This window comes from Rutilus rutilus, assembly GCF_951802725.1.
Source record: "Rutilus rutilus genome assembly, chromosome: 1".
Taxonomy (NCBI): domain Eukaryota; kingdom Metazoa; phylum Chordata; class Actinopteri; order Cypriniformes; family Leuciscidae; genus Rutilus; species Rutilus rutilus.
In genome coordinates this window covers 32,853,638-32,975,533 of record NC_140209.1, presented here as the reverse complement: position 1 = coordinate 32,975,533, position 121,896 = coordinate 32,853,638, and the positions used below count along the sequence as shown (strand labels likewise).

The following is a 121,896-nucleotide window of genomic DNA, read 5'->3' as shown; positions in this document are numbered from 1 at the left end:
GCTGTCAGGCAACGGATTAGTATTATCATTCATACTTTAGAATAACTGTACACTATGTAAAATTAGTAGCACAGACACTGTGCACAGGAGGGTTCAGAGGTCAGGATGGGGAGGACTTAAGTTAGTATAACAATGATACTAGTGGATAGCAACAAGGACAATTCATCCCTCAATATTTAGCCATTTTGGGATTGTCCCATTAACAAACCCACTTGTTCCACTTCCAAATCTAACAACCTTGTCAATAGTTTATAAACTTTATTTATTTTTGCAAACAAAATATATGGTGTCAAATGTGCCTATTTTTTGGGGGCATTGGCAGATTTGGTAGTTTGCTCAGTCAGTTCTTTTGTCTTGTTTTCCCATGTACAAATATCGAAACAATCTTACATCGAAACACTTGAGAAAGCAAAATGACATAAGAAGTCTTGTTTTCTGAAAACTGTTTATCAAAATTATGCCAGTTTATACTTTAAACAAGAACAAATATCTGCCAATCGGGTCAGAAAAATAATCTTAATTCAAACACTGCAGAAATCTTACTCAATGTTTTTGTTTTGGTTTCCAGTAAAAAGAGCTAAAAATATCGAAACATTCTTAAATCGAGATATATTTACTTGAGAAGCAAAATGATTTAAGATATTAAGTTGTTTTCTAAAAAAATGATCAAAATTAAGTGAGTTTTTGCTTAAAAGAAGAGCAAATATCTGCCAATCGGGTCAGAAAAAGAAACTTAATTCAAACACTGCAAAATTTATTTTGTCTTGTTTTCCACTACAAATAGCTAAAAATATTGAGATACATTTACTTAAGAAGCAAAATGATTTAGAAGAGAAGAACAAATATCTGCCTATGGGGTCAGAAAAATACATTTTAATCTAATTTTAAAAAAGCTTAATTGGCAGGTTTTTTTTTTTATATATACATTTTTCAGAAAACAACTTGATATCTTAAATAATTTTTCTTCTCAAGTAAAGGTACCTTGATTTAAGAATGTTTAAATATTTGTACTGGAAAACCTCATTGGCCTCCCAACAGACAGAAAACTTTGTCTCTTTTTTTCCCCCCAATTTGATGTGAACTTTAAGTAAACATTGTGTAAAATGCATTTAATATCGGTAATTTTGATCTACATCTTTATCATTTGCCAGTATATTGCATGCACATTGACCACCCAGCTCTTTACACATCAGTAAAAACACTCAAAGACAGTAAAGAAGCAATTGACGTTCAACTACTAGATGATCATGTATTTTGCACCATACTAGCTGTATATTACAGTCTTGCTCTTTTTTAGTTCTGAAAGTGTTTATCTCACACCATTAGTATTAAGCACCACAGACGTCTTCCCTTTTCCTACCTCTGCCCCTGAGACAACAAATTATCATTACACAAAGCAAAAAAAAACAAATCTCTTTAGCACCACAGTGGGAAAACACAACAAACAAGACATATCAACACATTCACACAGCACACCATACTCTTGAGGTTGACCATCATAAATCCAGATATGAATGAGTTTACATAAAAAAAGAAGCATAATTTAGCCAGTCTTCAGTGTAATGCTCATATGACGCCTCTCTCTCAACCCAACACAGTAATTCTCATTCATTACCACACACATATATAAAGCAATTGAGCGGTGTGGAGCAAAGGTTGATACGCTAGCACCATGGAAACATGGATCACTGACAGGGAAACATACAAGGCTGCCTGCTAACAAGACAAGCAGCTTAAGTGAGCGGACTACTTTACATATTAATAAGCAGCTGGGCTCCATTTGAGTCATGCACATAAACTGCTTTGCGTTTTGAAAAGCTCGGGCCTTATTTAACATTGTTTATGTATGAGTGTACACTGATTAAAGATGAGTAACACTGCAAGTTTGATGTGACAGGGAATATTCGAGCGAGGAATTACAAACAGATCGGGGTGGTATTTTCTTGTCAAAACTAGTAAAGAGGTATAACTTCGCCTCAGTTGGCATCACATTGCAGTCAAGGCAGGGAAATGGGTCTCAGAAATATTTACTCTTCAATGTCGAGGCAGATCCCTCAAGTGGCAAATTAATTTCAAATCATCGCTATCAAATGAGACAAACAAAAATGAGATCTGTGTCACAGGCTGTAAATTCAACATATATGCTTTGGGCTAAAACGCTCTGTGGCGCAGATGACAGACAAATGATGTATTGGTTTTTTCAGCCGGAGCAGTTCTCGGAACTCTAGTGGGTCACGCCTCATAATTTAATCCACAGGTGAGTAGAGTATAAAGATAGGCAGGAAACGAGATAAAAAAAGACTTCCCTTTGATAAATGTGCTTAGTTCATCCTGGTTGGCGTCCGTGCGTTGCAACCATGGAACTGAGGGCTTCTGAAACCCATCGGATGTTCAAAAGTCATTTGAAAAACATGCCACAAACCCACCGCAATAAATATCACTCCATTCTTTAGCTGGCAAGTCCTCTGCGTTAGCTGTTAAAACACACTGGTCCGACATGGAATCCGAACTTCTGGTTGTTATTCCCAAAGTCTGATACTGCTACATCTATGAGCGGAAGAAGCTCTGATCGTGGAGAGTCAATCTGCAGCACGGTCCTCTCTTGACCTTTACGTGTCTGTGGGAAGAAAAGGCAACGTTAGCTGAAAGAAGGCTCCTGGTTTTTAAGCACATCCTCAAGTGTAGTTTTGCTCTGCAATGATTTTCTGAGTGTATCCCTGTTAGGTTCTGGAGAATGCATTGAACTCCTGCTGAAAAGGCTTATTTGGGTGCTATTTTAGAATTAGCGTGTTCTGATTGTTTACAGCTCCTCATTTTCTGCAGACGGAAGGGTAATTTGGTGATTCATTAAAACTCCAAGAAACTAAGCGTAGGTGTTTTTTCCTAAGGAGATGTTAACCTAATACCTCCCATACAGGCAAAATTACGGTTTACAAAACAAACACATTGTGATGGCATAACCAGGTTCATCAGAAAAGAGCTGTTTTAGATCAGTGCTTCATTTACAGTAGCTGAAAATAACCACGAACACGGGTGTTTTGGCCTTTTTTCGATTTTTATCTTGATCAGTCGATTAGGACTGTGAATTTGAGCACAGATGCTTTTCATAAACTGTAGCTCATCAGCTGGGAAATATTTTAGTGTTTACTTTCACATGCCTCATTTCACTTTAGAAATCGCACTATACTATACGTTCGAGGGGGTTTATTCACCCACCTGTGGACAAACTGGTTGTCTGATAAACTAAAATACAGTTATATCTGGTTTTGTTGATAGTTTATAAAGAGCCTACATATATTTCTACACTACAAACCACAAAATTAACAAATATTATTATAATTGCATTAATACACTAATATTCAACAGTTTGGGCTTGTGATAAATATAGTGCCTGCAATCATTTAAAAAAAGAACAAATTAATCACATTAATTATGCCTAACATTACCATTTTTAATATATATTTATATTGTAATAATTTTAAAGCCTATATTTTAAATATTTTTTTTTAATGGCATCTTTTTTATAAAAGAAGGCTATATCATAGATACTGCAATAAATGTCTGTATGAAATAAAGTGTCATGTGACAGGCACATGATGCGGAACTCTTTACGTTCATTTAAGACTTAATTTAACTCATTAACTCAAGACTGTGCTTGCGACATATGTTAACGCTTTAATTTTAAGAAACATATGAATATATATATTTTTTTCCGTATTCTTTAACGAATAGAAAGTCCAAAAGAACAGCATTTACTTGGAATAAAAATATTGTATAAAAGCAAGGATGCATTCATTTTATTTTTCTTTATAAAAATTAAGACAAAACCTTACTGACCCCAAATTTTTGAATGGTATTGTCAACGCATTCTCATCCTAGGGTGTCATATACTGACACTTTTGACATTTCGTCTACATCCAACGCACATGGCACCCTTTAGCGTCAATATGACACGCACAGAGCTTTGTTCGGTTATGGGTAGGTTTAGGTCTGGGGTAGGGTTAGGGTTAGACCGCTAGGAGGCGCCTTCTGGCCCATATCTATCTGCGTCTCATATTGACGCTAAAGGGTGCAATGTGCGTTGGATGTAGACGAAATGTCAAAAGCGTCAGTATATGGCGCCTTGGGATGAGATCGGGCTGGTATTGTATATGTCCACATCATCAGAACTGCAGTGCTGCTCAATGTCATAAGTAAAAGCTTCTTGTGTGGGATAATTTCATCTACACAAATCACCTCACCTGACAACCATCATACAGTGACGTGATAAAGGGCGATTTGGCTTGCGTCATCTCCTCGTCGTTGCTGCCGCGGAACCGCACGGCATGTTGATGGCTGTGGCTCGTCACGTCGTACCAGCCGATGGAGTTCTGGCAGCTGTAGGTGAAGGTCTGCGTAGCTGTGGCACTGAGGAGCTTCAGGAAGGTCAGTTGGACCACTGCCACTGGGTTTCCATCAGTGTCAATGTAAGAGAACTACAGAAGTGGGGAATCATGGGTAAGCAGCACTCAGCTTAATCAAAGACAATTCTGTAGACACACTTGTTGTGTGACATCCATACAAACTTGCACATCCATGATAGATGTTATTTCTAATGAAGGCAAGAGAGACTGACATCTGTCTGCCTAAATCTCTATAACAGGGTCAGATGTCACACCTTATGAATGAGCTGCAAGTGAAACAGGCCTGTTAGCTGTTAGTCTCAAGCATCATTTAATGAGTCGAGACGGATGGAGGTCGCAAGCGTGCACTCAAGAGAGTTTGGCCCAAGGCGTTTCAGATAGAGACGCGTATAAATTCCGCTATACCCTTTTTCTAAATCAGACATAACATTTATTTTTTTATTTTCATCAAAGACACACATCCATTGAGTGATGTATCTCAGTTGATTGTTTGGCAGTTTCACCATTGTTTGCCTTTAATTTGAGAGTAAAAACCTCCATAACAACTTGTCTGTTGATTGCATTAGATTAGACAATACGATTCTAACAAACTGTGCAGTTTTTGTTTATCGACAATAAAGAATTTGGAGGCAACATGCTATATAATAAGGTGTGTAGATCTAAACTTGGTGCTGCATACATGTTGACAGTCAGACAGTTGAAAGATGAGAGGAAAATATTTGATGAGAAAAGCACCTGTTTGCCCTTTCTGTACTGACTGTACCAACTGCCCGCTTTTTCTTTGTTCCAGGCGGCCAGCTTCACCTGTATTGAGAGATGAAGAGACAGATCAGACGTGTTTTTCTTCAGACTCCAGAAGGCCTATTGAACTGAGACTGCAGGAAGACGTGTGTAGTGTACGTGAGCATGGTTTGAGAGTCACCGTTTCAAATCGTTTATCAGGGTGCAGACAGGTCTCCCCATCCGCAGTGAAGTTGCAGAAAACCTTGATGGAGTCTCGATGACAGCCTTGGTTTGGGTCAATCCAGTATTCACCTAAGAGGGGGTGGATTGCAAGATCTCTTTAAATAGTTTTAAATTCTCATTTAGCTGGGAAGACTAATAAGAGGGGCCAATTCAGTAAACTGTCATGTTCACTGAGTATTTACAGTATTTATATTTTTCCAATTAAATGAACACAAGCACAACATTTTTATATGCTATGTAGAATCATTATAGATTTCACAATAATCAGTGCTATTTGCCAAGGTCATGTGGTAAATAACAATTCCATTCCTGAAGTCGAATCAAAATGAAAATAAAGACATTCCTGTAGCTCGAACAGTAGAGCATGGTGCTAGCAACACCAAGGTCATTGGTTCGATTTCTGGAAAATGCATGAACTGATAAACCAGTCACTTTGGATAAAAGCATCTGCCAAATGCAAATTCATAAAACTAATTTTAACAAGAGTAAGGAAAGTTTGTCAAGTTTGATATATCCATATGTCTGGTGTAGCATTTTAAAAAGCTGATTCAAGGACATCAGTGGAGTAGAGTGATACTATACAGTCCCAGTGAAGTATGTCAGACGGTGGTAGTCTCCTAATCTTCCACAACTAAGCACTCAAAACTGGCCTGCAAGATGGTGAATTGCACTGTGAAAATTCTATTCAGCTCAGGTTTTGAAATGTTACCTTATTTGCATAATTCCTTTAGTGAACAGACAGCATGTGCAAATAAACCCAGATCAGCAGGCATTCTTAGTGAATTCCTCCCTATGGATGTAATTAATTAACTATGGGGAAATGTGTAAAGACTTCCTCACCATCTTTGTATTCTGGGTGACACAACATCAGCTCCTTGCATGTGCGGGCAGGACTCTCGAAGCTCCCGAGTGGTTTTCTCATGAGCTCCACCTCTGTTTTCATTGAGTTGAGTGAAGCGAACACCTCCTCCATGCCTTCTGGTTCATCCAGAGACTCGTCTGCCTGTAGGAAATCCTCCATGTTAAGCTGGACTACTTCCTCCTCCTCCTCAGTCTCTGCCCTAGCTCCGACTCCTTGTCGGTTTGAGTGTCTCCTTCGCTTTTTACGTCCCTCTCTGATTGGCAGTGGCTCGATCATGGTGGCTGGTGGGCCCTAGGGAAATAGAGTGATGGGAGACATGAGGAGACAGGATAAAAGACACAGACAGAAAAGTAAGGAGAAATCATGGTGGCTCACAGGTGGTCCAGGTGGGCCAGCATGTCCTGGATCTCCTCTTGCACCGATGGCTCCCTTTGAGGGGGAGAAAAACAGAAACAGTTTAGTCAGGCATCCCTAAATTTGGCACCTTCCTCAAAGGCCACTGCCAACTCAGAGCTTCATATGGCGATCCGTTCAGAGGGATTATCCAAGTTGGAGCAGCAGGATACATCTCTAGCACTGCCAATGTCTTTCACTCAGGTTTCATAACAGAAGCAAGAGCTCAGATCAGAACAAACAAATACCATATGAACAGAGAGAGGCTAAAGAAACTAGACTGCAGTGAGAAAAATATAAACTAACCTGGTCTCCTTTAGATCCTTTCTCACCTATTGAACCCTACCAGTGGGGTAGGAAAGTGACAGTAATGAAAAAAGCAATATGATTTCACAAATTAATTTAAAATCACAGGTATCTTCAAAAGCAGTTCCACACACAAATAAATAAATAATAAAGGATAATGAATAAATATAGTGAGAAAAGGAATGCATCTGAAAAAGGCAACTTACAGACAACCCAGGGGGTCCAGGTGGGCCAGTAGGGCCAGTAGGGCCACCAACGCCCTATTTTCAAGAGATCAAAATAATGTTTCCACTTAGACCACCATTAATTAATGCCATTCATGCTAACACTTGACAAACAATCTGAAGACCAAATAAATATCAGTTTAAAATCCAATGCATCTTAACTTATAAGATACCGGCCATTCAAGTTAAAATTCAAAATCAGTTTTTATCGAACATTTCTCATGAAATGTTGAAATTCTACTTTCTCAAGTTTCTTAGCAACCGCAGTTTCTGATTGGCTTGTTTGTGATGGAGAATTTTCATGCATTACAATTGCCTACTCCACTTTATTTATACATAGACAACTAAGAAAACTGTATATACATACACCGTATAATAAATACAGTTTATATATACATACACCGTCTCCTTTGGGGCCTTGTACTCCCTGATTTCCCGGCAGGCCTCGATCTCCTTTCTCTCCCATCTCTCCTGGAGGTCCAATCAGGCCAATCAGCCCACCATGACCCTAGACAGCACAAAGGACAGCAGAGCTATAATATACAACTTGTGCACTGAGCCATTACGATTTCCACATGCCATAATTTTGCAAACACAAAGAATATTTCAGCATGACCACATTGCCTGGAAGTTATGCTTTGAGAGTTTTATGCTTGTCTTTAGTGAGAGATGTAATTGCTGTTCAGTTGCATTCACAGCTCTCTCAGGCTATATAGTTTACATCTTGCGTAAAAAAGTGCACATCTAAGATGCAGTCAGGTATCACACCTTTATGATGCTCTCATACCTTATCTCCTTTAATGCCAGGATCTCCTTTCAGTCCTGGTAATCCGGCTGGCCCCTATATAAAGTAAAGCCAGTCACAGAGTGCAATTTCATTGCGAGGCAGAGTTTACTGCAAGCCCAAAATCATTTGTCTTCTTTTCTTAGACCAGTATTTGATACAGTTGTAAATCGATATGGGAGAGAAAGCAGTGGTGGAAACCCTACCATAGGTCCTGGGGGTCCCGTTTGCCCTGGGGGCCCGTTTAACCCTTGCTCCCCCTGGAGAAGAACCAGGCAGAGCGATACGTTCAAGATAGATTAAGCGATCAGAGAGGTCAGTAATAAGCATGGGTGAGTCACATGGTTAGATATATGCTATCTACAGAAGATTGATGTACTGTAAAAGAAAAAAGAAAAAAGATGTGCTTAGACTCACAGCAGAGCCTGGAATCCCAGGAAAACCCTCTGGACCAGCGTTTCCAGGGTGTCCCTGTGGTCCGACAGGCCCTGTCTTCCCTATTGGACCCTCTGCCCCAGCAGAACCCTGACAAAGATAGCAATGTCCTAGTGTAAAACATGTATATGCTACATATGGGATTTTAAATGAAGGTTTATTATTAGGACTTACCTTTGCCCCCTTTTTTCCCTGTTTCCCTTCATTTCCCTCAGGACCTACATGTCCCTGTGTAAAAGGAGACTAGTGATTAGATAACACAGTATGGAAATCATTCTGTACACAATTCACAGTGGCCAAACCCACCCTCCGTCCTGGTGGCCCTGGAGGGCCAGGCTCCCCTGAGGCTCCTGGGGGTCCCTGTTAAAAACAGAATATTTATTTGAATTAGTTTCTCAAATGTATAATTTCATCGACATCACAAACTGCTCGAATACTCAACTTACAGCTTTACCAGGATCGCCATTATCCCCTTTAGCTCCTGGTCCACCATCAATACCCTATAACCAACAATTATTCAAATCACCATGTGTATTCACCATCAAAATGTGTCAGTCTTGAAGCTTGAATGGATCCAGGTGTGTGCTGGCGCACTTACATTAGGACCTGGCTCTCCAGAGGGTCCTGAGTCTCCAGGAAATCCAAGGGGACCCTATTGAGGGAAATGGATGATGTCAGAGTAAAATCTTCCTGACAGTTTTAACTATGGGAGTAGTTACTCACTGGGTTTCCTTTGGGTCCATCTGATCCAGGTGTGCCTCTAAATCCTGGGGGCCCTGCAGCCCCAGAGAGGCCGGTATCACCCTTCTCACCCAAGTCACCTTTTTCTCCCTTGACATAGAAGCAACAGGAAAGTTAGTGATACATTGGCGATGAAAGACTAATGAGAAAAAGAGGTAACAGGAGGAAATTACTTACAGAGGGGCCAGTTTCACCCACATTTCCTGGATTCCCTGCTTCTCCGTCCTCACCCTAGACAGAGCACAAAAAGAGACAAACAAAGAGAAGAAAGCAAAAAGAAAGCGATCATCCATCATACTTAGGCTTACATGTTTACGTAGTTCCAGAGGCAGCACCCTCCAACAAATAAATACAACCTCCCCCATAAATCAGAAAAACACTTGTACATAAACACTGTAAGAGAGGTCTACCTTTTCTCCCACCACTCCTGGCTGGCCCACTCCGCCCGGCATGCCCTGAGGACCCTTGCCACACAGAACAAAACTTAGTCAGTTTCATACATAATGCATGCAATGCTGTCTCCTCTACTTGCAGACTTTTGACATTACAGTGATGAGATTACAGACTACCGAACACAGTCTCTGTGTATATGTAATCACATTTTATTATGCTAAAACGCCATGTTGTTCAGCTTCCTCCTGGCTGAGGCGTTTATGGCTGCAGTGGCTGAGTATGAATGTCTCAGATGAGTCGAAACTAAAGTGGCTGCCCTGGTCTTTGGAGTCTCTCTGCAGAGTGCCTTTAAGTGAGGTGAACACACGAAGCCAAATGGATGACCAGCACATGTATAGTGACCGCTTTCTTCATCTCTTATCCTGACTACCTGTGCCGTGTTCATATGATGGGCACAATCCTCTCCAGCTCAGGGAGAGTGCTGGCGTATGGGTCACTGCCGCGTCTCTCACTTTTCAATTATTAACACATGGGAGATGTTCAAAGGCGGCCATTAATAGAGGTAAATATAACCCTCTCTCAGGGATGATAGTCTAATATTCCTTAATCATTCATAGAGAAGTAAATATAACTCTTGCAGAAGGATCATATCCCACTTCTTGTTAATAATTTAACACTCAAAATCAGCAGAGGGTGGGCAGAAAGAGATATGGGGAGGATGAAAGACTGAGGCGAGAGAAATGAGGTGTCGTATGTGACCTCATAACAGCCAAGGGGGTTTCATCTACGGCACGGCAGAGTGTTGATACACAGGACGGATTCTTTGGAGTCGTGAAGCAAAGACTCCTCATTATGTCTCAGCAGTACTGAGGTGTTTAACTACAAAACAACCCCTAATCAGTGTTGATATACTGCCCTGCACTTGAACCCTACAGAACATCAGGCTGATAGGCAGGAAGGAAAACACAAAGACACTTACCTCTCCCCCAATGGCTCCCTGGGGGCCACGTGGACCATGTTGTCCTGGAGGACCCTGATGAGAAGCAGAATGATTTAGCATTTCCTACACATCATTAGACATGTACTCTCTCTCCTTCTCTTTTTCTACAATCAGCACCTTTCTCGTGTCAGATGTTTTTTTTTTTTTTTGTACATCTATGACATGGTGGTGACAGGCTATTACGGGCGGGCTGATTTCCTCTCTGTGTGATGTGTCTGGATTTTAATAAGGACCATCTTACTTCTCCATTCTCTGGTTATACATTGCATGAATTTTCAACTCCTGAAGCACACCTCTTAGTGCTGCAAAGGGCGGAACACGAGCCATTAATCAAACTGGCCAAAACCTATTGCTAGTGCGCTGCATGCAGTCTCCACCGAGAGATATTATTGCTTCGCGAGGCATCCAGCTGGATAGGCTGCAGCGAGCATCAACACCAAGGCTGAGTGTGTAGTCTCAGAAATATACAACACCCCACACCCGAGAATCCATCACAGAGGCTTAACACAAACTGGTACAGAGAAAACGGGAAATTCGGTGGCTATGCTTTAGGGCCTGGAAGTCCCATGATCCACGGCATTCGCTCATGGATGAGACGGTTCCAGTGAGGTCTTGTGGCTTTGTTTTTGCTTAGTTTTGATGCACTTCATCTAATCGTGCAAGTGTGTGAAACCGTTGAGAATCTTGTTTTGCATTCCTTCATGGTTGACGGAGCCGCGAGAAGACTGTCACAAAGGAGCGCGCTCATTAGACAGCCCAGGCTCACGGTAATCTGATTAGCAGCTGTCATGCTGCCTTCCACTTCAGAACCAGCATCACTCTCTCTCTCTCCTCTGTCACTCTCGGCTCATACGGGCCTGACACTTATACACTCACACACATGAATGATGCCCCAGTCTCACATGGTTTCTTTAACAGTTTCCTCATCTCTCAGTGTTATAGATCTCTACAGACTCCCATCCTACACACACACACAAGAAATGCTGTACAGGTTTGAAACGATGGACTGACTAGAGTGAATGATTATTTTTTCATGAATAAGTTTGTACCAAAAATTATGTTTTTACATTTCATGTTTATGTAAGTAAATGTGTAAATGTGAGTTGTACTTGCCTGCCATGTTAGTGTGTTATGTGTGGTTACCAAGCCATTTCCAATTGGTATACCTTTATGAAATATTGCTTCCTAGATTTAAGGGATTTATTAGGTATCATCCATTTTCTCATATGCCAGGTGAAAATGTGATTGCTTAGAACAGTGGTTTCCAAGCCTGATCCTGGAGCCTCCCCAACAGTGCACATTTTGTCCCCTATTCAAACACCTGATTCAGATCAGACAAAGCAGATATTAAAATAGTGCATTGTTGGGGGACCCCTGGAACAGGTTTGGAAACCACTGGCTAAAAGTAGTAATAGCACAGTGTCTTTGACAAGCGTTCTTTTTTGAGGTATCATTCAGGTTTGGGACAACTTGCGTGCAGAAAATTTAGTACTTCGAGTGAAGGGACTTGTTTTCTTTAGAACACTCTTTTCAGTTGGAGAATGTTTTTGAAATTACATTTATACATTTCGGTTTCTGAATTTGAACTGAGGTAGCACACAGGACGCAGAACTGCAATTTGAGCAAGAAGTAGAATTAAAATTAATTGCAAAAATATATCAAATTAACTGCAGAAGCGTCTTTACAAAAAGGCTTACAGTTTGGTTTTAATAGACCTTACACAAAGACAGACAAACAAATGTTTGAATATATAGAAATGTGTACTTAACTTATATATATATACTTCTTTATATTTAACCATTTTATGGACTAGATTGGAAGAACACTTCAACACAGACTACAATCAGTTCAAATTCCAATTCAACTTCCTGTGGAGTATGGCAAATTATATTCAAATCCCAACTCATTAACAGATAGGTAAGCAATTCTTCAATTTTGCCCAAACCTCCTGCTTGCATTGTGTGGCATTTATTGGTATAAAGAAAAGAAAAAAAGATATTCTAGTGACAAAGTATCCATATAAGGGTTAATGATATGCAAATCTTACCATAGATCCAACATGGCCACTTTCTCCCTTGTCTCCAGGAGGTCCTGGCATTCCCTAAATGAACAGATTCAAATTTAGAGCTGTACCGTTTCAGAATTAAGGTGGATTAACCCCCTCAATGAACTGTGAAAACTATGTCCCATCTGGAAGAAGATGAACTAAGATTTTGCAAACACAGTGCATTCTTGCATGCAGTCAATAGATAAGGACATCTGGAACTGACAGAATGCTCAATATGACATGCAACAACTCAGGGATGCAGGTTTAAAATGGCAGTCTAGTTACAAAAATGTATGTGGCATATCCTGTACCTGCAACCCTGTTGGTCCAGTCGCCCCTTTAAAACCACGTGGACCTTCATCTCCTTTTGGGCCGTACATTCCTTGCTGTCCCCGGGGCCCTGGCTCTCCATCCAGACCCTTAAAGAGACATCAGTGCTGGACTGTAAACACACACAGAATTCCAAACAATCTTTCACACATTGGGTCACACACACCACATTTATTACATACTGGTGAACCTGGCTGTCCAGCAGGTCCTTGGCTCCCGGGAGGCCCTGGGGGACCCTGTGAGATAAGATACAGAGATACAGTGTTACGTACCTCTGATGAAAGTTCATGTAATATTCATTGCTTATGACAAAATAAGGATAGATACTCACCCCTTCTCCTTTGTCTCCTTTGCTGCCTTTCTGCCCTGGTCCTCCTGTCTCCCCCTGAAAAACATACTCATGCACATTAACAACCAGCATGACATGCACAACTGCTGAAAAGGTATCCAAAGCTGTACCTTATCTCCGTCTTCTCCTGGTGGACCAGGTGGCCCTGCAGGACCAGGTAATCCCACAGGCCCTTGTTCTCCATCTCGCCCAGCAGGGCCAATTGGACCTTTCTCGCCCTGAAGAGGAACAGAGGTAAATTACTCTTGAAGTTGGCATTAAATCTTCTCATTTCACAGAATACAACATCCTGCTGACTCTCACCGGCTCGCCCTTCTCTCCCATTGGCCCAGCGAGGCCGACACCTCCTGTACGACCAGGTTGACCAATGGCACCTGCAGCTCCAGAAGGTCCTCTCTCTCCTGTGGCACCCTGTGCAGACAGAGAAATGCAACATTTTAGTTAGGTGAACTATAATAAGGAAAATCAAGAGGAGGAGAACGGTGTATGACAATTGGAAATCACTTACAATTGATCCTGCAACACCAGGGGGGCCTTCTCCACCCTTCAGACCAGCAGTACCCTAATAAACCACGAATGTAAGAAAGGGAAGCTGAGAATCCACATGTCAAAAAATCCTACAGCAACTGCTATCTGCGTATTTGTTCAAAGTCTGCTTTCATACTGAAAGTTATGTAAAGGCAGCAGCCATCACAGTGGGGATTCTGAGAAGATATTCGCTCAGATTCGCTGAGGTACGTTACCGGAGTGCCAGGTAAGCCTCTTTCTCCTCTGAATCCACGACGACCAGCAGGACCACTCTTCCCGGGCAGCCCTGCGGGGCCTGGATCTCCCTGGAGAACAGAGAACACAGAAAGATGGATTTCTGTTTCCACAACTCTCTCACTCATTAGGAGTCATCCATCATTCTTTATAGGCACCGAGTCGTGCTGGGAGCTCTATTCATATTGAATGAGCAGAAACATATGGAGTGTAATGAGCGATGTAACTTATAACTAGATGAATGTGTTTGGTGTGTTTCATGATGATGATGTTGATTTTAATGCTGATCTCTAACCTTGGTTCCCTCTTTGCCTGCAGCTCCTGGCAGACCTTGCTCTCCAGGGGGTCCTGGGGCACCTGGGTGTCCCCTGTCACCAGTGGGTCCAGTCTCCCCAGTTTTTCCCTGGAATAGGAGATAAGTGAGACAGCTTTATTGGATCAGGTCAAACATTCATAAATGTTGAATAGTTTCAAGGAACTGAAAAAAGGACCTTGTCACACACCCGGTCCAATGCAGTGTCAGGCGTGACGCAAGTGTTTTTTTGCTAGTTTCAGCCCGACGCAGTTATCATTTTCACGTCCTGCGCCATGTTGTTTAAATAGCAAATTCATTTGCACCCATTTGTGCGCCCATGGGTGTGCTTGTCTGAAAACGAGGTGTTTTGGCGCATTGTTGGCGCGTTGCTACAGTATTTTGAGGCTACTGAAATAGACTGCATACATTTTTTATTTTTTTTATTTAAAGAGCATGTTAGTAATGTGCGCCTATAGGCGGGTCCACAACGTGTGCACACTTTGTCCCATAGATGGTCAAGCAGATCCGTTTCCTTGCTAGAGAAGCGTTCAGTTTTTTCGCTTGCAAATTTCGCCACGTAAATAGCGAATCCGCCATGGCGCGAGCGCAGCTGGCTTTTAAAGGGAGTGGGAGATGACTCTGATTAGTTCATTGCACATTATGCCCAAAACACACCCATTACTTATTAAGAGAATAGGGACAACCCTTTTAGATCATGCGCCTGGGACTCTGACCATTTTTCCCGTCGTTAAACTAGCAAAAGTGGATTCGGACACGCCCACCATGCACTTAGATCGTTAAAATAGGGCTCCAAGCCAGTATGATCAACTCACCTGTGGTCCAACCACTCCAGCAGGCCCGGGGGGACCCGTCTTTCCTTGAAATCCCTGTATGAAAAAAATTGTATGTAATCATTCAAAAAAAAGCATTTCAGAAGCAAAACCGGCTGATCTTAGCTTGCAAAATTGCTTTTCCTATTGTTTAAAAAAAAAAACGAATTACTAATCAGTGTATCTGGTTATGGGAATTCATTTAGAAATGTAAGGTTAAACAGGCCTTACACTTGCACTGTGATGCTGCATAGACTGTAGTAATTTGCAGTAGAGTCTGCACAAGCTCTGCATTAAGGGCACATAGTGGCTCTTATGAGCACTTGAGTCATTAAATAACAAAGGGGACACACTGTGGTCTCATGGTCTTGGCTAAAGTCCACAAGCCTTATTTTGTCATTTAGGGATTCAGAGGGGTTCTCAAGTCACATCAAATGCGCCATTTGGGACATGACCATGGTTATCTTTCTTTGAAATGATTCTTTTTAAAATAGACTCACTGGCTCTCCTCGTTGGCCTGGGTGACCTGGCAACCCATCTTTTCCTGCAGGGCCCTGAAAAGAAAGAACAAAAATTGTAAGAGATATTCTTTCATTCTCTCAAAGAGTTTTCTTTCTTCACTGGTCACTTACATTTGGTCCCTTTGGCCCGGCCTCTCCATTGCGTCCTTGTGGTCCTTGAGGGCCCTAAAGCAGAGCGGAAGAAGCACTAGTATTCATTTATCTCCGGCAATGAAAAGAAATGTGAAATCTCACATTAGTCTGGTAGATTGACCGTGTAATATGAGGAGAATTGTAATAGATAACATACTCTCTCTCCTGTGGCACCTTGTGAGCCGTCATGACCAGCGGAGCCCTGAGCATAAGACAAAGAAAGGAATCTTTTTTAAAAGTGTTTCTATAGGATTATTATCTGTATGAGGATGGATTTCTTACCTTGGCTCCTGGCTTCCCTGTCGGTCCTCGTGCTCCTCTTCCCCCACGTGCACCCTGCAAACAATAGGAACCAAACATGCAAATATGCTTATAAAGAATGCATGATTAAAATGATTATTCTATCAACTATCATTGGCTGTTTCCTCATTAATCCCTGCATGTGCTGAGATGTCACATTTCATTGCTAAAGACTTACATTTGGACCTCGTTCACCATCGTCACCGGCCTGTCCAGCAGGTCCCTGTAAAAAAGGTTTATAAAAAGAAAATGAGCGCACACACATTAATGCAGCAGGGTGTGTGTAATCCCTCGGACACTGTACAGTGGCACTGGCCTCTCACCCTCTTTCCTTTCTCTCCTTCCATCCCAGCTGTTCCAGGAAAGCCCACTGATCCCTGTGGACCAACGCAAAGGTTAATCAATTACCACATTCCATTCATTAATCAATCTCTACATTTAATTAACCACAAATTAACCTCTGAAGTCCAATTACCATAAATAAGCCAAATAATAATTGTAGCTTCAGATAAGCTATTAATAAAACACCCTCTAAATGGCCATTAATCATCCTCAGTAAAAAGGTAATATGGAAATATTAATATACCACAACTGAGACCTACGGCTTTCAGAATTCAGTGTAAAAATCAGGTTATTGTAATTTCAATGATGATGGTTTACCTTGGACCCCTGCCTGCCGGGATATCCAGGCAATCCCGGAACTCCAAGCTTGCCCTGCACATGGAACGAGGAGTCAGAAAAGTAAAGAAAATTATTGGAATATGAACAATGCCCAATAGACTGTTGGTATAGAAGCAGTAATGACCTTTTCTCCAGCAATGCCCGCAGGTCCAGACTCTCCCAGGGGTCCTGACTGACCCTTCGGCCCCTCTGGTCCGTCTTCGCCACGACTTCCAGAAGCCCCATCTCCACCCTAAGCATGCACACAGACAAAGTTACTATTAAATCTACAAATAAAATCTATATCATGCCATCTATAAAAGTACATTGATTATATTTTCTAAACAAGCTGTGAGTGGTCAAAAGAGCCCCCCAAAAAAAGTTAAAAAGATTGAGATCCACTGTTCTAGATGGTTTCTATGCATTTGCTAAGGTGTGCTGGGTGTTGATAAGGTTGCAGTGTGGTTATTATGGTGTTTTGAGTGGTTAAAAGGTGTTTGCTTTTTAGCCCAAGTTAATACAGTCCAATTGTTTCTATGATATTCTATCACTGGATATGGCTTGGGACACTACCTCAATTGGTTTTGTCTGTTTTTGGAATAAATTGTACGTTTGATGGCTTTAAAAATGAACAAAATCCCTTTACTCAAGCTGCATGGTATTAAGTGTAATTTGTGCCCTTAGCAGAAATGTGTCGGACAACTTACACATTGTAGTCTAATACTAGGAGGTGGGTGGTTGGTTAAAAAATTATGAGCAATAATAATAAGTATGTTTGTCTTGGCAAGCATCACTAATTATGGCCTATTCAGACTGAATGGAAAGACTCACTCTGTCTCCTTTAATGCCCATTTCACCCTTGGCCCCTGGGAAACCATCTTCACCCTGTAGCAGACAAAAGGAATTCAATTAGACCGAAACACCTTCAAATTGCTCCACACACATGAAAACATAGACACACTCAAGAAGCGGCAGAGAAAATCATGCATCAAGTGAAGCCACTATCAGTAAACACTGTGCCTTATCTCCACACTGATAACTGAACTTGTTGTCTTCTTTTCCCTTGGCTTTGTTCTGAGAAAACAAGCAGATTTTTTTCTCTCTCTCACCTTCTCCCCCTTGCTACCCTTCAGTCCCCTCACCCCATCTGCGCCCTGTTAAAAAAAAGGACAAAATGTATCAGTGTGTGCCGCAGGGATCTCTGCACAATCTCCAAACCTCAGATAGGAAACGTTCACCTGAAAGACAGAATCTCAGAAATTATGTCTTGACATCAGTGTATCAGCACTGACTGTTTAAAGTAATAAAATTCACAGCTTGCAAAATGCTTGAGGTAAGACATACCGCTACAAATATAAACTCCATTGTGACAGAACATAGATGCAGACGATAATAATCTGGATGACACCATCAAAGTAGATGTATGCGCTAGCAGGATAAACCCGTTATTTATTCTTTGACCACATGCTGAGGGCATCACACACTTCCACACAAACAAGCCCAGACAGGTTTCGTTTTCCTCCTTGTTGCGTTTTCGACTGTCCATCACTAGTGCTTTGCACTGTCAAGGGTTTTCCGGAGAGAATTAAACTGATCTACCTGAGCCAGTTGTCTGCCATTCACCCAAAGTCGGACTGTCAATCAAAAGTCAGCCATCCTAGACCAATGTCTTTGAGTGTCTTTGCACCTAACCGAACAAGCTGCAATCTCAAAACTGCTCACCTTCACTCCACGGGGCCCAGGATATCCGATCGGCCCTTGTGCTCCTGATAAACCCTGAATAGAAGAAGAGACAATATGTCAGTATAGTGTTCAGGCACTAACAATACCCTGTCATTAATCTACGATTGAACTATTGTACCGATTATGTGCTGACGACAAACTCCAGAATGAATCCTCAGTGCTGAAGATAGCGAGAGGGTTCGTGGTGATAATGAAACAATGAGCGCACAATGAGGATGGCTTGACTCTTTTTACTGCAATAGCGCACGCATAAAAGAACGCTGTGATGTGACCGGTGATAATTTAGCTACTGCAGCTGGAGCCCCTGTAACAAAAGGCTTCAGACAGAGGGGACAGAGAACCGGGCAACGCTTTTTGTGTGGTGCCGCATTTAGACTCTTGGCTCTCTCTGTTTCCTCTTCAAATTGTCACCGCTTATTCAGGTCAGTGGAGCAGCAGTGTGTGTGTGTGTGATTGTAACCCACCTGGTGTCCCTTCTCCCCAGGGGGACCCTCTCTTCCAGGATGACCCTGCGATTTGAACAAGATAACCAGGTGTTAGCATGACAGAAGGCTGATTAGGGGACATCCTGTTTCTGTGAGAGAGCTAATGAGCCAACACAAAAGGCCAGGCCTGGACTAAGGACTCTGCATCATCGCTTTTTCAGCATGAAAATTATGCTGTGAAGATTTATTGGGAATGTTTGTGGTAGAGGGTGAAATTTGCCAATATGTACATGTCCGTATGCACCATAGCGCCCCCTGCTGTCTGGTAGAAATATATATATATTATATATATATATAAATAATAGTTAATAATCAAATGATTCAGTCCTATGATGGTTTTGGAGAACAGTACTTACTGGGGGACCATCAATCCCAGGAAGGCCCTGCATTCCCGGTTTGCCCTCGGGGCCCTGTTTAAAACAGACACACACACACACACACACACACAATCAATATAGAATCCTCTGATCCAAACCACAAACCAAATCCTCTTTTATACCCAGCATGCTCAGCTTGTTAACTGCAATCAATATCTATAATGTGCTTAGGCACACTTGAGAGAAGATGTTCTGTATGTGTGCATGATGATGTGTATGCAAAGTTTTGCTATTGATTATCTGTCTAGCTTCATATGGAAATCTGAATAAAAGCGCAAACACACACACAAAGATGCTCACTCATCCACACGCAGGGTCAAAGGTCAGTGCTTTAAAACTGAAATAAAGCAAGACTTGTGGAGTTTACCTTCTCTCCTGGCAGACCTATAGGCCCCTGCGAACCAGGGAAGCCCTGAAAAAGAAGATAAAAAAAAAAAAATCATTTTATTCATAAGCAAAAGTGTGGGTTTTGTTCAAACCATATTTGGCTTCATTAGGCAGCACTGGAGTGAAGATGGATGAGTACCTGTATGCCTGGGTTTCCCTGTTGACCTGAAGGTCCAGGTTCGCCAGAGGGTCCCTGCAAAATGGGGGTGGGGGAGATGATAAGATGATTTTGGAAGATGATAATCATTATTTTATAAAGTTAGGACTTTACAATGATGCATTTAAGTCCTCCAGGGAAGTTCCTACTAAGTTTGCAAAACTATGACTATTATTGTTAATATTGTCACGATCGGTTATTTCATGTAGGCCTAACTTTTCTCTTTTTCACTTAAATTATCTCTTTTTCACTTTCTGAAAAAGATTTGTAGCGCTAGTACCACAAAATAAAGGGCAAAGTATGTGCATATTACACTTTAACGATGTGTTTTATCCCTATCTGGCTGCCACAGAGAACGATGGGAAATATAGTTTTGTTGTGCAAAGCTGTCGCCTCATAAACTGGCTAAATGAGTCGTATTTTCTGCCAAGCTTTATAGCTGATTTTAATCAACAGTACACAAAGTGCATACAAACTAAAACAACCACAATGAAAATGTAAAGGAATAACTTGACCTCTATGAACGGTATCTGTGGCATGCTGTTGAATACCCCAGTTTGTAACCAATATCAATTATCTTCTCTTATAATTTTTTAATCGACACGCCCCCAACTCTGAAAAAATCAGGGCTTTAAAGAAAATCCCATCTTCCCACTGGTAATTAAACCATTGTGGTCCAATTCATGTGCAATCATCTAGTAAATTATATCATTCCAACATGACTTGAAGGCAGTATATGTCAGATGAATAGATGAAGGCTTGAGGTAACCTTGCTCTACAGTTCTCAAGGGCTCTGTTACCATGTCTGCCAGTGCAACAGACTCTCCTCGGGTTATTTCTCAATGGGTTTTATCTGACAACATCTGACATGTTGTTTCAGAGAACTACACTAAACCTCCTGCTGCTCTTTTCTGGAATTTATTCATCTGCAGACATTGTGTAATACATGCATGGAAATTTTCATAGCAGACCTACCAAGTTGCCCTTTGCCCCTTGAACACCATCGACGCCTTGAATTCCCTAAAAGTACAACACAAGGTTATGCTTCACAATCTTAAAAATACCACAGCACCTCTATCCATGTTGTGCATGCAAACTAGCTATTATGTAACTCTGATGGATGGTGATTGTCATACCTGCTGCCCAGTTGGACCAGGTGGCCCTCTTGGCCCCACAATTCCTCTTAGCCCCTGTAAAGTAAAACAATCAGAAACTCATCAGAAACTCCCATTAGCATCACCAAGGTTAAGTGCGGTAATGATCGAACAGTATTTCACTACAGATTAGTGTTGGTATATCCACAAGGCTGCTTCTGTACATCTGTTTAAGTTTGATGTGTATATATGCGTGTATGGATCCTCTTGCCTCTAGTATGTGTGTGTCTGTGTGTGTATGCATGGCTGGCATGTGTGTTTTGTTTTTGTCAGTCTTGGTCTTTGTACAACGGCCAAGCCACCTGTTCCAGAGCCACATCTGTGATCTCCAGGGAGGTGATTGATATGGAAATAGAATCATGCAGGCCAGGATTTCATCTCTTCCCTTCACCAATCTCCCAGCTCATCTATCTCCATCCCCGCATTTATCTCCACAGCATCTCTCTCTGTACCGAGCTGTAATACTACTCAAGTCCCTTACTGCTCTGGGTGATCCATTTATCTCTGGGTGGCCCCAGTGGATCACAGCTCACCTGCCTAGACTTAAATGGTGCTTGAGCCACTGTTAATCAGACTGTGCCAAGCAGGGACACGGAGCTGCCCACTGGATGTCAGAGACCTATGTGTGTTTATGTGCCTGTGTGCATGTGTGTCTGTCCATGGGTTGGGTTGTGTCACTCACAGGTTCTCCCGGTTGCCCTCTTGGTCCAACAGGCCCATCCGAACCCTGTAATAGGAAGTTTGGCAATATAATCATTTTCATTGTGGTGGAAAAAAAACCTAAGATTCAGCCTTAAGTCTTTAAGGTAGGATGTCAGAAGGGTTATGTATGCAAAAATATTCCCATTCTTGAAAGCTGTGATCAATGTGAATTGCTGCTGCATACATTTTTTAACTTTGCATAATGAGAACATCCCACACAGTGCACAGCTTGTCTCTTTCATGCGATTTGCGAGTACACACCTGGGGCAGTGCAGGCGATCTTTAAACGGATTATTAGCAATCTGATAAAAGACTAATTTAGGGGGTTGCACAAAGCTCTGAAAAACCGGATGGAAGAAAAGGCGAATCTGTATTACCTTGTGACCGGGCTCTCCAGGTGGACCTTGGGGTCCAGGTTTCCCCATGTCTCCCTGAGGAATGTTCACATGAGAGTCACATTTGTGATATTGCACACAATATGAAGTCTAAAATAGATCTGAGGATCTATTAAAAGTGAAGCAGAGTGTTTAGATACATCTAAGAGCCACTCTTGACTGAGCAGTAAACAGACTGTGTGATTTGATTAAGCAATTTGGTGTTCTCTACGCACTCTATGTCCTTTGTTCCCTGGAAGACCAGGCAGTCCATCAAAGCCCCTGTCACCCTGCAAAAAAGACAAAGATCCATAAGAAAGATCGACAAAACAGTTGGCGTTTCAAACACAAACGTCCACCAGCACACTTCATTAACTAAACAGAACTCATGTCCTTTCACAATGTCATGTGCTTTGCTTCGAACGCACAAACGCACAGATGCAAGCAGTGACTATGGGCCAGAGGTGTGTGTGGCATGTGGCAGGGTTTGACAGGCTGCCTCAGAGGAACCTTCCCATCTGCCGTGATTCTCAGCCCGCATCCGGTGCTGGGACTCGTAGAGCTGCGGGAGTACCTCACACTTCCTCATCAAACAAACTGCTGTTGTGCTAAATAGCTCTGCGTGATTTATTTACTGACGGGTCTTGCAGCTGGACAGTGCTGAATGCTTGCTATTGTCAGCACACACAATAAAACACAGCTCTCAATAGCAAACAGTTCCTTCAGTGGCCGAAACTATTAGGGTCAAATTAAAGTTTCCGGTGTTCCCATTTAGCTCTGGCAGCTGAATCTACAACTTGAGCAAATCCATACACACATTAACTAAACAAACACAAAAACTGGATATTTGTAGAGGTTGCCCATGCAAACTCACCAACATATAGAGTGCTGGGGGAATGAGTCCTAAAACCCGTAAATTAGCATGTTTGCACTCCTGGTTCCATTGTCCAAAAATCAATGGCTTTTTTGAATGGGTTTCTGGTTAAATTCCTGAAATAAGGTTTGCAGCTAACACAAGCTCATTTTCATTTTATTACTACAACATAAAAACCAGTGGTAGATGAAGAACAGAACTTTTAGCTTGAGTAAAAGTACAGATAACCTATTAAAATATTACTCCAGTAAAAGTATTAAGGGTTCCTTTTTACTTGAGTAAAGTGCTTGATTTGAACTCTTTCCCCACCATCGGAATTTTCCAGCTTTCCATGTTTTCACTGTTATACGTTAGGGGGCGCTATTGCACATCTTCTGAAAGAGTACTGAATATCCTGATCAAAAATAATGTATCAGGTCCAGACAGAATTCGCATTAGTAACGTACTTTTTGTACCATCAGTCACGCGCATGCTCAAGCTCAGAGGATCTACTGTTCTTGGTTCATTTTAAGTCAGACTTGTGGATTCAGTGAATTATTAACTGGAAATGTGCTCTAACCAAATCAATGAATCAGTAAGTAGTTGACTCGAGAACAGATGCAATCAGATTGGTCCAATTCACAAATTAATCGTTGAGTGCGATTTGCAATCCGATTTAGCGGGTTCATTGAAAAGAATCAGCTCGTTCACAAATCTAATACTGATATAATGTCTCGGAGCGGGTGCCAATTTCTTCATTTAAAAAAAAAAACAAGGAGCAACATCTTTTTATGAAATGTAGTTCTGTCATGACAAGTCTTGGAGTGCTTGGCATGGTAATGGATATGACAATGTTGATATATTTGGTCTTGACAGAATAGATCTGCTATACTGCTGCTACTGAAGAGCAATTACAGGACTTGCTACTGCCAATACATAAAAGACTCGGTGCTGCAGAGCAAGTAAGACATTCTGCTACTGTACAATATAGCGTTCATGAATTAGCCGTAGCTGATCTATACAGGTGGAGCTGGGGAAGGTGGAGGGTTTCTGAAAGCACGCTGTACTGCTAAGGCAAGTGCTAACCAAATATTTGAAGGTTGAGCAGCGAGCTCATTGGCTATTGATACAGCAGGAACCAATCAGCTGTTCCCTATAGAAAAGGATGTGATTGCAAGAAGGTTGACTTTAGGACCTATCAGCCTGCGCCATATAGAGTTTCATGACAGAACTATGTATTGGAGTAAAAACTACAATGTTATGATTTGGTATATACAGTGCTATGCATAAGTTTAGACACCCATGCTAAAGTTGACTAAAAAGAGGAATAAAAAATCATCTTTTGGAAATTGAACTTAATGCCTTAATTTAAAAAATTGGGAAAAATCCAACCTTTAAGGACACCAATTTTCTTTGTGAATGAATAATGTATCGTAAATAAATAAATGTTCTTCCTTAAAATACAGGGTGCATAAGTTTGGACACCCCTATGTTAAATTCCCATAGAGGCAGGCAGATTTTTATTTTTAAAGGCCAGTTACTTCATGGATCCAGGATACTATGCATCCTGATAAAGTTCCCTTGGCCTTTGGAATTAAAATAGCCCCACATCATCACATAGCCTTCACCATACCTAGAGATTGGCATGGAGTACTTTCCATAAGATCATCTCTCAATGCAAATCAAACTAGCTATTAGGCTAACTGAAATAAAACCATGCCAATCTCTAGGTATGGTGAAGGCTATGTGATGATGTGGGGCTATTTTAATTCCAAAGGCCAAGGGAACTTTATCAGGATGCATAGTATCCTAAAAAATAAAAAATAAAAAAAATACTTAAAAATAAAAATCTGCCTGGCTCTATGGGAATTTAACATAGTGGTGTCCAAACTTATGCACCCTGTATTTTAAGGAAGAACATTTATTTATTTACGATACATTATTCATTCACAAAGAAAATTGGTGTCCTTAAAGGTTGGATTTTTCCTAATTTTTTAAAGTTCAGTTTCCAAAAGATGATTTTTTATTCCTCTTTTTAGTCAACTTTAGTATGGGTGTCTAAACTTATGCATAGCACTGTAGTTAAGTAAAAGTTTCCCAAAAATAAAAATACATGTTACTGTCCACCACTGTAATATACATCAGTAATCCCTCACTCATAATTTTTTTAGCTTCTATGTGTCTTGAAAAAGGTGATTGCTAATAAGTGGCTAAACGGGGTTGGGGATAAAGGTAAACTCATCAACTCACTAATCCACTTTTACAGCCTAATTGTGTTTATACTCACGCTCTTGCAAACTATCCTAACCCAAAACCTGTGGATTTTAAATAAAGATTTAAAGGGTTGGTGTAGTTTGTTTATAGCCTAACATTCCTTCTGGCTATTGTACAGTATACTGGGCTTCAAAATTCATAAAAGTTGTGTTCATTTGTGAAGATTGTCATGATGAACAAAACGTGTAAGAGTCATTAACTTTGGTTGGTCCAGAGCTTATTTTCTGCAGAAATCCAAAAGCCAATGGAAAATGGTTTTGTCAAGGGAACCAGGGTGAGGCTAACTTCCAGATTAGCCTACAAATATACGTCCTAATTACCATAGGTTAAAGTCAAAAGTTAGTATTATTGTGCATGGCCTGTCCTAATGGAACTATATGGTGAATAACCTTTGCTCCTGTCTCTCCAGGAGCCCCTCGACCTCCATCCGCTCCTGACCGGCCCTGCAAGGTAAAACACAGAATACCACTTCGTCATCATATTCTATCCACCACTTTGCACTGCTTATGCAATATTCATGAACCAAAAAACACAGCACATCAATATAGAAACTGTTATCGCCCAATTCATATTCATGATGAGTTTAATTAAATGGATCACACTTGAACTCTGATCACTCTTCCATTGATTTTTTTTACACAGTGTGTGAGATGTTCAGTCTTACCCTCTTCCCAGGGTTTCCATTAAGACCAGCAGGACCTGGCAACCCACGTGGCCCCTTAAACAAAAGAAATAATAAACAGACAGAGAGATGGAGATGGTGAGTCCACGGATTTTAAAGGCTACTGAATGTAAAAAGGAAATATAAAAGGAAATGTCCTCACCGCAGGCCCATACTCTCCACTGTCCCCTTTTAGTCCACTGGGACCTGGAAGACCCTGGAACAAACATACATTTTCAAAGACAGAAAGTATCCACTGAACCCCAAACAATAAAAAATGTAAGCAGATCGCATAGGCTATGCTAAAAAAAAAAAAAAAAAGTTTAAAAGAAATGAGAAAGATTTTTTACCACTGGACCTGGTCTCCCTGTGAGACCTAGTGGACCAGGAGGACCCTTCAGTGACAGCTAGAAGCAAATAACAAATACAAACAGACAGGAAAAAGTTTAAAATTGCTCAGACATTTCAGACAGACCATGGTATAAAACATTATATGAAGCACATTTTTAAGGTAACCAAACTGGTCTCAAGATATGGCTTTTATCCTTCAGTGCAAATTTACAGGATTCTTCTACCCATTTTTTCTTCTGCATGGGCAAACTAAGTCTGATTGTTAAGAAAATAATTCATCTGTATCACAAGTGGTGACAATATGCTACAAAGTTCAATATTTTTGGGGTTAGTGGTTTGTTCAAATCCCTAAACCTAAAAATGAACATCAGCAAAAGCAAACATCATTGACTATATAGTACTGATAAATGAGTACCAGGGCACATATGTAAGTGCCAAAGACAGTTTGGATTTGGGTGTCTTACTTTGGTCTGTTGTAAGATGGCTTGAGCCTGCGCCTCTTGAGCAGATATGACAGGTCCCTTCTGAGAGTCTCCTCCATACTGGAACTGAGGGGAAGAGATTACTGACTAAAGATTTCATACACATTAAGCAAGTTACTATTAAAGATATATTTTAACATGTTTAGAACACAAAATTGGAAATGACCTGAATGTTAATGGCACTGATTATATCACAGCTCCACCATGTGGCCAAAATATGCTATTGAGGCTCAGGCCTCATGGTTTGTGATGAAAAATTGTAATTATATTCCTCTAGCAAACAACTCTTACTAATGTGATGCAAGTGGTTTAAATGCATTACTGAAGGAATGATCTCATCTTACGGGTAACATGAGCAAAGTGCCTGAAGGACCCGGTATCCCATCAGCACCAGGCAGCCCTGGACGTCCCTCCGGACCCTTGTGTGAGCAGAGACAATTAGCTCAGTTCATTGATGAAGCATTTCTGTACAAAACAATTGCATTACAGAATTCTTCAGTTATTCCCTATCCATTGGCTTGTTTCCTGAATGCAATAAAACACCTATTGATTTTCTTTTCTGATTTTACGTGATTCCTGTATCAAAGCGTACAGTGCACATTTGCCTGGTGTAAAACACATTTAAGAGCTCAGCTAGTCACCAGTCCTCTCCTAACAACACAACTCTTCAGCCTTCAAAAGAAAAGATAATACCTCCAGCTGGAATATTTTCTTTTGTCTTGTAGCTTCGGAAATGTTATAAGACCTCTATAAAAGTGCAAGGCCAAAAAGAGCTTACATCTGCAGTGAACGGGCTTTCTCAGCCTAGTCTGATGTTTTTACTAAAACTCAATTCTTGTGAAGCTGACACCCAAGAGAAGTTGATTCACAACCGACCAGAGGCGCTAAACTGAGCGGAGACAAAAGAATAATCTATCTTCATCCCCACTGCCAGAAGAAAATGATGAATTTAGGCTCTTTACTGCAGTTGGAAGTCTGCTGTCTCTCTCACCCTGGTAAGGGATCGTGTGTAAAGTGTGAGTCACGCTACAAGAACAGACACACTGTCCAGAGCAAATTAGGTCAAACTATCAGATGAGTCATGGGTTCGTGATGCCTAAGGTCTCCGTAGAGGTTGGTGGTCCCTTCGAGCGGCTCTGAGTCATCTGTGAGGTTTGTTCCATCAACACACGAGTCCAGTTATCTCCCCCCCCCGTCCCCCTGGATGTGTTCTGCTTGTCCTCAGCTCGAGGTTCATGCCAGGTCTTGTGGGTCAGGTGATTATGAGGACACTCACCATATCACCTGGGTCTCCGCTGGGTCCTGGGGGGCCTGTGATGCCAGCAATTCCTGGAAGACCCTGGGGAATGAACAGAATAAACAAATATTTGTTAATGAAAAATTCCCAGACCACCACAAGACCACATGAAATCACTTGAAGACTGTAAAGTTGTTTTATAATAATTTTGCTAATTATTTAAATAGTATTTTGACGTACTGGTAGTCCTGGTGGGCCAGGGGGACCTTCAAAAAATTTGCCCTAGTTAGTATAAAACACAAGGAGATTAGAATTAGATGGCCTGTGTATGTTTGTAAGTTAGTATGCTTAACTTCACACTCCAGCACTCACTGGTTCAACGACACCTTGCTCTCCCTTCTGTCCTTTCTCAAATCGCCCGCCCTGAGAGAGGAGGAACAGGTGAAGAATGAGATCTTGCTTACAAGTGGTAATGAGATTAGAGTTATTACAGTACATTTCAGTAGTCAAAACCAAAGTCTGTGTCATTTCATGATTCTTGATACCAATTTTCATACCAAACCAAAAACGAACTAATGGAACATGGACATTTATTTAAAAAGTTAAATATTAATATAATGGAATTAAAATAATGACATTTAGCTTTGGGTATTTCTCAGTAAAGTAAAGAGTGTTTTTTGCATGTTTTTTCAAGTAAATATTAAAGAGCAAACAAACACACAAACAAAATATATAAAAGCTAATGTAAAGTATTTAAAAGAATAATTCACCCAAAAATAGTTCAACGTTCACCCCCAAGCCATCCTAGGTGTATATGACTTTCTTCTTTCAGCCGAACACAATCGGAGTTATATTAAAAAATATCCTGGCTCTTCCCAGATTTGAAATGGCATTGAATAGATCCTGAGATTTTGAAGCTCAAAAAAGCACATCCATCCATCATAAAAGTAATCTATATGATTCCATAGGGTTAATAAATGCCTTCTAAAGTGAAGCAATGCATTTTTGTAAGACAAATATCTATTTAAAACTATAAACACTAGCTTCCGACAACAGCCGTACGCGCGATTGTGTTTGGCTGACAGGAGAAAGTCATATACACCTACGATGGCTTGAGAGTGAGTAAATTATAGGATATTTTTTATTTTGGGGTGAACTATTCCTTTAAGAACATGCATTTCAGTATTTCTCAATTAGCTAATCATTGTTTTTGCAGACTGCATTATTTTGAAATAAATCTGATACTGTATAAAGACTAATATTACTGCATTTTTGTTCCAAAATACAAAAACTTTGCATCCCTAGTTGGGATAAAGAGTAAATCCATATTTGCCTGTGTGTTGACAGTTAATTTATTACAGAGGAACAAAACTGTACCTCTCCATCCCATGTGCCTGGCTTCTCCCTCACCGCGGGGTCAAATCGGTCCTCATAAATCTCATATTCCTCATATTCCTGCTCAAAACTGTCCGAGCCGTTTTTAAACTCATCAAATTCCATGATCTATGAAAGAACAAAACATGTCCACAGCATACAGTCAAGGTTATCACCTCAAACATGCTTGCAAAGCCCAGAAACAGAAACCAGAGCACATACCTCATAGTCCGTGATATTAGGGCCAACTGTCACTGTGGAAGCCAAGAGCTCGTTGTACTCATCGCCGTAAAGGTCATCACTAAACTCCTCAACCTCTGGTGTTTTAATCGGCCTCTCCTCCTGCACACCGACACAGCAGAATCAGAAGTGGCACAGCCATGGCAACTGCAACCATGGAGATACCGAGCAAAGTCAGTCATTTCCACTCTACACTAGTTTGGCTCCACTGGGCATCTGAGCTTTAGAGACACTAAGGCCCGAAATATAGTCTACACAAGTACATAAATGCAAATGCGAAATGAGTTGCATTTTCAGCATTACCACAAGGGGGCGCTATATTGGGAACGTTAAAATAAATTTGAGGTCAAGCCGCCCTTCAAGTAAGCTAGTGTAACGGCTGAGCAACATTATAATGAAAATCTTGCTTGAAGTTACAGCATTAAAGAGTAACAGATGTTTGAATGTAACTCTATCGCCCCCTTGAGTACTGAGATTTGTTTGTAATGAAAGAATGCATACGCAGCATGTGCATGTGAACTTGCGTTGCGTTTGCATACTTGTATATGTTTCTGGCCTAACTGTGCTCCACATCTCCACTGTTGACTAATTAAAATGTTAGCGCAATTCACAGGTGCAGGTTATAGAAACGTTCTGGTTTCAAAGCATAAACACTGCTGAGCTGGTGAGTGTGGGGTAGGAGGTTTTAATAACAACAAAGGATGTCAGCATGAAAGCCGAATGTTCTGGTGGCAGCCATAACAGCATGAAAAGGAGGGTGAGCAAACCTGGCACACTGATACTGGCATCTGAGTTTTACCTCAGCAGAAGCTTGATTCATTCAGTAAAAACTACATCTATCAAAGCTGTCAAAGGGAAATGTTTGAAAAAGACGCATGAAAATGGATTTCTGTCAGACGCAGTCCTATTTTTCATTCTGTCTTGGAGCACATCTTTCAGTTTCAATCTGTATAAAGCGTGCCAAGTCAAGACATAAAAGTACACTCTAAGTGTAACTCTACGCCAAAACCCGAGTAATATGCATCATGTCTCGCATTCAACTAGTGACGCGCATCAAAGTGTCACAGATGAAATGAGCCGTAATTCATATGCGTTTTGAGTCGACACATCTCACTAAAGCTGCCAACTATGACTACAATGTAGTTATTTTATGAGCACAACATCTGGGAAGAAGAGTATCGGTGCAGTTATTGGGGAGGTTAGGATGACGGAGGCTGGTTAGTACAATGGATGACTAGTGGTTAAAATGTGCGAGGGAGAGTCAGTGATTGGTCAGGAGAACGATAGGGAGGGAGGAGGAGGAAGTATGGGCAACTACACTGGCACTTAATGTTCTACCTCCACCTCCATCTTTGGGGATTCAGAAAATGCAGGTGCCAGCACAGACTGGTCCTCAAGATCTGTCACAGTAATGGGTCTGGTGTGTTCGTCCTGATAGGTGTCGGGTTCATGAGTGGGCATGTCGGGTATGGAGTCCATCAGATCGACCGTTATTGTTGGAGATTGTACTGGTGTCTTGGGATGCTCCGTCGCAGGTGGATCCGGCTGCTCTGTTGCAGCTGGTAAAGCTCCTCGATGAGCCAAATACTCCGGCAGCTTAGAAGAAACCTCAAGGAAACCTTCTTCAAGAGCTTCGGCCTCCTTTCTCTTCTTACGAGATTCTTTTTTGCCTTTCTTATCTTTCTTTTTTTTGTTCTTTTTGCCTTTGCGGCCCTTTTTGGGGCGTTTCGTTGGTTCCGCAGGCTCGTCTCCCTGCATGATGTCATCGAGGTTATAGATGGGATTGACCTTTTATAGATGGGGCAAGAGGTCAGAGGTTGGGGATACATGAGCAGAATTAAAATTGTTCAAGGACAACACAACATACAGACACGTATATATCACTGGCAATCTCTATAATTTAATCTAAAATGAAGGTGTCTGACTGATTCCACTAGACAATGTATATTATTCTCTTTGCAAATTAGGTCAAAGTTCAACTTGTTCTCAATTCAGACAGGCACTACATTATCAGTCCACAATTCAAGGGGTCAGAGCTGAGCTGCTTACAGGCTATTATGAGAGGCTCTGACTGAATGGGCTTGATGAGGCCTGTCAGGGGGAGATTATATGAATAATGTGAGAACCAAAGCGAGGTGTTGAGATGCCAAGTCGGGCAGGATAGAATCGGATCAGTGTGAGCTCTGGTAATAGGTCAGTAATGTGAGCAATGCTGATGAATCCCGTCATTAGTCCCTGGTCTCTCAGCTGTTGTGGGAACTGAAAGCCAACTGGCTCTGCCTTTGAACGGCTGACGATAGACACACATACGCAGACATTTACATTCAGCACACTCGCACAAATCTGGACGTGGGAGTTGTGAGGAGAAATGAATGTACGGTGACCTTAAGCGTTCCTCCCAGAAGGCCGCAGAGAAATGCTAACCCACTGACATGATTACTCACTGGGCTGACTCACCCGCACGTGCACGTTCACAACAAACACAAATCATCGAAATCGAAAAAACATGTTCAAAATGTCCACAAAAAATATCACATTATGAAAACAAGTATGGGGGAGTCTAAGAAGTCACGGTTGATTTAAAAGATAAACTGTTTGTGCTGTTCACATAGGACGTGTTCTTGCATCTTATAGATAGATATCTGTTAGCACTCTTATTCATCTCAATAATAATTGCTAGGCGGGCGCAGAACTCCAATAATTATGCGATCTGAAATCTGCCATCTTTAATCAAGAGAATGCAGAACTTTTTGAGGCAATCACCTAAACCTTCATTTTCATGTCACTGGGGCCATAGGAAAATGTCATGACAACACTCATGTTTACACTTGGTATTAAGATGTGTTTTGGTCGATTGGATCACAAGTGGACGATGCTAAATACAGGTAAAAACTGCGTCTAAACCGCTTTGAGCTTGTCCACTTTTGACCACTTTCAGAGGTAGTCAAAAACGCATTCGACCGGATTGCTTTCGTAGTGTAAACGCTGATCTGGTTGAATGTGTTTGAACAGACATAAAAGACTGTCTACTCTCTTCCTTTTGACCTATTGACCTAAAATGCGTATGGGAAGCGCGGTAGCCAGACAGGATTTACACTCATGAAACGTTTCTGATTATGTTCAATGCTGAAAAAAAATTTTTGTTAAATATTTTTGTGGAAACCACAATTTTTTCCAATATTTTTTAATTAATAGAAAATTCAAAAGCATTTATTTGAAATATAAATCTTTTGTAACATTATAAATGTCTGTAATGTTACTTTTGCATACTTGCTGAAAGTGTTTATAGTGTGTTAAAGTGTTAAATATGTTAAAGTCTTAAATATGTTTTATTTTATTTATAAGTCTTTTTGGCCCCAAACTTTAGAATAGGAGTGTGTATATTAGTGTATATATACAATATTGTATTATTTAAGTCCGTCAATTGAGAATGAGTTTTTAAAATGTTAGCACTGAGCTAAAGGCCCCCATTATTATCATTATTATTATCTAGTCATTGTTTTGTTATTAATGTGCCAAAAAAAAAAAGAAGAAAAACAGAAATAAAAGTCAAAAGAATCCGTTCCGCAGTTATACATTACAACATAAAAATATCTCTATTATATTGGTTGTACAAAAAAACTAAAAAAATAAAAATAATAACAAAGTTCCTAGAGCTAACAGTGCACTAGTGCATAGGCGACAAGCATTTTAATTCATATGCATGCCTGTGCTGTTTATTGGCTGGCTTAGATGAGTGCGCTGGGAGCCGAGCCCAGAAGCCAGAACAGTAAAAAGTGCAAACAGATAAATGTAAATGTGGAATTGAGAAGCCAAGGCAGCTCAACCACTCAAAGGAAGTTTTGACAGGGCTCTTCCAAAGAGAGGAAGACATTTTTGGCCAAGCTGGAACAAATTATGTCTTCATAAAATGCAGCAATTCTGTGGAAAACTGTGAGGCTGGTTGCTCAAGGTTCATTGGAAAAACAAGTGTCTCTTCCTCTGTTTGCATATGATACTTAAATGCTAAAATATGAGGAGTCTGTAGGATAGTAAAGGGGAAAAAGTTATGTCATATAGATGTAAAATAAATCAGTTGGAAATAACAAGAAAAGAAGGCTTTTTTGACCACACTCACAGAGGAATCACTAACCTCATCAGGGTCCAGGTTCTGGGTACTGTAGGGCAAAGGGCTGTCGCAATCGGGAATGTAATCTTGGCAGTAGTCAGCCGCAACCTGAGGATCATCCACGAGCAGGAGCTGTTGGATCTTGCCCTGTACACACACATATACCACTCTCATTGATGGGGTAATATTCACATGTACTGCATTACGTTTTGGAAGTGCACTGCAAACACAGGAAGAACAATCTTTCTTCATTTAAAAACAAATATCTTCTCACACTTTTTCAATTTCCTTGGACTCCTTTTAGTGAAAAAGATGAAAAATGAAGCCCGGCACATTTCGTTTTAGAAAATAATGACCACGAAGTAAGAATTTGATCCCACGCACGATTTATTCATTCATTTCCTCATTTTAGTACATTGTGTCCACATTGAACTAATTTGTTCCCTCATTTTGATTGAACTAAAACAAGGGAATTCATTTTTACAACTTGGCCACAATTTAGTAAATCAAGGGAACAAATTATTATATAGAGCACACGATAAAACGAGGATAGGAATGTGTTGACGTATTAGTAAATCGTTGGAAAATGTGGGAACTGCTGCACTCAATTTCGCACAACTCGATTTGTTGTTAGAATGACAAGAAGTTAAAATTTTAGGATGGTTTGCCTCAGCAGTCTAACAATGCTCATCAGTAGCTATGTTTCCATCCACCTTTCTTTGGGATATCGTATAAAAAAAACACTGAATGGAAACGACAAGATGCACATAAATTCAAAAAATGCGCATTAAAAAAAAGTATGCGCTCAATTGAGGCTGATTTCTTATCCAATAAGAAGACTTGCGCATGAACTATGATGGAAACACATTTACCGAATAAATCCCTCAATGCATAACCAAAAATCTCACGTGACTTTGCCTCAACAGATGATGTGATTGGATAACTGGACTAACGAGGACCAATTTCACTGCACAACATCTCAAATGTTGGTCTGACCATTCTGAAATGCCTGATCAGAATGATTTGGTTTCATTTCCTAACAGAAGTATCTCACATGATAGCGTTCCCAAACACCAGCATCCGAATGCAAGATAACATGACAAGAGTTTATTGCATTCGTCTGTGCGCTCTGAGACGCAAGTCATTTATGATGGGGGGAAAAAGAGCCAAACTTCCATTTTTATTACAGATATTTTACACCAATTTCCCAAGAAGTGACGATTTTATTCTCTCGAAACGCTTCTTTATTCATGATTGGTTTGTTCAAATACATTAAATTCGCAACTTTAGATGGAAACTGTCAAAATCCAAATTCGCAACATTGGATGGATACTGTCAAAATGTTTGAGATGGCTAATCAAATCAAAGACGGCTCCAGTTTTAATGGTGAAAAGGTGCAAGGTAAGATGTGAGTAGCTAAATATTTAATATCTGTTTTAAAATAAAAATGACCAACAGTAATGCCCAGTGCTGCAAAATATTTTTTTTGTCAAAATGTTCAATTATAAATTGAACAACCATGGCGGATTCGCTACTTACATGACGAAATTTATAAGCGGAAAAACTGAACGCGTCTCCAGAGGTTAAAGCGCGCAAGAAGACCATCTACGGGACAAGCCGGATTACACCATATCTTTATGTACACAATATTAATCTTTTACATTGTAATCCTTTCATTTTTACTATTTGGTATGTTTTTGTGCTGCTGTTTTTGCTTTTGCTGAAACTAGCAAAAAACACTTGCATCGTGCTTGGCGATCTTGGAGATATAAAATAAAAACTACAGAATTGACCCTTTGACCCTTATACTGTATATATACAATTTGCAAATAGTTCAAATACATTATTTTACAATGAATTCTAATTCTAAATCTCCTAAACCATCTTAAATCCTTGAATTCCTTAAAATAAAAATGACCACCTGGCTTCAAAATGCATCTTTCTCCAATGACAGCCATTCAAAAGTAGCCGCGTTTTCTGACAGAATAAAATATTTTGCAAGTTTGTGTATCGTATGTTGTTTTGTATTTAATGAAACTCTGAAATCTGATTGGATGAACAGTTACAGTATATGTAAGTAACAAAATATATGTTAAATTTACTACACACACCTTCGCACAGACACCAGTGAGTGATAAACACATTTTAAATGTTTGGAAAAAATTCAATTCCATACTGAAAATATCTTTAAGACCTATTTCTTTTTTTAAATCAAAATGCAATACCATAGGAGAGAACGCCCCCTACTGAAAGGCACCCATAATACAACTAAATTGTTTAGACTTTCTGAATAGCTGAACAGCACTTCTATACAGTATGATATCCACAATAAAGAGATCTTTCTTTATAAGGCCAATGGAGAATCTGTGACTCATCGCTGGGGTCCTGCCAGAACATCAGTGGGTGGAAAAACAAGAAGTCAAAAACTGGCAATACCCAAGATACCACACAAACTCACTCGGCAGTAGAGTACAGCCTGACCACAGCATTTCTCACATTAATCTGACATTTGCTGGATCTTAAAAGAAAAATAAATCAGTATACCTAGCCAACTAATTAAACGCCACTGATCCCACCAGTTTATATGTCGGCTGAAATTAAGGTCATAAGACATGCTTCACAACTCAAGGACTCAATAAGCCAGTTAACACAGTTCTGCATGTTTATAAAACAACCATTTATGATCAGTGAATATGATCAGAGTCCTTGTTTCGTGTGTGTGTGTGTGTTCTAGTTTAGTTCTCCAAGACTTCCCCAGAACTTGAGTAATTTGTAAGAATCTGGAAGCAATAGATGAATTAGCCCTGACCATAGTCCCCAGGCTCCTGAGCAGCTCTCCCACGCTGAGAGATTTGGACCGGAACATAAGCCCTCTGGATTCCCCTTGAATCCAGGGCCTGGGAACTGGCCTCAGATCAGGTTAAACTTGCACATCCCCCAGTACCAGCCTCACCCAGATAACCCTGACCCCATGACCCAGATGCAGCTCTATTAGACCCAGAGAAAGATAAACGAGGAGAATTAGTCATCATTTTTCACAGTGGTTCAGCACAACAAGGAAGGATTAGAGGTTACACTTTATTTTAAAGTGTCCCTGTTACAATGTAATTATACATTTAAGTTCTGAGAAATACTAATTAACTAAATGTACTTACTATAGGGTTAGGGTGAGAAATGGGGTTTGGATTAGGGTTAGTCGAATGTAACTATGCATAATTTATACTACAGTGACGTGTAACAAGAACACTGTAAAATTAAGTGTCTCTGGATAAGATTAGATTGTTCTGTTCTTTAAGAACACAAGAGGTGGTAGAGACTCTTAATCATGGCACAAACGGAGATGTTAAGCAGCAAAGGTGACTGACTGTCTGGCTTTGCTGCCCAGTCAGTCAGTCAATGACTTGTACATTTTTTTTATGGAAACTGGCTTCAGACCAGCTTCTAAGTCATCATCACATCTGGTTAGCTTTAGGGTTAACATGAAGATCTAATGATGACTAAAGGGGTTTTCCTGGTAGAACCTGAATCAACACTAACTTAGCAAAGCTATACTATGCACATTTAAAGGGTTAGTTCAGCCAAAAATGAAAATTCTGACATTAATTACTCACCCTCATGTCGTTCCAAACCCGTAAGATCTTCGGAACACAAATGATGAAATTTGTGATAAAAGCTGAGAGATTTCAATCCCTCTGTTGACAGTCTATGTGACTACAACTTTGACATTTAAAAACGTTCATAAAGAGCTCGTAAAACTAATCCATATTAATTGAGCGGTTTAGTCCAAATTTTAGTCCGAAGAGACTCAATTGCTTTATACATTGAACAGATTTAATTTAGTCTTTTATTCACACATAAATATTCATTGACTCAAACATCAGCTGTGGTAAACGAAAGCTCAAGCATGTTCGCTTGATTTGCGAGAACCAATGAGGTAGTTGTGCAGCAGCTGTCAATGGAGGAATAGAAGATTTCATCAAAAAGATCTTCACTTGTGTTCCGAAGATGAACGAAAGTATTACGGGTTTGGAACTAAATGAAGGGTGAGTTATTAATGAAAGAATGAACTAGGGTGAACTAACCCTTTACGTTTTGATTTTGTTTTTGAGGTATACTAGAATAGATTTTCTTGATGGAATGTAAAAAAACGTATTTTTCCACATATTTACATTATTGCAGCACCTCTCTTTCCAGTCTGTCAGTAACACTCTGTTTCATTTGAGCATGTTTTAGAAAATAACACCCCCTTTATCATAACACTGCAAACTCAAACAGGCCTCGCCACTTTTTTTGCGCATGTCTTGGGCTGGATTTTTTATTTTATTTTATTGTGATGATATAATGGAAGATGCAACGACGTCATTGGTGTGAAATAATATCACTGATCAACTGAATGATGTCTGATCTCTGATTTGGTCATTTTTTTTAAATAAATGTTTATTTTATTCATTTGCTTTCAACCATTCTGGTTACAGATGTTATTTTTAACTAACCACATACACGAGATTGTGGGATATCACAGGACAGTCCCTTTAAAAATGGTCTAGATTCAATTTAATAGACAGGATATTACGCAAACGTTGGATTGGGACGTGCCATGATGTTCCCTGCCTGAAAAGACTACATTTTTCAGGTTTTTGACACAAATATAGTTAAGGATGCTCTTAAGATGATTCCTTGCTCTTAACAGGATTTGTTAACAATGAGACATTGTTTTTGGCTGGATTCTGGCAAGTATGGAATGGAATGGGAATTTGGAATTGTTTCTTTGGGTGGGGTTTTGTCAAAAACAACTAAAGCTACAACAGGCAAAGGAATTGCATGGGAGGATATGAGGGGGTAAAGTTATTGCAGTGGGTGGCTAGAGGACATGTGGCGTGTGCTATGCTGGACTTGAAGAAACGTTAGTTTTTTTTGTGGTGGCAGCAGACAGAGGACCCTTACATATCCATTAGTCTGACAATAGCATTCCCTACATAAAGGCTCACAGGCCAGACTGTTAGTTGTCGTCCTGAGGGTGCAACCACTCCCTGTGCTCTCTACTGAGGTCCAGGAGACATAAGCATGAGGATACAGCCAAAAGCAGTGATGAGTCTTCAATTCTAATCTATATCTAGCTAGAACCATCAAGCACAAGCAAGAGAAGATGAGTCATGCAGTTTCTGTGCATGTCCAAACTTATTCATCTGAATGTTATATAAACACCATGAGAGTCATATAGGCTGATATGAACCTAAGCAACCAAAGCAATACTCAATATTTATCAAATGTTGAAATTCATGAAGACTCCAGAATTGTTAGTGAAGATAATGGAGATCTTCTAAAATAGGCAGAGTAGAAGAACAATTAATTTTGTCACCTCTTTGCAGCCTTTAGTCGCTGCCTACAACACGCTGGATCCTTCACTGGAAACCGAAAGTAACTTACTCCCGCTAAACGTTTACTCTTTGAATTCTTGCACATGGGAACAATACAAGTAGACACCATTATGACTAATAGTTTACAAAGAAGTATTTCCTACTAAAGCAAGGCGGCATTTGACTCTGGTCAAGCGTATCCAGCAGCAGCTGGTGGGAGTGGCCTTGGACGACAATATGCCCAGTGCATTATGGGTGGCGATGCTTTCCTACCTATTTGGCCTTTTTTAGACGGGTAGCACCGATTTTCCTTTTTTCTTCTACTGTAAAGCCAGCCTAGTTTTATTGAAAGCCCATTTTGACAGCAGTGAAGTACATTTTAAGTTGTGCTGATGCTAGGATAAACCAAAAAATGTAAGGCTCCAGAAATACAAACTCTTCAACAACACATTTAAATGCATTACGTTATCTCTGAAATAGCCCCAAAAATGGACAAAAAGGGAAGGGTCATCTAAAAAAACAAATATTTGTGAATATGTGCTCATTCAGACAGCACTAATTCACAGGTTGAGCAGGGTGGTACTTCCAGGTATTCTCTAGCAGTGGAAACAAGCCTGAACAGCATCTGTTTATTCCTCGCTGAGGAGCCCAGTGTTAGCAGCCCCGACAACTGCCTCTGATCCAATCAATTCCAAACTATTCAATTAAACATAAAACAAACAGACTGCCACTGCTTATTCCATTAAAGCAAAGCAGAGGAATAAACATATGAATTTTCAATGAACTTATATCATACTGATCAGAGAGTTCCTGTCAACTCTCAAGAGAAATATCTTGTTTGCTGTTTGTTTCAGTCACAGGGGAGTATGATGAGCATATATTGCAGCATTTATAAAGACGTTGATGAGAGGAAGGTTGAAGAAATATTAAAATAGAGTAAAGAATGAGAAAGAAAGAGTGTGGATAAGCACAAGAAAGCCTGTTACTGTGTTTATCTGTTCAATCTCACAAAACTTGTCCAGAACATCTCTGGGTCATATTTCACCTCAGCCCCAGTATAAATGATATTTGTATAAAAAAAAAAATTGTAATGTAAAAAATAAATCAGTAAACAAATAAATACATTGCAAAGTATTTTACATAATTGTAGTATTTGTTGTAATGCCTTTAACTTAATTTTATTAAATTAAATTATCTTATTACATTAATAAGAATGTAATGAATCATCATTTAGAATAAGAAATGTAAACATTATAAAAGTAAAACATTCAGATGCATTATGGTTATCAGTTAGGATGCTTTAAATAAAAGTAATGTCACAAAATATATATTTTATTATCCTTAAAAATAGGCTTTATTTTCAAAAAAAAATTTTTTTAATTCTTTGGATTTCAGTGTATAATGACCCAGACATTTCTTTGTGAGATAAATTTAATCTAAATGACTGTTACTTAGCAGTATACATATATTGAATGTACATCATATGAAGTTAGGCTACAGGCTACAAGCACTTTGGGCTTTTTTACGGTGTCCGAGAGAAGAAAACTACATGCAAATAGAAAAACACCGGCAAATTAAGAAAACATCTTCAGTAGTTTCACAACACATGTGTGCTCCAAATACTCACAACACAACCAAATACAGAAACGCGCTGCAAATAGCACAGACCACAACGGAAATGTTTCCAGGGGACCCCAATAAGTGATGAACCCGGCTGGGACATGCTAATTGCTCGTGAGCATCCCTATGCCCTACTCCCTTCGAAGGGCAGAGCCCTTGAAGTGGGGACTTTGGAGTGAGCAGGGCACTTGTGTGCCATTATGTAGCCGTTTGGAACGCACTTGATGAAGGGAGCAACGAAAGACAACGTAATTTCCTCGTTATTTTCACCTGGAATGTTCCCATGACATCGCAGCACGGTGTCCATCAGCTGAATAGCTGTTCTTACGACAGAAATTTCTTATTATTGCTGTTAACATAACTGTTGCAAATAAATATACATTTTATACAAAAAAGTTTTTCAAATATGCGTTATATATCTGTGCGAGTGTCTCAACTTTAAAACTTGCCGTCTTATCTTTGGACCCAACATTATCTAACATTTTTGTTTGGTTTTTGTTTTAGTTTTCAGCTCATTGTTAACTCTTCTTTTCTCATTTGTATTCCGATAACATTGAACATATTGTATACAAAGTTGTATGTCATAAACATTACATCTCTGTATTTTTTGCACACACAAAAAAAAAGGTTAATAAAAAAAATAAAAAGTAGACATTGAGCAATAAGCATGTCCCATCCGGGTTCGTCACTTATTGGGGTCCCCTGGAAACTTTTCCATTGTGGTCTGTTCTATTTGCAGCATGTTTCTGTATTTGGCTGTGTTGTGAACGTTTGCAGCGCGTTTCTGTATTTGGTTGTGTTGTGAGTATTTGGAGCACACATGTTTCACGAGTTCACACTTACATATAATTTTGAGGGAGTAAGATTTAATGCGTATTTGGCATGCTGTCCGGAGGGAGGGCTCCGAGCTCGGAGTTCGGCCCGAACCCAGAGTACTCCCCCCGCATGTAAGTGTTTAGAACTAGAAGTGTGGAGAAGGGGTGGTGGGGGGATGCTGCAAACTGTCAATGGATCGAGGTAAGACTGCTGAGTCTATATATACCCTCTTATCATTGATTGCTGAGTGCTATCCACTCGTGTTAATTATCTGAACGTGCTCCTCCCGAACTTAGTTAATAAAACTTCATGTTGTAAAACTGATGAAGATGTTTTCTTAATTTGTGGGTGTTTTTCTATTTGCATGTGTTTTCTTCAGTTGCAGCTCGCTGAGCTCTCTCGGACACCGTACTTTTTTGCTTCCTAGTCTTAATTCAGGAAAGAAAATATCAAAATGATACAATTTAAGTGTTTATTTCATTACACTTTTTTATTTGTGTCAGTAGATTTCAATATTAATGCATATCTTTCAAGGCCGTGTTTTCAAAATCTAATTTTCTCCTACGCTGAGCCAGAAATCTGCATTTCAGTGGCACTATCTATCTATATTCTGAAGGTTTTTACAGAGGTGTTTGTTCATACAGTATATCATTCACCTGATTTATAGAACATTTTATTTCCTAAAACATGGTAATTTTGTTATTGTTGTTGACAGTATTTCAGACATCCCACCATTACAACAGAATATTATATTATATTATATTACATTATATTATATTATTTGCGTAAGCCAAGTAACAGAGGTTTGCTCATTCAATAGTATTCATAAGCCCGGAAGTGAAAGTGCTATAGTGTGGTGTGATGAAATAATAGGAAATCTGGACGCAAGTGGTCAAAGGAGAGGAGACGCATTTGAAACGCATGATAATACTGTGGAAATGGTAATGTGTCTTGGCTTACCATTTGTGATCAGATCACCGAAAACGGGCTTCTCTCTTGCATGCTCGATTACGGGGATATTGTCAACATTTATATGTGAATAAAAGAATAAGTTCAATCTGTTCAATCATATAAAGCGATTGTGTCTCTTCAGAAAATTTTCTCTTAACTTCTCGATTAATATGGATTAGTTACACAATCTCTTTATGGACTTTTTGAAGCATCAAAGTGGTAGTTGAGTAGACTGTCAATGGAGGGACAGAAATATCACAGATATCATTTAAAATATCTTAATTTGGGTTTCGAAGATGAACGAAGGTCTTACGAGTTTGGAATGACATGCGGGTGAGTATATGATGACATTTTTTTTATTTTTGCATAAACTATTCCTTTAACTTGCCCTAACCTGGCTATTTGTGTGCATGTGAAAACATTTACATGTCCTTGTATTCCAAAAACCAGGATGTCTAATGATTCGTACCTCAAAAACTTCCTCATCTAGTAACCGTGTCCCGAAAACAACAATTCCGTCAGTGCTGACCACAGGGTTGTCTCCGCGCATTAATTCCAGCGTCTGCACCTTCTTACAGTCCAGGTAGAGAGTAACAGATTTGCCCTCCACGCTGTAGGCTATCCGATGCCATCTGAGAAGAGACGACAGCAGGGTTAATCGGTGTCAACAACAGCAGAGCTTTATCACAGTGCTAACCCAGGGAAATGATATTAACTGATCTTTCAGGAGCATGGCTATTAGAGGTGGATAATGGGTCGTGTAAATGTGAAAGAACACTCTATATATTGGCACACTGACACTGCGGTACCATCGCCACATCAAGAGCCAAGTTGAAACATTTATTTTGTTTGCAAGAGAACTTTTAAAGAGCCCTCTTTCTCTAACATATGTTGGAATATGTCTACTAGTAATAATTTATTAACGAATGTAAGGCATGACTCATAGCATAGTGTGAAGAAGACTTAATTCATTCCAACATTATTTGACAACAAAACAGTCCTCTGTTTACACCTGGTATTAACATCCATCTCAGCTAATCTGATTAAAGTGCACAGCACTAAATATAGGTCTACATGCAGTCCAAAACATGTTGTGATCAAATCACTCAAACCATATTCAAAGGTAGTCAGAAAATTATCAACATATTGTATTTGTAATATTAATAAAAACGAATACGTTCTGACACATCACGGACAAAAAAGAATGACAGTTTACTCACCGGTCATGCAATTAATATCCGGTGTAATCTGCAATTTATCTTGGCAGATTATATATAATCTGACCACCTGAGATAAATATTAATACCAGATTTTAAATAAGGTCTTTGAATGTTTTGTACTCAATCCCCATTTAATTTACACATTTGCATGTGTGAAATTCAATCTAAGTAAGACAGAGTGCAGAAGCTTAATAAATCAGATTTAGTTCATGAATGCATGCTCACGGTTTTACTGTGAACATTTCCACATACACGCTGTTCCACAGAAATGTGATCTTTTAATCGTTAACCACAATTTGATAACCTTCTCTTTCCTTTTTCTGCTGACATCACTAAGGCTGCATGGGCTACTGTATAATGTTTACCAATAGCCCATATATTATTATTATTATTGGTATTAGCTATTCAGGCATTATTTTGGCACTATAACATTCAGTATTAAAAAAGTCCAACATTTATCACTATGAAATAGAGTGCATTACATTATGGAAGTAAAATAGGGTCATCGCTCATCGTTTTTCAAAGAAAGAAAACTTCAGGGCACTCCGAGGCTACTAAGACTGCATGAAAGCACTCACTTCCCATCAGCCAGATTTATTTTCTTAAAAATGGGGTAGAGATCTGGAGCCGGCTGGCCTCTATGGTCTTCATAGAGGAATACAGGTGATCGGCCCATCTCCAGCCCCAGCTGTTGGACTCCCTGCTCATCATACAAAGACAGTAGGAAGAACTGAGTGTTCTTCTTAGCCTTCACCGTGGTCATCAGAGAGAAGTTCTCAGGAAAAGCAGAATCTATTAAATAAAACAGCAAAGCATTGTCCACACAATTTACACTTCAGAAATTAAAACAATGGCCTCAAATGCTTGAGAATTTGTGAAAGTACATTTCAAAAAGTCCATACCTGGAAAGAACTGTTTAGTTGGGGCGCTGAGTTGAATCTTTTTGTTTATTCTGTAAGCCATGTCTGTTTCTGATGTGTCCTTTCTCTCGGTGCACAGACCAGTATCTACTGACACTCCCTCCATGTCTTCAGACAGCTCCAGTACCCGTAATACATCGATCAGATTAGCTGTACACAAATGAGAGAAAATTAAAACATAAAGTTTAATTTCTAGGCCACCATAGACTACCCTTGTGAAAAAGAAGTATGCTTTAGTATACTTTGGCCTACAGACAGGGCTTAGATTAAGCCAGGGTTAGACCTTAGTTCAGTTAAATCAGCTCAAACATGCATTTTAAAAGTAAATCTCTGCAAAGCTATTTCCAACTTTTCGAAGAACGAAAAAGAACTTCGCCGTGAGTTTATCGGAGCCTTGAATCACGTTCAGTCTCTTGCACGTTACGTGTGCTGTGCACATAAAAGCGAGCTTGAGCAATAAGTTGCTGGCTGCAGTTCACTTAATAGCCAGGTGTCGCTAATAACAAGGGTTTCTAAATTCTACATATAGCAACTTTAAAAAGTCAGGGCCAGATTTACTAAACAGGGCAAATTAGCGTGAGAGCGCAATTCCAAAAAAGTGCAGATGGGAGTGGAAAGTGCTTCCCTGAGGAGTCCCTGAGGAGGGAATGGAGATGTTATGTCAGTGAATGACGAAATGGGGGTTTCGCTTAGAAGCCTATCCCCTTCGAGTTCTTACAAAACGAGTCAATGGCAAAACAATGCCATGGGTCTGTGGAATTTGCATACCGCAACTCCACCCCATCGCATGGGTATAAAAGAAGCAGCGCGGCAACCTCGCATTATGTTATGCTGAGGAGTCGAGACTGAACTTCTGGCTGTTCCAGCGGTACAACGGTTGTGTCAGGGGACAAAAACACGTGCTCGGTGGAGACTTACCATGGAAATACACATGTGGGGGTTGCCCAAGCGGGGAACCATGCACATGGAAGCACCTAGCCAATCACGAGGGCTGACCAAACGGGCATGCACTCTGGTGACGGCATCGACAGTGCAGGAGGAACTCAGGGTCTAAAGAGAACTCATCTGAGTGAATAGTGCACGTATCCAGTCCGTGGAGTGGAATGGCTCAGCAAGCGATGACACCGAGCAGGTCCTACTTACTAGCTAGTGGAAGCGAGTACATGAGAGGACACTGGCTCTACCCGGAGATTATAGAATCTCGCAAAAGTGTTGGGTGTCGCCCAGCCTGCAGTTCTACAGATGTCTGTTAGCGAGGCGCCATACGCTAAAGCACAGGAGGAAGCCACACTCCGGGTGGAGTGAGCCCTCACCCCTAGGGAGCATGGTCGACCCTGCGTCTGTTAAGCCAAGACAATGGCGTCCACTATCCAGTGAGATAACCTTTGCTTGGAGAGAGCCTTTCCCTTCAGCTTCCCACCAAAACTGAGGTCTGAGGTCCTGAAACACTGCGTTCTGTCTACATAAGCACGGAGGGCGCGTACTGGACAGAGCAGTGCCAAGGCTGGGTCTGCCTCCTCCGAGGGCAGCGCTTGCAGGTTCACCACCTGATCCCTTAAAGGAGTGGTGGGAACCTTGGGCACGTATCCAGGCTGGGGTCTCAAGATCACGTGAGAGTTAGCCGTCCTAACTTCTAGGCATGCTTCATCAACCGAAAATGCCTGCAGGTCCCCTACCCTCTTGATGGAGGCCAATGCAACCAGGAGTGCTGTCTTCACAGACAGGAACTTAAGCTCAACTGATCGCAATGGCTCAAAGGGAGCTCTCTGCAGGGCTGATAAGACCACTGCAAGGTCCTAAGAGGGTATAAGAGGAGGGCGAGGAGACTAAATCCTCCTTGCTCTCCTCTTATACTCAGGAACCTGACAACCAGGATCTCTTTTGACTCCACAAGGTCGTGGTGCGCAGAGATGGCAGCCACGTAAACCTTCAGGGTGGAAGGAGACAGCCTTCGTTCCAACCCTTCTTGGAGGAAGGAGAGCACCGACCCGATCTGGCATTTTCTGGTATCTTCTCGGTGAGAAGAACACCAGGTGACAAAGAGGTTCCACTTCAGAGAATAGGCGTGTCTCGTGGACTAGACCCTAGCAGAAGTGATGGTAGCCACCACCTGGGGTGGTAGGGTACTCAAACCTGCCACATCCCTTCCAGAACCCACACATGCAGGTTCCACAGATCAGGACGTGGGTGCCAGGACTGGGGAGGCAAACAGATCTACCTGTGTGTCGCCGAACTGTTCCCAAATCAGCTGAACTGTCTGGGGATGGAGTCTCCATTCCCCGGGATGTGGCCGAAATCGTGAGAGCTCGTCGGCTGCACGATTCAGCTCTCCCGGAATGTAAATGGCTCGAAGTGACCTCAGATGCTTCTGACTCCATAAGAGGAGATGGCGGGCAAGTTGCGACATACGGCAGGAGCACAAACCACCTTGTCGGTTGATACACGGCGCTACAGTCGCCGTGCTGTCTGAACGGACTAGTACGTGTTGGTCCTTGAGCAACTTTCGAAAACGGTGCAGAGCCAAACGTACTGCCAGCAACTCGAGGCAATTGACATGCCAAAGGCATGATGCTGTCACACCAATACCGCTGAAGAGTCGCTCGTCTCTTATCTAGAACTCGTAGACAGCTTGCAGTGGAGAGAAGTGAAGAAACACTGGGCTCAGAAGCAAAAACATAATGCGAGATTGCTGCGTTGCTCCTTTTATACCCACACGGTGGAGCGGAGTTGCGCTATGCAAATTCCGCAGACCCATGGCATTGTTTTGCCATTGGCTCGTTTTGTACGAACTTGAAGGTGATAGGCTTCTAAGGGAAACCCCCATTTCATCATTCACTGACGAAACTCGTATGACTGAACGAAAGGGAACTCCCAAATACATATTTAATAAGGGTCAGCCACAAAAATACCTATAAATTAGAGGTCGGCCGATTCATCTGTTTTGCCGATATATCGGTACCAATAGTTGATTGCTATCGCTATCGACCGATAGTTTTTCCGGGTTGCGTCCGTTGCTGTAGCGGCTGTATGCTATCATTACATAGTACGAGAATGCTGAGAAGATACTGCTGGCATAAAACTTTTTTTTTTTTAAAGATACTGCTGACATTATACAGAGCAAGAGCGGCATCTAGAGGACAAAGAAAAACTATCACTGGCTGAGTTATTTACGTTAACACGTGAGGCTGCGCTCAGCACAGAGAGAACACGCTTCACGAAGAGCGCTGACATTTCAGATGCGCATTTAAAATACCGACAGCGAAACGGTATGAATGCAGAACACTAAAGTACATATTGCCATATCATTATAAAGTAATTAATTTGTTGACTAGATGCTGCATTAGCAGAGAAAGACCAGAAGTATGTTTGCCGTCGAGGCTGAGAGGACTAACATTAGTAGCCTAGTGGCTACCTCAAGCAGTTAAACCAATGTGACAAAAACACACAGAAATCTCACCCAAATGTTTAATGTCGCAATTGTAGTTTATATCCAACTGGTCATTTTTATGCATTCATTAACCGGCGAAGTTGCATATTTACAGTAAAGCTAGTGACGTGATTTCTCAACATTGATATGTTCATGTAGCCGACAGAAACATAAACAAATCAGAAACGTATTCGATTTCAGTTCTTTTTTTGTCACTACAATACATATTGTTATTATGATTAGATAGTCATCAAGTTTTCTAAAATAGAAGCAAATAAAGTGAGAGACTATACAGTACATGTAATATAGGTCTACATTTATGAAATTTGAATGGCCATCTTTAAGCATGACTCTTTGGATTTATATGAAATGGTAACACTTTACAATAAGATTCCATTTTTAGCATTAATATTATAGCATATTATCTGCAAGTACAGTTTTTTTTAAATACACTTTTTAAGATGTGAAGCACAATACAAGTCAACTCTATGTATATAACGCTTTATTCAATACAGATTGTTTCAAAGCAGCTTTACAGTGATAAAAGGAAAATTATGTATTTCGGCTGTTGTTCAGTTGAAGTCAGTTCAGTGTTGATTCAGTTCTGTAGCTCTATGGCTAGGCTAACAAACTTAACTGAAAAGTTCTGAAACTGAAAGTCTTCTCAATGTTACATGTGTGTGTGTGTGTGTGTGTGTGTGTGTGTGTTTATGGAAAGAATACTACCCTTACGAAAAAGTAGTTTATTCAGGTGTTCTATTAGTATACTTCTTTTAGACTAAAAATAAGAAAGTATACTTTCAGTCTACATTTATTATACTTCTCAAAAATATACTTTATGTACTTCTCAGAAATATACTTAAAATTACACTTCAGTGTACTTGACTTATACTGAGAGAAAAGTCCAAGTACATATTTGGCCTGTACTTGTACTCAATCTTTTGATCGAGATATACTTAAAGTATAATTAAGTATTCAAAGTATACTTGGCTTGTAGTTGTGTTAACTCTGTTGATCAAGAAAGCCTGTTAAATATACTTTTTTTCATATACAGTCTTATGAAGCTTACATTGTTTGAAAATGTTGATTAGGATATTGATATAAAACAGATATGTTTCTAATTCTGCGTATCTGAATTTTTGTGTAGGCTAGTCCACTGGTAGTGTATAGGAATTTACTGAAACAAGTGATAGAAGATTGCTCACGCAAATGTAAAATAACATGATCATCAAACATTAAACAGCATGTAAATCAAAACTGCTTAATGTTACCAAATGAAATGAACCGTAACCCATGGACTCAATCTACTCCATCTTGATTCTCCAATCTACCGTTTTGATCATCGTTCTGAATCTGATCAAGGCGAAGTCTTTGACAAAAATGTGATTTTCTTTTAAAAGAAAATCTTTAAAGTTTAAAATGTTGCCTTTCTTTATGAAACTTACCGACATGCAAGTATTGTTTTTAAAATGAGTTAAAGTACAGTTAAAGGTATTTTTCAAGTACAAAAAAATAACATTTGAACATAGTAGTATACTGCAAGTGCAAAAATAATATATAAATAGTAAACTATAAGTATAATGTATAACTTAAGTATCCTTGCAGTATAAACTACTACTAGTTTACTGAGAGTACATTTCAGTGTGTACTTTCATAAACTAAAAAATGTACTACTTGTATTAGAATAGTAAACTACTAGTATACTTATAAGTTCACTTGTAGTACAGATGCATTACAAATGAGAAATCTAGTTGTGTACTTAAAGTTTACTACTCTTACACTTATAGTACACTTAAACATACACTTTTATATACTAAAAGTGGGCCAATTTAGTCCCAAGCAGTATTGAAATAGTACACTTACAAGTTTACTACAAGTACACATTGATATTAGTATACTTACTACATAAAGTATACTTAAAAATATACTTGAACATTACTTAAGTATACTTCACAAAATTAACTTGAAGTATACTTCTTTTTCGTAAGGGTAGTTAGGAACACTGCAAGGAATTTGAAGCAAAGGACTAGAGCCTGATGGCCCTGCAGCTGTATTATTCACTTAGCCAAATCCCCTATGGGTCACAGCAAGAACGAACAACAAGTTGAGAGTTTGGCTGCTGTTAGTTTGCTAATATGCAGCCAGCTCAAAGTGCGCTGATCTACTTGGAAGCTTCAAGATGCAGTCACGTTCAAATCAAGGGCCACAGCTGGATATCGATGGGGTGTCATTATGGGATAGAGTTATGACACAGTCTAGTCTGAGATAGTTAAACACACACCTGACAGCTGACACCTGCCAGCACCTCTTTCAAAAAAATGTCTCCCTGACTTCCACTGTCCAATGTTTACGATCAATTGAAACGCATTCACAGGAAAGTTATGAGACATACATTTTGGCATTTATAAATAACTGCTGTTGATGTTTCACTGATATTTTACTGAGGTTTGCCTAACCACAACCCTTGGCATGTGTGTCAGATGCAACACGGACCCTAAATTTAAATTGCCCTCCTGTTTCCATGGCCCTTCTTTCTCTCCTCTGTTAATTAAACATGTGGGAAGAGTTTATCCATGCCAACCAACTGCCTGCCTGAAAAAAAGTACTGCATTTTATGGCATTATTTATTTGTTTAGCAGATGCCTTTATACTGGGTTTGCTCAAAGCATGGCAACAGACTTGTAAAAAGGCAGTGGAGAAACACAAACACAATGGAAAACATCAGGTACTCATTTTCAGACAGTACTGTGTCAATTCATCTTCCATTTATTACATTACAAAGACCTTGCAAATAAACAGTTTTCGGCTCAATGCCCATTGTCTCTCAAACACCCATAAATGCGCCACCCAACTCAGCCACAACTGTTAATGTTCACTGGTTTAAGCTCACCAGTCTGAGGTGAAATGTATTTGAGAGTGATATGGAAATACAACCAAGTGAGGGGGCTGGTGTTTTTTTTCCTTTCTATAAACTATTCTTATGCTCTCTTTTAAATACACATGTACACATACATTTGTAGACACATACACACAAGCGCATGCAGACACAGGTCAGTAAGTCACTGATGTTTATATGTCTGAGCAGCCATGTAATCTGCGTCAAAATAGGCCCAATTATCACAGGACTCGGCCTAGCAAGCATCAGACATCTTGACTCGACATCTCAGTCACATCTGTTCCAAAACCATAATTCTGACTGCAGTGAAATACATATACACAAATGTATAAATCCTGTTTTTTACCATATTTTTAATTAAATAAACACAGCCTCGATCAATATTTGAGTTTTTTTTTTAAACAGTGGTGTGTGTGGTCATGGTAAACCCTACATTTTGAAGACAAAATGTCCCCACATAGATGCCAATATATTAAATCATTGGGAACAAATGTTTTGTCCCCATTAGGAAAACAGCTTATAATTCATACAATGTGATGTTTTTTGAAAATGTAAAAATGCAGAAAGTTTTCTGTGATTTTAGGGTTAGATGATAGAATATACAGTTTACCCACTTAAACCACAAGCTCAACACAACCACAATCAACGATGAGACTGAAATTCTACAGGGAATGGTTAAAACACAGCACTGTTAAATATCTGCCCTCTGACCTCAGAGAAATTCACATGACAGTAATAACAGTGGCCCATTGGTTTGAGAACAGGAGGAGAAATGCCTCCTCTGGGTGAGAATTCTTCAACACATTCCCAAGATACTCACCAACTCATGGTGAACGTGTTCATAAATGCTCTCAAAACAAAGCATCCCAGACACACAACGTCATGTTACTTCTTAAGGAAATACAACTGAATGGTGCATCAACATTTATGACATTAAACCAATAACATCTCAAACTAACTAAAATATTCTGTGAAGTAAGAATAGCAATGTTTGAGATATTGCATGAGAAACCAGACTATTATGTCTACAAAAAAACCTTAAATGGGTACAAAGTCATTGTGTTTACAAGGGCATCAGTAGTGGAATAGGAAATGAATCTCACATGCCCAAAATAAACCCCGGTTAACAAATCTTCCACAAAATACAGGGTGGGCCATTTATATGGATACACCGTAATAACGTAATTTACAAGTTTTTCTTTGTTCAAAATTCACTCCTCACGTGTTAACCTCTTCGACATGTCAATGGCTGTGAACAAAGAGAAACTTGTAAATAACTCATGAACGAATAAAGTTACGTTGAAACCAAGCACACCATTGTTTTTCTTGTGACATTACAAATAAGTTTGAAGTGTCACATGGCCCTCCTCCTATTGAAAAAACAAAAGTTGTATCCAAGATGGTCGACTTCTAAATGGCCACCATGGTCACCACCCATCTTGAGGAGTTTGCCCCCTCACATATACTAATGTGCCACAAACAGGACTTTAATATCACCAACCATTCCCATGTTATTACGGTGTATCCATATAAATGGCCCACCCTGTAGACTGAGATCTCCTGAGGTCTAGAAATGTTCCTCCCCCATCATCATGAAGAGGCCTGGGGCAGGTGGCTGGACGCCATGTTGGATATCCAGAGCCAGTCCCGAAGTAACACGATGATGCTCTGAATGTCCGCCAAGAGCCAAACCTGAGTCAAATCACATTCATCAGGTTGTGAAACCCAAGGCGCTGCTACCTTTCTACCTGTACGCTTCAGCCAAGTGCTGCTCTCACAGATCTACCTGTAGCCATGTCATCTACACCTGTCTGGGTGCGGCCGTCTGGCACGTATGCTTCATCTGCTGGGTTTATACAGTAGACTGCTTTCAAGCATCACCTCAAATAACTGCTGAATGAATTCAAGATTTATGCGAGTTAAACACAAAACTGCAGCAACTGCAAATTACTTTGAATGCTTGATGATTGAACCTGCTCACCCCACAAACACATTTATATGTGTATCTAGCACTAAAGGGATAGTTCACCCAAAGATAAAAATTCTGTCATCATTTACTCACTCATGTCAATCCAATCCTCTATGACTTTCTATCTTCTGTGGAACAAAAGAAGATATTTTAAAGAATGCTCCATTGACATCCATAGTAGGAAACACATATTATAGAAGTCAATGGGGTGCGTCAACTGTCTGATTACCGACATTCTTCAAAATATCTTCTTCTGTGTTCAACAGAAGAAAGAAACTCATACAGGTTTGGAACAACACGAGGGTGAGTAAATTATGTCAGAATTTTCATTTTAAAGTTAATATATTTTACATGTTCTAAATTGCAACGTCATCATTACAAATGTATGATTTCAAATACATTTACAATACATGATATACAAGTTTCAAAAGTTTATTTCATCTCATCTCAACTCATTCTTTAACCATATTTCAAAAGTAATTGTGAAATTACATATAAAGATGTACTTAAGTCCTACTCAAGTGGGTCAAAAGTAAAAGTTCAGCCAGTTGCATTTAATCTAAATTTAAACTATAATACATATCATTGCCATGTTTCTGAAAACATTATATTATTTATATTACATTAAGTATATTCTATTAAAGTATATTCTTTACATTTTAAGTATTTATGCTAGAGTGCACTTCGTTTTCACAAGGGTATCCCATTAATGCATAGTTGTCACATTGCATCCCACTTCCCCTGTGCATGGGGTTTCCAAAAGGGGTCAGAAAAACATCAAAACAGACCAACTCAAACATTGAAAATACTATTTTTAGAACATTATACGATTACTATTCCAATCTATCTCAGTAAACTGTGACTGAACCGGATGCGCTAATATCTGTAACATAACACATCGTGGTTTACACTGGCTGCACTCGCCATGAACATGCTTAGAGCATCAGCCTTGTTCTCCTGCTGTCTCCGCAGTTCTCATATTGTCCTGCATCTTTATTTACTAAAAGAAGTTCACTTGGGATGGGAGTCCTGATTAAATGATTAGCTGTAAAATACACTATAATTTAAGGGAACTCCCTTTAGTGTTCATCGTTCAGCAGAGGCGTAACTTTGTTTTAAAAGGTGGGTGGGAGAACAGTGTGTGTGGAGGGGAGGGAGTCGTTAAAACAATCCTACTGTATATCAGTGGGTACAATAACAATTGCAGGAAAAAGTATCATTACAATTTCACTAGTACATTGAGTTTAATTTATCAACATAGAAGTCACGTTTAACGTGATAGTTTCATCCTTACTATATCAAAATATATTGTCAGTCACAAGATTCTTCACGTCAGTGCATAAATACATAGATCCACAATACATTTTTGTGTGCCCTAATAGTCTGGTGGTAGTGATTTTGTTAAGCGTATCAGAAGTCCTGGGTTCTGATCCGCCTTCGTATTTTTTTTTTTCTCATTAAAACCAAAGATGTTCATCACTGATTGCATTTCAAGAGTAGGGACATGTTTGTGTGCAATTTGTTTTGTGATTTCATTTAAACAAATAGGGCCCTATCTTGCACCCAGCGCAATTGACTTTGTACACCGACGCATGTTTCATTCCTATTTTGCACCCGCGCAAAGCGCGCTTTTCCCTCCACAGAAGCACGTCGCTAAACTAGGGAATGAACTTGCGCTCCCTGGGCGGTTCAGCGCAAAAAAGGAGGCGTGTTCCGGCGCAAAAAAGGAGGCGTGTTCCGGCGCAAACGTTCCCTGGTGCTATTTTACTGTTCCATAAAACAATTGCGCCACTGGCCAGAAAAAACCTAGTCTAAAGTCAGTGGCGCGTTGCGCGTTGTTCATTATTCATTCGTTATAATAGCAATACGCCAAGGAAAAAGTGCGTCTGCTCTTAAAGGGAATGTGAGATGATGCTCTGATTGGTTTATTTCACGTTACGCCCAAACCACACCTATGAATAATGAAGCTACTTCAGACCAACCCCTTTTAGATTTGCGCCTGGCGCAAGAGTCATTTATCCCGCCGGGAAAATAGCAACAGCGCCGAGACCCGCCCACAAAGTTACTTGCGCTTTGCGCTTTGACACTTGCGTTTCAGATCGTTAAAATAGGGCCCATAGAGTCTCTGCATTGACGTTAACCAATAGATTGAAGCACTCGTCTGGCAAAAGCCACTAAGAGAGCACAGTTGCCTTCCGCCACTGATAACAGTGGCAACGAATACTCAGCTTGATTTCAAGAACAACACATTCCAACGCCAGAACACTTCTTATTTAACAAACAAACAAAACGAATACTCTGACAGTCAACTAGTGATGCTTCTTTTGTATTAGGTACATCCGTGCCACGAGATGAATCATAAAGTGGTGGGGACGTCCCACCCACAAATTATGCCTCCGTCAGTCAGTGTTTATCCTCCCACATTGATTCAGGACCACAGGAATATTTATCACACTGTGATAATGACTCCAGCAGTCCACTAAGTTTAACTTGATATGAAACACTATTGTAAATTTACATACAAGCGGAACCGGACAGATTTCTGTGTCTAAATCTGTGACAAACAACATTCATCACCCTTCTGAGGTTGGATATAATTGAATTACTGGTCTTGACCCCTGACCTCAAGAGGCCTGGAGGCTGGAGCCAAACCCTATAGACAGCAGGAGCATTGAAGCGAGGAGAGATGGAACAAAACAGCTCAGACATGCCCCAAAGGCACTCGAGAAACGCTGTCCCAGCCCACCACCCCTCAGCCACGGTCACACACTTTAACACTCTTTCCACATTGGACAAACAAAAAAAACGCAGTTCAAATCTCAAATTTCCTTCTGTGTGGTGTTGGGTCCTATTTCACATCGTTTGTCTTTCAACACACTGTTTTGTTTGTTCATACTTCTCCAGGAAAGCGTAGGATGGTGGTTTAATGCGTGGAAATAATCAACTGATATGTCCCCAGTGGACTAACGCTAAAAGAAACAGAAATGGACAAACTGCTCAACAAAACCGTTTGTGAGCTTGGAGCATAAACGTGATTGAGATTTGAGTCCGGGTCTGTTTCATGTTATCGCTAATGTTTGGAAGTCGTTCAGACTGGTGGCTGGATGCTGTTAGGAAAAACCTGGAATCTCCCCCACCACAGCAGCGAACTCTTCCCCTTTTGGAGTCATGCTCCACTAAACCCACAGTTTGGACGGAACGAGATTGTTTAATACCATTTCATTTTGCACAACATGCAACCAGATCCCCAGCTGAAAATAAAAGAACCCTTGCCGAATCTTCTATTTCTCTATGAGTTGAATTTTTGATGGCAGTGGGAAACAGCATGTGGGCTTAGAGACGGCCCTGTGGAGCACAGTGGGATACTGTATCCAACACAGTTAGAGTCTGGGAGCTGCTGAGTGGATGACACTATTGTGCCAGGGAGCTGAGCATCATTACACATCAGTCTCACATTCCTTTGACTGTAAAGTTGGTTCTGTGATATTTGCTCACTGCGAGACTTCCAGCCGGGCCCACTGTACGTGGGACCACAAAGGACACACCTGCATCTCTACAGTATATCCCTGACTGAACACTACCACCCCAGTTTACACATTAAAACACACAACCCCTCTTTGTCTAAGATACGCAAGCACACTGGCACATCAGCCAAAGCTTTCCATTAGGCAGTTACTGTGGATTCCATAATGAACAGCTGTAAGCAAAGGTGTGGTCACATTTACCATTGTTTAACAGATTTTTGTGGGCAAAATCCAGTTTCCACAAGATCGGAAGTGGAAAGATTTCCCCACGCAGATTTAGTAACTGGGTCATATGGATTCATCACTCTGACTAACAGAGAAATGCTTTGCAATGCACTACTAAAACTGCACTACATATAATCAGATTTAGTATAAAATATACATTTGGCATGCTGTCTCAAAGTTTCCACTATTTCGACACACCAACCTTGATACATTTTGATCTCAGTTGTTAAATGTAAGGCCTGTAAGTTATTATTTTTTTAGTTATGGTTAGTTTTTAAAAATTCCATCACAACCGCCTGTGTGCATGTATATTATAAATGGAGTATGCTTTGAAACGCTATACGGACAACTGTGCGCGTAAAGTATATTTTGGGCTTGACTCAAGCTATGGTGTGATTTCAGGTTTATCAAACAGTGTTCAACAATAATCCCTTTTCAAACTCCCTTTGGTGTCCCTAGATGTGCTGAAATCTTTGCCTAACTGATCTTTGATAAGCAAATGACAATCTTTGCCTATCTAATTGAAATTTCACAATTTCAGAATCGGATCAAACACTATTGTCTCTTTAAAGAGTGGAAATTGAGACATTATAGCAGAGACAGGCCACTCATACATATATGAATAGGTGAAATCGCAAAGTTAAATGTGACTGTAGACCCATGTTACAGTTAAAGTCAGCATGAAACTTTTCTTCTTTATTGTGATGTATATCTGAGTGAAATGGCTTCTCAAACAAGGAAAAATGTAGGCCGGGACTTGATTTTGTCCATGGGCAATTGATTGGATGGTTGTTGTTTGCTACTGCTGTAATCTCGTGAGTGAATTTACAATTGTTGTCAGATTTATTTTTTATTTAATCTTTCCCCATTCAAGAACACAGGAGCTGCATGACTAGAAATAGTTGTCTCAGGTAGTTATGAATATGGCCACAAAGTAAACTGAATTGGGGAATTTTGGTGGAAAACAGCAGGAGAGGAGATGAGTATCATGATGTACATAAGGACATCACTCCTCTTAAAGGATCATAAGGCCTTTGATGCGAAATACAGTATATGGCCATATAGAAAAGAACATGGAGCTCTGCTTCTGTGAGCCAGATGTTTGTATTGTTATTGGATGGATGACACATTTTGCACAGCAGCACCATTGGCCCAAGTTCATCAGCAGCAGGGAGGCATGTCTGTTTAGAGAAAGAAAGGGCTCTTTTGAATGGAAACTCCCATACTCATTGGCCTCTTGTCTTTAAATATTCTCATCCATACTGTTTCATGTATTTGTTTGTTCAATGGGATCAAAAGGAACATGCATGGCTGCTCTACTGCAGGAGATCCCAAACAGGCCGTGTGAAAGGTGAGGATCGGGGGCGGCAGAGCGGGAGGCACGAACAGGCAACACATGATAACCATAAAGAGAAGATGCGACATCGGAAATAGTCCTCTTAGAACTCAAGGCCTTTGAAGAAGATGGGACAGATAGATTGGATATAAATATGGGGAGGAGGAGAGAAAGAAGAATCACAAACAGAAAAATTCCCTTTGTTCTCCATGTCAGACATGGCAACAAACTGTGGCTCTTAAGTCCTAAGGTTAAACACATGAAACTCACACCAGACTTTCTCGGGGTGATCAGGCAAATACCCGACAGCTGACTCAACTAACCACATCCTGCTCCGTTATTTCAGGATGCACTGTTGTACCAGACAGGAGTGAGACCACTACGGCTGTGCATCTCGCATCTCCTTACATCTCTGAAAATGCCTTTCATACCGAGATGAAGTCTGACTTATCTGACCTGATCAACATTTATAAGGAATATTAATTTTAAAGGCAATTTGTTCCAGAAATTTTTTTTTGTTATGCTGGTTGAAAGTCTCTTCACATCCTGATAGCAATCACTATGTTAAGTAGTCTAAATATATATATATACAGTGCAATGCATAAGTGAATACACCCATGCTAAAGTTGACTAAAAAGAGGAATAAAAAAATCATATTTTGGAAATTGAACTTAATGCCTTAATTTAAAAAATCAGGAAAAATCCAACCTTTAAGGACACCAATTTTCTTTGTGAATGAATAATGTATCGTAAATAAATAAATGTTCTTCCTTAAAATACATGGTGCATAAGTGAGTACACCCCTATGTTAAATTCCCATAGAGGCAGGCAGATTTTTATTTTTAAGTATTTTTTTATATATTTTTTTAGGATACTATGCATCCTGATAAAGTTCCCTTGGCCTTTGGAATTAAAATAGCCCCACATCATCACATAGCCTTCACCATACCTAGAGATTGGCATGGTTTTATTTCAGTTAGCCTAATAGCTAGTTTGATTTGCATTGAGAGATGATCTTATGGAAAGTACCCCATGCCAATCTCTAGGTATGGTGAAGGCTATGTGATGATGTGGGGCTATTTTAATTCCAAAGGCCAAGGGAACTTTATCAGGATGCATAGTATCCTAAAAAAAAATTAAAAAAAATACTTAAAAATAAAAATCTGCCTGCCTCTATGGGAATTTAACATAGGGGTGTCCAAACTTATGCACCATGTATTTTAAGGAAGAACATTTATTTATTTACGATACATTATTCATTCACAAAGAAAATGGGTGTCCTTAAAGGTTGGATTTTTCTTAATTTTTTAAATTAAGGCATTAAGTTCAATTTCCAAAATATGATTTTTTATTCCTCTTTTTAATCAACTTTAGCATGGGTGTATTCACTTATGCATTGCACTGTATATATATATATAAAAGTGCATATCTAGTATAAATGCCACGAGAAATAAAATTTGTGCTATAGATATGCACTTTCATGAGATCGGACTGGTATTTCCACACCTCCGTGCACCTGCTCACACAGACATCACTCTTCATCAGCACGTTTCATGCTATGAGTAAGACAGACGTCAGTCACGAGCACCGCGACCGAAACAGCAGCCGCCTTTTACAGTTCCTCCTGAACCAAAACAACCAGCTTAAGCTGCGTTCACGCCATAACTACTGTAATTTGGAAGAGATTTTGGAAACCCATGACATAATACTCGGAGCGGTTTGTGACTCGAATTTATGCGTTTCAATGGCAACACTATCAACTCCGAAATGAATCTGCAGCAGTCAGGTGGTACAGGTCAGAGCTCTTTAAATTGTTTATGTTCATTATTATTGTAATGTAATGTGCTTTGAGACATGAGGTAGTTTAACGCCGTCTCTCGAGTCGTGACGCTTTTGTTTTGCTCCCTGCTGTGTGTGTTCATGTGTTTTGAAGGAGGCGTGGCTTTGGAGACGCTCTGAAGGGAGGGTGGGATCTTATGCTTTCAAAGCTAGCTCGCTATTGCTAGCCTCTCTGAAAATTGCCTATACCCTACATTTAAGGGATATTGACTGCAATTAAAAAATCTGCCCATTTATCTATATCTTCCAGCAGCACTCAAGCTGCATGAACTGCACAAGTTTGTGTAAAACCTGACGATCTTGTTCTCCAGCATGATTTGAGGTGATCAAGAACATACTGAGTTTCAATGAAAGCAAGAACATCAGACTGTCTGTAAAAAAAAAGTCACATTATCAAATATCACTAAATTAACTAGAAATTTTCAATTTTTTTTTTTTTTTTTTACATCATAATGTTTCTTTGTTCCATTTTTTTTTTTTTTTTTTGCAGGCTTAATGTTTATGCCTATACAGGTTGCACCGCCCCTCACTTAAAGATACATGTGAGTGTCAGTAACTTAGATGCACTGCACCACATTTAGAAAAGGCAGTGGTTATATGCTCTATACTGTACAGTATGTAATCACTACAAACATGCCACTGACCTTTCCACACCAAACATAATAGCAGCAATGTATTGTGTAATATTGTTATGCTTGTCATACACATAAGAGACCACCAAAACATTGCAATTATGATATTTGATTATATATTTTTAATAAATCATAATCAATAAATCAATATAATAGACTAAGTTACTACACAATACAAAACCATTTTTCAATTGCCCACACCTCTACGCAGCCTGGTCTGGGGTTATGGTGTTGACATATATACTACATTTGTACAACAGCCAAGTTGGCCAACCGCCCAACAGGAATTTTAATCTACTGGAGTAGGTCAGTAAGCACTCATTCACCTGTGTCTCAAGTCAACGTTAAACTGTTTCACAGCAAACCGACATGGGTCACGAGTAAACTCAAACACGACGTGACACTCTGCTGGAGAATTCCCTTCCTTGACTATTCCAACTATGTCACTACACCTGATTAATGATATAACCCTAATAGAGCATAAAGGGATGAAAAAGCTAAAACAGGACAGTGTTGTGAATTGTTACACCATCAGTTTGACCTATTAGATGGGTCACATGCACATGACTACTACCTTCCTAAGGTGACAGTAGAATTAAGTCTTTGTACATAGTGATGGATGTTAAATTACAGAACTAGTATCATCTGAATCAGCAAGTTTGTGAGTTTAATTTGATATATAGCTATCCAAAACCAAAAAAAATTTTGTTTAAATGTCACATCTGATCAGACTTCCCAGTGTAAGTCTTCTGGACACACAAAGATTGTGCAGACAGTGTAGTTGATGTGAGACTGAGTAACGAATTCTAAAATTATGAGGGGAAAAAAATTAGGGTGGGGTGTAGAGTCATGAAGGGGTATGTTTTTATTTTTTTTATTTTTTTTGGCACAAAAATCCAAACATTCCATAAAAAAAAGGGAGAGAAAAAAAAAAAAAAGGTTTAATTTGAAATAGCCTATATTATTGGAAAGCGTAATCGTTTGTTTGTTTGTTTGTTTGTTTGTTTGTTTGTTTGTTTGTTTGTTTGTTTTTGTTTGTTTTTTAACTGTAGCCTGTTCTGTAATTTAATACTTAAGACAGCTGCAAAGCACCGAATAAATCACGCAAAAATTAATATGCAGTCTAATCTATGAGTAAGTGGAGTAGTATGTTGGAAATGCTTCTTTTGGGAAATTTAAAGCGCATTAGCGGCTGTCAGTCATCCTGAAACTCAATGAACAAGTTCAAACCGGCGGAACAATGAATATTCAACATTTATCTCAAGCTTCCCCCACAAGCTCGTTATAAAATGATTAAGGGAAAAAAATCTAAGCGATGCGCGCAAATTCACACGATAACAACACATTCTGCACAACTTTTCTAAAACATGCTATTGACTCCGCATCTGTAACAAGTGCACAGGAGATAAGTATGCCATGTCCAAAGGTTTAAAAGTATTATGAAAAGGTGTTATTTCACAAGTGAAAAACTATTGTTTTAAGTTTTTATGTAGGCCAGTTTACCTGTTTGCGTCGTTGTGGTACACAGAGAGAGAAGAAGCGGTATAATCGCGCAGACCGCAGTGTCCTTCAGCCGCCTCATGTTCAGGACCCGTTACCTCCACTCACGCGCTTTATCAACACCAGGAGATTACTACTGAGAAAGCCCACAAGCCATATGCGAAGAGAGAAGGAGAGAGACAAGTGCTCCGGTCTGTAGTTGCACAAGATGGAGAGGCTTTTTTTCTCTGAGTATCCTCCTCTCCTCCAAGCTCTGTCCCTCTCATTCAGTTTCTGCCTCCTCTCACTCCTTTCCAAACTTTCTCCCACGTCCCCTCCTCTCCCTTCAATGATGCGTTTATCTCCAGACTCCTATGTTTAACGGTGCCCCCCATAGGACACGTGTCAGAAATTGGATGTTATATGATGTTGCTTGTGTTTATACCATAATACAACCTAATGTAGTAATACAGTGAAGTTTTAAAGTAACAGAAAAAAAAATATCTTAAACTATAGCCTAAACTGATTTACTGGTCCAAGCCTGGTCTTACTGGTTTTGGACCCTTTTCTGTTGGTCAGGCCATCTTTAAAAGGCTATAAATAGCCTAAACCAGCTAAGACCAGCAAACCAGCTTTCCCAGCTGTGAATAAATAGCTATTTTATTCAGAAATTCAAAAGAATAAATAAGATTAATACACAACAGAAAGAAAAAACAAAGAAACAAAAGAAATGGTAGGCTACTCTGTCAGCAGGTTTTTGACACTCCATTGGCTTCAATAAGATATCTCATTCAATTTAAAATTGTACTTTTCACTTATGGGCTCTCCATAATCTAGCCCCTTCATATTTGTGTGAACTACTTCATGAGTATTCACCTCGATCTATTAGGTCTTCTATACTGCGACTCTAGTTACACCATCTGTACGTTGGACCACCATGGGATGTAGAGCTTTAGTTGTTACTGCTCCGAGTCTTTGGAATACCTTACCTCAAGACCAAGACATACGAAATAGTTCTAGTCTTTCAATTTTTAAATCATGTCTTAAAACTCATTTTTTTAGATTAGCTTATTCTGATTGACATAGCCTTTGTGTATTTTTATTAAATTGTTTTATTCATGTTTATATTTATTGTTCATGTATTTTATTGTTTGTAAGATGTCCTTGAGTGTATTGAAAGGCGCGCATAAATAAAATGAATTAGCCTATTATTATTTATTATTTCTGTTCTGTTGGCAAAAGTGGTTACATTGATGCATTTTCATGAAACTCGCTGGAGAAATGCCACACTGTAAAAAGTTGTTCTAAAATAACACTTTTTGCGAAACACAACAATTAAATTTTACAAGAGCAGGCTAACCCCTGACGCGATATAAGCTTAGACGCCTCTCGCGGTTTAAACAAACAGGGCTGTGCAACAAACTCAAGCTCCTCTTCTCTTTTATCGAAATCCTCCGACATTTCTCCGCGTCGTGCCTAACAACGCCCCTTAGCTGTTCTAAATTCACTGTAAAACGTGGCTTCAAGGGGCATACTCCATAAAAATATTCATTTTAATATTTATTTTATTCATAAAATAAACACCAGCAACAAAATCTATAACGTTATAACACATTTATTCCTCACACATTTATACTGTGGTTATGACGTAATCGTTAGCCTATTTTTACAAAAACTGCTTCTACGGGGCCATAACGTAAGATACAAGGTAATGGAGCCTTTTATACATTTTTGTGTTTCTTTAGAAATAAATAATGGACAAATGGAGTCTTTAAACGCCTCAGATGTAAAGTTATTCGCTGTCAAAGTGACGCCAAAATGAATGGGAGTCAATGGAATGCTAACGGCATTGATCGCATACGGCAGTTGCGCAGTAATACTAATGTAATGCAGTCACAGGTGTATGTTTGTTGAGTAATTTACAACGGCTTTCTGCCGGAAGCTAGTTATTATCAACCCATTATTGCTAATAAAGTTTTAAATATACATTTTGTTCACAGAAACCCATGGCTTCGCTTCAGAAGGCCTTTATTACCACCCTGGAGCTGTATGGATTATTTTTTATGATGGATGGATATATTTTTGGGTATATTCACTATACCATTATAAAGCTTGGAAGAGACAGAATATATTTTAAATATAACTCTGAGTTTGTTCGTCTGAAAGAAGATATACACCTTGGATGGCTTGAGGGTGAGTAAATCATGGTAGTAATTTTTATTTTTGGGTGAACTATCCCTTTAAGGCATGTTTTTTTTTTTTTTTTTTTTTTTAAGTAAGACTAACTAATTAGATGTTACCCCATGTCCAAGCCTTGAACTTTAGTAATACAAGAATGAGAACTTGAACACCTTTGGTCAATTAATGAAGCGTAGTGGGACCAGTGGAAAGGTTATCTGCTGATCTCTGTCCTCACAGACTAACAATGCACCCCCAGCAACTACTGCAACAAGATCATGACTCCATGATGCCTCACAAGGTGGCCCTGGGCCCCCCCAAAATGACACTAGTATTTATCCTGACATACCATTAGATTACATATAGGCTACATATCCATTACTCAATTCTCCTCAACATACTGTATCAAAATTCCACACGGGAGATCACGTCTAAGCAGAGCGTGAAAAAAATTATTCATGTGCTTTTTTTGTTGCATGTCAAGGCTGAGATGTTTTGCATAGAAAAAAGGGAGAAAAGCCCACTGGGGCCTTCCTTCTTTGACACAATATATCCTTTTTATATTGCCTTCTATTTGCAGGGTCGTTGAGGCACTTTGGCCAAAAATTCTGCTGCGGCTTTGGTTTGGACTCGCAGACTGACAAGCCTTTACGAGATAGATTCCTCTAATTGACAATAATTAATGGAGCTGACATCACCATAACCCAGGCTATATGACAGACCTTTGTGGATGAGCCAGCACTCAAAGTTTGAAGAGAAAAAACTAGAAAGTAGGAAAAGTGATGCTCTTCATCTGACAGCTTTCCTCCTTGGGAGAAAAACACAGAAAACAAGCGTGGGACACACTATAAAACATAACAAGCTCTCTTTTCTTTATTTTCTCTCAGTCGTGTCCTGCAGCCCCATCACAGCATGGCCTTGTACATTTGTCTTTTCACAGGAAATCAGGTCACTTTTCATGTGTCTATCTCTGATTATTACGAATTATTCATGAAAAATACCAAAAACATACATCAGTGTTGGGTGTAATGTATTACATAATAATTACTGTTTGCCCTTGAAATAGTAAACTAATGGATTAATCTTCATTTTCTGTAATTTATTTACAGTTACTTCTGAGGCAATGCATTTAATATAGACTATATAACAATACTATATAAAACAATAGTAGATTTAATATTAAAACATTAAAATATTAAAATGTATGTTTTCAGTGTAACTTTCTCCCTTTAAATACTTTGGTCAGTTCAAGAATAATTTATGCAATTTTATATGGTTCAGTTGAAAGAATTAAAAGAGCAGTTTCATGTCTATCCTTGTATTGTTCAACTGGATCGATGTTGATATGGGACTTATAAAGTAATTAGTAATAAGTAATCCAATACTTTTTAGAGAGAGTAATTAGTACAGTAATCTAATTACACTGTTGAATATCTAAGCTAGTAATTAATTCATTTTTTTAAGTGTAACTTACCCAACAACACTGACATACATCAACAATGTGTGGCTTCTGATTGGCTCAGGGAGCCTAAAAAATTGCAATACAAAAATCCTAATGTTCAGTGAAAAGGGGCCTTTCTCAGATTCATTAAAAAAAATCTAGTTGAAGTGATAATCAGCCCTGTGGGTGTGAAGATAAACATGGGACGGTTTTGGGAAGTGCACAAAGGGAACAAAAGACATAAGAGCCACTGAGATATTCAGATATCTTTACAGATCCCAACTGATCCTTTGCGTAAACTTCATACCCTCACACACACTTTCACCTCAGTTTAGACTCTCATAAGTTAGACCTGCATTCCTTGTGGTTTTAGCAGATAGTTACCAAGAATGAAGTTGGTCGTTTAAGCAGAAAGTGAGAAATTCCAAATTCTCGCAGTGAGTTTCAGTCAGACGGATTCAGATGGATGATTCAGGATGGATACTCTCAAACAAAATATCCATCACCGAAGCATCATGCCATTTCAAACTGATGCACATCCCCCCTCAGATTTTTGGATGCAATTTTGAATGGAATTTCCAAAAAAGTATTTCCAACTTCCACGATTACTGTTGATGCAAAAAGGGGTTGTCTAAGTGACAGAAAGCACATGTTCACATGTCTAAATTTGGTCTGTCCAATCAAGTCACTGATAATTTGCTTTAAGTCTATCATCATCTATACTCTCATGTTGCTCAAAGCTCATATGTCTATTTACAGTTTTTCTCAGTCGCTTTGGTGCATTTCTCACATCACTATTTACATTTGCACAACATTTAGTTCAACCTCCACAACATTTAGTCATTTATGCACATCATAGTAGCAGTTTCTCATTCCTTCCAACAAACTGCAAATGCTTTTGGACATGCATCAATTGCTTTCATACAACTCTCTGCTGTTTTATAACATTATCATTTGCTTATGTCATGTCAGTCAAAATTAACTATACTTGTGAATGCTGAATAGTCATTCCATATAAAACTAATAGTCCTCATTTCATTGCTTGAGTCATTACATACAAAAATGTTGAACTAGTTGTCAAAATCTGTCAAGCAAATTTTACACATTTCTTTAAATCTTTTTTTCTTTTTTTTTGAAAATGTCTCCTAAATTGAACAATTTGCAGTTGAGCTAGAGATGATATTTGCTGTGATGTAGATTAAATTATGTGGCCAGACAGAGAGGAACATCTGGATGTGCATGAATGATTACAGTACTATGTATGTTGTATGTTCAGTTCCAATATGTACTCCAGTATTGTGTACAGTTGTGCACAGCTCTACCCAAAGGGAGTTTATGTTTGTTGTAAATAAGGGTGTGTTTTTTTCTTTTGCACAATGCTGTGAACAAATTAGAATTGCAAAGAGCATATGCAGTAAAAATGTGAAACATACATATTCAGTATCTTGCACTCAGTTACCTCACTAAATACAGTAATGTGTAACTTTACTGTATTTTTCAAATGGCTGTGCAAAAAGTATATAGTGCTGTCTTGAGCATTTTGTAGGTAGTGTCACCAAGATCTGACTTTTTTGCATTGAAAACATGACAAAGCCATTTGACTATCTTGTTCATAAACAATGGTGTCAGGACTTTTCATCTTGATGACACTGACACTTTCATTTACATGAATACTTTTGAGGAATGAGCTATCCATTTTGAGCAAGTGACACGCTTTTGCAGGTTATCAACTAGGTTTTGCAGTTTGTACTAATTGTTTTGAGAACTGCATTGACTGTTGTGCAAATGTAAATAGTGATGTGAGAAATGCACCAAAGCGACTGAGAAAAACTGTAAATATATGTGTAATTACTCATTTGTAATGACAAAGTTGCAATTTAGTTTAAATATATTAACTTCAAATAATTATGTCATATTGAAAAACACTACAGTTCAAATTATAATCAAGTACTTTACATTTGCTTTAGTATGTCTGTCTAGATAGATAGATAGATAGATAGATAGATAGATAGATAGATAGATAGACAGACAGGCAGACGGATAGACGGATAGATAGATAGATAGATAGATAGATAGATAGATAGATAGATAGATAGATAGATAGATAGATAGATAGATAGATAGATAGATAGATAGATAAGTATTTAAGTATATTTTAGCATAAATGTTTGTCATTATATTCAGTGGTACACTTTACCCACATTCCAAAGACAATATAAGTAAATATGAAATTGCATGTAATATTTGTATTTTATATAAATTCAAACTATTATACATTTTCATTTAATTGCAATTAACATGCCATTAAGTGTCCAAAAACTACATTCAGTTTACGTATTGTTTCTGTAATGTGTAACTTTTTAGAATTATGCTAAAGTTTACTTCTTTTTCAAAAAGGGACACATTCAATAATGATATATTATGAGAATCTTTGAGAATCACTTTACATATTCAATTTACAACACCCAAACAAACATCTTAAGTAAGTTCCTAGTTTCTAAAAAACACTTCTAAAATTTACAGCAATGACTTTGAAATGGCTGTTTAAATGCATTACTCAAATGAGTAATTGTCTAGAAGCTGAAAGTCATCAAAACCAATGTCTCTTCAGGCCATATGTTAATGATTAAGTTGTGAGAGGACCTTGCTGAGAGTAAGAGTGTAGATCAACACATAATTCATGCACTAAAGGCCTGTGCTATACTCTAATTTCACAAACAGAGAGCTGTGCATTTATATTGTGTTTATAGGCTTCATGTTGCATTTGGCACTTTCTATGTTTGCATGAATCATTGAAATGCGACAGCCGCTTTTGTCTACCCTGGACGTTCATGAAACATATGGCGCACCACGGCGTTACATTAAAGCACATCTGTGCCTCGACACAAATTAGTCTCGTGTAACAGATCAGAAACCCACAGCAGATATAAGAGCTGGCAGGGAATGAAACCATTCTAGATTTCCTTGAAGAGAAACCACCCATAGAGTGTGATAAAGAATCTGCATCTTGACTGCACTTCTCCATCTTTCTACATCTTGAGGTCATATCAGTGACGTACGTCTGACAGGCACTTGAGTAAAGTGCTTTTACGGAGTCTCCATGAGTTCTGATTGGAGACAGTCACTGCAGGAAACCTCAGATAAGAGAAGAACTTGTGGAATGATGCAGGTGAGACACTATAGAGGCTAATATTCCCACAGAATTAATCCCATTAACCACAGAAAGAGAAAGTGAGGGTTGATCTGAACATCTGGGAATTACAACTGCTTTCTTTTATGCTTCACAAAGGTGGAGCATGCCGGGACAGGACAGCAATCTGTTCAAAAGAGTCAAATATGCATCTGATGTTTCAGTGCAATAAAGCGACCGAGTCTCCACTGCTGCCAAAACATAATTTGAGGGATTTTGAGGAGAGAAAAAAATGTCTTTGATATTAATCTTTTCTCAATGGGAGTCTTTTCACCCGTAGATAATATAATCCTTTTATATAATTCACTGTGATACATTTTCACAATGTCTTACAATGTTTTGGCATTACTTAAATTATAAATCCCCCAAAAATATTGCAAACATAAAGATTATGACAGAAGAAAATAATTATCAAAGGATGAATTTGACAAATTAAAAGTTTTGCTTCAAAACACATTTTTAATTATCTTTTGTCATGCTTTAAAGTACACATTGTTTTGACCAACATAAAGCACATGTAAAATGTTTGATTATAATTTTAAATTGAATATATTTTAAATATATCTACTGAAAGGGGTCATGAACTGCATGGTGTTACTATTTTATAATGTTAGTGTGATTTTTACATCAAAAATTTTCATAATTTAGAAATTAAAGGCATTTTTCCTAGCCTGATTTTAGCCTCTGGTTTGAACACTCTGTTTGAAAGGGTGTGTCTGCTGTGAGACTTCAGTGTAAACACCCACTGCTGTGATTGGCTGACATGGTTGAATATGAAATAAGTATTACATGTGGAACTCTCTTGAAAACCTTTAGCACGCTTTGACTATTACAGCTCTCAAGGGTAACTAATCATGAAAAGTGTTGCTTATAGCATTATATTTAGATCTATAGCATTATATTGATATCGTGGCATGAAATGTGGCAATGATGAGCATGTAGCCGATCACAGACATGTTGAGCGCATGAATGCAGTGATCTCGTCACTGCAACTCGATTTCTGCACTCTCAGGAATGCTTTCATCATAACTAACAGTGCAAAAATTATGGAGGCTAAATAAGAGATTTGTTGATTATAACGGGAGTTTTGGATGAGTCCCTGATAAACTCGTGCTGTTTGATTGACAGCTCCAACGATTGCACATGGGGCGTTCTCTGATCGCAAGTTTAAATAACAGATTATTTTCAGCCTACTAAGAGAAACAATGTGAAGTTGACCGTTTAGTCACTGGTTTGATTTACTGACACAAAAAACTGTGTTTTTCCACAACCTGACACTGCACAACATGTTGTTTTCATCACTTAGTTACTCGATCCAGTGTAGTGTCACGTATGTTATTTACCTACTACTTGTCATGCGTGAATCAGTGGGCAGAGCTACAGTGGAAACGATGATCTTCTTCTGCAGAGGCATCTTTTTACCAATCTGATGTCATAAATAGGCACATTCCAAAACAAGTCGTTCTCTGGGCTTGGTTTCAATAAAAGTCCTTTTTTGGACTAACAAGGAAGTGTTCAGGTCTGAAACTTACAGGATATTCTTATAGTATGTTTGTTGACCAATTATGTCAAAAGCTCAAGGTTCAGTTAATTACATTTACAGTTTTTCTCGATTGTTTACACACATTTTCTGAAAGCATGCCTCATATTCTCAGAACTCTACACACAAATCCAAAAACACACACACAATGGGCAAAACCACTCAATTCTCCTGCAAAATGAAACTTAACATTCAAAACAATGTTATTTCTTCTCAAAATGGTATTTTGTTTTCAAATGACACACACAAACCATGATATGAATAGACATTTATAAGAACCAGTTGAACACGGATGTGCTCAATGTAAAACACTATGATGAATGGAAAACACTTCTTCTCCATTCATCATAATGATTTAGGCCTTTTTTTGTTCAGTGTTACACTTACTACAGACAGTACATACATAAGTGTGTTGTAAAATATCTGAGAATATTGTTTTTATACTCAGAATACACGGTAACGAATATATTTTATTTTTCCCACAAAAACAATGTACACAGTGTACATCCCAACCATCACAAAGTTGTACATACAGTGGTCTACATACAAAACAACAGAAGAATTTACTGTATACAGTTACAGTAATAAAAAAAAAAAAATCCAGTGTTGGCATCCATTGCTCCATTGAAGAGCTCACCTGTTGCCCTTTTATGCTAAAGCTCTGATTGCTAATTGTAAAACTGTGTGACGAGTGTTTGCCCATGTGAAGAGTCAGTGTGCATATTTGAATGGCAGTGTGTTCCTTGTGAAAACAAGAGATTTTCTGCATGAAAATTGTGCCAAAAGCAGAGAATTGTGTGTAGTGTTTTGAAAAAAGTGTGTTTTAGAACTGCAGTTTGAGTGTAAAGCAGGAATTGTGCTTGTAGTTTAGCGGAATTGGTTCATGGGGGTTGGTGAATGAGTTACATGTTGTGGTCATTGTGTCTCAAGTACCAGAAAATGTGTGTAAACAATCGAGAAAAACTGTAGTATAAATTTAAACAATAATACATCTTAATTTAATTGTAAATAAGGTGCAATTAAGTGTCTGAAACATTCCGTTTTCACTTAATATTTCCATTATAAGTACTTTAAAATGTATGCTAGAGTGTACTTTTTTACACAATTTCACAATCCATATTACAAGCATGGAAATGTGTTGTTCTGCAAAAAAAAAAGCAATAACACTATCTCATATTGATTTCTCATCCCATCAGAAAAGTGCTGATTTGACAAGCATGTCCAGTGTCCCTGAGGGCAGAACTGTCAATGGGTCTACAGTGAGCTGTAGATGTATGACAGATTTTCTGTAAGCTCACACTGTTGCATAACTGCTTTAAATGCATGATGGGATGAAAAATCAATAAGAGGGAGCCAGCTAAGAGAAATGCTCCTGGTATACCTACAATTAGCTCCATATGTTACACTTGACCAATGATCTACTGACTGGCTAACATTGCCACATGATAATATATAATTCACAGCAGATTCCCTCCAACATCTTATTGGTGAGAAGCTGTCATCTTATATTTCCCGGCTACCTTAAATAATCGATTCTGATTGGTCAGTCAAGGCATTCTGCAAAACTGTAAACTTTATTTTAAACATTCTTGTCATATGATCAAATATTAAAATGGACATTTCATCCATTTATTTGGTAAGCAGCCTCTGCCTCACATTGGGGTACTACAGTTTTTTTCAACTGCTTACACACATTTTCAAAACGTTTCAAAACTTTACACACAAATCCAAGAATTGCACATGCAAAATGCCTCACATCTCTTGCAAAATGAAGCACTGCATTCAAAATATCACAAACACATCTCAAAAGCAAACATTTGTCTTACGTTGCAAACACTTTTGCCTATAATATTATCTTTTTGGATATATCATATACTGTACACACAGTTATTCAAAACCTAAAGCTCTTCTTTCATGAGCTTCTATGTACATTTCTGCACAAGATTGAAAGTAATTGGCAGAGAGATGTTGAAAAATTCACGCTAAACTGTAAGCGTTTGTGGTTGTGAATACAGGATTACACAGTCCGAAAAACCTATAACTTGACCTTTGGCCTATTTATCGGCTTATTCTAAAGCCATGATTGGTTGGTGTTAAGTAAAGCAATGAGTGTTTGCACATGTGAGGAGTTAGTGTGAAGCACTGAGGAATTAGTGTGGCATTTTGATAGGTTGTGTTTGAAAAAGGGACTTCCTGTTCGATTGTTGTGTGCTACATAGAGAATTGTGTGTTGTGGTTTGCAAAAAGTGTTTTATGAAATTTAAACCTGAGTCGAAGGTCAAAAATTGGTGTATGGTTTTGCAGATTTGGTGTGTGGTTATGGGGTTTGAGTGTTAGGTTTCAGGAATTGTGTGACAAGTAAGGATTTTGTGTGTAAGCAGTTGAAAAAAAACCTGTAATAATTCAACAACGGTGATCAGCTTACTGTACTTTATCCCTTAATTGTTTGAATAATAGCCTGTCATGACGTAATCTGTTTTAAAAGAGCCAATCAGTGTCCTTCTTAAGTCCTGGGTAAATTCCCACACAGACTTTCTCACGATCATTCGTCAAGTGTCTGAGAAGAAAAAAATGTCACAGCTATTGAGGGGTCATCTTTAGGATGAAGTGTGTGTGTCTGTGTGTGTGTGTGTACTTTTACAACTATCTTTGTGAGGACCAGTTTGAGTTTTAGACCATTGGAGTGAGGACAAAGAGAGTAAAGTGTGGACATTTTGGCCGGTCCTCACTTTCTGAGACCCCTTTAAAGGCCTGTCTGAGGGTCAAGACTTGGTTTTAGGAATAAGGTTATAATTAGGTTAAGGGTATGGTTTAGGGTAAGGGTAAGGGTTTGGGTTAGGCACTTAGTTGTGATGGGTAAGGTTAGGGTAAGCGGCTAGAGATTGCATTGTGTCAATGAATGTCCTCATAAAGATAGATGTACAAGAATGTGTGTGTGTGTGTGTGTGTGTGTGTGTGTAGTGTGGAGGTGGTCTGGACTGTCCTGAGGAAACCAGATTTGATGAGAATCCTGTAAATGACTTGCAAGCCCAGAAAGCACCTGAAATTGCTCTATTAAACATCTTTGATTTCATTAGTTTTATTTTCCGACACTTCAAGCAGCCAAGGCCCAAAGATGTACAATTATAAACTGCTCAATGCAGGGGAAAAAACAGTCACAGCTCCTCAGTGTAATTGCTTTGACCCCATTAAAACACTTAATACCACTTAAAGAAGAGTAAAAAATTCTTAAGGAAGAGGAGGACCAGACTTCCAGTAATGAAGCACAGCTCATTCTTAATGTGGAAAATGCCTGCTGTCACAACACAACAGATTTTTCCACCTCCGCTTCGGTCCGGATTGCTGCGTTTGAGAGTGGAGTTCTCAGTGTGGTGTTTATTTTGATAATTACCAGGGTGGTGGTGCCCGAAATAATTAGCATGCAGGATCAATTTTTTTAATGAGCCGCTAAATCAATGAACAAGACTAGACTCAAATGCAGTGATGTGTTTTCCGTCTCGTGTTTCGTTTCTCCTCGTCTGTCTGCTCACTTCCTACAACTTCCCTCTCTGTGAGCTCGCCTCCCTTTATTTAAAAGGCACATATTCTTTTTCTTTCTCGTTGTCCTTCCCTTTTCTTCCCCCTGCTTTTGTGAAGTTTGCATTCCACACCTCCTCAGCAGACAGCAAACAAAAGAGCAGAAAGCACCACTCTTGACCTGCAGCAAACATTCTTGTGAATGTCTCTCTAACACGCCTCCAGCTGCCCAGAGAGAGGAGCCTGGAGTCTCGTGTGCTTTTATATAAAGTGGACGCATAAAAACTATTTCTCACTCTAAGGACAATTAATTGGTTAGAAAACCAGCTGTGAAAAGTATTAGTATTAGGATTATTGTGGGCGGTCGTGGCGGGATTGATTCTCAAAGCAGCGCTATCTTCCACCCTGAGGTGCCCTTGAGCAAGGCACCTAACCCCCAATCACTCCCTGGGTGCCGCAGTAAATGGCTGCCCACTGCTCCGGGTGTTACTTGAATGGGTTAAATTCCAAGTATGGGTAACATATTTGGCCATTATTTAACATTATTTAACATTATTTCAATATTTCTTTAATTTACAGTTTTTATTTATTCGCTTTGGTACTATTTTCACAAGTTACATTTTCCAAACTCTTAGTGCTAATATCACAACAGATCATCAAAAGTGCACTTTTCAATTGTGTAAGTACAATACACAAAATCACAAAGTATCCTTTTCACAACACAAAATAAGTGTTCCGTCTACATAAATGTTTCATTCACAGTAACTGCCTTTCATAAAGCTCTTACTATCAAACTTTTGATTTGCATCTCTTCTTGTTCAGTTTAATACATTTGTCTATTATTTAATCCAACTGATCTTAATGGTTAATCAATTAATCATTTGGTACACCTATAGATTTCTATAGATATTGATTCAATACACAGTTTCTATAGAACTTGTTTGCAATTTCTGATATGGATAACCAAATGTCATGAATTATTTTTACATAAGTGATTTATAGATAATAACCACCACGATTTTCAAAGTGTGTGCACACGCATGTGTGTGTGTGTGTGTGTGTGTGTGTGTGTGTGTGTGTGTGTGTGTGTGTGTGTGTGTGTGTGTGTGTGTGTGTGTGTGTGTGAGAGAGAGAGAGAGAGAGAGAGAGAGAGAGAGAGAGAGAGAGAGAGAGAGAGAGAGAGAGAGAGAGAGAGAGAGGGGGAGACAGAGAAATTTGCCATTTGTGCAAATACAGCAGAATAGAGTATAAGGGAGAGGAAACAGTCAATGACGGTAAAACATCAGATTGATCAGAGATGCATCAGTAGAAGGGAGACAGATGGCATCAAATACAGCATTTTACTTTACAGTATGTATGCAATACTGTAAACAGATTACCATGGTAGAGACTGCCCAATTACTGTAACTCAACCTTCATCTGTAAAGGTCCACTACAGTATAGATTCAGTCAAATGGTATAGAGTGAAATCATTTACTGTATTGCCAGCAAACTCTGTTAGCACAGAACCTCATGGCTGTACTTCATCACACCTTTTGAAAACACACTGGATAGATATTACAAACATTATGGATTCAATTACTTCTAATGTGGCAACTGTAGCCTGTATTACTGTAATTATTTCAGCAACAACTGTGATTTGAAACATGTATCTTGCATTGTTTGCTGTTGAATGAACTGATTGTTAAAAGTACTAAACTGAAAGAAGATCATACTATTGTGTTTCTGTGATTAACCTGGGCCTCTAGATTTGCCAAATTAAAACTTTGTCACTAGACTAACAAGTCTTCCTAAGTGAGCCGAGGAAACCACTGGTTCCTCCTTCTCTGTTCTATGGGAACCTATCCTCACAGAGCAAACAAAAGGCATAGGTAATAGATGAAAAGTCAAAGGTCATATCCAAATGCTGTAACAGTCAAACGAAGTAAAAAATAATGTATTCTAAATGTAAATTCTGCATGTAGAGAAGCTGACGTGGGAGAAAGAAATATGCACATGAAAGTAGACAGAAAGAAAATGGCTGTGAAGACAGCAAGCAGAGGCCTGTACTGCTGTTTATTTATTCAGCACACACTCTCCTTTTCTCTTTATCCCTCTCTAAACCTGTGTAAGATGCCAGAGTGATTGCTTAGAGGCTAAACTCCCTCTCATGCACTCAGGCTCATCCATTGAGTCCTTCTACCTAACACACACGCACACACACACAAACACACCTGTCTACTTTCTCCTAAAGCTGGGGAAAGACACAGCCCTCCTCTCATCTATCCATTTCCCTTATGCAAATTTAGATGCAACTGGTTAAATCTGAGCCAGGAGATTTTAAAAGCTAAATTCACCAAAACAATTAACACCTTGTCATTTCCCCCCCCCCCCACACACACCGATAAAACCCATGCTGATGGGATGCAACCTCTAAATCTGCAGTGTTGGATGAACAAACTTCCCCATCTCATTTATGATATTGTTTTAATATTATTATTCTATTACAATGAACATTTAGAACAGACAATTACCATAAATGTGCACTGAACATTTGTCATCCAGTGTGGACGGACGGACGGACAGACAGACAGACAGACAGACAGACAGACAGACAGACAGACAGATAGTCAGACAGACAGACAGACAGACAGACAGACAGACAGACAGACAGACAGACAGATAGATAGATAGATAGATAGATAGATAGATAGATAGATAGATAGATAGATAGATAGATAGATAGATAGATAGATAGATAGATAGATAGATAGATAGATAGATAGATAGATGATGGACAGACAGACAGACAGACAGACAGACAGATAGATAGATAGATAGATAGATAGATAGATAGATAGATAGATAGATAGATAGATAGATAGACAGACAGACAGACAGACAGACAGACAGACAGACAGACAGACAGACAGACAGATAGATAGATAGATAGATAGATAGATAGATAGATAGATAGATAGATAGATAGATAGATAGATAGATAGATAGATAGATAGATAGATAGATAGATAGATAGATAGATAGATAGATAGATAGATAGATGATGGATAGATGATGGACAGACAGACAGACAGACAGACAGACAGACAGACAGATAGATAGACAGATAGATAGATAGATAGATAGATAGATAGATAGATAGATAGATAGATAGATAGATAGATAGATAGATGATGGACAGACAGACAGACAGACAGACAGACAGATAGATAGATAGATAGATAGATAGATAGATAGATAGATAGATAGATAGATAGATAGATAGATAGATAGATAGATAGATAGATAGATAGATAGATAGATAGATAGATAGATAGATAGATAGATAGATAGATAGATAGATAGATAGATGATGGACAGACAGACAGACAGACAGACAGACAGACAGACAGACAGACAGACAGACAGATAGATAGATAGATAGATAGATAGATAGATAGATAGATAGATAGATAGATAGATAGATAGATAGATAGATAGATAGATAGATAGATAGATAGATAGACAGACAGACAGACAGACAGACAGACAGATAGACAGACAGACAGACAGACAGACAGACAGACAGACAGACAGACAGATAGATAGATAGATAGATAGATAGATACACTGTAAATGCAAACATCGTATTTAATTAAAAATAGTAAATTGACCTTAATCATTTTTTTTTCAACCTGCTATTAACACTCACTTTTAGTAAGTTACTTGTACTTTGAGGTTGAAAAATCTTACCAGCTCAGTCTACTTGAGCTGGATTCATTTAGAAAAAGTAAGTTTATGACCTGTGGGTATGCGCAGATCAGTCCTCTCTACGCTAGACGGCGATATATGGCCACGCCAAGACTCGCCCTTCAATAGCTACTATTGGCTGAAGGTGAAAACCGTAATTTTAAGCCACCATTGTGGTGATTAGTGTTTGTTTTAGTTGGGCTCTTGACCCTTATATCATTAATTTAACATTTTGTTTAGCTACTGTATCTGAGTTATATCAGCCAGATGAACAAATAGAAAAGGTGATGTGATGGTGATGGTTGTGTTTAAACTTAATCGTTATTTCACAATCATTTGACCTGATGCACTAAACTCATATAGAACTCAATTTCTGAGTTAGGTTTACGTTATTAATTATAGCAGCACTGTCCTGGTACAGCATAATATTTTTATCCATTTCAATGAAATCCAAATAAATAATAAAAAAAACTTTTTTATAAACTCTTTTTGTAGGCACACACAGACATCAAGAATTAGCGTATGAATCTCATCAATGGTGACAAACAGATCACCTCTGATCATAAGCTCATTATTTATTCATGCAGCAATGCATGATGGGAGCCATGAATGAGTTTTGATTGGTTGCACCCAGAATGCACTGCAACATGCTTTATAATTGTCACCATTGTTGAGATTCACAGGCTGATTCTTGATGTCAATGTGTCTAAAAAATAAAAGAAAATAAAAAAAATAAAAATAAAAAAAAAATTGTATAATGGAAACTTTTAAGAAATTCTAAATATTATGCTGTACAAGGACAGTGCTGCTATAATTAATAAAGTAAACCAAACTCAGAAATTGGTTTCTTTAATTTAAGTGAACTTGAAAAATGAGTGAGCAGAACTAAAAGTGTTAAGTTATAGGTATTTAGTAATTCTAAATGGGGTTAAATTTATATAAAGCAATCCACACAAAATGAAAAAACTAAGTTAACACTAATCATGGCTATTACAGTTTTTCTCAGTCGCTTTGGTGCATTTCTCACATCACTATTTATATTTTCACAACAGTTAGTTCAACCTCCACAACATTCAGTCATTTGTGCACATCATAGTAGCAGTTTCTCATTCCTTCCAACAAATTGCAAATGCTTTTGGACATGCATCAATTGCTTTCATACAACTCTCTGCTGCTTTATAACATTATCATTTGCTTATGTCATGTCAGTCAAAATTAACTATACTTGTGAATGCTGAATAGTCACTCCATATAAAACGAATAGTCCTCATTTCATTGCTTGAGTCATCACATACAAAAATGTTGAACTAGTTGTCAAAATCTGTCAAGCAAGTTTTACAAAAAAAAAAAAAAAAAAAAAAATCCTGAAAAAAACAAGACCCTTTCTCTTTTTCTGATTGCAAGAGATGATATTCACTGTGATGTAGATGAAATTATGTGGCCAGACAGAGAGGAACGTCTGGATGTGCATGAATGATTACAGTACTATGTATGTTGTATGTTCAGTTCCAATATGTACTCCAGTATTGTGTACAGTTGTGCACAGCTCTACCCAAAGGGAGTTTATGTTTGTTGTAAATAAGGGTGTATTTTTTCTTTTGCACAATGCTGTGAACAAATTAGAATTGCAAAGAGCATATGCAGTAAAAATGTGAAACATACATATTCAGTGTCTTGTACTCAGTTACCTCACTAAATACAGTAATGTGTAACTTTACTGTATTTTTCAAATGGCTGTGCAAATAGTATATAGTGCTGTCTTGAGCATGTTCAGGTAGTGTCACCAAGATCTGGCTTTTTTGCATTGGAAAACATTTACAGAGTAAACTGTCATAATGAAAACATGACAAAGCCATTTGACTATCTTGTTCATGAACAATGGTGTCAGGACTCTTCATCTTGATGACACTGACACTTTCATTGACATGAATACTTGCTTTTGAGGAATGAGCTATCTATTTTGAGCAAGTGACACGCTTTTGCAGGTTATCAACTAGGTTTTGCAGTTTGTACTTATTGTTTTGAGAACTGCATTAACTGTGGCGCAAATGTAAACAGTGATGTGAGAAATGCACCAAAGCGACTGAGAAAAACTGTAAGTTACATGAACATAAAAAAAACGTGCTAGTGGTACTACTTGATTTAGTACTGCACACTTAAAATAAACAAGCTTTTCTAACTCACTAATCTTAAGCTTACTTTGCTTAATTTTTTTGAGGCAACGAGTTTGCATACTTTTTTTAAGTAAGGTCAACTAATTACATTTTACAGTGTAGATAGATAGATAGATAGATAGATAGATAGATAGATAGATAGATAGATAGATAGATAGATAGATAGATAGATAGATAGATAGATAGACAGACAGACAGACTTTGCTCCAGTGGATGCAGTGTGGTCTAAAATATGAATGCTGATTCATTTCTCCTTTCACTGAACTTCTCCATTCTCTTTTGTCATGATGACATGTGGGTTTTGTGGCTGCATTCTGACTGCAAGGATAAACTTGTGTCCAGTGTGAAACTCCATCAGTGTAGGACGAGGGTTGAACCTGAGAGGGATAGAGCAGGCCAGGAATCCATGCTGGGAAAACTATGCCTGCCCTCAGGAAGAAACTTTAAATGGCCTGACAGAAATCAATAACTATAAACAGTGAGGCCTGTGGCGTATCAGATCATTCTGTAAACAAACCAAGCTTCCACAGAGCAGATATGCAAAACATCAAACTCAACCCAAACTGATCTGTTACGCTAACTTCAGAACGGCGCGGTCCTGTCTGTGTGACTCGTTCAAGCTAAGAATTGTACTTTTTGAAATGTAAAACTTTGTTTGTAAGTTTTAATTATTCAGCTACAAACCTGCTTTACAGCCTTGCAGCAGTGGACACAACATAGCCAACAACAAACATGTGGGACCTCTGCATTAGCCCTCTTTGTTCCTTTCATCTGCACTTTGACACCTCACAGTGAAGTCCAAAATTCAACTCAACCCACATCTAATACCCTTGCCAAAGAAATACTTCTGAAAATGACATTTTCACTATATATACCTGTGACATGTAATCATTGTGTTAAAGGCTTTAACCTTGAAGCTTAAAGGGTAACACTTTACAATAAGGTTCATTAGTTAACCACCTTAGTTAACATTTACTAAGAATGAACAATACTTTCAACTTAATAAACAAAGGTTGTGTTTGTTAATATTAACAAAGATTAACTAATAATGTAACAAATGTATTATTCATTGTTAGTTCATGTTAGTAAATACATTAACTAATGTTAACTAATTAACCTTATTGTAAAGTGTTACCGCTTAAAGTTTAGCATTTCCTTTTTTTATGATGGATAAGATGGTGTCATTTTCACTTGTTATTATTACTGTGGATTGCTCTATTGAAGCATTGATGGGTGAACTTCACAACCCTTGTGAAAGAAGTAGTACACTTTATCATACTTTTAGAAATAAAATTAGAAATAAAAAACTTCAAAAAGTGCAAACTTAACGTAAAGTTACGTAAACGTCGTTTTTTTTCCGCACAATTGCAATTAAATGAAAATGCATTAGATTATCATTTCGAGTGCTTTTTCACCGACTTAAGAAGGATGACTTGAGTACATCTTTATATGTAATTTCATATTGACTTCTATTGTCTTTGAACTAAAGACGCAAAATGGCATTTCTATTGAAACTTCAATGTTGTGTATTTAAATATATTCGTAATTACACAATTGTAATGATGAATTTGCAATGTAGCACATTTAGAATATATTAACTTGTCATATAAACCACAGGCACAGATGAAACCAGACTAGACTCCTACAGTGACTGTGATTTTCCAAGAATGGCCTGGATCAATATCTTTTGTTTACCTTGGAAAAACATTTGACCACAAACACATCCATGTGACTCCAGTGGAGAGGGCCACACCACTGGTCATCTGATAAGGGTATAAACAACTTAACTCTAGTGTCTAATTCTCTTTTAAAGGGGCTATATGTAAAATTCAGACACTTTGCTATTAGCGACACCGGTGGCCATTAGGTGAACTGCAGTGAACTGCGCGTACAAGTGCACACGTAACGTACAAGAGACTGGACGTGATTTAGGGCCCTGATACTGTGTGTAAATATGTGCTGTAGCTGCGCACTTTCTTAAAAAAAAAAGATTACGCACAACAAAAATTACAGTGAGAAAACATCAGTTAAGAAAGCATCTGATAGCGATGTGGATATGTTTGCACGAGCACTGCAATTCACCAGCATCATGTCGACAGATAAGGTAATTAGAATTACACAGTTATATGGTAATTTTACAGGTAAAATTACACTGTTGTGATAGTTAGATAAGGTATAAAGTATATTTGAGACTATAAACTATATAGATCTGGCTATGTGAGTCTATTTAAACTTTCTTAAATGACACAGAGTACAGAAGAAGTACAAATCAGTCTACAGGCTTTCATAAACAACCTATAGGAAGTTTCGTTACAAGCTGTTCATACATTGACATTAAAAAGATTAATGCATGCCCCCCTTTAAAATATACAGTGCTGAGCAAAAGTCTTAGGCATGTTAGTGAGTATTTAAGTATAACAAGAAGACACTTTGAAGAAACCTACCTCCAAAATCTACCTGAAAGACTATGTGCAAGTGTACCTGGACAAAAGCTGGTTTAGAAAAAAAGGGTGGTCACACCAAATATTGTATTAAATAAATGTTAATGGAAGTTAATTGATAAATCAAATCTATTTTGACATTATTTTTGAAAGCATCCTCACAAACTTTTTTTAAGTGTCTTGGAGACGTAGCCACAGTTCTTCTTGATTTATTCTGTCTCAGTTTTTCCTGTTTCTTCACAGACAGACCCGATGATGGTGAGATCAGATCTCCGTGTGGAGCACCGGCTGTTGTCAGACTCCTTGTGCATGCAAAAAATCGCACTGGATTATTACAATTAATGGCAAACTGAATGTTTGGAAATGTAAACCGATATTTCCAACTGACACACTACAGCCATTTTTGGGTGAAAATACTAATGTGCCTAAGACTTTTGAACAGTACTGTATACATAAATATATAAAAGGTTTGGGATGACATCATATGTCATGGATAATAATACAAGAGGATCCTCACAGTCTGGTAAGGGAGCGCTCCACCCTGAAGCCTATTCACCATTACTGCCTATCAGCTGTGTGGTGGATTTTTCCTGAATCTGACTACCTAGCATAAAACTGTTGCGTCTACTCATCGACACAGAGCGTCTACAAATCGACACTTAATAACCTTTATACTCCAGATCTTGCGTCTTCAGTCGACAACTGGCCGAGTCTACTAACCTAACTTCTTTGCTGCGCAGCATAAAAAACAAATGAGACAGACTTCAGTAAATGTCCCTCAGATGGTTTATTCAAAACGGCCGGGAGTTCTCGAGCAATACTCAGAGATTCTCGGCCCAACATAAGAATACAATAGGCTTTATAGGGTAAAGCCAGACACATCAAAATAGAATCATCATGACTAACATGTCATGCGCTATCAATATGATTGGTTAAATTGTTTAAGGCAAGCCCTTTGTTAGCTACATCAGCAAAATATCAAAAACATTGTAAGGGGTTAATATTTCAGTCAATCACTTCACAATACAGTCAAAATAAACAGGACATTGAGTCCTTTTTCAAAGTTCCATTCGACCAAGGTTACATTGAGTCAAAAGTTTGTTAGAAGGTTAGATCATATCGAAAGTTCGTCTGGTGGCTACATCCTCAATAAAAGGAGGTAAAAGTTATCCTGTTATTGTTAGATCTGGAATGGAAAGTTAGCCACCATCAGACATAGAAAATAGGAAGTGTAATAAAAAGTTTATCATAAGATGAAAATCTAAGTTCAGATTTTCATGGTTAGTAATATAATTAATCTTATCTAATTAATTCCACTGCAGCTGCCAAAACATCCAAGACTTTAGTTAGAGGACCAGATTTATTTCCTAAAGACTCCAGTTATAGACAGATTTCACTCTCTCCGAATATTCAGGATCAACAGAGTATGCAGCTTCTGTGTGGAGTTAAAGTCAGCACGAAACAGAAGTTGCGATAATCTGTTCTTCCCTATTGTGACGTGAGTGAAAAGGCTTCTTGAAAAAGAAAAATGTAGAGAGGGACTTGATTTTGTCCATGGTGAATTGATTGGATGATTGTTGTTTGCTATTGGTGTATGCCATGTGAGTGACAGGTTGTCCCGCCCTCATCATAGAGAAGAGCTGCAAGAGGGAGGGGGAGTCATTTTGATTAAAGATTTTGAGAGCACATGAATAAAAATAAAAAAATTATGACGTGCATGGAAAAAATGGTTTATAGAAGAAACTGCAATATTCTATAAAAATAAGACGTCAATTTTAATTTCAGGGTGACTTTACAGTAAATTATATAATGAGTGAAAATATATTTACACTGAAGGAGAGTCTTAAGCTATACTGGGACCAGAATTTTACAAAGACACAGGGTGACTGGGCTCTTTTGACTTTAGCCAGTAAGATTACATCTACAGGTATACAACAACCCAGAAGGCCCTAGCAATCGCCTCACAACACCCTAGAAACCATCCAGAACAGCATAGCAACTCATTGATAACCACCTACTGTAGAGCATCTTTGCATCACGGTGGCAAGTTTTACATTTTCTATCTTCTCTAAAAATAGAGTTTCCTAGCAAAATTCTTAATATTTATGGTGGCATGGTCACTGTACTGTAGGCCTACGTGATGATTACATTGAACTATCTTGAAGACTTTCAATCATTTCTTTTTTCTATTGTTTTTTTACTATGTCCCTAAGTTGTGGCATCACTTCAATTTTGGCCAACCAATTTCTAGTCGTTTTTAAGAGGTTTTTTTTATAAGTTGTTAAAGCTGCATGTGTTGTATTAAGCTTTACCAGCAGGTGGCAGTACAGACCAGTGTAATAACCTTTATACTCCAGATCTTGCGTCTTCAGTCGACAACTGGCCGAGTCTACTAACCTAACTTCTTTGCTGCGCAGCATAAAAAACAAATGAGACAGACTTCAGTAAATGTCCCTCAGATGGTTTATTCAAAACGGCCGGGAGTTCTCGAGCAATACTCAGAGATTCTCGGCCCAACATAAGAATACAATAGGCTTTATAGGGTAAAGCCAGACACATCAAAATAGAATCATCATGACTAACATGTCATGCGCTATCAATATGATTGGTTAAATTGTTTAAAAAAATTATGACGTGCATGGAAAAAATGGTTTATAGAAGAAACTGCAATATTCTATAAAAATAAGACGTCAATTTTAATTTCAGGGTGACTTTACAGTAAATTATATAATGAGTGAAAATATATTTACACTGAAGGAGAGTCTTAAGCTATACTGGGACCAGAATTTTACAAAGACACAGGGTGACTGGGCTCTTTTGACTTTAGCCAGTAAGATTACATCTACAGGTATACAACAACCCAGAAGGCCCTAGCAATCGCCTCACAACACCCTAGAAACCATCCAGAACAGCATAGCAACTCATTGATAACCACCTACTGTAGAGCATCTTTGCATCACGGTGGCAAGTTTTACATTTTCTATCTTCTCTAAAAATAGAGTTTCCTAGCAAAATTCTTAATATTTATGGTGGCATGGTCACTGTACTGTAGGCCTACGTGATGATTACATTGAACTATCTTGAAGACTTTCAATCATTTCTTTTTTCTATTGTTTTTTTACTATGTCCCTAAGTTGTGGCATCACTTCAATTTTGGCCAACCAATTTCTAGTCGTTTTTAAGAGGTTTTTTTTATAAGTTGTTAAAGCTGCATGTGTTGTATTAAGCTTTACCAGCAGGTGGCAAGCTTGGTTAGTTACTTCTATTTATGCATAATTTACTGTTATTTCTATAGTAAGAACATGTAGTAACGTGTAAGTAGGCCTACGCTACCTTAAAATAAAGTGTTACCATAAGTTACAATAATTATAGGCCTACATAATTTACTGTTACTACAATAGTAAACGTCACCTTAAAATAAAGTGTTATAGGCTATAATATAATAGACCTATATAAGGATTTATATATATATATATATATGTATGTATGTTTTGTTGTACAATCATTATTTTAAAGCCATGCTCACAGACTAACTTTTAACATTAACTCAATTAAACTTGTTTACTTGTAATTGATTGTTGATTGAGTGTATTTATTTTCCCTCGCCTCATACCCAAGTCCCCTCCCCAAACACACACCTCTCTCCCCTTTGCGCCCACAGCCCGCGATGCATCTCACTGCGTTAATCTGTTTGTTTTTCAAAGCAGTACAGTAAACGCTGATGCGCGTTAACGATTTTCTGTCTGCCATGTGACCGCATAACCCGCTCACATGAGCGCCGGGTTGCGTTATCCGCTTTAAGTTTGTTCAAGTCCTCTGATCCAGCTGAGACTGACAGGAGTTGCCATGGCGAGTGGCGGTGGCGAGCAGAAAGTGGTGCTGATCACCGGCTGCTCCTCTGGGATCGGACTGAGGATCGCCGTGCTGCTGGCCAGAGACGAACACAAGCGTTACCATGGTAAACGCGCTCATTTGCGTTCTAATTCAGCGTTCACGCGTCTATAGAACGTTTGGGGTTTTCGTTTAAACGTGTTTCAGAAGTTGTAGATAGGCTGTTAGAAGTTTACACGCTTCTAGCCGATAGCCTATGTCTTACTTTGTAAACGCAGCTGTTGGGTATTTTTATGACATAACGCGCTGTACATTTTCGCATTAGTTTGTCTCTTCATCCGAACCGCAAGATTATAGACTACATTCACTTTTCTCTAGTTGAGCCCAAAGGGTCTTTATTATCATGTGAAAGCGCAGTTTCCAGGGTACGGCTCCGCGAGGATACCGCTTGCCAGGCGGAGATCATAAAGAGACTGCCAGTTCTCTTTCAAGTGACTTCTCCAGTACAAAGCTCTCTTTATGGCTGTGAATTGTAGACCGCTGCCCTGGTTTAGTGCCGTGTCTAATGCGCCAATAGTTCACACACTGGAATGAGTGTTGGGAGAGGGACAAAGTTTGAGACCTGTACAAGTTGAGGGCTCTAAAGCGAGGGTCTTCTGAAGACTTCATCTGCACTCTGAGCAGGGCAAAACCATTGGACATTTGTTATCTCCTACTCGGCTACATCTAGAGACTCATTAATGTCAATCAAATTGGTGTGCGCCGGGGGTCTTCAACCTTTTTCAGACCCTTGGTGGATTGAGAGATGAAGCCTGGCCTATAATGACATGTGTATAGTAGCACATTAAAGGGATAGTTTCCATTAAATTTTTTTTTAAAAAAGTCATTATTTACTCACCCTCAAGTTGTTCCAAACCTGTATGAATTCCTTTCTTCTGCTGAACAAAAAAAGAAGGTATTTTGAAGAATGTTGGTAACCAAACAGTTGATGGACCCCATTGACTTTCATAGTATTTTTTTCTCCATTCTATGGAAGTCAATGGGGTCCATCAACTGTTCAGTTACCGACATTCTTCAAAATAATTATCTTCTTTTGTAAACTCATAGAGGTTTGGAACAACAGGTTTGGTGAGTAAATGACAACAGTATTTTCATTTTTGGGTGAACTATCCCTTTACTTATGATGCTTACTGTAAACATTGATGAGTCATTATATTACATTTTAATGCATTTAATGTGGGCAAGACAATGAAACTTCGCTTCTAGATTTAGTTAAAGTTATATATACATTTATTTGTGATTTGATTTGATTTGATTTGATTTGAACACATTTTTAAATACACTGCCCGGTCAAAACAAAAAATAAAAGTCGCTGTTTGGATTTAAATAGGCAAATGCTTAAGAGTCTATGATTGGATCATTATTGCAGTGATTATTATGTTTCTATCATGTTATAGTTTCTTAACCCTAATTGATGAAGTGTTTAGCTTTTCATTTCTTAAACAACCATGTAGGAAGACACATCATGGCCATATTCCAGGATGACAATGATTCATCAGGATCAAATTGTGTAATAATGGTTGTGAGGAAGCATGAAGAATCATTTTCACACATGAATTGGCTCCTCTGAGTCTAGACTTTAAATTCATTGGAAGTCTTTGGGATGTTCTGGAGGAGACTTTACAGAGTGATGGACTCTTGCATTGTCAATACAAGATCTTGACCAAAAATGTATGCACCTCTTGATGGAAATACATGTGATGTGTTTTCCATGGTTGTTAAAGAAATGAAAAGCTACACATTTTAACAATTAGGGTTAGAAGAACTGATACCAAACATATAGTAACATGCTAGAAACATAATAATCATTGCAATAATGATCCAGTCTCTTAAGCATTTGCCTTTTTAAATCCAAACAGCGACTTTTTTTTGTCCGGGCAGTGTATTTTAAGATTGGTGGACCTCCTGCAGTATTGCTACTAACCCCTTGTTTTACAACACGAAAGGGTTGTCAAGCTTTTAAGAAAGTTGAAATGAAGAAGTTAAAAGGAAACCATCTTTCATTCTTTTTCATCTTTTAAATGAATTCCATTTTAACTTTGTTCCCATTCTAAGAGCATTGCAACAGTGGATTTTTCCGAAAGAAAAATAAAATCCTTTTCCAATTGGTTCTGGTTATAATGAGGAGCAGTGATATATGCCAACTTCAAAGAAGCCAAAAAAATAATAAAAAATCCAATTATAATTGAGGGTGGCTCATTCAAGAATGTTTAATCGGCCTCAAGTCTTAAAACAACAGCTTTAACAATGAGGCGGTTGTTCTCGTAAACACATTTATGTTGTGGCCTGGTTTGGCCCCACATGCCTTGTGTGTCGTAAGAATTAAGTTCTCCTCTCATCAAGTACAGCTTATTCTTTATATACAAGTGAAATCTAGTTTGAGAAGACAGGAATGCAGATTTCCCAGCAGCTGTGTCTCTCCATCATCATCATCACCCTACAGATGCATTATGGTCTCCGCATGTTTACTGGTACTTTTCAACAGCAGCTGGGCTTTGACTGATCAGGGATGATGTCTGTTGACAGACTGAATGGATGACGTTTAAAAAAAGCTACGGAGGCTCCTTGACCTTATCTGTAAATCAAATCTCTAAATTAATGTATATCATTGTCAAAGACGAAAAGTAAGCCTATGATTGTAAACGTTGAAGTTGAAAATTGTCTGTATTCATTTAGCATTTGACTTACAAATGAGGAATACAACAAAGCGATTGTTCAGAGAAGTACAGGCTAGAAAAGAAATGAGAAAAATAAACTGAAAATATAGAAACTGATTTTTTTTTTAAAGAAAAGAAGAAAAAAAATATATAAATATACACTACAATTTAGAAAAATATACAGTACTGTGCAAAAGTCTTAGGCATGTTAATATCCCCCAACAATATTTAATATTCTGTTTCTTCATGTAATCACAGACGGACTCGATGATGGAAGATCAGATCATACCGGCTGTTGTCAGACTCCTTGTGCATACAGAAATCTCACTGGGTTATTACAATTAATGGCAAAAAGAATGTTTGGAAATGTAAACTGATATTTCCTACTGACACACTACAGCAAAATATATAAATAACTGACTTAAAACCATTTTTTTGCATTTACATGCCTAAGACTTTTGCACAGTACTGTATATATACTGTATATATATATATACTACCATTTAGAAGTTTGGGGTCGATCAGATTTTTCAAAAAAAAATTTGAAAGTCTTATTTGATCGAAAATACAGTAAAAACAGTAATACTGTGAAATATTATTACAATTTAAAATTACTGTTTTTTCTGTGTTAATAGAATTTTAAATAATAATTTATTTCTGTGATCAAATCTGAATGTTTTAGCATCATCACTCCAGTCTTCAGATTTACATGATTCTTCAGAAATCATTCTGATATGAAATCATTCTGTTCATAAAAACAGCACTTATTTGAAATATTATTATACAACAATGCCTTTACTGTCATTTTTGATCAATTTAATACAGCCTTGCTGAATAAAAGTATTAATAAAAAACAAAAACAAAAAAAAAAACGATTATACTGACCCCAAACTTTTGAATGGTAGTGCATTTCTTTATAATAGTTTTTGATAAATAAATATAGAGAGTTGGTGCATTAAAAGGATTCAGTGTGCACAGAACAAAAAAAACGAAACAATTCTTGAGAATTGCAAGGAATTGTTCAGGTTTAGCGTTAGGAAGATTCCACCCATGAAGAACAGTGAATCATATCGACCAAAAATATGAAAAAAATAATAATTGCTTTGCTTTTCATGTAGAACTTGCCAGCACAGCTGATCACTGACATTAGAGTGGACTGGATAATGTTTTCATAAAGATAAAACTGATTATTTCAGATGAAAAATGTTCAGCGAGCTTATTATTAAATCTGGGATGGGCGCTTGATTTAGGTCAGCGTCCCTCGTGCGTTCAAAGTGCAAAGTGCATTAAAATGTTAATCTCTTCAGCTTATCTTTCAGCCACAGTTTAATTAAGCAACACACACCACTGATTACACTGAGTGTTTTGTTTGGGTCAGCATATATATATCATGAAAGGGACCAAATTCAATCAAACTGCAATCTCCTGTGCTGATTTCAGAACAAAGCCACTAAAACCTCTCAGTGAGACCCCTTGTAGATATTAGAGTGATTACTGCTTTGTTGATGACATGCTTGTTCTCTGTCACTTGTCTTGAAGTTATTGCCACTATGAGAAACCTGAAAAAGAAGGACCAGCTGGTGGAAGCAGCGGGTGACGTGTACGGCAAGACCCTGACACTGCTGGCACTGGATGTGTGTAGTGATGACTCGGTCAGGCAGTGTATTGACAGTGTAAAGGACCGCCACATCGACATTCTCAGTGAGTGCAGGATGCCTTTGACCTCATTGGCTTTGTTCACACCGTAGGGGAAATCTGATTTTTTTTTTTTTTTAGATGGGCTGTTCAAACTGCAAGTTATATGCAGCAGGATCAGATTTGAGGTTGTGAAAAGAGCAAAAAGTCTACTGGAAATATGTGCAAGTTAGCAGGCCAACTGTCCTTGGCTTGCTAACATCAAACTGTTTGCTAAGGGAATCATTTAACATGCTTTTACATCCTAAACGTGTCCATAAAGACAAGCATTTCCTTGTGCAAAAGAAGTACACTTTAACATACTTTTAAAATGAGTGGTTATTTTGAGTAATATTTCCGGGCACGTGTTAATCGCAAATAAATGAAAGTGTATTATAGTTCAAATTTAGATTATAAGCATTTAGCTGAACTTAAGAGTGCTTTTTTTTACTTTAGTACATCTTGTAATTTATACTTCTATATGGTTAAAGTGTATTGCCGAATGTACAAGCAAGCAGTAAACTAAAATATACTTCAAATGTCATTTCTATTGAACCTTATATGTCATGTATTTAAATATATTTGTAATTACACATTTGTATATATAATATATTACCTTTAAAAGTAATATTAAATAACACATTACAGTTAAAATTATAATCAAGTACTTTAGTATGTTAGTCAACACATCAAAATAAGTGTACTTCTTTAAAGCACGACTAAAAAATATTAAAACATGATCTAAAATGTTCTTTAAAGTAATACTTGACCTTTTTTACAAAGTGCACTTTTAAAAGTGTGCTTTGTGTTTAGAAACACCATGAATGTGTGGCCTTTTATTTCATTGTTTCATTTTTATATTATCTGCAATTACCGTGTTTATAAATATTAAAGATATATATGATATACTTTTAAGATTTAAGGTACACTACAAATTCACTATTACAATTAAGTGCACTTCTTTTTTTACAAGGGTTCACTACCTGTTGCTATTCTTGACAACACACCTGTTGTATAAACGCATCACATGACTACTAAAAAAAACCCACACACATGCACCAAATCCTATTTGACTGTACAGACTTAGTAGTTCAGACTTAGTTTAATAGGATTTGGTTTAGGCTTGGATTGGCGTTACACAAACTGACCAGATTAAGTACTACAATGACCAGAGACATGAGTTTGCTAGAAACTATAATAAGCACGTGTTGAATAAGTGCTGCTCACAATAGATAAATACCTGCCTAGGGCCTCAGGGACCAGTCAAGTCCATAACCACCCATGTTTCCTGTCTGATTTTCCAGTTAATAATGCAGGAGTGGGTTTGCTGGGACCTGTGGAGAGCATCAGTATGGATGAGATGAAGAAAGTGTTTGAGACCAACTTCTTCGGAACTGTGCGCATGATAAAAGAGGTCATGCCAGACATGAAGAAGAGGCGAGACGGCCACATTATCGTCATGAGCAGCGTAATGGGCCTGCAGGGTAAGACAGACACACCAAGCCTGACTGAAACCTTCTGTGTCACACAGCTGAATGCTTGACAGTCTTATCAACAATAGAGCCATTCAGAGTTATGCACTTAGCTGTAGAGCATTATGACGGAAAGAAATACCACACATGGTTTGAGCCACATTAGGAGGGCAGCAGACCAAATTACATTATCACTGAATATATCTCTATTGGACTCATCTGCAGGTGTGGTTTTCAATGATGTCTACACGGCCTCTAAGTTCGCCATAGAGGGCTTCTGTGAGAGTATGGCTGTGCAGCTGCTGAAGTTTAATGTCAAGTAAGTGATTTGAAGTCTTATGGTTGAGGGCCTATTGACATTAAGTTTGAAGTTTCTGCAAAACTTGAAGAAAACAAAAGACTTTAGATATGCAAAGGCAATGCACTCATATTACTATGAATGGGAGAAAGTGCAACGCGCAATATGGCGGAATAAGTCCCGCCTTCTAAATAAAAGAGCCAATCGCCAATTGGAAAAAGTAAGAAGCTCCAGTTGCAAAAGTCAGTGTTCTGAGATGGGCGCTTATATGCCAAATTTACACTCCACCGACAGAAGCAGGCCAAAGCTGACAGTCACCAGATTACAGCTCGTCACTTTTCAGATTTTCTAAATCCGATTCAGCTTGTTCAACAGACGCCAACAGCACACTGATCCGACAAAACCCGACGACCTGTCAGTGTTATGTGAATTGGGCTTATATGAATTGGGTTGGAATCTGACCAACTTGGCCTCAGCCACTCAGATTTGAGTGTTTAGAAACAAAATGTATGACACAGTTGACATATTGCGTTGGTGATTTCAAATATGAAATTTAATCTTAAGTTTGGTGAACAGTGTAAAGGAATTTCCTTTAACCTGACTATCTAAAATAAAACTGTTGCGTCGACACAGAGCGTCTACAAATCGACACTTAATAACCTTTATACTCCAGCTCTTGCGTCTTCAGTCGACAACTGGCCGAGTCTACTAACCTAACCTACTTGATTCCCTAAACTGACCTGCTGCGCAGTAGAAATTAACAGACAGACTTTCAGCAAATGTCCTCTAAATGCTTTAATAACGGCCGGGAGAGTCTTCGAGCAGTTCTCAGAGAACTCTCCCAAGAAGAATCAAGGCCGGAGGATCTCAGACAAATTCCATTGAGACATTCCACCGTAAAACACATATACAACAGTTTTTATAGTATAGAGGTATGACATAATGTCAGGCTGCATTACATAATTTCCCCACTATCTGATTGGTTCTTCATATGCAAACCCCTATGTTACTAGGTAAAGCAAACTCTGATCTTGTGGTGACTTCATCTGTAATCACAAGATTCTAACAGACTGTCTAGTTTCATTTCCCAAAACTAAGTTATTTTTACATACATACGCACATAGTCAAAGACACAAGTTTTCCATTGGTTTCGTACAGTACATCCTGTTCCAATGTTAGATGTTAATAAGGTTAGATGTTAGAAACATGGTTAGTTTAATATACAGTTTAAAATTTCCACGACAACAGCTTTAGAGAATTTGGTGTTTTCCCATTCAAAGAGATAGGAGCTGCACTTGCATGACTAAAATAGCTTCCCGAGAGGCGTTTCAAAGATGGCCGCGGAGTGAAAATGACTTGCCTTAAAGGGGTAGTTCAGCCAAAATGAAAATTTGCTGGTAATTTACTCACCCTCAGGCCATCCAAGATGTTGGTGTATTTTTTTCTTCAGTAGAAATGTAAAGAGGATTTTTAGCTGAAACCGAAATGAATTACCAAGGACCACGTTTTGAGCTAAAAAGAAAAAAGTCACCTACATTTTGGCCTGAGAGTGATTAAATTACCAGCAAATTTTCATTTTGGCTGAACTATCCCTTTAAGGCAAGTCATTTCACTCCGCGGCCATCTTTGAAACGCCTCTCGGGAAGCTATTTTAGTCATGCAAGTTAAGCTCCCTTTAAAGCAGTGGTATTCAAATGGCGAACCACAGTTCGGTTGCGGACCCCGGCTTGGTTCCATGCGGACCACGAGACATAATTGCGCCATTTTACCGTTTCTACAGTTTAAAGGGTCACACTTTATATTAATTGGGTTTAAAGGATTAGTTCACCCTAAAATGAAAATTTCCTAATAATTTACTCACCCCAATGCCATCCAAGATATCCATGTCTTTCTTTCCTCAGTGGGAGAGAAATTATGTTTTTTGAGGAAAACATTTCTGGATTTTTCTTCGAACAATGGACTTCATCGGTTACCATCGTTTTTAAGTCCAAATCAATGCAGTTTCAAAAGTCTGAAGTGATCACATCTGAAGAAGAGGTTGTTATCTAGCGAAACGATAGGTCATAAAAAAAAATAATAATAATTTATAGACTTTTTACCTTCAATAGTTCGGATTGAGCTGATCAACAAACGGACAGGGAACTACGTCATCACGTTGAAAGGTCACGCCGGCGCCGGCGGAAGTACCGCCCCACTGTTTACAATGCGACCGTACGTAGGAGGATAGTTCAAATAGTATTGTTTGCTATTACATATATATAGTAATAGTATTCAGTGAATATGAATATGAATAGTATATGAATAACATTCTGATGAATATGAATAGTAGTTCAAATAGTACTGCCGGCGCTGGCGTGACCTTTCAACGTGATGACGTAGTTCCCTGTCCGTTTGTTGATCAGCTCAATCCGAACTATTGAAGGTAAAAAGTCTATAAATTATTTTAAAAAAATTAAAATGACCTATCGTTTCGCTAGATAACAACCTCTTCTTCAGCTGTGATCGCGTACAGCCCGTTTAAACACTTCAAAGACTTTTGAAACTGCATTGATTTGGACTTAAAACCGATGGTAACCAGTGAAGTCCATTGTTAGAAGAAAAATCCAGAAATGTTTTCCTCATTCCCCTGTACACAATAAGTCCATTGTATCAAATTATTAATTTCAATGTAAGTCCATAGTGCTTAAAGCCACTTAATATAAAATGGGACCAATTTTTCACGCTTCAATAGCTTCAAAAAGCTATTTTTATCTGGAGCCAAGCAAGCTTCATTCAAGTCCTTTCCGCTCCTTGCGCGTTGCATCTCTCTCCCGCTAAATACGTAAAGCGCAACATTAAGAGCTGCAGATGACATGGTTATTTTAACAACAGTAGCAGAAACACCATGAGCAGCAAAATAGATTATTTTGCTAAAACGCTGCAGAAAACGAGTGCAGAAAATACAATTATTGTTATCTGTCATACAGATGACTCCGACCGTTTGACTAAACCAGGTTTGTGACAAGATAACGCGTGGCGCCTGTAGACGTTTTGTTTGTTTTTTTCCTCATACATTTAGCCTTATTAAAAAGCATATTAAAAGCATTTCATAATAAACACTGTTATAATTTAGAGAATTATTTAGAGATGGCAAAGGAAGACAAAAAACTTTGAAATTACTAGTTAACTTTGTGTGCTCATTATGAGAGTTTTGAGTATAGATTATGCACATTGTTTTTAGTAGATTATTAGTTGAAGCAAAATGTAAAAATGGCCCACACTGTTCTTAAGAGATAAACTAACATGTAAACGTACCTTCTGTGCCATACACATAGGTGTGAAAATGTAAAAAAATAAAAAATTATATTGGTAAAAGACATCACTGCTTTGGCTCTTGGGGCCCTGGATTCTCATCTTTGATTACTATTTTGAGTGTTTAGGATTTTTTCTTTTACAAATCACTATGGCTTTCAAAAAAGTATTGTGCAGACCTCCGCTGCGAAGGAAATATAGAGACAGGACCTCTTGGAACTTTAAAGGAACTTTGGTTTAAAACCAAAACAATGAAACTATCAGTGAAATATCAAAGTGAAATATCAAATGAAACCGGATTTGTTTCCCCAGCAAAAAAAAAAATTTGAGAATGAAATCATAACATTTTGAGGGTAACTCTTTAGCCTTAAAGTTAGAATAATGCAGTTCTCAACCAAGAACACACAAAAAGTGTTGAGTTAATTAATTTAATATATCAATGCTTACAGTTTCTGTTAATAAAAAAAGTTTTAAATCAAGCAGCTTTGTCATAATTACAGCAGAAGTACTGGAAATATCTCAGCCTATATGTAGAGGCATGTGAATATTGTCTTGGTCAGCAGGGTACTTTATGCGCAAAATTATTACTTTATTCTAGAAAATGTATCAATTTTTTTTAACATGGCACTAAAACAACTGTTGTACTCATCAGACTTGGAGTAAACAGGCTTCTTATAGTCCATCTTGTTGGCATGAAAGAGTGCTTCAGTTGTAATGTACCATAACATTCCCTCTGTACTCCCAGACTGTCTATGATCGAACCAGGCCCAGTGCATACAGAGTTTGAAACCAAGATGATGCAAGAAGTGGCCAAGATGGAATATCCTGGAGCAGACGCAGACACTGTCAGATACTTCAAGGATGTGTACATTCCATCATCCATCGATATCTTTGAGGCATTGGGACAAAGACCTGATGACATCGCTAAAGTATGTGCCACCGTTTGACTGCACACATATTAACCTTATGAATTCATTGCATTGAAAACGATTAGCTCCAATTTGCTTACGTTGCCCATTAAAGCTTTGCATTCTTTTAAATCTCCATGCATTTTTGTCATTTTCTGTTCCAGTGCACCAAGAAAGTGATTGAATCCAGCCGACCTCGATTCCGGAATCTGACCAACAACCTCTACACGCCCATTGTGGCCATGAAATACGCGGATGAGACCGGAGGACTTTCAGTGCACACCTTTTACAACCTGCTCTTTAACTTTGGCTCGCTTATGCACATTACCATGAGCATCCTCAAATGCCTGACGTGCAACTGTCTGCGCAGACGCACCATTTCTCCTGACTGAAGAGGGCAGCATTGAGACGCACACACTCACACTTCCCTCAGTTTACAGCAGAATAGGACACAACTCAATGCAACAAGCAGAATACAATACCTCAAATGAGTATTCCACATTAAAACACATTATAAAAAAGGCAGATTTGGATTTTCAAAACATGCGCATGTATTGTTGTATTAATGCTAGCAACAGATGTTTTAAAGGAGTAGGTAGGTTATGCTATTCCATGATTGTGAATTACGAAGCATTTTAGTCTGTAAAAATGAACAGAACATGTTCACAATCAAGTGAAAAATAATCACATAGCTGCCTTTATTCGTACTAATGACGTACATGGAAATGTCTTTGATGTCTTATCTGTTTCAAATCTATTTCTCTCCTTTTATAAGCTAAGTCTATGTTTATTATTTGAATTAACTTGAACATTTAGGTGGTCTTAAAGCTTTATTTAAAGATGTGCTGATTTTGAACTTAAATAACGATGTAATGTGATCGTTTTGCTCAAGGCTGGAAGCGTATTAAAGTGTAGTTTTCACTTGTCGTCTTTTCTTGTTCAAACTGCTGTTACTTTTTTTCTCGTGCCAGATTCATTTACCTTAAGTCTGCTCCTTTAATTAAGAAAAACCTAAACACTGAATACACCACTCAACAGAGTGGAACTGCCTTAACCACATTACTGTTGTGGCCTCAGGATACTCAACATTAGCCAAGGACAGACTTGCCAGGCATTCTCATTTTATCCAGCAGAGGGCGACAGAGTACATTAGCGGAGTAAAGAAATAGCACTCAGAGGAATAGTCTGAGATCTGTGCTGTCATTACTATGGGTGCTTCTCAATTGGGAAGCTGTATCCTAGTTCGATCTGTGTCCTTTCTAGTCCAATCCTTCTAAGGCTCCTATGCTAGACTTCCTCTCAGCACCGAACGCTAGAATGAGACAGTCTAGTAAGTGCGCATGTCTTTGTAATTAGGTTTTCTGCCCCCACGGTCAAGTACAAAAATACTATTAAATTTACTTTTATATAAACACTTTATATTAAATATATTTATATTAACTGAATATAAAGTGATTGAATTGGAATGTGTGTTAAGAATTGTAGGTAATTGATTCGTTTACATTTGATGCATCCTACGAAAGACAAATGGAGGACGAGAAACAAGGCCGCATTCCAAGGATCCTTCAAAATGGGACGGTATCGATGACGTGGCAGTCTAGATATGCAGCCTTACTAGGATGCAGCCTTCCGATTGAGAAACTACAATAAAGTAGGCAAAAAACAGAGTGTAAAAAGAGTAGTATGTCCGAATTCACAGTATTCATAAAACAGTAGAGAAAAATTACTTGGATGACCATCAACTTCCGGCGGGATTCAGAAGTGCGCATCCAATAGAGTGGTGCAGGTATGACATCACTTTCTTTGTAGGCCAAAAATGTGGAAGTGAGTTAGCATTTTAGCACTTCTGGTTTCATCGTCCCAAAGTCAATGTTTGTTTGTTTTTTGGTTAAATGGCTGAAATAAGGTCTGTGGTGAACACAAGTTCAAGACATTTTACGTTTTATTCTACGACATAAAATACATCAGTATTACCCCACTCATGAATTTTGAAGCTGTTACGTGTCTTGAAAAAAGCCGGTTTCTAACAAGTGGCTTAATGGGACTACAGAGGCTGTAAGGGAGATTAAACGTCATCACGCCTAACAGGTAAACTCAGTCCGCTTTTACAGCCTCGTTATGCTTATAATTGTGCTCTTATAAACTATTCCAACTAAAACTTAATTAGAATTTGTTTTTAAATAAAAACTGAAAGAGTTGATGGTGACGCTGAATTTGTGGGACCGTGGTGTAGTTTGATTATAGCCTACCTTTAGCTTTTTCTGGTGACTGCATTTAGGCTTCAAAATTCATAAAAGTTGTGTTATATCTGTTACATCTGTGATATTTATCATGATGGACAAAATGTGTAAGTATCAGTCTTTCACAAAGCTTGCTTTTTGTGATAATCCAAAAGCCTATGGAAAAATCCTATTGGGTTTTTGTCGAGGGAACCAGTGTGATGTGAACTGTCCATTGGCACCACTCTATAGACACTTTACTATCCCATTTGTGAATGGCAGTGAAGAGAAGCAACTGCTGGTAGGTCACATGACAATGACAACATTACAAATGTAGTATGTGTAGAATATAACGTACTTTTTTAAAAGCTGCCAAGTAAGTACTTATTCAAACGAAGCACCTACTCGGAGATCATGCGATTTCGGATGCAACTAGTGTGTATTGTGGATCAAATATTAGGCTGTTAAAATCCCTGACACTGTGTGTATAACCCTGAGCACATGTTGCCTGTACTGAAAATGTTTTATTTATGATTACACAGAGTACCGGACCCCCTCCAAGCCCTGTGTGCTATTTTAGTTACATAGCCAAGGTATTTGTCTTAGTCACTATGCAAGGAAGGCCAACACAAAATGGGAAAAAGTGAAAGAGACAAAGTGAGAGCAAAAGATGCAGGAGATATTAACACTGTGACAGCGTGCAGAGAGAACGAAAAAGCAAGAGGGGCAAATCGAACACATAAGTACATTCCGACGCATTGCAGATTGGACAGCGCACACCCGGCCAATGATATGTTGATGGATATAAAGAGGTCATGGCCTAGTCCCCGTCCGCCACCCTCCCTCGGCACCCCCAGCCCTCTCACACACACACTGCTTTGTGTGGAGTGAGGGAATGTGACCTGGTTCCCATCCCTGAGGAGCTGTGTTAATGACAACCACTTCAGACAACATTGAGCATCCCTTTCGCCTCCCCCACCAGCTGTCCCGCTCAGCCACACCACCTCAGTACGGCGCAGCTTGCAGACGGACTGCACGAGGTTCCTCCGGCCTGCGTCAGGCATCGCGTAACCATGTCCTTGGTTCCTAAACCACTGGAAACTTACCCAGCACAGATAACACAACTGCATTCACGTCTTGGCGATGACAGACCTTTCAGTCCGGCGCAACAAGGCCAAGGTGCGCGAGCAAGATCGTGCTTTCCTATGCATGCGTGTGTTTGTGTGTGTGTGTGTGTGTGTGTGTGTGTGTCTTCATCAGAGGCGACAGCTCAGTACAATGGGACAAAGAATCTGTCAATCACAATCAAAAGGGAAATGGAAGGCAGTCCAGAGGGGGAGGAAGGGGCCGCTGTGTGTCCCGAATCTTTGGACGGGATGTGGGCCACGGCGCGCAGGGGGTTGGGGAGTGGAGTGGAGTTGAGATGCGTCTGATTTGGGAAACGAGGTTTGAGGATCCCTGCATTCAATAGAGGACCTCTTTACTAATTGAGAGATTGCAGGAGTTACAAATCTCATTAAACAAGACCATTATTCTTATCAGGCCATTGTGGTCTCTCAAAACAGTTATGACATAATCAGCTGCAGTATTGTCTTTCATAGGTTTTGACTGAATTATGGGAACAATCGTCGTCCTGCTGCAACTTTCACATGCACAAAATAAAAGCAACTTGTTGCCGAGCAGACGTAGATTGGCTCTATCAGACGTACACGTTCAAGAGTTGGAACAGCAAGGCTTCCAGCATTATCTTTGGCATGCTGGTTGTCTGACACATTCCTGCAACATCTGGTCTGTCCACAGCCTGGGTCATCTCTGGTTCAGCCCTTCGCAGTCTGAAACAACCTCAGCCTGCAGTGCAGAGGCAGGACATTACAGATCGTCAGTTGGTTGACTGTAAGACCCGGGCCTCAGAAGCTCTGCATGAGCAGCAGTCGTACATATGTATGGGGATGCTCTCATCATTCTCAAACAGACAAGAGCTTATCTTTAAAAGTTCTGCTGGAGATATTCAAGCCAATAGGTGGTGGATATAGGTGGTGCACATATGCCTACAGGTAATCGGTCCTACTCGACCCGCTAGCGCACCTCTTGAGGCCAGGTAGTGAGGTTTACACCCACAGCCTAGACCTAGGTCCATTACGCCCCCTAAACCTCACTTCCATCCGGGTCACGGCACCAAATGTAACCGGTCCTACTCGACCCACTCCAAGCGGGATTTGAACTGGGGTCTCTGGCGTGGGAGGTGGGTGCACTAGCACACCTCTTTAGATCAGGGGAGTTAGGGTTTACACCCACAGCTCATACTGGCCTATGTCCATTACACTCACCTCCCTAAACCTCACTCCTATCACATTACACTAACCATAATCCTAAACACAAGAATCACAGAAAACTTTATGCATTTGTACATGTTTTCAAAAAACATCATTTAGTATTTTATAAGCTGTTTTCCTCAGGGGGAGAAAAAAAAAAAAAGATTTCTCGTTTTGCCATCTTTTTGGCGACATCTTGTCCCCATAACATAGTGTTTACCAGGACCACACACACACACACGTCTACTTAACTAACTAAATGGGAACATTGCATAGACTTCTATTGTTTTATACACAAAATAATTTATATCTTTGATTTCATATACACTTTACAATAAGGTTCATTTGTTTATTATTCATATTAACTAACATCAACTAATCATGAGCTATACATTTGTTAGGCTACTGTAGGCCTATTTGTTAATCTTAGTTAATAATAATACAACCTTTAATTGTTTGTTCATGTTATGTCACAGTCAGTGCATTAACTAATGTTAACAAATACAACTTTTGATTTTAACAACGTTTTAGTAAATGCTGAAATTAATATTAACTAAGATTAATAAATGGTGTAGAAGTGCAGGTCATTATTAGTTCATGTTAACAATTTTAACTAATGAAACCTTATTGTAAAGTGTTACTGATCTCATGATAGCTAACACTTTAATGAATACATACATAACATTTATAACATCAACATAACTAAACATGAATTCCTCATAATTACCTAGTTGATTCTCTGTTTTGTTTGGTAAAGTAAATAATATTTGGTAATATTATCATCATTTCCCTATTTTTGTTTGATGTGTTATGCATTCTAATTGTATCAACATCTTTTCATTGGTAATGAAGATAGGCTCTCTGACCTACTGCTGCTCTCCATCGAGCGAGATATTCCAAAATAATTGTGAGGAAGTCACATATATATAAAAACACAGCAGACAGATGGGTACTGCTTTAAATACAGGTGATTTATTTAAAAAATAAATGTTTTTTAAAAAAGTGCCCTTTTTGGTCCTTCTGCCCCTGGCCCGGAGGAGGTCTGTGCACGCCACTGCTCACTCTCATGTTGTTCCAAACCTGCATGACTTTCTTTCCTCTACAGAACATGAAGATGTTTCAACTGTAATTATCCAAAAATATCTTTGTTTCACAGATGAAAGAAAGTCAAACCGGTCTGGCACAATATGAGGGTGAGTAAATGATGACAGAACAGAACATTCATTTTTGGGTGAACTATCCCTTCAAGTCTTGTTTTTAGAAGGCCAATTGCACAGACAAACGGCAACAAACACCAACAAACAAGTTGGCTGTTGGATTTAGAATTTTATGAAAAACAACTCATGTTCACACTGCCCCAACAGACACAAACAAACACTGATTGAATATGTTCAGTCGGGTGAAAACAAACCCTGACCAACATTTGCTGACAGGGGCAACACACCAATCCAACAAAACCCCAAAAAACGTGTTTGTTGGCGTTTGTTTGAGCGGTGTGAATTAGCCTAGAGAAATAATAAAAAAAATATGAGGTTTTATGCTTAAAAAAAGCTAAACTATTTGCCAACAGAGTAAAAAAAAATTAATTAAAACCAAGACTTAATATACCATGTGCTTTTATTTACCTTGTTTTAGGATGTTTAGATATTTTGCTTAAATGCTGATTAAGAAAATGATTTTTTGATTAAGAAAATGATTATTTTGAGGGAAGCAGAACACCTGGCATACATTACAGAGTTTCCTCTGGCTGGAGCACAGCCTGTCAAAAGCTGCCAGTGTAAACACAGGGCAGTAAAGCACCCAGGGCTATCTCTTGTCTGTCTCTCTGCATGCCTGCTAAAGAACACAGAAATCAACATGAAATAAACAAACATGTTTTCAGAGCTCACTGTTGGATCCTTCTGTGCGATCGCTCTGCAGATCTCATCTACTGCTACGAAAGGTCACGTCGAGCAAGTGTGTTATAAAAACAAAAAGTTTAATGTCATTACTACGCTGCAGTTGTTCGCTTTCCCGGCTCCCTCTCCAGGGATTTCCATGAACTTAAAAAGAGGGCTGAAAAACTTTCAGGGGTTCAAATGACTCTGAAAGTCTGATTAAAGGACTCAATCTCCTGTTCCGCTATTAACCTCGTCAGACCTCATTTTGATTGCCATGATTGTGTCAGGCTTGGGTGACGAATACAAGCAAACCGCTGCCACCCAGCTGGGACGACATTCGATATCTCTGATTTTATTGCGGACACAAAAACTGAGCCCCCCGTAAGCCCCTTTGGCTGGTGCTTTTACAGCCAATCAGAGGATGAAAGGAAGAGGAGGAGAGTGGTGTCAAAAAACGAGACTGCACTAATCCACTGGGCTCAGCTGTGTATGCAGGTAACAGGCGGAAAGAGTGTTTTCACTCGCTTTTATCTCTCACTCCCGTCTTTCCTACTCCAGGTAATTATTGGCACTCCTCCTGCTCCCACGATTCCTGGCGGATTGCTCCTGGACAGCCAAACCACAAGCTCTGCCAATCATCCTCTCTCTTTCCTTTCCCCCTCCATCCTGTCTTTTATTTACCTGCAAGTATCTCTCCTCCCCAGCCAGGACACATTCCTTCATCTCCAACTACTCTTTGTTGAATAACAGTGTCTTGTTCGTCAACTCCACCCTCTACTCTGGGAATCTCAGTTTTTTGTTTTTTTTCATCCTCCCTTTACAAATGTCATAAAAGCACCCTTACATCTCACATCTCTTTTAGGTTTCATCTTTCAGTTTTTCGATAAATATGTGAAAAACACAACCCAGGATTAGCTTGTTTTTATTTCTGTAATTTTCTTGTTCTCGTTTAAACAAGTCGTTTTTTTCTTTTTTTTCTTCTTCACACGATTAGCAACTTTGCAGCTTTCCCAGAATTCCTTGGTTGGTCTGGCTTGACACTGGCTTCACAGTTCAGCTCTCTTATAACAGTCCATTTGTGATGGAAAACACTCAATCACAAATATTCAGCGAGAATAACTCATTTTTATCTATATTTACAGAAATATTTCATTTCAACATCTTTAGAACAAGATAATTTTATTGTTTTGAAAAAAAACATTTTATAAATATGTAATACTGAGCAATAATGTATTGAATTGATCAAAATATAATTTATAAATGTTAGATCAAATATATATATATATTTCTTTATATATATATTTGTCTTTTTTTTCTTTTTTTTTAGATTTTCGAATTTTACAAAGCAACCCTCCACCCCATGCCAGCAAATCAGTAACAAATAAATAAATAAATGAAAAATAAGAATAAAAAAATAAAATAAAAAATAAATGATAAATGCCTATACAGTGGGGAGCATGTAGAGGTCTGTAATTTTTATCATAGGTACACTTCAACTGTGAGAGACGGAATCTAAAACAAAAATCCAGAAAATCACATTGTATGAATTTGCATTTTATTGCATGACATAAGTATTTGATCACCTACCAACCAGTAAGAATTCCGGCTCTCACAGACCTGTTAGTTTTTCTTTAAGAAGCCCTCCTGTTCTCCACTCATTACCTGTATTAACTGCACCTGTTTCAACTCATTACCTGTATAAAAGACACCTGTCCACACACACCGATTTTGCAGGTTTTCCTACTTACAAAGCATGTAGAGGTCTGTAATTTTTATCATAGGTACTCTTCAACTGTGAGAGATGGAATCTAAAACAAAAATGCACCTGTTTGAACCCGTTACCTGTATAAAAGACACCTGTCCACACACTCAATCAAACAGACTCCAACCTCTCCACAATGGCCAAGACCAGAGAGCTGTGTAAGGACATCAGGGATAAAATTGTAGACCTGCACAAGGCTGGGATGGGCTACAGGACAATAGGCAAGCAGTTTGGTGAGAAGGCAACAACTGTTGGCGCAATTATTAGAAAATGGAAGAAGTTCAAGATGACGGTCAATCTCCCTCAGTCTGGGGCACCATGCAAGATCTCACCTCGTGGGGCATCAATGATCATGAGGAAGGTGAGGAATCAGCCCAGAACTACACGGCAGGACCTGGTCAATGACCTGAAGAGAGCTGGGACCACAGTCTCAAAGAAAACCATTAGTAACACACTACGCCGTCATGGATTAAAATCCTGCAGCACAAGCAAGGTCCCCCTGCTCAAGCCAGCGCATGTCCAGGCCCGTCTGAAGTTTGCCAATGACCATCTGGATGATCCAGAGGAGGAATGGGAGAAGGTCATGTGGTCTGATGAGACAAAAATAGAGCTTTTTGGTCTAAACTCCACTCGCCGTGTTTGGAGGAAGAAGAAGGATGAGTACAACCCCAAGAACACCATCCCAACCGTGAAGCATGGAGGTGGAAACATCATTCTTTGGGGATGCTTTTCTGCAAAGGGGACAGGACGACTGCACCGTATTGAGGGGAGGATGGATGGGGCCATGTATCGCGAGATCTTGGCCAACAACCTCCTTCCCTCAGTAAGAGCATTGAAGATGGGTCGTGGCTGGGTCTTCCAGCATGATAACGACCCGAAACACAGAGCCAGGGCAACTAAGGAGTGGCTCCGTAAAGCCTAGAACACACCAAGCTGACGCAGACGAACTAGCGCTGATGAAAGCCGACTGTGTTGTCGCCTCGCGTCGGGGTTAAAAGCTGCACTTGAACACACCGAGAGAACTACAGCCAACTGTTAGCTAGAAAGCGTGTTCTGCGCCTGCGTGTAAATGAGACAACTGTCTATTTCTGCAGATATATTCATCTATATTCGTCATTCAAAAAGCTGCCGGCTGCAGATACACAAACCGTAAACAAAGCAGTGCGTGCTTACCGTTTTGAATATCAATCCTGCTAAACACTTTCTTTATTACACTCCTCTCGTGTTAATATTGAAATATTCGCCAAGGAACACTCAGGTAAGATGACGTAACATTAGAACAGCCTTCTAATCTGTACCGTTTTGACTTTGCTCGTTGTTTTGCTATTATTCTCGTGCACTGACTCGTTCACTAAGCTGAACAGCCAATCAGAGTTCCCTCTTTCACCGACGGCCAGACGCCGATTCAACATGTTGAATCGGCTGAAAAAAAGCAGACGAGGACCAATTTCAGCCGACGGTGTGGAACACACCGAGGAAACTTAGTCGGCCAACGCACAAAAACTGCCCGACGGCCGACCGTCGGCTTGGTGTGTTCCAGGCTTAAGAAGCATCTCAAGGTCCTGGAGTGGCCTAGCCAGTCTCCAGACCTGAACCCAATAGAAAATTCAGCTCCCTCTTTGGAGGGAGCTGAAAGTCCGTATTGCCAAGCGACAGCCCCGAAACCTGAAGGATCTGAAGGTCTGTATGGAGGAGTGGGCCAAAATCCCTGCTGCAGTGTGTGCAAACCTGGTCAAGAACTACAGGAAACATAATTGCAAACAAAGGTTTCTGTACCAAATATTAAGTTCTACTTTTCTGATGTATCAAATACTTATGTCATGCAATAAAATGCAAAATAATTACTTAAAAATCATACAATGTGATTTTCTGGATTTTTGTTTTAGATTCCGTCACTCACAGTTGAAGAGTACCTATGATAAAAATTACAGACTTCTACATGCTTTGTAAGTGGGAAAACGTGCAAAATCGGCAGTGTATCAAATACTTGTTCTCCCCACTGTATATGCATATGTACAAATACATACAGAAAAAATAAAATAAAATAAAATAAAAAAAATAAAATAAAATAAAATGCCAATACTAATGATTACCCAATTATGGAGACAAAGACTGAATTATTGCACCCTGCGAGATACTATATAGTCTACAGTACCACACCTCTTAAGTCATATGTCCAGAATGTTAAATTCAACTTCCAGAAACGGTTTACCAGCAATTTCATATCTGATCTTTTCCAAATGTAACACACTGGTAAACTCTGTAACTCTGTTTTTTGCTACTGTCATCCCAAATTGTATCGTCTGGAATTGATTGAGGCTACAAGTCTCCAAAGAAGGGGCCCAGCCTAATATTGCAACAAGGGGGTCATGTGGAAAATCAGTCTTAAGTACCTTTGAGTAGAAACAAAATACCAATTTACATATTTATGGGCAGAACCAGAATAAATGAGCCAAAGTACTCTCGTTGGACTTGCAGTTTATAAACAAAGGCGACACAGAGGGATATATAGAATGTAATTTGGTATGAGAGTAGTGCAATCTATGCACAACTTTGTATAGACCCTTTTTGCGCCGACGTCACAATTACATCACGGCGTCAGCTGGAGGCAAAACAAAGGGAAAACTGGAGGCAGCCAATACAAACCAGCACAGATTCGCTACATAAGGAGCTTAAAATGTCATCTTGTTGTGTTGTTGGGTGCCAGAATCGACAGAGTACAGACTCCAATTTGATATTTTAATCGCATAATGTTTTATAAACTATTGGGATTATTTGTGAATCATCTATGATTGTATACATTGTTGTGGATTGATTGTGACAATTTTTTTTGAAAAACCTGGTAAGAAAGAATAATCAAATACATTAAGTTAAAAAAAAAAAAACATTTATTTGCTGCATCTGGAATTTTTATTTCTAGAGAATATTCACATCATTAAAATTGCACTGTAATGTCATGGTCGTCTTCTGGCCTTGGCGCTGACAAGGCAGAACTTCGGATCATACCACACAAGTCGTGTACGTGACCATTCAGCTAATAGTTATAGGCATCTAAAGATTTATATGCCCTCTTTATGCTCGATTTCTCTATCAGGTAGGTGTAGAAGTTAGGCCATTCAACCGGAGGTAATCCTGTCGGATCGTCCATCCATTGAGTGAGCGTGTACGGGTTCCCAATCTGGTTCCGTACATTAAAATGAACTTTTGCAAATAACAGTTGCGGCCCTGGACAGTGAGTGACCTTACATATTAAAATAATTTAAAAAAACTTGCACTTTATACTGTTTTCAAACGTTTTTGGTTAAAAACAGTGTTGGGTAAATAGCGCCTAAATGTGAGCATGACTTTACTTGCACAAAAAAACAGATTCAGTATTCCTCCAAATTAATGAAAACAGTGTAATGCAAACTCAAAATAAATATGCATACCTGCAATAATTAATGATACATAACACAAATATACTTCATGTATTTAATCTCACTTTATTGCCCAATGTATTTTCTGCTCACATTTGATGATCCAATTCAACCATACTAATAATCAAAAATGACTTAAGATAAACATCACATTTGTTCAATTTTTTTGGTTTTTATTTCTGAAGTATGAGTGTTGAACTTTCTTCTGTGATCCAGAATGGCAACACAGCTGAAAGGTTTGTTTGAGCTGCGCCCTCTACTGTACAGGCCTGATTTTGCATTTCCTTCAGCCTGAGGCTTATTCACTTCACTTTTGGTGTGAAAGGGCCTTTACATTTGCCAGAACTTTTTTATTGTTATTAAAAACAAACAAACAAGCAAGCCCAGCCCAGATGAGGAAAATTAACTCAAAAGTAACGTAACGCTTTACTTTTCATTAAAAGTAACTACGGTTAGTTACTTTTTTAGGGAGTGGCCCAATATTGAAACGCATTACTTTTAAAAGTAACTTCCCGCAACACTGTTCTTAAAGGAACACGCCTACTTTTTGGGACTTTAGCTTATTCACCGTATCCCCCAGAGTTAGATAAGTCCATACATACCCTTCTCACCTCCGTGCGTGCCGTAACTCTGTCTGACGCACCCACCGCTAGCCTAGCTTAGCACAAAGACTGGAGGTAAATGGCTCCAGCTAGCACACTGCTCCCAATAAGTGACAAAATAATGCCAACATTTTCCTATTTACATGTTGTGATTTGTTTAGTCACAGCGTGGACAAATAACAAAGTCACATGAGACACAGCCATCTTCTAACCTATACATACTGGGAACTATATTATCTGAAGGCGGAGATGATGAAAAGATGAAAAGGGTATGTATGGACTGATCTAACTCTGAGGGAGAAACGGTGAATAAGCTAAAGTCCCAAAAAGTCGGCGTGTTTCTTTAAAGTAAATGTATCTTGTTTTAAGGATGTTTAGATATTTTTATGGGAAACAAGAATACCACTGATTAAGAGTATTATATTCTGGAGTGCATTACTTCTCTTAGGTGTGTCTTTGACATTTTCCGTGGCTACATGGGCAGATGTCCAGAGCCTACGTGAAACTGTGCCAAGATTCTGAGCTCAAAACCTCTCTCACTTCCACACTCACTCACTGACTCTCTTTCAGGGCTGGTTAGGGTGGGAACCACTCGTCTCTCTGCCAGCTAACTGTACAGAGGCCAATTATCTCTCATCATTGCTTATTTAGTTTGAGTGCATCACTTTGTGTGACTGGATGCAGAAGCTCAATCCAATATTCCCCAGGAACATGTAAAAACAGACAGAACAACAAACATTTTAGCTAAGTTTTCTCTAAAATATTTTCTTCACATCGAAATACAAAGGAAAGCTCCATTTAGATTCCGCAGCTCTATCATTTCTCATTCTCTCTTTGTCGATTGTTTCCAAGAACTCTCCGTCTCAGTTTGGCCCGGACCAATCAGAACGCAAACATGCCTCTGTTATTTGGCAGCTGTTCCTCACTTTCAGACGCATTCACACACACCCACGCTTAAATCTTTCTTCATTACCTCTCTCTAAATTTCCATCCTTTTTTCACTATCCAGTTTTCTCTCTCCTTGCCATCACATTTTTTATATTTCCTTCCATTTTGTCTTCTTCTCTGTGGACTAAGGGCAATGTAAGAGGTTCTGTCAGAGATCCATACTGCCGTCTATGCCCTTTATTTTGCCATGCACGGAGGATCAGGAACTCTTACAGCTGTTCGGCTGTGACCAGAGCAGTTTGGCTGTGGAGGTCATTGTCTGCCTTTGTTGAAGAACAACAGAAAAACCAAACATCTGCCACTGCTAAAACTAAGTCTTATCTCTCAAAAACCTGCAAAAACAAAAACATCTCTCTTCAAAATACATGAATGACAATAAGGGATTCTCATAGACATACTGCATTTGTCCAGAATTTGTTTGTGGGTTTGTTCTCACTGGAAACATCACAAATAAGACTGGCAAACGGTTTCCTGCTTCTGAGGAAAAATACCACAGTACTGTGACGTGTCTCGCAAACTTTGCTCCCATTTGCCAAGAAATCTAAATCTAACAATCAAAAAGCAGAAATTTCACAATAAATATGCTATGCAATGTTATGCTAACCACAATCATTTTCAATCTCAACACTTACTGTATGTCAGGCATTGTCAAGTTGATACTTACACATAGGACATAGGGTATATTTTAACTGGAAAACAAGACTTTAAGGAATAAACCCTGTAGAGGAATTAACACCCAATATATATATATATATATATATATATTGTTTTTTATTTAATTTTTTATCATATTTGATACATTAGGCTTTTAGCCAATTTATTATACGAGAATATGGAGCTCATACTTGAAGAGAGAGAAAAAAACAATTTTATTCAGAGGCCCAAAACTGGCAAAAACATGCAATTTGGTTCAGTTGATGACATTTATAAGGCAAAAAGTAAGATGAAATTCTGATAGCTTGTAATGTAAGTTAACGGGATCTTTATAACAGTAGAGCAGACTACATAAAATGCATATAAATATAATGCAATACAATACAGTGATGATTGAGATAAATAAACGTTCCTCAAAACCTTGGTCATATTTGATACAGAATCAAACTAAAAGGCCTTTTACTTGCTAAAAAAAAAAGGATAGACTGTCAATCAGACAACAGAAGGCATGTATTAGGTTGTGTACAATATGTGACCTTGGACCACAAAACCAGTCACATGGGTCAGTTTTTTTAAATTGAGATTTATACATCACATGAAAGCTGAATAAATAAGCTTTCCATTGATGTATTGTTTGTTAGGACAATATTTGGCCGAGATACAAACATTTGAAAATCTGGAATCTGAGGGTTGAAAAAAATCGAAACATTGAGAAAATCTCCTTTAAAGTTGTCCATTTATGTTAGCGACTGTGCTGCATTCACTCAAAAAAAGAAATGTTTTATATATTTACGGTAGATCATGGAACATGATCTTTACTTGATATCATAATGATTTTTGCCATAAAAGAATTTTTTTTAATTTTGACCCATACAATGTGTTGTTGGCTATTGCCACAAATATACCCGTGCGACATGTGACTGGTTTTGTGATCCAGGGTTTTTAGCAAAGTTTAGATCATGTTGATAATTTAGAGGCTTTAAAGGGAATTTGGTGATCCATTGCAGTGGCACAAACACATAACCACATAGAAAAAGTGTACAAAGCAGTAAGTGCTTAAAAAGAACAACAGGCTGATATATGTCTGTAACTGGGAGCTTATGGACCTCATGGTGTAAACACTTATTGGCAACTTAAATATCTGATTGATCATTTCATCAGAGAAATAAGTGAGAGATTATCTTAATAACTGTTAGTTACGGGCCTAGAGGAATGTGTGTGACCAGCACATACGATGATAGCTGGTTGGTCGATGTGTGACAGAAGCCAGTGTGTTCCCTGGCCGTGGGCCTGGCTGGATGAACTGGGTTGTGCCCTCACATGTGGGGTCACCAGTACCATGAGCAGAAAGCAGAATCCCTCTCATGTGAACACCCACTTTTCCTGGTCTTCTGCCAGGAAAGAATAGAGTTGTGTGTTTGGGATTTGGTGGGAAAAGTGTCCCTCGGAATGTGACTTCGTGAGGGGCGTGGGGAGGACTGGCAAGAAGGCCCTGTATTTCTCGGCTCCTGAGGCTAAGGGATAATCTGGGGGGGGGGGTCAGAGGTCAGGCCACACTCTCTCCGACCCATGCCCACTCTCTCAAACATACAAAACCCACTGCTGACACAACACATTTACTGTACCTCTAGACTGAGCCCTCGGGGCAGCACGCACACACAGTGAGGCACTCAGCTCTCCTTTGGTTCCCCATACGAGGCATATCACAGTATGGACAACAGATCCTTTCTAACTTAGTATCACACCTCTGAATGACAAATCTGCCTGCCGAGAAGCCCTGAGACGCACCCATCCGTTAACTGGAATAAGAGTTGTCACCTGATGAGTAATCTTCATCAAGTCTACAAACATATCTATCTATCCATCCATCCATCCATCATCTATCTGTCTGGCTGTCATTCTATCTATCTATCTATCTATCTATCTATCTATCTATCTATCTATCTATCTATCTATCTATCTATCTATCTATCTATCTATCTATCTATCTATCTATCTATCTATCTATCTATCTATCTATCTGTCTGTCTGTCTGTCTGTCTGTCTTTCTGTCTGTCTATCTTTCTATTTGTCTTTCTGTATATCTATTGTATTTATTTGTAAAAGCACAGCTCAACAAATTGAAAAGATAAAGCTATTAAGATAAAACATTTTCTGTAAATAATGAATTCAGATTTATTTATTTATTGTCTGTCTGTCTGGCCTATTTATTTATTTGTAAAAGCATACAGCTCAACAAACTAAAAAGATAAAGGCATTAAACTCAAAATAATTCGATTATACAAGCACAAAGACTCATATGAACTGATCTGGTAGGAATGTTTTTTTTCTTCTTCTTCTTCTTTATTTCAAAGCTTAATCTCCGGTTCCTATGAATTGTAACTGCAAGTACCAGAACATTCACCCAGAATGTCTCCTTTTGTGTTTCACTGAACAAAGACCGTCATATATACGGGTTTGGAACAACATGAGGGCGAGTAAATGATGGCAGAACTTTCATTATGGCTGAACTTTTCCTTGAAAATGTAAATCAAAACATGATGAACTGCCCTAAGGACAGTGACAAAACAAAATCTCAAGCGATGCATGTCCTGGCAAGGCATGTAAAGCAAAAGCACAATGTCAGAGTTTGTTCCAGTGACATTAAACAAATCATTTATGCCAGTTCCCTTTACCACAGAAGAGACAAATATGCTTCTGTTAAAAAAGCAGCATATTTTTGCCTTTTCTCAGAATATTGTTTAGGAAATATAAGAGCACTTCATCTTTTTTACTACCTTCCACCCCCCACCCCCCCCCCCCCCCCCCACCCCCACCCCCCCTTCCTGCGCCCTTTTTTTCCCCTTTTCTTTCTCTGCAACACACAAGTCCACACAGGAAAATAACAAACATGAAATGGATGGGAAAGGCTCCCAAGTGTGAGTGGAGAGGCAGAGGCACAGCGGTGAGCTCGTTCCCAGGCTCTGGGAGGAGCGGAGAGGGCAAGCCATCGCTTGACTGCCTGAGTCCCAAACAGGGAACCAGAAAAACTGGCCGGGCCTCACCGTTATCCGTCATCCGTCCTCCATCACTTTGCCGCCACCTTTAATCACAACGCGAGCACATGACATGTACAAGTCCGTGCACACACTGAGCTGCTTAACACACTCATCACTTTTCAGGATGTTTGGAGAGCATGGCGACAACAACGAAACCTGAATGTTCACACAGATAAACACACACACAAAAGCTCAGCCTCGGTTGTGAAATAGTCAAGTCTGCTTGCTCAATAATACTTCAGAGCTCTACGCTCATCCATGGGCTATTAGTGTAGCAGTTTATGCTTTGACATGCTCTGGCACAGTTGAGTAATCTTGGAGAGAGAGGTAGACTCTCCCAGGGTTGTGGGCTATGGATGAAGCCAAAAAAAACTGCAGGACAGCACACACACACACACACACACACACACACACACAAACCAACAAGTACAAGCATAGCGTCTAAAATCATATATCACACATCAACCCGATACAACCACACGCTCACATGAAACTGTTAGATATGAGTTTGTAATTACAATCGACCGCACGGCTTCCTCCCCTTCTCAATGACTCACAGTCACAACTTTAAAACAACCTCCCGCACACACACAGCCAACAGTACTCAACTATAAAACACAAAAGGCCGTCCTCCCTCTGCAGCGGTCTGTTCCTCTCAAACGAATTAAGCACAGCTCTCCTATAGTCCTGCAGACTGACAGATCTCACTACATGCCAGCACTTTTAAACCTCCAAAGGTCCCATAAGCCAAGAACACAGGATTAGCCCAACTGGCTAAGAACAGTCAAGCAAGCCTTTGGGACTGATGCTGTTCTGGGGTCTTTTTTCACACTGTAGGGATCCAACTTGGCAGTGGCACACAAGAGAAGCAATTAAACAGCCGGCTAAAAGTGCTGGGGCCCATGATGTAAAGCCTTCTTCAGTGAGTCATTAGGAATGGCCCAGAATCCTGTCTGAAAGAGGAACTGGGCCTGCTAGAAAAGAGGGAGTCTTAAGGTTTTGCTTTTAATCACGGAGAGTGTGAAATAGGAGGCACTTTCCACAAGTAGGGTAAAATATAGATAAACTCTTTAAAAAAAAGGTCAGGAGGTCAAACTAAATGACTAAATATGTGCTTTTTTTATTTTACATTTACGTTACAGTTCAAAAGTTTGGTGTTGTTAAGATTTATTTCATGAGATGAATTATATTATTCAACAAGAATGCATTCAATCAAAAGTAAAGACAGTGAAGACTTTCCTTAGAGTTTTTATATTTCAAACAAATGCTTTTCTTTACAATTTTCTATTCAACAAAGAATCATCAAAGAAAAGTATCTCACGGTTTGCACAAAAATATTGAGCATCACAACTGTTGTGACACAAGTGTTTTAAAATATGTTCAAATAGAAAAAAGTTATTTAAAATTTTAAGAATATTTCAAAATGTTACTGTTTTACGGTATTTTGATTAAATAAATGCATCCTTGGTGAGCATAAAATACTTCTTTAAAAACATTTACAGACCCCAAAATATATTTTTTTGCGTTTCACAGCATTTAGGAAGTACTGTAATATAAGGGTAAAACATAGTCATTAAAGGTTTAAAAGGACATGAGAGTGAGTAAATGATGACAGAACAGTAATTTTTGAGTGAATTGTCTCTTTAAGCTTCAACTTCAAGTTTGAATCCCTCTTTTATGTGCAAGAAGTTCAACTTTTTAACTTTAAAGGTAAGAAGATTACCTTCACCAATTTGTTTACCTTCACCACTTAAGGATTACATGGACATGTCATTTCATGAATTTGTTTTAGAAGGAAGGTCATGCAGTAAGAGTGTTGTAGGACAGTAAACATGAATGTTTTTGGTAATTAAACTTAGTTAATAAATAAATTAAAATAGTTTTACTGAATTTAACTGAATATTAATACCAAAGTCATGAATTTAATTGTTGGATACAGGGCAAAATCAACATTTAAGTTTATGTCAGATACAAGTTTCTTCGATCTATTGAATAGTTCAATACTCACAACAAAAACATGGGATCGTGCCTCTACCGCTCTGAAAACAAAATGTAATGGGACACCAAAGTGTACCATAATTCATGTAAGTGCCAGAAGCTGTGAAGAGAGTGTGAGAAGCAGATTTGTTTCCGAAGCATACAATCATTTTGTTTGCTTTGTATCTGCGGGCAGACACGGTGGCCTATTAAACATGTATGTTTTTGTAATCAGTTCCACAATCTGGAGGTTTGACAAACACTAATCAGGTTAAGTGAGTTTTCCAATGTCTGGGAGTGTGCTTGCCACCGGGTTCTCAATCAAAACAGCACACGATTGAACGGTGCAAACCTTCAACATGGCGCGTGTCAGTCTGGGTGTTTGACAGGCTATGTGCCACGATGCTACCGTATCCACCTTATTTTGCAATGCAGAAGTAAGCTATTTTCTGTGAAGACTTCTAATTCATTAGCCGCATCAGTAAACAAGTACAGTAAACGATGAAACTATTGGCGCAAAAAAACAGTGTGTTAATAATTAAGACAATACATTAAAATAATATAGTAAGAAATACCAGTTTGCAATATCAAGCAGTTTGTGTTTCCCAAAACCATAGTTCCAACGAACATTCGCAAACAGCATCAAAAAGTTGTGTGGTTGGAACGACAGGTCTCGAGCTGCGGTTACAAGCATAGTTTCTTGTTTGCATGACATGTAGATTTAATGAATCCTTATCTTGAGCAAAATAAGCAAGCTGACATTCAGTACAATCTTTATCTTTTATTTCGATTATATACAAATGCCCTTTACGTCTTCCAGTTTGTCAAGAGATTTAAAGCACTGTTATTGAAGTACTGAAGTACGTATGCATGTGCGAACGTGCTCTAGTACATAAGAATGAGCCTATGATTGAATCTGAAAATAAACCAAATAACCAGGAAAATTTTGAATTAGTCCTCAGATGCCATGTCTGTAATTTATAGCAAAAAAAATCTAGAATTAATTCGATCTCAAACAGATTCGTTAAAACAAGTTATTACTCCACCATGTGCCTGGCATCATTAACCAACATGGTTGAACAACAGATTTGTGATAATACGGTTTCGGGAAACTGTTGTGACAAGCGAGTTCATTTCTTCAACGATGCATCGCAGTTCAGCAGCAAGTTATGTTGTTATACAGGAAACATACAAAATTAATCAATTTTTGAAGACTGCATAGATGTGCCTTTGATATCCCACAATCCTGTGCAGCTAAAAAATAAAGATGGCATCAGAGTGTTGCGGTTAGTGGTCATTTTGTGTGTAAATGTACATTTTTGGCCAACATTTTCCAACTTTGATAGTTCTAGCGAGAAATTTTACTCTATTTTGCCATAGATCACTAAACCATTATGCTACCTCAGAAGTCCATCGAAATCGGAGGTACATTCATTCTTAAACGCTGCCTGCAAAGTCATTGCCTGATGAAGCAGTGAGGCAACAAGTCAGCTGCCTAGTTTTTCGGACGCAGCCCATGTCATGGAGCACTCTGCTAATGAGCCGACAAGTTCAATCAGGTGTGCCAGACAGGAAAAACTGGAAATGTAGTCCAGGAGAAGGAACAGAGAAACACTGGACTTGGGAGAGCAGGGAGAACATGCAGTGAAGTGGCTCTAACTGTGGGTGTAGTGACATTGGAGGAGGGTGTCTGGTGACAGGACCTTGTATGGTGAAACAATCCAGATTTCCAATTCATTCCTCAAACCTTACACAAAGCTATTTTAAGAGCTATGAAGTCTCCCACGCACACACTACAATTTAAGGGTTAGTTCGTTTATTTTTCTTCAGTTTGGTAACGTCTAATGCAACCCCTGAGAAGGACAAGCAGAGTTGTTCTTGGCTGGTAGGCCGAAGAGGGAGGATGCGAGACAAACTTGCATGACATCTATTAGCTCAAAGCTTGGAGAGAAAGGTGCTCCAGACAGAGCCCACTGACGCACCCTCGCACCCACTCCCTCAAGGTGTGTTTGAATCTGATAAATACTCACATATGCCTAAACAAGCAGAATGACATGTTGCTGCATGTTGGTCAAAAGGTGATAAACAACGTCAATCACTTAAAGAGAAGAGATGGGAAGCAAAACTGTGTGGGAGATAACTCTGAAAGAAACCGAGAGAAAGAGAGCACTTGGGACCACTGTTCAAACTGAAGGGGGGCTGAGAGGGTCCCAGAGCCCCCTTAAGTATTAAAGGGTTAGTTCAGCCAAAAATTAAATGAAATGAGGTTCATTCTCATGTTACGCAGCACATTTGAGCTTCTATAAGAACCAGTGAGGTTCATTCCCGTGTTACGCTGCACGTTTGTGCTTCAGCAAGAACCAATGAGGTTCATTCTCGTGTTACGCAGCAACTGACCATACCCTAAAATTGTCAAATTATCTCACATTTTAAAGAGAGTTAATAACATTTGCATGCAGCAGTTAGTTTCACCGGGGGTCTGTCTCTGTGACATAATTTCCTGTCACATGGTCTTCTTACACAATATTAACAAAATGACTCCTTTAATGGTGGTTACACCACCGTGACACTCGTGACAGGAATTTGACTTGACTCACATGATTCCCCAAATTAATTATAATATTCAGAACAATGGTGTTCCATTTACTTTTATTTACTGTTAAATAGTTCATCCCCCAAATATTCACTCAAAATGAATTAAAACAAGAAATTTTAGACTTGGTCCTCAAAAAAGAGAATGTATGCAAGTAATTTGCCATTTTATTTTGAAATTTGAACCCTATTAAATTTAATTAAAACCATATGGACACAAAAAAAATGTATGTAAATGTTACAAAATGTTAATCTCCAACGCATGTTCACGAGAGCACAACGATACATGAGTGTTATGTTGACGCGAAAGCAGGCATTGTTGCGTGAACGCACGTTTGAGTTGAATATTTTATAAATTATTTCTTTTTTTGCCGCAAACAAAGCATCGTCGCTTCATACAATTGGGGTTAAACCACTGGCGTCACATGGATTACTTTAATGATGTCTGTCAATGGAGGGACAGAAAGCTCTCAGATTTCATAAAAAATATCTTCATTTGTGCTCCAAAAATAAACAAAAGTCTTAAGGGTTTGAAAGGACATGAGGGTGAGTAATTAATGACAGAATTTTAATTTTTGGGTGAACTATTCCTTTAAGAGACCCCAAGAACAATGTTTTTTTTTTTTTTTTTACCATAAAATGCTTGTCAGTGCACTTTATATTTCAAAGACAACAGAAGTAATTCTGAAATTACATATAAAGATGTATTTAAATCCTACTTAAGTGGGTCAAAAAAGTACTCTAACGTTCAGCTATCTGCATTTAATATAATTTAAACCATAATACATTTTCATTTAATTGCAATTTAGTGTCGGAAATCATTTTAAGTTTGCATTAAGTATATTCTTTGAAGTAGCTTATATTATTTCTGTAATAAGTACTTTTTTTGGAATAGGATTCTAATGTATTTTACTCACAAAAGTCTCACAGGGTCGGTGTGGTACAACTGTCTTAACAGATTACATTTTACAAATGATGTCAGTTTCCGTTTTAGATGAGGAATCTTCAGCAGAATGCGGTCTGAGCATTGACTTCTCTCTCTTTTGGTACATTGTTCTGTGTCAGTTACCACAACTACCCAATGTATTTTAATTTAATTGGACAAGTTGAAGACAGCCTTATTTGCTTGCTCAATAGAGATCATTACATAAATCATAAAGAGACAAAACATCCAGGAAGCACCAGCACACATCTATGCTGCCATTTCCAGTATTCTGAAACAAATGAGTACATTGAACATGACTCAGCCCTTCAAACAAAAACCTCTCACGTCAAAGTATTGTCAAAGTTTTTTCTAAAGCTCAGATTACAGTTGAGAAGAGAAAGAGGAAATATCCTTTCACTTGAACCAAGTAAATTACATGTAACAAATCAGACATAAAGTTTAAATATATAATTCTTAAAAAATGTCTTAACACAGCATAAATGCAATCTGATAATTGGCCCAAACTATATAATAATTTTTTTTAAATGGTAAAAATTCATTACATTTGTTAATTTTCATCTAATCATATACAGTGGGGTGAACAAGTATTTGATACACTGCCGATTTTGCAGGTTTTCCTACTTACAAAGCATGTAGAGGTCTGTAATTTTTATCATAGGTACTCTTCAACTGTGTGTGACGGAATCTAAAACAAAAATCCAGAAAATCACATTGTACCTGCACCTGTTTGAACTCGTTACCTGTATAAAAGACACCTGTCCACACACTCAATCAAACAGACTCCAACCTCTCCACAATGGCCAAGACCAGAGAGCTGTGTAAGGACATCAGGGATAAAATTGTAGACCTGCACAAGGCTGGGATGGGCTACAGGACAATAGGCAAGCAGTTTGGTGAGAAGGCAACAACTGTTGGCGCAATTATTAGAAAATGGAAGAAGTTCAAGATGACGGTCAGTCTCCCTCGGTCTGGGGCACCATGCAAGATCTCACCTCGTGGGGCATCAATGATCATGAGGAAGGTGAGGGATCAGCCCAGAACTACACGGCAGGACCTGGTCAATGACCTGAAGAGAGCTGGGACCACAGTCTCAAAGAAAACCATTAGTAACACACTATGCCGTCATGGATTAAAATCCTGCAGCACACGCAAGGTCTCCCTGCTCAAGCCAGCGCATGTCCAGGCCCGTCTGAAGTTTGCCAATGACCATCTGGATGATCCAGAGGAGGAATGGGAGAAGGTTATGTGGTCTGATGAGACAAAAATTGAGCTTTTTGGTCTAAACTCCACCCGCCGTGTTTGGAGGAAGAAGAAGGATGAGTACAACCCCAAGAACACCATCCCAACCGTGAAGCATGGAGGTGGAAACATCATTCTTTGGGGATGCTTTTCTGCAAAGGGGACAGGACGACTGCACCGTATTGAGGGGAGGATGAATGGGGCCATGTATCGCGAGATCTTGGCCAACAACCTCCTTCCCTCAGTAAGAGCATTGAAGATGGGTCGTGGCTGGGTCTTCCAGCATGACAACAACCCGAAACACAGAGCCAGGGCAACTAAGGAGTGGCTCCGTAAGAAGCATCTCAAGGTCCTGGAGTGGCCTAGCCAGTCTCCAGACCTGAACCCAATAGAAAATCTTTGGAGGAAGCTGAAAGTCCGTATTGCCCAGCGACAGCCCCGAAACCTGAAGGATCTGAAGAAGGTCTGTATGGAGGAGTGGGCCAAAATCCCTGCTGCAGTGTGTGCAAACCTGGTCAAGAACTACAGGAAACGTAATTGCAAACAAAGGTTTCTGTACCAAATATTAAGTTCTGCTTTTCTGATGTATCAAATACTTATGTCATGCAATAAAATGCAAAATAATTACTTAAAAATCATACAATGTGATTTTCTGGATTTTTGTTTTAGATTCCGTCACACACAGTTGAAGAGTACCTATGATAAAAATTACAGACTTCTACATGCTTTGTAAACGGGAAAACCTGCAAAATCGGCAGTGTATCAAATACTTGTTCTCCCCACTGTATATTACAAGTAAACTCATGTTGTATTAAGAACAACCAGGCAACAGCATTAATTTAAGTGTCACAAGCCTTACAACAAAACAGTTTCACTCGAACTTGACAAATGTGCTAACTTGCAGTTCAGTACGTGAGTCAAATTAGTTCAGTAATCACTGTGATTCATAAAGGGTTTGGACTAAACTGGTAGTGCAATATATTTTTCCTTTAGTAAAAATAACCGGTTCATATAAGAGTCATTCTGAATAAGAACCAGTTCTCTGTTCCCAACCCTAATTATAATCATACAGCTCCATATATAACCATAATTCTGATATTTTCTCCCCTTACTCAAACTCTTCAACAAACACCAAAACATGTTAATCTTCAGCAGGGCCCAGTTGTTCAAAAGTAATCTAGATTTTTTCAATTGGATTAGATCAAATCTTGAAAATGGGTTGTTAATTCTGAAATTAGAATTAGATTAGGGGTGTGCGATATCAGGATTTTTGATCATGAACGATAAAAATGTCTCCACGATCTGGTTTTGAATAAATATTGTAGCATCGTGCTACAGTGCATTCTATCAGTTACAGTTCTGACGCCTCTGTCACAACATACTGTACAACTCGACGTACATTCACATCACAAGTTAACGCAGAGTCAGGTTTACACTCACATGACATTGCAGTTATTCACAATCCCGAAAATGTATTATTTGCACGTGTATTAAAGCTTTGCCGTTTGAACATTTTCGCACACTGTTATGACATGCGCTTTTTTATGTGCGCAAACACTAAAAGCCTGTCAAACTGCGTGAGCACTAAACTAAGTTATCTTTCGCATCTTATTGCGCTTAAACTGTCCAATACACACAAGGTTAACATAAACACAGCCGGTTATGTCTTAAGTGAATGGAAACAGTTGGGAGAAAACCTGATGTTCGTCTGTATATTAGATCCATGCATTCGGTCTTAAAGTGACAGCAGCCTAAAAAAACCTGCTACTATTTCATTTGTAATGTGCATCTTTTTTTATAACAAAGACAAAAATAATGAAATAAAGATTAAAAAATAATATATTTAATTTTAAATATGGGTGTTGTTTGTGTAACCCACAGTATCAAGGCAAAACCTGAAGAAGAAGCAGCTTGTTGTGGAGAAGATTTTAAACATCTGTAATTCGACAAAGATGTGTTGTACAGATGGACATATCTTCGGACTTCCTCGGCCAGTCACTCCATAGGC

The 121,896-nt window shown here is 38.8% G+C and overlaps 2 protein-coding genes across 2 annotated transcripts; one reads left to right on the top strand and one right to left on the bottom strand.

Moving 5' to 3' along the window:
- Positions 1-922: 922 nt before the first annotated feature.
- Positions 923-62,257, bottom strand: col5a3a (collagen, type V, alpha 3a). Its single transcript, XM_084410965.1, has 67 exons — positions 61,928-62,257; positions 44,559-44,726; positions 44,235-44,448; positions 42,906-43,068; positions 33,717-33,839; positions 30,923-31,372; positions 29,567-29,686; positions 29,348-29,473; positions 28,343-28,393; positions 28,211-28,252; positions 28,010-28,072; positions 27,078-27,152; positions 26,716-26,799; positions 26,251-26,307; positions 26,064-26,117; positions 25,904-25,957; positions 25,629-25,682; positions 22,349-22,402; positions 22,116-22,169; positions 21,719-21,763; positions 21,019-21,072; positions 20,858-20,902; positions 19,865-19,918; positions 19,706-19,750; positions 19,318-19,371; positions 18,941-18,985; positions 18,456-18,509; positions 17,843-17,887; positions 17,565-17,618; positions 16,879-16,986; positions 16,734-16,787; positions 16,397-16,450; positions 16,252-16,296; positions 16,056-16,109; positions 15,931-15,975; positions 15,753-15,806; positions 15,621-15,674; positions 15,124-15,177; positions 14,291-14,398; positions 13,977-14,066; positions 13,742-13,795; positions 13,537-13,644; positions 13,344-13,451; positions 13,216-13,269; positions 13,067-13,120; positions 12,866-12,973; positions 12,555-12,608; positions 10,487-10,540; positions 9,525-9,578; positions 9,292-9,345; positions 9,097-9,204; positions 8,972-9,025; positions 8,820-8,873; positions 8,680-8,733; positions 8,548-8,601; positions 8,356-8,463; positions 8,145-8,198; positions 7,942-7,995; positions 7,555-7,662; positions 7,137-7,190; positions 6,931-6,966; positions 6,607-6,660; positions 6,210-6,522; positions 5,326-5,438; positions 5,139-5,207; positions 4,242-4,475; positions 923-2,617 (listed from the first exon to the last, which is right to left on the bottom strand). The coding sequence occupies exons 1-67, from the start codon at positions 62,004-62,006 to the stop codon at positions 2,471-2,473; spliced, it is 5,670 nt and encodes a 1,889-aa protein (XP_084267091.1). The 5' UTR covers positions 62,007-62,257; the 3' UTR covers positions 923-2,470.
- A 23,487-nt stretch (positions 62,258-85,744) lies between these two features.
- rdh8a (retinol dehydrogenase 8a) lies at positions 85,745-97,244 on the top strand. The gene is made up of 6 exons (XM_084424992.1): positions 85,745-86,070; positions 90,200-90,361; positions 91,639-91,818; positions 92,032-92,125; positions 96,141-96,324; positions 96,468-97,244. The coding sequence occupies exons 1-6, from the start codon at positions 85,959-85,961 to the stop codon at positions 96,693-96,695; spliced, it is 960 nt and encodes a 319-aa protein (XP_084281118.1). The 5' UTR covers positions 85,745-85,958; the 3' UTR covers positions 96,696-97,244.
- Positions 97,245-121,896: the final 24,652 nt, after the last annotated feature.

What these genes read in the sequence shown, in the direction of transcription:
- col5a3a (XM_084410965.1), bottom strand. Translation starts at nt 62,006, where the DNA reads ATGAGGCGGCTGAAGGACACTGCGGTCTGCGCGATTATACCGCTTCTT. An exon ending in TAGGTCTGCCAGGAGAGAAG is followed by an intron (nt 19,372 to 19,705) that starts GTAAACTCCACA and finishes TGTTTTAAACAG; the next exon opens with GGCCCCGAGGGCAAACCGGG. An exon ending in CACTGTATGATGGTTGTCAG is followed by an intron (nt 2,618 to 4,241) that starts GTGAGGTGATTT and finishes TTCTTCCCACAG; the next exon opens with ACACGTAAAGGTCAAGAGAG.
- rdh8a (XM_084424992.1), top strand. Translation starts at nt 85,959, where the DNA reads ATGGCGAGTGGCGGTGGCGAGCAGAAAGTGGTGCTGATCACCGGCTGC. An exon ending in CAGCGTAATGGGCCTGCAGG is followed by an intron (nt 91,819 to 92,031) that starts GTAAGACAGACA and finishes ACTCATCTGCAG; the next exon opens with GTGTGGTTTTCAATGATGTC. An exon ending in CTGCTGAAGTTTAATGTCAA is followed by an intron (nt 92,126 to 96,140) that starts GTAAGTGATTTG and finishes CTGTACTCCCAG; the next exon opens with ACTGTCTATGATCGAACCAG.